At 42.6% G+C, this 144179-nt stretch overlaps 2 protein-coding genes and 1 long non-coding RNA gene across 3 annotated transcripts; 1 reads left to right on the top strand and 2 right to left on the bottom strand.

Moving 5' to 3' along the window:
- Positions 1–9184: 9184 nt before the first annotated feature.
- On the bottom strand, positions 9185–17883 carry POLR2M (RNA polymerase II subunit M). The gene is made up of 4 exons (XM_082647907.1): positions 17627–17883; positions 15256–15903; positions 12178–12382; positions 9185–10428 (listed from the first exon to the last, which is right to left on the bottom strand). Exons 1-4 carry the CDS (start codon positions 17737–17739, stop codon positions 10282–10284), a joined length of 1113 nt encoding a protein of 370 aa, XP_082504033.1. The 5' UTR covers positions 17740–17883; the 3' UTR covers positions 9185–10281.
- A 23235-nt stretch (positions 17884–41118) lies between these two features.
- Positions 41119–141713, bottom strand: MYZAP (myocardial zonula adherens protein; the record flags this gene model as incomplete). The annotated part of the gene is made up of 14 exons (XM_082649406.1): positions 41119–42069; positions 59226–59326; positions 72685–72768; positions 93606–93711; positions 95403–95482; positions 99855–99983; positions 100963–101088; positions 104759–104911; positions 108572–108685; positions 114895–114987; positions 118102–118257; positions 130555–130645; positions 141294–141327; positions 141437–141713. 14 exons carry the CDS (start codon positions 141711–141713, stop codon positions 41973–41975), a joined length of 1641 nt encoding a protein of 546 aa, XP_082505532.1. The 3' UTR covers positions 41119–41972.
- On the top strand, positions 90310–92671 carry LOC309818291. The gene is made up of 3 exons (XR_014296338.1): positions 90310–90546; positions 90922–90975; positions 92228–92671. It is a non-coding gene; the product is annotated as an uncharacterized lncRNA (long non-coding RNA).
- Positions 141714–144179: the final 2466 nt, after the last annotated feature.

Genomic DNA, 144179 nt, shown 5'->3' with positions numbered 1-144179 from the left:
CAAAAAGAGCCAACACACTCTTGAATAGGATGGCAGGCTTTACTCCAGCATTATCATAAAGCTATCATAAATAAAGTAGTGTAATATTAGCCCAAATAGATTAATGGAATGGAGAAACAGAGAGGACCCAGAAAGGACCAGAGGCTTATACAGATGCTTGATGAATGGCAGAAGGGCACTGCATAGTGCCAGGACCAGCAGCTATACAAAAGACCCTTCCTCACCAGTCACAAATACATCCCAGGGGGAATCAAAACATAACATAGTAAGAATGGAAAATTATAAAGCATTTTTTAAATGAAAAGATTTTAAAAGATAATATTTTCATGACATAAAGATAGGAAAATATTCCTTAAAAAAAAGATACAAAAGATACTAAACATAAAAGATGAATAGATTTGCCATTAAAATGAAGAATTTTTATTCATCAAAAAACCATGATGAGAATGAAAAATAATCAGAGAAGGAGAAGGTATTTACAACAGATGTAACTCAATAATGATTAGTACCAAGAATATATGCAAATCAATGAGTAAAAGACAGCTGACATGAACACAACAGAGACAAGTTTTGAATGGGCACTTTTCAAAAGAAGAATTGCAGTGACCAGTGAACATAGGCAGATGCTCAAATTTGTTTCTAGTTAGAGAAATGCAAAATAAAACCACAATGAATGTCTCAACATCACACTGGCCAAAGTTAAAGTCTGGCAATATCAAGTGTTGGTGAACTGGCCTCATACACAGCAGGGGAAAAGGAGAGGGATATTAAATGTTAAAGATATGCCTACCTCATAATCCAGCAATTAAACTCCTAGGTAAATGCCCTACAGAAATGTGTTTATGCACACAAAGATGCTCGTTGCAGCATTGCTTATAATAGCCAAAAACTGAAATCACTATAGAAGTGTCCGTCGCAGTAAAATAAAGTGGTACTAAGGAAATGGCACATCATACAGTAATGAAAATGAATAAATCACACCAACACGTGATGTGAATTTTATAAGCAATGTTGAGTGAAAGGTACCAGACACAACATACAGTGTGATTCCATTTTTATATGTCAAAAGTAGGCAAAACAAACTAATCATATTGTTGCACACATAACCGGTAAAACTATTTTCTAAAAGGGGAGTATTGCCATAAAGTCAGAATAGTAGTTACCTCTGGGAGACAAAGGCAAGGCTAGAGGGGACACACAGGGAGATTTTGGAGTGCTGGCAGTGGCTTTTCTGCATCTGGTTTGTGATTACGTAGCTGTTGGCTTCACCCATTAAACTGCATATCTGTTTTATGTACATATCTGTTTTATGTACTTTTCTGTATATTTCACAAAATTTAAAAGAATGAGAGAACTTGTACTACGAAATATTAACAGTGATTAGAGCCATAATTATTAAAATAGTGTGGAAAACTAGAAGGGCCAGAAATAGGTCCAAGACACAAAAAACAGAGGAATTTAATATTCTATACCAGTACAGTGAAAATTTTTTAAAAATTAAACCTCATCTCATACAATATTCCCAAACAAATTTCAGATGGATTAAAAATTTCCTTCTGAGTTAAAAATAAGTATAAAAGTGAAATTTTTTAAAGTACTAAAAGAAAATAAGGATAAATCTGTAACCATCCTTGGGGTAGGGAAGGCAGGCTCTAGCACACCTGCAAAGGTAGACTCCTAAAGAAAACAACTTCTACACAGAAACACCATCAACTGTATTAAAAGGCAAGTAACACATGAAAACAGTAACACATGAAAACAAATGGACATCTTAATTCATTAAAAAACATATAAACCAATAAAAATGGCAAACTCTCCAAGAGAATATAGGAAAGATACGACTAAGCAATGGTCAAAACAATGAATGTAAATGGTCAATAAACGTGAAAAAACTCTCAACCTTCGTTTGTTATCAAAGAAACACACATTTTAAAGGTAGTCCTTTTCTGCAATTATTGGCAAATATCTTAAAATAGCAATTTGCAATTCTGGGAGTTTGATATATTGCTAGTGGGAATGTCAAAGGAAACAGTCTTTGTGGGGGGTAATGGATATCAAGTCTCAAAAACTTATACTTTCACCTAGCAATTCACTTCTAGAAAGGTACCTTTTGGAAATAAATCACTTTTATACAGATGTAATTATATTTTAACATTGTTGATCTCATCACTGTTTTCAGGTTACATTATAATTAACAAATTGTGAAACAAGTTGATTTTATTTTTTAGTTATTTCTGAAATTTACATTTTAAAGTAATAACAAGAATTATGACTTATAACATTATACCAGAACATACAAGATTTTTAGAAATTTCATGTAATGTCTGAAACATTAATATTAACATATTTCCGTACAAATAAGCCAAAGAAAGTTTAGTATTAATTTTTTTGTTTGTTTGTTTTTGTTTTCTTATACTGCAGGTTCTTATTACTCATCAATTTTATACACATCAATGTATACATGTCAATCCCAATCACCCAATTCAGCACACCACCACCATCCCCACCCCACTACGGTTTTCCCCCCTTGGTGTCCATACGTTCGTTCTCTACATCTGTGTCTCAATTTCTGCCCTGCATACTGGTTCATCTGTACCATTTTTCTAGGTTCCACATACATGCGTTAATATACGATACTTGTTTTTCTCTTTATGACTTACTTCACTCTGTATGACAGTCTATAGATCCATCCACCTCTCAACAAATAACTCAATTTCGTTCTTTTCTATGGCTGAGTAATATTCCATTGTACATATGTACCACAACTTCTTTATCCATTCATCTGTCAATGGGCATTTAGGTTGCTTCCATGACCTGGCTATTGTAAATAGTGCTGCAATGAACATTGGGGTGCATGTGTCTTTTTGAATTATGGTTTTCTCTGGGTATATGCCCACTAGTGGGATTGCTGGATCATATGGTAATTCTACTTTTAGTTTTTTAAGGAACCTCCATACTATTCTCCATAGTGGCTGTATCAATTTACATTCCCACCAACAGTGCAAGAGGGTTCCCTTTTCTCCACACCCTCTCCAGCATTTGTTGTTTGTAGATTTTCTGATGATGCCCATTCTAACTGGTGTGAGGTGATACCTCATTGTAGTTTTGATTTGCATTTCTCTAATAATTAGTGGTGTTGAGCAGCTTTTCATGTGCCTCTTGGCCATCTGTATGTCTTCTTTGGAGAAATGTCTATTTAGGTCTTCTGCCATTTTTGGATTGGGTTGTTTGTTTCTTTAATATTGAGCTGCAAGAGCTGTTTATATATTTTGGAGATTAATCCTTTGTCCGTTGATTCGTTTGTGAATATTTTCTCCCATTCTGAGGGTTGTCTTTTCATCTTGTTTATGGTTTCCTTTGCTTTGCAAAAGCTTTGAAGTTTCATTAGGTCCTATTTGTTTATTTTTGTTTTTATTTCCATTACTCTAGGAGGTGGATCAAAAAAGATCTTGCTGTGATTTATCTCAGAGAGTGTTCTTCCTATGTTTTCCTCTAAGAGTTTTACAGTGTCTCGTCTTACATTTCAGTCTCAAATCCATTTTGAGTTTATTTTTGTGTATGGTGTTAGGGAGTGTTCTAATTTCATTCTTTTACGTGTAGCTGTCCAGTTTTCCCAGCACCACTTATTGAAGAGACTGTCTTTTCTCCATCGTATATCTTTGCCAACTTTGTCACAGATTAGTTGACCATATGTGCGTGGGTTTATTTCTGGGCTTTCTATCTTGTTCCATTGATCTATGTTTCTGTTTTTGTGCCAGTACCATATTGTCTTGGTTAGTGTAGCTTTGTAGTATAGTCTGAAGTCAGGGAGTCTGATTCCTCCAGCTCCGTTTTTTTCCCTCAAGACTGCTTTGGCTATTCAGGGTCTTCTGTGTCTCCATACAAATTTTAAGATGATTTGTTCTAGTTCCGTAAAAATGCCATTGATAATTTGATAGGGATTGCATTGAATCTGTAGATTGCTTTGGGTAGTATAGTCATTTTCACAATATTGATTCTTCCAATCCAAGAACATGGTGTATCTCTCCATCTGTTGGTATCATCTTTAATTTCTTTCATCAGTGTCTTATAGTTTTCTGCATACAGGTCTTTTGTCTCCCTAGGTAGGTTTATTCCTAGGTATTTTATTCTTTTTGTTGCAATGGCAATTGGGAGTGTTTCCATAATTTCTCTTTCAGATTTTTTATCATTAGTGTATAGGAATGCAAGAGATTTCTGTGCATTAATTTTGTATCCTGCAACTTTACCAGATTCATTGATTAGCTCTAGTAATTTTCTGGTGGCATTTTTAGGATTCTCTATGTATAGTATCATGTCATCTGCAAACAGTGACAGTTTTACTTCCTCTTTTCCAATTTGTATTCATTTTATTTCTTTTTCTTTTCTGATTGCCGTGGCTAGGACTTCCAAAACTATGTTGAATAATAGTGGTGAGAGGGGACATCCTTGTCTCGTTCCTGATCTTAGAGGAAATGCTTTCAGTTTTTCACCATTGAGAATGATGTTTGCTATGGGTTTGTCATATATGGCCTTTATTATGTTGAGGTAGGTTCCCTCTCTGCCCACTTTCTGGAGAGTTTTTATCATAAATGGGCGTTGAATTTTGTCAAAAGCTTTTTCTGCATCTATTGAGATGATCATATGGGGTTTGTTTGTTTGTTTGTTTTGCGGTACGCAGGCCTCTCACTGTTGTGGCCTCTCCCGTTGTGGAGCACAGGCTCCGGATGCGCAGGCTCAGCGGCCATGGTTCACGGGCCCAGCCGCTCTGCGGCATGTGGGATCTTACCAGACCGGGGCACAAACTCGTGTCCCCTGCATCGGCAGGCAGACTCTCAACCACTGCGCCACCAGGGAAGCCCAATCATATGGTTTTTATTCTTCACTTTGTTAATGTGGTGTATTGCATCGATTGATTTGCATATATTGAAGAATCCTTGCATCCCTGGGATAAATCCCACTTGATCATGGTGTATGATCCTTTTAATGTGTTGTTGGATTCTGTTTGTATTTTGTTGAGGATTTTTGCATCTATATTCATCAGTGATATTGGTAATTTTCTTTTTTTGTAGTATCTTTGTCTGGTTTTGGTATCAGGGTGATGGTGGCCTCATAGAATGAGTTTGGGAGTGTTCCTTCCTCTGCAATTTTTTGGAAGAGTTTGAGAAGGATGGGTGTTAGCGCTTCTCTAAATGTTTGATAGAATTCATCTGGGAAGCCATCTGGTCCTGGACTTTTATTTGTTGGAAGATTTTTAATCACAGTTTCAATTTCATTACTTGTGATTGGTCTGTTCATATTTTCTGTTTCTTCCTGGTTCAGTCTTGGAAGTTTATACCTAAGAATTTGTCCATTTCTTCAAGGTTGTCCATTTTATTGGCATTGGCATAGAGTTGCTTGTAGTAGTCTCTTAAGATGCTTTGTATTTCTGTGGTGTCTGTTGTAACTTCTCCTTTTTCATTTCTAATTTTATTGATTTGAGTCCTCTCCCTCTTTTTGTTGATCAGTCTAGCTAATGGTTTATCAACTTTATCTTCTCAAAGAACCAGCTTTTAGTTTTATTGATCTTTGTTATTGTTTTCTTTGTTTCTATTTCATTTATTTCTGCTCTGATCTTTATGATTTTTTTCCTTCTGCCAACTCTGGATTTTGTTTGTTCTTCTTTCTCTACTTCCTTTAGGTGTAAGGTTAGATTGTTTACTTGAGATTTTTCTTGTTTTTTGAGGTAGGCTTGTATAGCTATAAACTTGCCTCTTAGAACTGCTTTTGCTGCATCCCATAGGTTTTGGATCATCGTGTTTTCATTGTCTTTTGTCTCTAGGTATTTTTTGATTTCCTCTTTGATTTCTTCAGTGATCTCTTGGTTATTTAGTAATGTATTGTTTAGCCTCCATGTGTTTGTGTTTTTTATGTTCTTCTCCCTGTATTTCATTTCTAATCTCATAGCGTTGTGGCCAGAAAAGATGCTTGATATGATTTCAACTTTCTTAAATTTACTGAGGCTTTATTTGTGACCCAAGATGTGATCTATCCTGGAGAATGTTCCATACGCACTTGAGAAGAAAGTGTAATCTGCTGGTTTTGGATGGAATGTCCTATAAATATCAATTAAATTTATCTGGTCTATTGTGTCATTTAAAGCTCTGTTTCCTTATTTATTTTCATTTTGGATTATCTGTCCATTGGTGTAAGTGAGGTGTTAAAGTCCCTCACTATTATTGTGTTACTGTCGATTTCCTCTTTTATGGCTGTTAGCATTTGCCTTATGTATTGAGGTGCTCCTATGGTGGATGTATATATATTTATAACTGTTATATCTTATTCTTGGATTGATCCCTTGATCATTATGTAGTGTCCTTCCTTGTCTCTTGTACCATTTTTTATTGTAAAGTCTATTTTATCTGATATGAGTATAGCTACTCCAGTTTTCTTTTGATTTCCATTTGCATGGAATATCTTTTTCCATCCCCTCACTTTGAGTCTGTATGTGTCCCTAGGTCTGAAGTGGGTCTCTTATAGACAGCATATAGATGGGTCTTGTTTTTATATCCATTCAGCAAGCCTGTGTCTTTTGTTTTGAGCATTTAATCCATTCACGTTTAGGGTAATTATCAATATGTGTGTTCCTATGACCATTTTCTTAATTGTTTGGGGTTTGTTTTTGTAGATCCTTTTCTTCTCTTGTGTTCCCCACTTAGAGAAGTTCCTTTAGCATTTGTTGTAGAGCTGGTTTGATGGTGCTGAATTCTCTTAGCTTTTGCTTGTCTGTAAAGCTTTTGATTTCTCCATCGAATCTGAATGAGGTCCTTGCCAGGTAGAGTAATCTTGGTTGTAGGTTCTTCCCTTTCATCACTTTAAATACAACAGGCCACTCCCTTCTGGCTTGTAGAGTTTCTGCTGAGAAATCAGCTGTTAACCTTATGGGAGTTCCCTTGTATGTTATTTGTCGTTTTTTCCCTTGCTGCTTTCAATAATTTTTGTCTTTAATTTTTGCCAATTTGATAACTATGTGTCTTGGCATGTTTCTCCTTGGGTTTATCCTGCCTGGGACTCTCTGCGCTTCCTGGACTTGGGTGGCTATTTCCTTTCCCATGTTAGGGAAGTTTTCGACTATAATCTCTTCAAATATTTTCTCAGGTCCTTCCTCTCTCTCTTCTCCTTCTGGGACCCCTATAATGTGAACGTTGTTGCGTTTAATGTTGTCCCAGAGGTCTCTTAGGCTGTCTTCATTTCTTTTCATTCTTTTTTCTTTATTCTGTTCTGTGGCAGTGAATTCCACTATTCTGTCTTCCAGGTCACTTATCCGTTCTAATGCCTCAGTTATTCTGCTATTGATTCCTTCTAGTGTAGTTTTCATTTCAGTTATTGTATTGTTCATCTCTGTTTGTTTGTTCTTTAATTCTTCTAGGTCTTTGTTAAACATTTCTTGCATCTTCTCAATCTTTGCCTCCATTCTTTTTCCAAGGTCCTGGATCATCTTCACTATCATTATTTTGAATTCTTTTTCTGGAAGGTTGCCTATCTCCACTTCATTTAGTTGTTTTTCTGGGGTTTTATCTTGTTCCTTCATCTGGTACATAGCCCTCTGCCTTTTCATCTTGTCTGACTTTCTGTGAATGTGGTTTTTGTCCACAGGCTGCAGGATTGTAGTTCTTCTTGTTTCTGCTGTCTGCCCTCTGGTGGATGAGGCTATCTAAGAGGCTTGTGCAAGCTTCCTGATGGGAGGGACTGGTGGTAGGTAGAGCTGGGTGTTGCTCTGGTGGGCAGAGGTCAGTAAAACTTTAATCTGCTTGTCTGCTGATGGGTGGGGCTGGGTTCCCTCCCTGTTGGTTGTTTGGCCTGAGGCACCCCAACACTGGAGCCTACCTGGGCTCTTTGGTGGGGCTAATGACAGACTCTCGGAGGGCTCACGCCAAGTACTTCCCAGAACTTCTGCTGCCAGTGTCCCTGTCCCCACAGTGAGCCACAGTGCCCCCACCCCTGCCTCTGCAGGAGACCCTCCAACACTAGCAGGTAGGTCTGGTTCAGTCTCCTATGGGGTCATTGCTCCTTCCTCTGGGTCCCGATGTGCACACTACTTTGTGAGTGCCCTCCAAGAGTGGATTCTCTGTTACCCCAGTCCTGTCGAAGTCCTGCAGTCAATTCCCACTAGGCTTCAAAGTCTGATTCTCTAGGAATTCCTCCCCCCGTTGCCAGACCCCCATGTTGGGAAGGCTGATGTGGGGCTCAGAACCTTCACTCCAGTGGGTGGACTTCTGTGGTATAAGTGTTCTCCAGTCTGTGAGTCAACCACCCAGCAGTTATGGGATTTGATTTTACTGTGATTGAGCCCCTCCTACCATCTCATTGTGGCTTCTCCTTTGTCTTTGGATGTGGGGTATCTTTTTTGGTGAGTTCCAGTGTCTTCCTGTCGATGATTGTCCAGCAGCTAGTTGTGATTTTGGTGTTCTTGCAAGAGGGAGTGAGAGCACATCCTTCTACTCCGCCATCTTGGTTCCTCTCCAGTCAGTTTGTTGATATCATTTTGTCTTCTGGGGGTCGTTCTCAGGGTAAACATTCATTGGTGAAGAGCATTGGCTTTGGGGTTGGATGATGGCTTGAGTTTGAGGCCTGATTCCTTCCCTTGCTAGATATGGAAACCTACTACTATTCCTCAGTTTTCCTCACTTACCAACAAGTTGATTTTAAAAGTTATAGTACACCCATAAAATGGAATATCCTGCAGCTATCTAAAATGCAAAATATTTAGTACGTGAAAATGTTTACAGTGTATAGAGCAGACTGTTAACCAGTGTATGATTGTATTATTGAAAATAGAATTGTATAGCTATGCATAGAAAGGTATGCGTATGTACACGTACCCAAATGTTAACAGAGGCCCCCTCTCAGTGGTAGGACTACAGGGGGACTGTGTGTATGTGCATGTGAGCCCTCCCATGATCCAGCTTTCCAGAAATAACATGTATTCATTCTATAAAGAAGGAGCATCAAATAACTTTAGGATGTGAAATCATTTACAATTAGTTTTAAAAACTAAAAATAATGGAATTGTTTGCTCAGCTTATTTCTACATTTGCTTTTTGTTGGGAGGAGGGCAAAAGGGAGATGGAAAACAGTAGCCATTCCTGGAAGGACATGACATAGAACTGAGCCCTTCCTATCACATGTACATCTGCCTAAATGTATTCTTGATCAAATTTCATAAACAAAGTCTCCTTTAAAGTTAAGTTACATTTAATTAAGCACCAGTAAAACATCACTATTAGCATTTTGAAGTTGCTCTAATTAATATTTTATTCTTTCAACAGTGTTTAAAGGCGCCAACATATTAGACAAAGAAAACTTTGATAACGTGTTAATTTCTCTGGAGACAACCATCGTCCTTTAAAATTGCATATATATGAGATTGAGGTTTCTGCAGTGTACATAACCCTCATCGGGGGGGGCGGAAAAGCAACATATTGATAACAAACCAATGGTAGCTTTAAAAAAATTTTTGGTTTTCTTATCAAACTGAACCTATCATCTGTTAGAACGATGAAGTCAAGTCAGGCCAGGCCTATGAACAGCTACTCCCTTCACGTACATCAGTCATCTTAGACTCTTCCTGTTCCTCATGTTACTCCAGACAAATCTGGTCACCTAGAAAGACCATCCACCCTCCAGCATCAACTAAAAGTACCCCTTATTCCTAACCAGAAGAAAGAAAACATTTTTCCTAAGGGAAAACAGAAGGAGACAAACGTTTTAAGCATTTTCTATGAGTGTCTTCCTTGGTATTTCACATCCAATCCTGTAACAGCCCCATGCAACATGCACAAAATTCTCTAGATTGCTCCCTTCATTACTCAAAAAAGGAGAGAACTATATTTTTGTAATTCATTTTAGGTGATGCCTGGGACAACTAAATAATTCACTGAAAGACATGTAATAAATGCTATTTGGTAGAGGTAAGTATAAAGAAAAAAGCAGTTAATCACCTGCTTTCATTTGGCTTAGAGAAAAAAATGTGCTCTACTATATGCTAAAATATCAGACCAACACACGACATACTGCAAAAGTTTAATATAATGTGATTAAACACAATATTCAAATATTAAACTTTTTAAGCACATGAAAGTTAACTTCTGAAAGTGGGCTATTTTTATAGCTTCCTTGTTGTAGCTTGACAAAACTTTCTCTCAACCATGTCTGACACTGATCTTGATACTTGTTAGAAAGTTTGATGTAAGATAATGAGATCTCAACAGGCAGAGATTTAGGAGAAGATCCAAATGCCCATCTTCAGAATTCGTCATCGGAGGACTGATCATCGCCTTCATCCCTTACTTCTTGGTACTTCCTCAAAGACTCCCCTTCTGGATTATAGCTCTGCATTTTAATATTCAGTCTTTCAGCTAATTTTTGTGCTGCGAGCTTGGCTTGCATCTCCTTTAAAACAAAAAATGAAGCAAAAATTATACACTCACACCTTTTCCCTACAATTTTTCAATGGGAAGTCATTGGAACACAACCGGAAATAAAGGGGCATTCCAGCCCAGTCAGTGTTCTCTACCGCACTCTGTGTCTACCACAGACACTACATGGCAGGGCTGGGGAGAGCTACTACTAGCCTGCTATAGTGGTGATGACAGACTTCCACTGATAAACCATGTGCACTGAAATATCCACCTCTACATGAGAAACTGAGGAATCAGCTTAGCACTACGACAGTTATAAACATGAAAACATTTTCAAATATGTGGGCACGTGCATGTGTATATACAACCCTGAAGAACAATCTGAGCTATCAAATGTCAAAAATCACTAATGCTGTACTGATCCTCCAACTGGAAGAATCCTCTTTCCTAGATTAAATCATGGCTTCCAGGCTTGAGAGTTACATTTCGATGCCACAGTGAAAATCAAAGAATACTAAAAACTGATTATCCCTCTCCAAATTAACTCCCATGAAAAGTACTATGCAGTAAAAAGTCTAAGTAAGTCTTAGACATTGGCAGTGTGCTTCTATACATGCAAAGACACCGTCACTGACTGATGGCAGGTGGCAATGCTCATTCCTACTCTGGCTCTTCACTTTTCTCAGACTGCCCCCCAAACCACTGGAACTTGTTTATGTCCCTCCCCTAAGGCCACGGATAGCACAGGTAGATGGGACTGAAGTGGAACTAGTACTACCAAGGAAACCAATTCCAAACTGAATGGTTTAATTCAACCTAAAAATAACTTCGGACAGGCATTTAGGATCAAATAGACAACTTAAAAAATAATTCCTCAATGCTGTTACAACCAGGCAATAACTTGAATGCACTGAGAGGAAGAAAACTGGCTTTTAAAAAGGAGTGCCTTGAAAATCCCAATCCATGCCAATGGAGCTTTTATGGAAAGCCAAGGCAGAATAACAACCTAATTTTGTAGTAAGTGACATATGGTACCCCATTAAAATCTACCTAAGCAAAACTAGGTTTGGCTGCTATTTTCCTGGAGGCTCTAATTATTACTATCTAAGTATATCAGACCCTTTCTTTCCTCCCAATGGTCCTCACACTTAATTTTCTCCCATCCCATTATTTTATACCCAGACTGTCAACATACATATTTAAAGTTCCATGCAGAACACACAGATCTTTGAAGAAAGTGCTATCCAAAATTAAGTGACCAAAAGTAGAAGATGCTTCAGTCTTTACAAGGGCCTGCAGGCCTGTGTATCCGACCCCAACTGTCTGTTCCTAACACACCACTACCTCCCCATCCCTCTCCTGCTCTCCCTGTATTGAAGGGGCTTGGAAACCGCACTTCCTTGATTCTCTTAGCAGGGTTCCAATTAGATTCCACCACTGACAAGCTCTCACATAGGTTTTTTAAGGTGGAAGACCAAGAAGAGATACTACTGCTACCTACAGCCTGGGCTTTCAGAGATGTGAAATTTTGCAGTAGTCTCCCCATATTTCCTGGAAAGTACCACCTTGATGTCACAGGTAGCTGTTCCCTACAGTTCCAGCAAACTTGAGACTCTGCAAGCTAGAGGCACACATCTGAGACCTGATGGGACGCTAACCATGTCTCTAGCACCTAATCCCTTCTACTAAATCCCGCTCTCCCTGAACAACCTGGAGTAAATTCTGACTTACTCAAGCAGCGTCCAACATGCAGAAAAGAAACAAGTCATATCCTAAATACCTCATAACTCTGTTTCTGCTGTTTCTGAAGTGCCAGCGACTCTTCTGTGGAGAGCAGCTGTGTAGGCATGTGGTGGAGTGGCAGAAGCCGGGCTGCTGTGATGTCATCGAGATGCTTCCTGTCCCTGTGCCGTCTCTCTTCTGAGGAGACAGGAGACCCCCTCCTCTGACAAGGACTCAACGAATCACGTTGATGTGAAGGTAAGCTGAAGGAAGCAACACTTATGTTACACCACCAGACTACTTCCTTTTCATAGACACATATTTGCAACATTCATACACACAAATGTGGCCTTTAACCTTGGCAATTAATTCTTCTACAAAAGTAATAGTAAGCCCTTTACCACTATTTACATGTGTAAATAAAACTTTTTTTTTTAACATATTTACCTCAAAAACAGAAATATTTAAATTGGCACCTTTTTGGCAAGTAATTTGACAACGTGTGGCTCTAACAGATAATAGGTTTAGATAGACTCTTTGCCTTTCCCTTCTCTCTTCAGCTTATACTTGAGCTGAAGTCTGTTTTCATTTTCTTCATTCAAAAACATTTGCAGGGGCTTCCCTGGTGGCGCAGTGGTTGAGAGTCCGCCTGCCGATGCAGGGGACACGGGTTCGTGCCCCGGTCCGGGAAGATCCCACATGCTGCGGAGCGGCTGGGCTCGTGAGCCATGGCCGCTGAGCCTGCATGTCCGGAGCCTGTGCTCCGCAACGGGAGAGGCCACAGCAGTGTGAGGCCCACATAACGCAAAAGAAAAAAAACAAAAAAAAAACCCCAAATACATTTGCAAAGGGACTTACTGTCCAGCAGAGGGAAATAAACTTGTAAACAGTTTCAGTGTAGTATAATATCACAGGTGCCATAAAATAGGCCCACACATGGTACACTGGAACAAAAAGGCGGCAACGGCCAGTTGTAATAGGAGACAGGGTGGTTGTCAGAAGCACTTCAAAAGAGTGCAATTAGGGCTTCCCTGGTGGCGCAGTGCTTGAGAGTCCGCCTGCCAATGCAGGGGACACGGGTTCATGCCCCACTCCGGGAAGATCTCACATGCCGCGCAGCGGCTGGGCCCGTGAGCCATGGCCACTGAGCCTGCACGTCCAGAGCCTGTGCTCCGCACGGGAGAGGCCACAACAGTGAGAGGCCCGTGTACCGCAAAAAAAAAAAAAAAAGTGTGCAATTTGAGGAGTCTCAGAATAATAAGAATTCGGCATGTAAATTATGGGATCCCTGATGGCATCCCAGCAGGGAGTGAGGAGTGACAGGGCTGCAGCACACAGGAAGCACTGGAAGTGGAGAAAATGGAAAAGGCAGCAAGATACAGCTGGCGGAGTAGGCTGGGTCCAGTACACAGAGAAGACTTCTATTCTATGTAACAGGTTCAGGTTTACATTTTACAAACTGCACTATGGCAGCAGTGGAGAGGATGGACTGGTAGCGTTAAAACTAGGCCAGGACAGACCACATCTATAGCCTAAGAGAGCAATGAGAGTCTTCACTTTGACAGGAGAAAGGATGAACATAACAATGATTAGAGTTGAAGGTCAAGGAAATATACTGTCAGGTTCCATGGCTAGCAGATATGGAAAGGAGGGAAAGAAAGAAGGTAGTGGCACTACTGACTTAGGGAATATGGGAGAAAGTAGTTTGGGAAGAAATGAGTTCTACTTTGTACCTGGTAAACCTAAGGTGCCACAGATCACCCCCACATGGTCGGGTTTCACAGTTACACAAATCTGAAGTTCTGGGAAGACTTGGACTAGAAGTAGATGATGGGCGGCCTCCAGCATCCAGAGGAGCATGTAGGAGGCCAAAGGAAGAGTAGAAAAGAAGCCAAAGGACACCCTCATCCCACCTCCCAACCTCCATTTGTCTACAGCCTGACTTACCAAGGCCCAGCCTGTTGATAACTGCACTTCTGTCTCTGTCTCTCATAAACTTCCCTTGGGAACCCTCCACTGATACTCCCTTACTCTCCTCCCACTTCCAGCTAAATGACCATAAAACAGAACCAGGATCAGTGTATTGTCTTCTCTGTTGTATATATTGACTAGATGATGCTTCTGGTCTTCTGCCTCCCTAGAAGTGAGGAAAGATACCTCACCACGCACAAGATGACCAAATAATCAATGATTACTTTTTATTCCTAACTAAAAATTAATGTAACATAATTCTGGTTTTCTATGCAAAAGAAATAGTTTTGAGGTTATAAAAATGAATGGTAAGATAGGACTAAACTTTAAAGTCTCTATAACAAAAAAATTGGTTTTAAGTATTTTTACCTATATAGGCTTTCAGTTTTTCAAAGAAAGGCAGTAGTGGTTAGACTTTGTATCTGATGTTACATTCTTATAAATCTACTCCCTGACTTGAATGTTATATTTGCATATAAATAAATAATACTCTTTGCAAAGAGCTTTTGTTTTTCTGAAGATTTCGGACACAAAACTATGACAAGGACCTTAGAAGCAGGGTTCATTTGCCCCTCCTGCCCAAATCTGCTTTCAGTTTTTTTAACCCCTTCTCAGCTCCCTTCCTCCTGAAATTATTATACAGTTTAACGTTCTTCCAAGTGTGTAAGCCGCGAGTCCTCATCTAGGTCGTAAACTCCATAAGGAGCAGAATCTTTACTCTTGTACGGCCACAGCATCTGCTGCTTACATATAGTGAGCACACAAATATTTTTTACTGAGAAAGGCTATCAGCTCCTGCAATTGTTTTCCCCTTAGCTTACAGGCTAGTCAAAGGGGGAACTACATACCAGAAAATGGTTCTGGAAAAAACTGTAATAAATTCTCTAACTCCATGTTTAATATGAGACATTGCTGAAGTCTCCTGAAATTTAACACTCCATCTGTCATTGAAGACCTTTTCAATTATTTGGCTAAAAAAACTAAAGCATTTTTCAACATGAATCCTCCACTCCAGCCAGGCTAGTTTCCCTGTTTCCACAATACCCTCATTCCCAAGTACAAGTAGTTCTCACACCAAGTCCACTGACCTTAAAGCATTCTCCCAGTTTTTTGAGTTTAACAGACATTATGCTCCTGTGACAAGCCTGCTTCTGATGGTACTTACACATTGGTTTTAAATTTATGCTGTAGGGGCATGGGGTTTTTGGCTCGCATTTCTAGCACTTCCATGTAATGAGGCTTCTTCTGCAGCCCACTGCAAAGGCCGGCCAAGTTCTCAGGACTCTGGTTTTCTTCTGAGTGGTGTTCAACGGGGTCTGCAATGGTGATCCTTTGTAATCTATCAATAAACAGGTCGTCCGAGCTGCTAGGATGATCCTCCACTTGACTTGAAGCACGATGCTGAGTGAGGGGCTCACTAGCTGCAGATGAGGAAGGCGTGGCAGTTCTGATGCTGGAAGCTGGGCGTTCGCTCACTGTGTGTTCAGCCTCAGGGTCCTCAGCATCGCCTCCGAGAGTCGGACGTGCCAGTCCCTGTTGTTGTGAGGTTGTCTGAGATGATGTGATGTTAGCTACAGAGGAACAGCCAGGAACTGGTGATGAAGTATCAAGTATCTGGTCAGAATTCCGGGCCTTATCTGTGTCCCCATCAACAACTGTAATCGCTTTTTGCCTCTCCTTACAGTCTACACTAATGGGATGAAAGAGTTCACTTCTTCCTCTAACTTCTTCACGTTCTGCAATGGCAGCTTTCAGTTTGGTGACGGAGTCTAAGATCTTTTTACCTTTGTCGGGCAATTTGCAAATGAATTTTCTGGCAAAAGGAAAAGAACAGGTATACATTAGAGACAGCCGTGTTTTTAAACTTGAGATATACAGACAAAAAAGCATTATTCTCAAAGGGAGAAGAATCAATCTTTAAGTCAAAAATCCAATTTCCAACTGCCCCAAAACAGGAATGAAATAAGAGAATCATTATCCAAATACCCCCCAAAAAGAAGGGGCTGCAGGAAGAATAGGGAATATGCCTCATTTGTCTCATCTAATTAGAATTTCTGAAGTATTTTAAGCATGATACTAATAAAAGACATCCCCCAAATCATCAGTTTTTAAAAGTGTGATCTCCAAGACCTTCATGGGGAGGGGAGGTGGATGGACCTGCAAGATCAAAACTATTTTAATAATAACACTAAGATACTATTTGGCATTTTCACTCTCATTTTCTTACCATGAGTACAGGGGAGTTTGCCAGAGGCCACATGATATGGATGATATCATTGCTCTCATGGCTAATAGAATATGTGTGCTTGTGTATTCTTGTGTTTTAAAGATTCTCACTTGTAATTCCTAAGACAATGATAAATATGAGTAGATATGACACACAAGAGCTCTTCAGGATGCTGTCTTAAGAGTAAAAGGGGTCCTAAGACCAAAAGTTAACTCACCACTGTAGACTAAAATCCCATTCTCACCAAGTCAAAATAGTTGTAAGAAGCCCCCCAAGTGATCATTTGCCCCTTTTGCTAAGTGGTAGAAGTTCCTTTTCTGATTTCCTTTTCTTCAGCCATACAATAAAATGGGAAGGGAGGGTTAGATCTCAGGCCCCCTATTCTTTATGACACTACATTCATTCCCCCAATTCTAACTTAACATCCGTCTCCAGTTGCGATGCCCATGTTTTCCCAACCTTCTCTCTCTCTCTCTTGAGCCTCCTGACCACTTCTCCAGCTTTTAATCAGATATAATTAACTCTTCCATCAACTCAGCTCTGGTAAATCAATCTCAGACCTATTCCCCTCCCCCAACTTTCCTATTTTTATTAATGGTGTTCCGTACAGGCTGGAAACTTCAGCCATCTCTGTCGACTACATATTCAAATTATCCTACACCTGATGAAGTTTTCCCAATCCCACAACTACCCTTCTAGTTCACTTTCTTACAACTCCCCTACTGGGAACCTCTCTGAAAATATCTTCCTACTCTCTTCTGCCTCTTATTCCTTCAAACTATCGTGCACCGACCTGCTAAAATCAGCTTCCTAAAAAATCATTTTCATTATACCGATCCTCTGCTAAAACCTATTAAGTCTACCAGCTGAATGGGAATCAAACTTTCTTTGCCTAATAAAACAACTCTTTTATCCCACTCTTCCCATTTCCTACAGTTCCTGTAAAAATAGGGATCTACAGATGAAATTGACTAGATGTTTGGGGCACTACTGGGGAGGAGGGAAGGAGAAAGGATTTGGGATACAGATCCCCCCCTTCGGAGAACCGACACAGGAGCTGGGTAAAACCAACGAGGAGCTGATGACGAGCTGAAACGCTAGGAAGCCATCCCCACAGGCGCCCCGCGCCTGGCTGGAAGCGGTCGGCTCTGCGATTGTAGGCCGGCCACTCGCCCGTGGGCCTGGAAGGGACCTGACTGAAGCAAGGTCACCTTCCAGGGACGGGATCGGGGTGGGGGCGGGGAGGGACGCGTCCCAGGGAGCTTGAACCCTAGGAGCCCGGCGGTGACTCGGCGGGACCCAAGCTTACACGTTGCGCAAAAGTCTCTCCTGGCGCTTCAACATTTCCCGCAGCTCCGACAAACTCCGCTGCCCCAAGTCCTCGGGAGCTTGGGGCTCGAAGCCGCGGGGCAGCGAGAACATTCTGCGGGGGCTGAGGCTGGCGAGGCGGCGGGCACTCGGCGTCCTCGGCAGCCCCTGCTGCTGGCGGCGGATCCGCGGCCGGCGGGGACTCCGGCGAACGAGCGGGAGTCGCCATTTTCCCGGAAGAACAGTCTTCTTCTAGCCGAATCGAGCTTTATTGAAACGCCGGAAACAAACACGGACAGGGAGGAGGGGTGGCCGGAGGGGGTGGGAAGGAACGGAAGTTGCCGAGTGACGTCAGACGCCGGCGAGGCGCGCTTTCGAGTCGCTTGTTCTTCCCCTGTGCATCCGCTCTCCGCCTGCTATGTTCAGAAAGTATTAGGTGAGTGCTCCGGGCCCTGCCCTTAAGGAGTTGACCGAGTCGGGGAGGGGGGCAGACATTAATCAAGTAACAGTCAAACAATAGAGTTATAAGATGGCAACAGGCACCAGGGAAGGTATCTCCGAGAAGTGAAATACATGTGGAAGCCTGAGTGATGATTTGGTTAGCAGTTGGTGAGGTTGGGGGATGTGCCGGGCACGGGAGGCCCTGGCCTTTGGCGTGGCCCTCCAAGTGCAAGGCTTAGTGAAGTCCTCAAATGTTAAAGTTGGAAGGACCCTTAGGGACCATGAGCGTTTCTTAATGGGGTTCTGTGGCTTTTGGAGCAGGACTTTTCTTCGTTTGCGGACTGCCTCAGGCATTGCAGGATACTTGGTGTCTGGCTTCTGCCCACTAGTTGCTTTGGCACTCCTCATAAGAATACAAAACGCATCCCTCCCCGACGCGCGCACACGCACACACACACGATTAAAACGCAACCCTCCCCGACACACACACAGGATTGCAAAGCCCCACGAGAGGTGATGGGGGTGGGAGATGCTGTACAAGCCAGTGGAGAACCTCTCTTTCACAGTTCCCTATTTTGCCTATAGAAAAACAAAGGCACAAAAACTGAAGTTTTCCCAGGGCACAAAACTATTAAGTGAGAACATCAGATTTTAGACACAAATGCCCAGGTGCTCCTTCTACCACACCAATTTGAAAATCCCCTTCTTCCAAATTGTGAGAAGGTTTTTTAGGCTGTTGAAGAAAGCAGTATAATAAGCATCACACCTGGCTCTTACCTTCTCTTTATAGTTCAGCAAGGAGAGCTGTGTCCCAAAGAAAATAGTGGGAAGCATGCTATAGTCATAATAGATATCCACTGGGAGGTTTGAAAGACCCTATAACCTCCAACACCAGTCTCCCCCTTCTTTGATATGGAAAATTTACATTTTCTCTGTCCTTTGTATGGTGCTATAATAAACAAGCAATTCCCTCCCAGACAGAAGGCTAGATAAAATCTGAAGCGACTTGAGGGAGCACAGCTGAAGCCATTTCTGTATCCTTGCAATCTAGTCCATTCTGATCAGTTTAGTGTATCAAAATTCTCAACATAAACCCTGCTTTGAAGCCCAGAATTTCAGTAACCTGCTCCATCCCAAGCTAAATGAGAAGTACTTGAGTAAGGCCCTTGTCAGATAGCAGTCCCCTGACAAGCTCCGCCAAAGCCTTTCTTACCCTGTCCCTGGACTGCAGCTGAAGGCCTTTATTCCCCCATCTGATCCTGGGCCACAGGTGCCCTCAAAGGAGGGATGCTTTCTCTCAAGCCTCAGAATTTTGCCACCAGCTGTTTTCGTTTTGTGGAAGGCTGTCCCTTTTCCCCTAGCTCATTATAAATCTTAGCTCAAGTCTCACCTTCTCCCTGAACCTTCTTAGATTATTCCAACCCAGATTGCTCTCTGAGCATAACTGTAGTGCTTAGAACATATTATGCTTCTCCAGTTGTATTGTGCATGGTGATTTCTTTCCTAACAAACTTGTGAAGTCAGGGAATTCTGTCAAGGAGCTATATTTGTGCTTTTCTATCTCCCCTATTGCATATAGCAGGTACTAACTAATAGAATCTCCCTCTCAATTTTTCTCTCTGCGTTTCCCCCATATTCCCCTTCTTAATGAAATACCCTTCTATATATACAGATCTTAAGCTTTTAATATAAACGTTAACCATAATTACTGTGAAAATATTTTCAGTGGTACGGGACAGAATCTTTTACACAACATAACTTAGAACTTAAAGTTATAATACAAATCCGAATTCCTAACAACGGGTGCACCAACTGTCTAGTTCTCTAATCACTAACCAAGAGGCTTAGCAAGTGAAGAAATTTGTTCCAACTTTATTCTAGATGTTTCTGTGAAAGTGGTTTTTTTGCTGAGATTAACATTCAAATCAGTGGACTTAGAGTAGTAAATCAGATCGCCTCCTATAATATGCATGGGACTCAGCTGATCAGCTGAAGCCCTTAAGAGAACAAAGATTGACCTCCCCCGAGCAAGAAGGAATTCTGCCAGCAGATAGCCTTCAGACTTGAACTGCAAGTTCCTGGGCCTCTAACCTGCTGGTCTGCCCTGCAGTGATAATTACCTGAGCCAGTTCCTTAAAATGAATCCCTCCCTCCCCTCCCCCTCCCTCCCTCTCTCTCCTCCCTCCCTCTCCCTCCCTCTCCCTCCCTCTCCCTCCCTCTCTGTTTCTCTCTGTCTCTCTCTGTCTCTCTCTCCCTCTCTCCCTCTCTCTCCCTCTCTCTTCCTCCCTCTCTCTCTCTCTCTGTCTGTCTCTCTCTCTCTCTCATAATGGCTGATAGAATTGTAAATACACAAAAACACACACACTATTGGATCTTTTACTCTGATGAACCCTGACTAATACAGAGCCCAATCTCATCAATGTTAGGAAAATCAAGGCTTGACTGATGACTGGCCTTCAGGGTGAGAGAGCTGACTGAGGAGAGGGAAGGCTCGCTTTTGCTCTGCCCTGGTACATGCTGAGCACATGGAGAAGAGATGAAAACCAAGGGTCATAAACAACTATGAAACAAATACTATTTTCGTGTGTGTGTGTGAGAATGTGGTTTTTCTTAAGCATCCGTGTGGAAATGGAACATGCTGAACTTTGAGTCAAGCCCATAGCAACCATAGCTAATGAAAAATTAATCAAGAGTGGTAAACCCAAGACTTAATTGAACGATGGCTGACACCTGTGTACCATTTACCAACCCTCCTCTTCCAGTCAGTCCCCCAAAGTGCTTTCTCCATGGACCAGTCTTGCCAGCTGCCTCATCTTTCTGTCCTTCAGCACAGAATTTCACAAATAACTGACAGGAGCCTGGCCAGTTCGGAACAGAAAGTAGGGGAAGGAACAGGCAATTGGGATTGGGTATGAGAAAAACAGTGAAAAAAAAAAAAGGAAAGAGAAAGGACTTGGTAGAGAGGGAGAGAAAAAAGTGGAAGGGGCAATAAGGGGAATCCATTTCTCTGCACAGATATCAGAAACAGAAAGCCTCATAGGAAGCTCTATGCTGAGGAATTCACAAATTTATTTCCCTTCCAGCTCTATACTTCTACAAAATGTCACATTTCCTCTCTTTGTATTTCTCTGTGATCCCACCGCAACAAAAGGTTTTCCTCAGGGACCCAAGGGTTTAGGCTGTAAAGTGCATGTACTCCACATTAAAAGTAAATTCTTTTTTTTTTTTACTTTCTGTGCTTTTTATCTTTTTAACTGAAAGATTTTTAAATTTTATTTAAAAAATATTTTATTTAAGTATAATTGCTTTACAATGTTGTGTTAGTTTCTGCTGTACAACGAAGTGAATCAGCTATATGTATACATATATCCCCTCCCTCTCAGACCTCCCTCCCCCCCCCATCTCGGTCGTCACAGAACACTGAGCTGAGCTTCCTGTGCTTTATAGCATGCTCCCTTTAGCTATCTGTTGTACACATGGTAGTGTATATATGCCAATCCTAATTACCCACTTCGTCCCACCCTCCCCTTCCCCCCCCACCGTGTGCACATGTCTGTTCTCTATGTCTGCATCTCTATTCGTGCCCTGCAAATATGTTCATCTGTACCATTTTTCTAGATTCCACATATATGCGTTAACATATGATATTTTTCTCTTTCTGGCTTACTTCATTCTGTGACAGACTCTAGGTTCATCCACAATCTCTACAAATGACCCAGTTTCGTTCCTTTTTATGGCTAATATTCCATTGTATATATGTACCACATCTTTTTTTTTTTACATCTTTATTGGAGCATAATTGCTTTACAATTGTGTTAGTTTCTGCTTTATAACAAAGTGAATCAGTTATACATATGCATATGTTCCCATATCTTTTCCCTCTTGTGTCTCCCTCCCTCCAACCCTCCCTATCCCACCCCTCCAGGCGGTCACAAAGCACCGAGCTGATCTCCCTGTGCTATGCTGCTGCTTCCCACTAGCTATCTACGTTACGTTTGGTAGCGTGTATATATATGTCCATGCCTTTCTCTCGCTTTGTCACAGCTTACCCTTCCCCCTCCCCATATCCTCAAGTCCATTCTCTAGTAGGTCTGTGTCTTTATTCCTGTCTTACCCTAGGTTCTTCATGACATTTTTTTTCTTAAATTCCATATATATGTGTTAGCATACGGTATTTGTCTTTCTCTTTCTGACTTACTTCACTCTGTATGACAGACTCTATGTCTATCCACCTCATAACAAATAGCTCAATTTCATTTCTTTTTATGGCTGAGTAATACTCCATTGTTTATATGTGTGCCACATCTTCTTTATCCATTCATCCGATGATGGACACTTAGGTTGTTTCCATCTCCGGGCTATTGTAACTAGAGCTGCAATGAACATTTTGGTACATGACTCTTTTTGAATTATGGTTTTCTCAGGGTATATGCCCAGTAGTGGGATTGCTGGGTCATATGGTAGTTCTATTTGTAGTTTTTTAAGGAACTTCCATACTGTTCTCCATAGTGGCTGTACCAATTCACATTCCCACCAGCAGTGCAAGAGTGTTCCCTTTTCTCCACACCCTCTCCAGCATTTATTGTTTCTAGATTTTTTGATGATGGCCATTCTAACCAGTGTGAGATGATATCTCATTGTAGTTTTGATTTGCATTTCTCTAATGATTAGTGATGTTGAGCATTCTTTCATGTGTTTGTTGGCCATCTGTATGTCTTCTTTGGAGAAATGTCTATTTAGGTCTTCTGCCCATTTTTGGATTGGGTTGGTTGTTTTTTTTTTATTGAGCTGCATGAGCTGCTTATAAATTTTAGAGATTAATTCTTTTTCAGTTGCTTCATTTGCAAATATTTTCTCCCATTCTGAGGGTTGTCTTTTGGTCTTGTTTCTGGTTTCCTTTGCTGTGCAAAAACTTTGAAGTTTCATTAGGTCCCATTTGTCTATTTTTGCTTTTATTTCCATTTCTCTAGGAGGTGGGTCAAAAAGGATCTTGCTGTGATTTATGTCATAGAATGTCCTGCCTATGTTTTCCTCTAAGAGTTTGATAGTTTCTGGCCTTACATTTAGGTCTTTAATCCATTTTGAGCTTATTTTTGTATATGGTGTTAGGGAGTGATCTAATCTCATACTTTTACATGTACCTGTCCAGTTTTCCCAGCACCACTTATTGAAGAAGCTGTCCTTTCTTCACTGTACATTCCTGCCTCCTTTATCAAAGATAAGGTGACCATATGTGCGTGGGTTTATCTCTGGACTTTCTATCCTGTTCCATTGATCTATCTTTCTGTTTTTGTGCCAGTACCATACTGTCTTGATTAGTATAGTCTGAAGTCAGGGAGCCTGATTCCTCCAGCTCCGTTTTTCGTTCTCAAGATTGCTTTGGCTATTCGGGGTCTTTTGTGTTTCCATACAAATTGTGAAATTTTTTTTATAGTTCTGTGAAAAATGCCAGTGGTAGTTTGATAGGGATTGCATTGAATCTGTAGATTGCTTTGGATAGTAGAGTCATTTTCACAATGTTGATTCTTCCAATCCAAGAACATGGTATATCTCTCCATCTATTTGTATTATCTTTAATTTCTTTCATCAGTGTCTTATAATTTTCTGCATACAGGTCTTTTGTCTCCTTAGGTAGGTTTAATCCTAGATATTTTATTCGTTTTGTTGCATTGGTAAATGGGAGTGTTTTCTTGATTTCACTTTCAGATTTTTCATCATTAGTGTATAGGAATGCCAGAGATTTCTGTGCATTAATTTTGTATCCTGCAACTTTATGAAATTCATTGATTAGCTCTAGTAGTTTTCTGGTAGCATCTTTAGGATTCTCTATGTATAGTATCATGTCATCTGCAAACAGTGACAGCTTTACTTCTTCTTTTCCGATTTGGATTCCTTTTATTTCCTTTTTTTCTCTGATTGCTGTGGCTAAAACTTCCAAAACTGTGTTGAATAAGAGTGGTGAGAGTGGGCAACCTTGTCTGGTTCCTGATCTTAGTGGAGATGCTTTCAGTTTTTCACCATTGAGGACGATGTTGGCTGTGGGTTTGTCATATATGGCCTTTATTATGTTGAGGAAAGTTCCGTATATGCCTACTCTCTGCAGGGTTTTTGTCATAAATGGGTGTTGAATTTTGTCGAAAGCTTTCTCTGCATCTATTGAGATGATCGCATGGTTTTTCTCCTTCAATTTGTTAATATAGTGTATCACGTTGATTGATTTGCGTAAATTGAAGAATCCTTGCATTCCTGGAATAAACCCAACTTGATCATGGTGTATGATCCTTTTAATGTGCTGTTGGATTCTGTTAGTATTTTGTTGAGGATTTTTGCATCTATGTTCATCAGTGATATTGACATGTAGTTTTCTTTCTTTGTAACATCCTTGTCTGGTTTTGGTATCAGGGTGATGGTGGCCTCGTAGAATGAGTTTGGGAGCGTTCCTCCCTCTGCTATATTTTGGAAGAGTTTGGGAAGCATAGCTGTTAGCTCTTCTCTAAATGTTTGATAGAATTTGCCTGTGAAGCCATCTGGTCCTGGGCTTTTGTTTGTTGGAAGATTTTGAATCACAGTTTCAATTTCAGTGCTTGTGATTGGTCTGTTCTTATTTTCTATTTCTTCCTGATTCAGTCTTGGCAGGTTGTGCATTTCTAAGAATTTGTCCATTTCTTCCAGATTGTCCATTTTATTGGCATAGAGTTGCTTGTAGTAATTTGTCGTGATCTTCTGTATTTCTGCAGTGTCAGTTGTTACTTCTCCTTTTTCATTTGTAATTCTATTGATTTGAGTCTTCTCCCTTGTTTTCTTGATGAGTCTGGCTAATGGTTTCTCAATTTTGTTTATCTTCTCAAACAACCAGCTTTTAGTTTTATTGATCTTTGCTATTATTTCCTTCGTTTCTTTTTCATTTATTTTTAATCTGATTTTTATGATTTCTTTCCTTCTGCTAACTTTGGGTTTTTTTGGTTCTTCTTTCTCTAATTGCTTTAGGCGCAAGGTTAGGTTGTTTATTTGAGATGTTTCCGGTTTCTTAAGGTAGGATTGTATTGCTATAAACTGCCCTCTTACAGCTGCTTTTGCTGCATCCCATAGATTTTGGATCATCATGTCTCCATTGTCATTTGTTTCTAGGTATTTTTTAATTTCTTCTTTGATTTCTTCAGTGATCACTTCGTTATTAAGTAGTATATCGTTTAGCCTCCATGTGTTTGTATTTTTACAGATCTTTTTCTGTAATTGATATCTAGTCTCATAGCGTTGTTGTCGGAAAAGATACTTGATACAATTTCAATTTTCTTAAATTTACCAAGGCTTGATTTGTGACCCAAGATATGATCTATCCTGCAGAATGTTCCATGAGCACTAGAGAAAAATGTGTATTCTGTTGTTTTTGGATGGAATGTCCTATTAATATCAATTAAGTCCATCTTGTTTAATGTATCATTTAAAACTTGTGTTTCCTTATTTATTTTCATTTTGGATGATCTATCCGTTGGTGAAAGTGGGGTGTTAAAGTCCCCTACTATGAATATGTTACTGTCAATTTCCCCTTTTATGGCTGTTAGTATTTGCCTTATGTATTGAGGTGCTCCAATGTTGGGTGCATAAATATTTACAATTGTTATATCTTCTTCTTGGATCAATCCCTTGATCATTATGTAGTGTCCTTCTTTGTCTCTTCTAATAGTCTTTATTTTAAAGTCTATTTTGTCTGATATGAGAATTGCTAGTCCGGCTTTCTTTTGGTTTCCATTTGCATGAAATAACTTTTTCCATGCCATTACTTTCAGTCTGTATTGTCTCTAGGTCTGAAGTGGGTCTCTTGTAGACAGCATATATATGGGTCTTGTTTTTGTATCCATTCAGCCAATCTGTGTGTTTTGGTGGGAGCATTCAGTCCATTTACATTTAAGGTAATTATCAATATGTATGTTCCTATTCCCATTTTCTTAATTGTTTTGGGTTCGTTATTGTAGGTCCTTTACTCCTCTTGTGTTTCTTGCCTAGAGAAGTTCCTTTAGCAGTTGTTGTAAAGCTGGTTTGGTGGTGCTGAACTCTCTCAGCTTTTGCTTGTTTGTAAAGGTTTTAATTTCTCCATCAAATCTGAATGAGATCCGTGCTGGGTAGAGTAATCTTGGCTGCAGGTTTTTCTCCTTCATCACTTTGAATATGTCCTGCCAGTCCCTTCTGGCTTGCTGAGTTTCTGCTGAAAGATCAGCTGTTAACCTTATGGGGATTCTCTTGTGTGTTTTGTTGTTTTTGCCTTGCTGCTTTTAATATGTTTTCTTTGTATTTAATTTTTGACAGTTTGATTAATATGTGTCTTGGTGTATTTCTCCTTGGATTTATCCTGTATGGGACTCTCTGTGCTTCCTGGACTTCATCAACTATTTCCTTTCCCATATTAGGGAAGTTTTCAACTATAATCTCTTCAAATATTTTCTCAGTCCCTTTCTTTTTCTCTTCTTCTTCTGGAAACCCTATAATTCGAATGTTGGTGCATTTGATGTTGTCCCAGAGGTCTCTGAGACTGTCCTCAGTTCTTTTCATTCTTTATTCTGCTCTGCAGTAGTTATTTCCACTATTTTATTTTCCAGGTCACTTATCCGTTCTTCTGCCTCAGTTATTCTGCTATTGATCACATCTAGAGTATTTTTAATTTCATTTATTGTGTTGTTCATCGTTGTTTGTTTCATCTTTAGTTCTCTAGGTCCTTGTTAAATGTTTCTTGCATTTTGTCTATTCTATTTCCAAATTTTGGATCATCTTTACTATCATTATTCTGAATTCTTTTTCAGGTAGACTGCCTATTTCCTCTTCATTTGTTAGGTCCGGTGGGTTTTTATCTTGCTCCTTCATCTGCTGTGTGTTTATCTGTCTTCTCATTTTGCTTATCTTACTGGTTTGGGGTCTCCTTTTTGCAGGCTGCAGGTTCATTGTTCCCATTGTTTTTGGTGTCTGTCCCCAGTGGCTAAGGTTTGTTCAGTGGGTTGTGTAGGCTTCCTTGTGGAGGGGACTAGTGCCTGTGTTCTGGTAGATGAGGCTGGATCTTGTCTTTCTGGTGGGCAGGTCCACGTCTGGTGGTGTGTTTTGGGGTGTCTGTGGACTTATTATGATTTTAGGCAGCCTGTTTGCTAATGGGTGGGGTTGTGTTCCTGTCTTGCTAGTTGTTTGGCATAGGATGTTCAGCATTGTAGCTTGCTGGTCGTTGAGTGAAGCTGGGTGCTGGTGTTGAGATGGAGATCTCTGGGAGATTTTCGCCGTTTGATATTATGTGGAGCTGGGAGGTCTCTTGTGGACCAGTGTCCTGAAGTTGGCTCTCCCACCTCAGAGGCACAGCACTGACTCCTGGCTGCAGCATCAAGAGCCTTTCATCCACACAGAAAAAAAGGAAAAGGGGAAAAAATCATAAATCTTGCTCTCAAAGTTCACCTCCTTAATTTGGGATGATTCGTTGTCTGTTCATGTATTCCACAGATGCAGGGTACATGAAACTGATTGTGGAGCTTTAATCTGCTTCTGAGGCTGCTGGGAGAGATTTCCCTTTGTCTTCTTTGTTCTCACAGCTCTCAGGTGCTCAGCTTTGGATTTGGCCCCGCCTCTGCGTGTAGGTCGCCGGAGGGCGTCTGTTCTTTGCTCAGACACGACGGGGTTAAAGGAGCTGCTTATTCGGGGGCTCTGGCTCACTCAGGCCGGGGGGGAGGGAGGGGCACGGAGTGCAGGGCGAGTCTGCGGCGGCAGAGGCCGGCGTGACGTTGCACCAGCCTGAGGCGCACCGTGCGTTCTCCCGGGGGAGTTGTCCCTGGATCCCGGGACCCTGGCAGTGGCGGGCTGCACAGGCTCCCCGGAAGGGGGGCATGGATAGTGACCTGTGCTTGCACACAGGCCCCTTGGTGGAGGCAGCAGCAGCCTTAGTGTCTCATGCCTGTCTCTGGGGTCCGCGCTTTTAGACGCGGCTCGCGCCCGTCTCTGGAGCTCCTTTTAAGAAGCGTTCTTAATCCCCTCTCCTCGCGCACCAGGAAACAAAGAGGGAAGAAAAAGTCTCTTGCCTCTTTGGCAGGTCCAGACTTTTCCCCGGACTCCCTCCCGGCCAGCCGTGGCACACTAACCCCCTGCAGGCTGTGTTCACGCCGCCAACCCCAGTCCTCTCCTTGCGCTCCGACTGAAGCCTGAGCCTCAACTCCCAGCCCCGCCAGCCCCGGTGGGGGAGCAGAGAAGCCTCTCGGGCTGGTGAGTGCCAGTTGGCACCGATCCTCTGTACCACATCTTCTTTATCCATTCATCTGTCGTTGGACATTCAGGTTGTTTTCATGACCTGGCTATTGTAAATAGTGCTGCAGTGAACATTGGGGTACATGTGTCCTTTTGAATTATGGTTTTCTCAGGGTATATGCCCAGTAGTGGGATTGCTGGGTCGTATGGTAGTTCTATTTTTAGTTTTTAAGGAACCTCCACACTGTTCTCCATAGTGGCTGTATCAATCTACATTCCCACCAACAGTGCAGGAGGGTTCGCTTTTCTCCACACCCTCTCCAGCATTTATTGTTTGTAGACTTTTTGATGATGGCCATTCTGACTGGTGTGAGGTGATACCTCAGTGTAGTTTTGATTTGTATTTCTCTAATAATTAGTGATGTTGAGCATCCTTTCGTATGCCCCTTGGCCACCTGTATGTCCTCCTTGGAGAGATGTCTATTTAAATCTTCTGCCCAGTTTTTGATTGGGTTGTTTTTTTGATATTGAGCTCAATGAGCTATTTGTATATTTTGGAGATTAATCCTTTGTTGCTTCCTTTGCAAATATTTTCTCCCATTCTGAGGGTCTTGTTTATGGTTTCCTTCACTGTGCAAAAGCTTTTAAGTTTAATTAGGTCCTATTTGTTTAATTTTGTTTTTATTTTCATTACTCTAGGAGGTGAGTCAAAAAAGATCCTGCTGTGGTTTATGTCAAAGAGTGTTTTTACTATGTTTTCCTCTAAGAGTTTTATAGTGTCCAGTCTTAACATTTACACCTTTAATCCACTTTGAGTTTATTTTTGTGTATGGTGTTAGGGAGTGTTCTAATTTCATTCTTTTAAATGTAGCTGTCCAGTTTTCCTAGCACCACTTATTGAAGAGGCTGTCTTTTCTCCATTGTATGTTCTTGCCTCCTTTGTCATAAATTAGGTGACTACATGTGCGTGGGTTTATCTCTGGACTTTCTATTACTGTACCATTGATCTATTTTTCTGTTTTTGTGCTGGTACCATACTGTCTTGATTACTATAGCTTTGTAGTATAGTTTGGAGTCGGGGATCCTGATTCCTCCAGCTCCGTTTTTGTTTCTCAAGATTGCTTTGGCTCTTTGGGATCTTTCGTGTTTCCATACAAACTGTAAAATTGTTTTTTCTAATTCTGTGATGAATGCCATAAGTAATTTGATAGGGATTGCATTGAATCTGTAGATTGCTTTGGGTAGTATAGTCATCTTCACAATACTGATTCTTCCAATCCAAGAACATGGTGTATTTCTCCATGTGTTTATGTCATCTTTGATTTCTTTCATGGGTGTTTTATTGTTTTCTGAGTACAGGTCTTTTGCCTCTTTAGGTAGGTTTATTCCTAGGTATTTTATTCTTTTTGTTGCGATGGTGAATAGGATTGTTTCCTTAATTTCTCTTTCTGATCTATCGTTGTTAGTGTATAGGAATACAAGAGATTTCTGTGCATTAATTTTGTATCCTGCAACTTTACCAAATTCATTGATTAGCTCTAGTAGTTTTCTGGTGGCATCTTTAAGATTTTCTATGTATAGTATCATGTCATCTGCAAACAGTGACAGTTTTACTGCTTCTTTTCCAGTTTGTATTCATTTTATTTCTTTTTCTTCTGATTGCCGTGGCTAGGACTTCCAAAACTACGTCGAATAACAGTGGCGAGAGTGGACATCCTTATATTGTTCGTGATCTTAGTGGAAATGCTTTCAGTTTTTCACCATTGAGAATGATATTAGCTGTTGGTTTGTCATATATGGCCTTTATTATGTTGAGGTAGGCTCCCTCTGTGCCCATTTTCTGGGTAGTTTTTATCATAAATGGGTGTTGAATTTTGTCAGAAGCTTTTCCTGCATCTATTGAGATGATCATATCGTTTTTATTCCTTAATTTGTTAATATTGTATATCACATTGATTTGTGTATATTGAAGAATCCTTGCATTCCTAGGACAAATCCCACTTGATCATGGTGTATGTTCCTTTTGATGCGTTTTTGGATTCTGTTGGCTAGTATTTTGTTGAGGATTTTTGCATCTATGTTCATCAGTGATATTGGTCTGTAATTTTCTTTTTTTGTGATATCTTTGTCTGGTTTTGGTATCAGGGTGATGGTGGCCTCATAGAATGAGTTTGGGAGTGTTCCTCCCTCTGCTATATTTTGGAAGAGTTTGAGAAGGATAGGTGTTAGCTCCTCTCTAAATGTTTGATAGAATTCGCCTGTGAAGCCATCTGCAGAATTCACAGATTCATTTCCCTTCCAGTTCTAAAATTCTATACTTCTATAAAATGTCACATTTCTCCTCTTTGTATTTCAGTGTGATCCCACTGCAACAAAAGGTTTTCTTCAGCTACCCAAGGGTTTAGGCTGTAAAGTGCATGCACTCCACACTAAAAGTAAATTCTTGCATTAGTTATCCAAACTGTTTGAAATGAGGAACCAAATTTTCAGCTCATATCTCCCTCTTTATCAGCAAATAGTAATTTAAAGCCAATTACCAGGGCTGTGATTCCCCAGTGACAGACTGTGGGCTATTAAAATTAATCCTGACAGAAGATCCTTGCTGCTTTCTCCAAGCACATTCAGGCCATTGGTTTATGAACAGGATGAACAGACGGCCCATCCCAGAGGGCTTGAGGGAGGAAGTACGTTAAAATGGCTGCCTGCATCTTTGTTTGCTCAGCTGCTTGGAAAAACTAAAACTGAGGGAAATGGGATTAATCAAGGGGGCAGTTGCCCATGGAAAAAAAATAGGAAGACTCTGGTGAGAAAATTCCAGCCAAATAAGGTTCAAGTCAAAGGGAAAGAATTCTTATCTCTTCAGACTTTCACACGGTTGAGTGTTGTTCGGTGACAAATTTCCCATTTCAGGCCACCACAGTGTTTTATGATATTTTTGTTAGCATGTGAAGAGAGAATTCAGGAAAAAAAATTAAATGTTTGATTCTCTAAAGTTCAGGTGATTTACTTTGTAATTAGCAACATTAATGAAGATTAATGGTTAGATATGTGACTAATGGTGATTGAATAACACCTTTCTATGATTTTTCATATGAATAAACTCACAAATCAGAAAAAAAAGTCCTTGAAAGCTCACATGTACTGCTGTGTGGTACAGAATATACAGACCCTGTAGCTGAGGCTCCTCCTCCTCCCTCTCCCATTAGGAGACAATCTTTTTTTTTTCTTTTCTTACATTTTATTGAAGGATAGTTGATCTACAATGTTGTGTTAATTTCTGCTGTACAGCAAAGTGATTCAGTTATATATACTTTTCCATATTCTTTTCCATTATGGTTTATCATATTGGATATTGAATATAGTTCCCGGTACTATAGGGTAGAACCTTGTTGTTTATCCATCCTATATAAACTAGTTTGCATCTGCTAATCCCAAACTCCCAATCCTTCCCTCTCCCAAACCCCTCCCCCTTGGCAACCACAAGTCTATTCTCTGTCTGAGTCTGTTTCAGGAGACAGAATCTTGAATAAGATGTAAAATATCTTCCCCTCTCCTGACTTATTTCACTTCCCTTTGATGCATTGGCTAAAATTCCACCAATAAGAAAATTACTAGGTTAAAAAGGATCTTCCTTTGAGACAGTAGATATTTCTAGAAGGGTTGTGGCCTATCAGTCATTTACAGTTGAGTATGAATTTGTTCCAAATGGCTTTCTCACAAAAGGCTAGCAGAGGTGATGACTTGCACTAAAAGAGTGGGCTTTTGTTAGGAGGGAAAGCGAGAAAATGGAGAGAATTTTGAGCAATTGGAGAGGAAGAGTAGACCAGAGAAAGTGTTATAACAGAGAGTTCAGGTGCCAGGAAGACCACAGAAGGCCTCCTTTTCACAATTTGGAGAATATGTAGGCCAGGCAAAAAGGGAGGATGTCAAAACCAAACTTTGCTTAGAATTGGTTCAGAGTCCCTGCTGGAGGGCAGACCCTCCTATACGTAAGTGGACCTTGTCTAAGATTCTTCATAAAATATCCTGTACATTGTTTAAGGGAGGTAATTTGCAAAGTCACTAAAGGGTGAAATTTAATAATTTCCTTTCAAGTTTCATGGGAGAGGGATTTGAGAGTTGTGCTGTTAGTGGAGGGAAAGTAGAACCAGGTCTCTACCACAATGCTGGCACACTGTATGTCTCACTCTTTGGAATCTGATGTACATCAGAGGCCATAAAATAAAGAAACTGGTGATCGGCAGCAAAATGGACTTAGAGAAAACTGACCACCCTTCTCCTCTCATGAGACCTGGCCGGAATCAAGTATCTGGTCACCTTTAATTTTCTGGCTTGCATGAAAAAGAACACAGCTAGCTCTGAAAAGCTTCAGCTAGGGGGAATAGGAGAAAAGGAGCAAGGGATGCCCATATAATATAGAGTTGGGAGAATGACCAAGGAAAAAAATGTCATCCTTGATTTTCTTCTCCAAAATTTGGAGGAGAGAATAGTCAAGCATAGTACATAGAGAGTAAAGGTGGTCCAGACCAGAGAAGTGAAGGGGTGGTGGTGAAATTTGTCAATCTCCAGCCATGATTTTGGGAGGAGAGGGTTTGTGTACCGCTAACTTTGTGGCCAGTTAATTTCCCCAGGCCTCAGTTTTCTCCCATTTAAAATGAGGGTATTGAACCAGACAAACTCTAAGGTGCATTTCAGTGCTTAAATTATAGTATTCGAGGATGACTGATGTTATTCTTTGACAACATCTGCATCTATTTAAGTTCATAAATGTTGAAGAAATATTTGGTATGCAGTAAACCAGGAAGCAGGTAGCTCCCTTTAAATAAATAGTCATCCAACATTGATGAAGTTTAGGGTATTATCAACCTTTGCTGGACTCCTGTGGTTGCCCATATCTTGTGGGACTGGATCATGTTTTCCATCACCTAGAATTCTTGGGCTTAATTTAATTTTTATATCTAATGGATGACAGCTCTGAGTAATTTAAGATTGTTTATAAGGTTAAAAAAACCTGAAGTTGTCAAAATAGCAGAAGACAGACAAAGGGTAATGAATGATGTGGGAGGAACATCACTTCAAGCTGACTGGAGAAAAAGGTGGTTTGAAGGAATAAGTATTTTCTTTATAATGCACAGAAAGAAAAACATTAGATAATGTAAATGAAGGGTTGCAAATTCCGGGTCTTTGGCCACATCCAATCTACAGATGAATTTGCTCAGCAGCACAGAGTTTTTCAAAATAATGAATTTGAGTGACTTTAAGATGGACATGTACTTATAATCCTGGTGAGCACCCTTCTTGCCTCTTCCTGCCACCAGCCACTCACCCCCATTATCCTACCACAGACCCTTGCCACCTTTTTTTTTGACCCTTGCCACCTTGATGCAAACTTCCTGGGCACCAGGACATTTGGGTGTGTGATGCAAGTATAAATGAAAAATGTGGGCCAACTCTTTTTTTTTTTTGAGAGGCTGCAATTACAGTCAGTCATCCATATATGTGGGTTCCACATCCACGGATTCAACAAACCTTGGAACCAAAATATTCAGAAAAAGAAAAAACAATTCTGGAAAGTTCCGAAAAGCAAAACTTGAATTTGCCTGTGAGTGGGAAACTATTTACAAAGCATTTACATTGTATTAGGTATGTAAATAATCTAGAGATGATTTAAATTATACGAGAAAATGTGCATAAGTTTATGCAAATACTACACCATTTTATATAACAGGCTTGAGCATCTGTGGATTTTGGTATTTGTGGGAATATGGGGCCTGGAACCAATTCCCCCACCTTCTCTTGATACTGAAGGATGACTGTGATACCATGGAAACTTCTCAAATCACTTCCTAGATCACTTGTTATAGGAAGGTGTTCTTTACCTCTAAATCTGTTTTCCTAAGGCCTTCTGTGTTTTAAGAATCTCTACAGGGAATTCCTTGGCAGTCCAATGGTTAGGACTCCACGCTTCCATTGCAGGGGGCACGGGTTCGATCCCTGATCAGGGAACTAAGATCCTGCATGTTGTGCGGTGCGGCCCCCCCGCCCCCCCCCAAAAAAAGGAATCCCTACAAATGGTTGTCAGGTGATTCATAGAGTTAATGTCCCCACAGATTGTAAACTTCATTGATATTGCAAGTTTGGTTTTGGGGGGCGCGGTTTGTTTTTGCTAGAATCAAGTGTAAAAAGTGGATATTAATTCAAAAGAACTGAACCTTTTCTGGGAAAAACCAGTTAGCATGATTTGTAGTCAGACTAATAAATGCTCTAGTCAAAGGATATAATCTTGTTATTTTGAACAATTGCTAAGAAATTGTTTGCAAGCATCTCTAATAATATATAGAGTTTGTTTACAAAGCTTGATTGAACATTTTTATCTATAGCAAAAGCCATTTTAAAAGGTCAAAGAAAATTATGAATCTTTATGATTACTGTAGAAACATTAGCATCTTTACAACTACATTTTCTGTTTTAAATTCCGTATTGGGATTTTGTGATAAAACAGGTCAACTTGAGACAGCCCTTATTTCCTTCCCCCAGCCCTCCAAAAATGTTTAAATAAATTTGTGGGTACCATAAAGATATTTTATTTTAGGGTTGGGCCACAAAGTGACCAGTTAAGATTTTTCAGGCTGAACATGCATTGTTTAGGAGGTGGCAAGTTAGAGGGGAAAAGGGAGAATTAAAATATTTGCAAGATGTCATTAATCTCCAGCAAGAGCCAAGAGTTGTTTTTTTCCCCCTTCATTTCAGAACTAATCCAGCTTTCTGTTATTTGGCTCAGAAAAGTCTTAAATCTGTAACAAGAGAGTAACTTCCTGTTCTCAAGAGAATGGCTGCCAAAGAAAACATTTACAAGAAAAGTCCCAGGGCCAAAAAATTGCCTACTAATTATTTCTCAGCCCCCCACACCCCTAATTCAGGAAGGTGAATGCTGTAAATGCTGTATGTTAAAACTCAAAAGTATGTGTTGAAAAATTAAGAGAAAACCCCTAAGAACTGTTTGCCATTTATTTATATTTTATTGCATTCAAATTACATCAGTTTTATGGCCTTTGGGCACAAATTAATGTTTCTTACAATATTTTGTTCAGAATTCCACAAAGATTATACTATACCTTCATCTGAATACATTATGGAAGTTTTTACCTGGTACCTTCCCAACTGAAGAAGAGAGAAGCAGCCCCAGCATTCAGGAACTCACCTAGTCCCACCAGCTGCAAGCTGGCCTGATACTCAGCAGTGGGTCTTGGTTTTCTCCTTGGGGATCTATCTATTCAGTGCAGTGTCAGTCAGAATTCCAGCAGCCCATAGGTAGAAACTGACAGACTGTAAAATTCATATGGAAATTCAAAGGTCCTAGAATAGCCAAAACAACTTTGAAAAAGAACAGAGTTGAAAAGCCTATACTACCTGACTTCAAGGGCTTAAGATAAAGCTACGGTAATCAAGAGAGTGTGGGACTGGTGTTAAGATAGACAACTAGATCAGTATAACAGAGTGTATAGAAATAGACCTATGCATGTATGGGCAGTTGATTTCCAACAATGGTACAAGGGCAATTCAGTGGAAAATGGGTAGTCTTTTCAACAAATGGTGCTAAAACAATTAATTGGACATCCATATGCAAAAACCTCTTTGATTTATACTTCATACCATGTATTAGTAATCTAATCCTGCCTAACAAATTACCTCCAAACTTTGCAGCCGTCTCCCTGTGGTCTCTTTGCCTCTGGTCTCTCTTTCCAGAAACATATCCCCAGTCTTTCTTTGGGGCTTGTCCTCCTCTGACAAAGTCAAGTGAGTTATTCTCAAATTTCCATATAAGGAAAAGGAGTCTATGGTTTATTTAATCTTATGTTTATCCAGACACAATTTTTTTTTTTTTGCCCTACTTTCCTTCGGCACAATCCTACTCACAAGTAAGCATTATTCATTGTCTCTAACGTGTGTCCAATAAGAGGAAATCCTTGGGTTTAAAAATATTCGTGTGCAACACCTCCTTCACAGTAGTGACTAGTACCAATAGCAGGGGTCAGTTGTTGGTATCGATTGTGGGCATGTCTCTGGCGCAGTGCTGGAAACTTTTCCCATGCTGCTTCGCATGATCATCACAGCAGGCCTCTGCGGGGCGGGGGGTGGGGGCGGGTGGAATTCCATTTCCTTCCTAGGCAGAGCTGCTCATGGGAGCCCTGCACCTGAGAGCAGAGGTGACCCGCCCAAGGGAGTATTGCAATTTAGTGGCAATACCGACTCCAGGCTTCCCACCCCTGTTCTGGAATCAGACGGGCCTGGGTGGTTTCAGGCCATTTTCATCTCTCTTTGAGTTTCCATTTCCTTAACCACAAAATGGTGGTAGTGACATTTTCTACACAGAACTGCTATGAAGATTGACTGCTTGCATGCTGTGCCTAGGTCCGTAACTCTTGGTCTCCTTTACTTCCACGAGCGAAGCCTCCTTCTGGATACTTTTCATTTGTAGATTTCTCCATGCTTATTGAGGTGTGGAATGAGTCCCCTCCTTTATAGGAAACTGCCCCTAAGGAGCTTACATGGATGAAGAGAAAGGAAATGGACACGATGGTCAGTCTTTTGATGTGAGAGTAGAAAAGAGGGGAGCAGGAAAAAAGTACCCCTGGGATTCAGAGACATCAAAGACTAGGAGGAGACAGACTCACTGGGAATAATTTTCGATGAGGATGAGGGTATTGAGGGTACACATCTGTGTGTCCCCAGCACCTGGCATGCACTGCTTGAATTGAACTGGCCTCTGAGTCTGGATGTCAGGGAGATCACTATGGTCTGATGTGGCCTGAAGTAGGACAGGAAGGAATCCTGCCCTTCCTGTCACACCCCTCACCCCACCCTCTGTCTTGGGGACCACCCTAGAACTCCTGGAGCAGGCCAATGGCATTTGGTGGGGAGAAAGAGGGTACCCAGAGTAGACAGACACGTGGACCAGCTCAGGTCCAGTCTTGGTTGGTGCACCCTCTGTCGGGGAGACCGTGTCACATCACCAAACTCCAGAGACTTCCCAAATGTTCCTCTCTTCCCAGCTAGCCCTGAAAGGAACCCTCTGGGGCATGTGCCACCCAGACTCAAACCCCATGTCAGGCACGTGGCCTGAATTTTTTGTCCCAATGGCTGACTCTTGCTTCTGACTGGGACACCAGCTTCTTCTAAGTAAGCCCAGTCCTATTTCCATTCGGCTGCCCGGTACTCTCTGGGCCCTGAGGACACTTAAAGGCCTGCATCTCACACCTGCACGGTCCCGAGCTCAGGTATCCAAAGGCAATATCCTGAAGGAACTTTATTCACTGCCTGTTTGGGGGGGCGTGCCTGCATAAAGCAGGCAATTTTATACACACCTTCATTTCTCACTCCCAGTGTTGGCAACGGAGTCAGGAAAGAACATCCTCATACTGTTGGTGAGAGCTTTCAGTGGACTCCAATTTCCAGAGGCCAAGTTGGAACCACGTACATGAAAAGACTTAAATGTGCCTAACTTGTGACCCAGCGATTCCTCTTCTAGGAATTTATCCTAGGCAAGTGTACAAAGACATGTGTACAAGACGGTTCAGCAGAGGATTGCTTTAAAAAGAGTAAAGACAGCCTCCAAAATTCCAACATCAGGGGATAGGTCAAGTAAACCATAGTACCTCAATAAACTGGAATCCAGCTAGCTGTAAGAAATAGTGGTGTAGCTCTATACATCTGTATCTATATAGAATGATATGTAAGTGATTATATATGTGGCTACAAAAGTATGTAGTGACAATAGGTAGCACTTACTAAGTGCTTACTATGTGCCAAGCACTATTCTAAGAACTCCACAGATATTAGCTCATTTAATCTGCACACAGTGACAGTTGGGAAAGAACTGTCACTGATCCCATTTTACAGGGACTCAAAGAGGTTCTGTGCTCAAGCCACACACTAGTGACTAAGCTGAAACAGTCTCCAGAGCCCACGTTCCTGAATACCACGATTCTGCTTCTCAGTATAGGGTCCTATGTGTGCTAAAACAAAATGAATGGGGGAGGGGGGTGTGTTTAAGAAAGTCTGGAAGGATTGGAATGAGAATATTAATTGAGGCATTATCATAGGAATACATTTTTTTAAAAAAAAACAACACACTGCTGTTTTTCATTTCAGTTAGATAAATTTGCTGTGTAATATTAGAGATCATTCCCCTAGTTCTACACGATACCCGTGCTTATGAGGAGGTTGAAGAACAAACGGCACTCTTTCAGGTGGTGGGTTGAGTGTCACTAATTTTGACAAAGGGTTGAGAAGGATCAGCTCTGGTTTTTTTCAGTTTCAAGTCTGTACCACTGAGGAAGTCTCTTCAGTGGTCTTTTTAAATAGTTCAAATAATCTTTAAAATTCTCCACATGTTGAAGGTATATATAAAAGTATAAAGGGCCCAGGGACACCTTTAATGCTATGGAATGATCCCTGGCATCCTTTGAATTTAAAATCACTAATTTTTTTCCCTTTTTTGACTGTTTTAAGAAAAGAAAAAACGGGACGGGGGCGGTGATGTGGAGTGCTTGCAGAACAGTCTTTGTTGTATTAAAACCGACATTCTTTATGCCATGTTTCATTTAGAAGCTGTTTCCACACCAGCTTCTCCAGGGGCCCAGGGGTTGCCATACCTTCTGCCACTCTGAGTCCTGCTTCCCTACCTCCTGGTCCCAAGGCCTGCCTTTTCCTGAAATGCTCCTCCTTGGGGCTGCGCTAGGAAACGGTTTCTCATGCTAGAGAAGCTCAAAGAGTGAAGGTAGCCAGGAGTCAACAGTGCTTTAAAACACACCTCAGAATGGCAGCACCCTCCTCTGCGTCCATCCCCAGGCCAGGCCTCTGCGTGACCTACCTCAGTTGGCACTCACATTGGCCTATCAGGCGTGATTTTCCTTTTTTGAGTTGAAGTGTAGTTGATTTACAGTGTTGTGTTAATTACTGCTGTACAGCAAAGTGATTCAGTTACAGATATATTCTTTTCCATTATGGTTTATCGTAGGATATTGAATATAGTTCTCTGTGCTATACAGTAGGACCTTGTTGTTTGTGCATTCTATGTATAAAAGCTTACATCTGCTAACCCCAACCTGCCACTCCATCCCTCCCCCAACGCCCTCCCCCTTGGCAACCACCAGTCTCTTCTCTATGTCCGAGATTCTGTTTCATAGGTTCATTTGTGTCATGTTTTAGATTCCACATGTAAGTGATATCATATGGTATTTGTCTTTCTCTTTCTAACTTACTTCACTCAGTATGATAATCTCCAGTTGCATCCGTGTTGCTGCAAATGGCATTATTTCATTCTTTTTTATGACTGAGTAGTAGTAATCCATTGTATATATGTACCGTATCTTCTTTATCCATCTATTGATAGACACCTAGGTCGTTTCCATGTTTTGGCTATTGTGAATAGTGCTGCTATGAACATAGAGGTGCATGTTTCTTTTTGAATTATAGTTTTGTCCAGATATATGGCCAGGAATAGGATTGCTGGATCATATGGTAACTCTATTTTTAGTTTTCTGAGGAATCTCCACACCATTTTCCATAGTGGCTGCAGCAACTTTCATTCCCACCAACAATGTAGGAGGGTTCCCTTTCTCCACACCCTCTCCAGCATTTGTTACTTGTAGAATTTTTAACGATGGCTATTCTGACTGATGTGAGTTGGTACCTCATTGTAGTTTTGATTTGCATTTCTCTAATAATTGGTGATGTTGAGCATCTTTTCAAGTGCCTATTGGTTATCTGTGTTTCTTCTTTGGAGAAATGTCTATTTAGGTCTTCTGCCCATTTTTGGATTGGGTTGTTTGTTTTTTTGTTATTGAGTTGTATGAGCTGTTTGTGTATTTTGGAAATTAAGCCCTTAATGGTCACATTGTTTGCAAATATTTTCTCCCATACTGTAAGTTGTCTTTTTGGGTTTTTTTTATGGTTTCCTTTGCTGTGCAAAAGCTTGTAAGTTTGGTTAGGTCCCATTTGTTTATTTTTATTTCTATTGCCTTGGGAGACTGATCTAAGAAAACATTGGTACGATTTATGTTGGAGAATGTTTTGCCTGTGTTCACGTCTAGAAGTTTTATGGTGTCATGTCTTATGTTTAAGTCCTTAAGCCATTTTAAGGTTACTTTGTGGAAAAAATATGGAGTGCTTCATGAATTTGCGTGTCATCCTTGCTCAGGGGCCATGCTAATCTTCTCTGCATTGGTCCAATTTTAGTATATGTGCTGCCGAAGCGAGCACCGGGTAGGTGTGATTATCCCAAGTTTTTAGAACATGAAGTTGATATTCAGAGAGCTTTGATGACATGCCCAAGGTCCCACAACCACAATTTAAATAAAAATTTGGTTTCAAAATATGCGTTTTCCTCTTGACACTGTCCTGACTTGTGATTTACTCAACTGAGTTGCTTTGCTTTCTTTCTTTGGCTTTTTTTTTAAGCGGGGGAGTAAGGGGTAGAGAGTTTGGGCACAAGGGAGCATGATTTTTTTTTTTTTAAGTAAAAATGATTTTTTTAATTTTATAAACATGAATGCATCTTAGTGTTTCTAGGAGGTAGGTTAACTAGATAAATTTCAGGGTTTAAAGACACACACACACACACACACACACACACACACACACACACACACACACACACACACACACACACACACACACACACACACACACACACACACACACACACACACCTTCTCTTATGGTTTATAAATGATCCTAAGGACTGTACTGATTGAAAGATTATGGTGCCCTGACCTGGACAGTCCAAAACCCGATTCTGTTCTCTACCCCTTCTACACAGTCATGGATGACACACAATGATAGCATCAGTAGAACAAAATATATGGCATTTATTAAACATGTGACATAGGTTATAATATCAAAGTAGAGCATGCTTGAACAAATCACTCATTCCTTTAACAAAAACACCAATTAATATCAAAAACATTAAGTGATTAAATTTCCACAACATATAAAATTCTCTTTCAGTTAAAGTGAGAAAGAAAGAAAAAATAAATCACAGGTTGAATAAATACAGTGATTTCAGCTGGCCCCTTAAAGGCATAAGGCACAAAGTAAACCAAGGGGTTAGCACGTCAGAATGAAGCGTGTCTGCCCACATGAGGACCGGCTGCAGCCGAGGCTCCCACACCCCTGCACAGGTCCTCAGCACCTGCCCCTTCCTTCCCAGCGTCACATTTCCCCATGTGCCTGCACTCCTGCGGACAGGCTTCCCTGTAGCAGAGAAACACCGCCTCTAATACTTCTACGGGTAAATAAAACCTTCATGCTGTAACAAATGATCCTGGCAATAAGTAACATGAAATTTCAAGGTAATGCCTTATTTCCTCCCAGCCGAAGTCTAGTAAAACAGAAAATAGTGAGGAAATTCTCCTGATAGGACTCAGTGTCCGCATGGAAAGCTAATGACGGCCCAGTACAGCAGGGTACATACACTGGTTGGGTGTTTGAAATATGACCTTGAAACCTCTCTCTCCTGCCTTCCCCCTCCCCCTCCACTTTCCTTCATGTTTAAGAAGTGGATCAGAACCTCAGCAGTTTCCACTGCAGCTTAAACAGTGTATAGGACGAAGCAACAGTCACCCTTTCCAGACTTCAAGCCGCAGGGTTCCAGGGCCTTCGTCCATCAGTGAAAAGTGCACGTCTCCAAGTGCTTAAGTCAGAGTTTTCTTCATGGTTAACTCCAGGACTCGTGTGTATGGGGTATAATTCCTGGAAGCCACTGCGATCTCACGAGTCCTACCTGTTTGGCTGAGAAATGAGAAAATGCAGTCAGGAATATGAAACAAAACTTACCGTATGCTTCACGTGGTAAGATAACTCCAGGAAATCCTTTTCAACACTTAAAAATAGACTGCAGTAATGTAGTTGAATATTTCATTTAAATATTATGAGGGAGGGAGAGAAAACCATAATTCAAAAAGAGTCATGTACCACAATGTTCACTGCAGCTCTATTTACAATAACCAGGACATGGAAGCAACCTAAGTGTCCACTGACAGATGAATGGATAAAGAAGATGTGGCACATATATACAATGGAATATTACTCAGCCATAAAAAGAAACAAAATTGAGTTATTTGTAGTGAGGTGGATAGACCCAGAGTCTGTCATACAGAGTGAAGTAAGTCAGAAAAACAAATACCATATGCTAACATATATATATAGAATCAAAAAAAAAAAAAAGATTCTGAAGAACCTAGAGGCAGGACAGGAATAAAAACGCAGATGTAGAGAATGGACTTGAGGACACGGGGAGGGGGAAAGGTAAGGTGGGACGAAGTTAGAGAGTGGCGTGGACATATATACACTACCAAATATAAAATAGATAGCTAGTGGGAAGCAGCCACATAGCACAGGGAGATCAGCTCGGTGCTTTGTGACCACCTAGAGGGGTGGGATAAGGAGGGTGGGAGGGAGACGCAAGAGGGAGGCGATATGGGGATATATGTATATGTATAGCTGATGCACTTTGTTATGAAGCAGAAACTAACACACCATTGTAAGCAATTATACTCCAATAAAAAAAAAAGTACATTAGTGGTTGCCAGGGCCTAGGAGAAGGAGGGGATGGAGTTTGACTGCTAAGGGGTACAGGGTTTCTTTCTGGGGTGAGGGAAATTTTCTAAAATTAGATAAGTGATGCTGGTTGCACAACTTTGTAAATATACTAAAAACTATTGAATTGCACATTCTAAAAGGATGAATTCTATGCTATGTGGATTACATCTCAGTAAAACTTATTTAAAAAAGAAAAATATGAGGGACCATTATTTTTAGCAATTTCTTTAAAAAGTTTTATTGGAGTGTAGTTGATTTGCAATGTTGTGTTAGTTTCAGGTGTACAGCAGAGTGATTCAGATATACATATATTCATTCTTTTTCAGATTCTTTTCTCATATAGGTTATCACAGAATATTGAGTACAGTTCTCTGGGCTATACAGTAGGTCCTTGTTGGTTATTTATCTTATATATAGTAGCGTATGTATATTAATCCCAAACTCCTGATTTATCCCTCCTGCCCACATTTCCCCTTTGATAACCATAAGTTTTCAATACCTGTACGTCTGTTTCTGTTTTGTAAATAAGTTCATCTGTATCATTTTCAAAAAATAGATTCCACATGAGTCATACCATATGATATTTGTTTTTCTCAGTCTGACTTACTTCACTTAGTGTGATAATCTCTAGGTTCATCCATGTTGCTGCAAATGGCATTATTTTATTCTTTTTTATGGCTGAGTAATATTCCATTGTATATATGTACCACATCTTCTTTATCCATTCCTCTGTCAATGGACATTTAGGTTGCTTCCATGTCTAGGCTGTTGTAAATAGTGCTGTAATGAACATTGGGGTGCATGAATATTTTCTAATTGTGTCTTTCTCCAGATATATGCCAAGGAATGGGATTGCTGGATCATATGGTAGTTCTATTTTTAGTTTTTTAAGGAACCTCCATACTGTTCTCCATAGTGGTTGTACCAATTTACATTCCCACCAACAGTGTAGGAGGGTTCCCTTTTCTCCACACCCTCTCCAGCACTTAACTGTAGACTTTTTGATGATGGCCATTCTGACCGGTGGTAGGTGATACCTTACTGTAGTTTTGATTTGCATATCTCTGATAATTAGTGATGTTGAGCATCTTTTCATGTGCTTTTTGGCCATCTGTATGTCTCCTTTGGAGAAATGTCTATTTAGGTCTTCTGCCCATTTTTGGATTGGGTTGTTTGGTTTTTGTTGTTGTTGTTTTTTCAGATAGAGCTGCATGAGCTGTTTGTATATTTTGGAAATTAATCCCTGTCAGTCACTTTGTTTGCAAATATTTTCTCCCATTTTGTGGGTTGTCTTTTCGTTTCATTTATGGTTTCCTTTGCTGTGCAGAAGCTTTTAAGTTTAATTCGGTCTCATTTGTTTATTTTTGTTTTTATTTTTTAATTTTATTTTTTTATTTAAGTATAGTTGATTTACAATATGATGCCAATCTCTGCTGTTCAGCAAAAGTGACTCAGTTATACACATACAGGCATTCTTTTTTTATATTCTTTTCCATTATGGTTTATCATAGGAGATTGGATATAGTTCCCTGTGTTATATACATTAGGACCTTGTTTATCCATCCTATCTATAATAGTTTACATCTGTTAATCCCAAACTCCCAGTCCTTCCCTCCCCCAATGCCCTCCCCCTTGGCAACCACAAGTCTGTTCTCTGTGTCTGCGAGCCTGTTTCTGTTTTGTAGATAGGTTAATTTGTGCCATATTTTAGATTCCACATATCAGTGATATTATATGGTATTTGTCTTTCCCTTTCTGACTTACTTAGTATGATAATCTCTAGTTGCATCCATGTTGATGCAAATGGCATTATTTCGTTCTTTTTTATGGCTGAGTAGTACTCCATTGTATATATGTACCACATCTTCTTTATCCATTCATCTGTCGGTGGACATTAGGTTGTTTCCATGTTTTAGCTATTGTCAACAGTGCTGCTGTGAACATAGGGGCGCATGTATCTTTCTGAATTATAGTTTTGTTTGGGTACATTCCCAGGAGTGGGACTGCTAGATGACAAGGTAATTCTATTTTTAGTTTTCTGAGGAATCTCCATACTGTTTTCCATAGTGGCTGTACCAACTTACATTCCCACCAGCAGTGTAGGAGGGTTCCCTTTTCTCTACATCCTCTCCAGCATTTATTTCTAGACTTTTTAATGACTGCCATTCTGACTGGTGTGAGTTGGTACCTCATTGTAGTTTTGATTTGCATTTCTCTAATAATTAGTGGTGTTGAGCATCTTTTCATGTGTCTACTGGCCATCCATACGTCTTCTTTGGAGAAATGTCTATTAAGGTCTTTGGCCCATTTTTCGATTGGGTTGTTTGTGTTTTTGTTGTTGAGTTGTATAAGCAGTTTGTATATTTTGGAGACTAAGCCCTTGTCTATTGCATCATTTGTAAATATTTTCTCCCATTCTGTAGGTTGTCTTTTCATTTTTATATGGGTTCCTTTGCTGTGCAAAAGCTTGTAAGTTTGATATGGTCCCGTTTGTTTATTTTTATTTCTGTTGCCTTGGGAGACTGACCTAGGAAAACATTGGTATGATTTATGTCAGAGAATAAATTCTAGAAGTTTTAGAAGTGTTATGGTGTCAAGTTCTAGAAGTTTTATGGTGTCATGTTTTATGTTTAAGTCTTTAAGCCATTTTGAGTTTATTTTTTGCGTGGTGTGAGGGTGTGTTCTAACTTCACGGACTTACATGCAGCTGTCCAACTTTCCCAGCACCACATGTTAAAGAGACTTATTACTATTTTATATTCTTGTCTCCTTTGTTGAAGATTAATTGCCTGTAGGTGTCTAGGTTTATTTCTGGGCTCTCTATTCTGGTCCATTGATCCATATGTCTGTTTTTGTACCAATACCACATTGTTTTGATTACTGTGGCTCTGTAGTATTGTTTGAACTCTGGGAGAGGTATGCCTCCTTTTTTTTCCCTCAGGATTGCTTTGGCAATTCTGGGTCTTTTATGGTTCCATATAAAGTTTTGATTGTTCTAGTTCTGTGAAAAATGTCATGGGTATTTTGATAGGGATCGCATTAAATCTGTAGATCGCTTTGGGTAGTATTGCCATTTTAACAATATTAATTCTTCCAATCCAAGAGTATGGGGTATCTTTCCATTTCTTTGGATCCTTTTTAATTCATTAATGTTTTGTAGTTGATAGCGTGTAAGTCTTTCACCTCCTTGGTCAGGTTTACTCTGAAGTATTTTTTTTGGTGGTATTTTAAAAGGTATTTTTTTTTACATTCCCTTTCTGATATTTCATTGTTAGTGTAAAGAAATGCAACTGATTTTTGGATGTTAATCTTGTATTTTGCTACTTTGCTTAATTCATTTATTTGATCTAGTGATTTTTGTGTGGAGTCCTTAGGGTTTTATATATATAGTATCATGTCATCTGCAAACAGTGACAATTTCACCTCTTCCAATTTGGATACCTTTTTTTTTCCTTGTCTGATTGCTGTGGCTAGGACTTCCAATACTATGTTGAATAGAAGTGGTGAGAGTGGGCATCCTTTTCTTGTTCCTGAATTTAGTAGGAAGGCTTTTTGCTTTTCACTGTTGAGTATTATATTGGCTGTGGGTTTGTCATAAATGGCTTTTATTATGTTGAGATATATGTTCCCTAGGAGGTGGATCCAAAAAGTTATTGCTGCGATTTATGTTCAAAGAGTGTTGCCTATGTTTTCCTCTAAGAGTTTTATAGTGTCCGGCCTTACATTTAAGTCTTTGATCCATTTTGAGTTTATTTTTGTGTATGGTGTTAAAGAATGATCTAATTTCATTCCTTCACATGTAGCTGTCCAGTTCTCCCAGCACCACTTATTGAATCCATTGTATATTCTTGCCTGCTTTGTCATACGTTGACCGTATGTGCGTGGGTTTATTTCTGGGCTTTCTGTCCTGTTCCATTGATCTATATTTCTGCTTTGCACCAGTACCATACTGTTTTGATTACTGTAGCTTTGTAGTATAGTCTGAAGTCAAGGAGCCTGATTCCTCCAGCTCCATTTTTCTTTCTCAGGATTGCTTTGGCTATTTGGAGTCTTTTGTATTTCCATACAAATTTAAAAATATTTTGATCTAACTCTGTGAAAAATGCCATTGGAAATTTGATAGGGATTGCATTGAATCTGTAGGTTGCCTTGGGTAGTATAGTCATTTTGATAATATTGATTCTTCCAATCCAAGAACATGGTATCTCTTTCTATGTGTTTGTGTCATCTTCTATTTCTTTCATCAGCATCTTACAGTTTTAAGAGTACAGGTCTTTGTTCTCCTCAGGCAGGTTTATTTCATTTTTTTTTTCTTTTTCGATACTATGGTAAATGAGATTGTTTCCTTAACACATTTTTGACTGGAGGCATATTACGGCCACAGGTGTTAGTTTCTACAAAAATCCGGGCTTCCCTGGTGGCGCAGTGGTTGAGAGTCCGCCTGCCGATGCAGGGGACATGGGTTCGTGTCCCAGTCTGGGAAGATCCCACATGCTGCAGAGCGACTAGGCCCATGAGCCATGGCCGCTGAGCCTGCGCATCCGGAGCCTGTGCTCTGCAACGGCAGAGGCCACAACAGTGAGAGGCCCACGTACTGCAAAAAAAAAAAAAAAAAAAAAATCCCCTGGTCAATAATGTGTTAATTTCTCTTTCCGATCTTTTGTTGTTAGTGTATAGGAATGCAAGAGATTTCTGTGTATTAATTTTGTATCCTGCAACTTTACCAAATTCATTGATGATCTCTAGTAGTTTTCTGGTGGCATCTTTACAATTTTCTATATATAGTATCATGTCATCTGCAGACAGTGACAGTTTTACTTCTTTTCCAACTTGGATTCCTTTTATTTCTTTTTCTTCTCTGACTGCCATGGCTAGGACTTCCAAAACCATACTGAATAAAAGTGGCAAGAGTGGACATCCTTGCTTTGTTCCTGATCTCAGAGGGAACTTTGCACCATTGAGAATGATGTTAGCCCTGGGTTTGTCATATATGGCCTTTATTATGTTGAGGTAGGTTCCCTCTATGCCCAGTTTCTGGAAAGTTTTTATCGTAAATGGGTGTTGAATTTTGTCAAAAGCTTTTTCTGCATCTATTGAAATGATCATATGGTTTTTATTCTTCATTTTGTTAATGTGTATCACACTGATTGATTTGCGGATATTGAGGAATCCTTGCATCACTGGGATAAACCCCACCTGATCATGGTGTATGATCCTTTTAATGTGTTGTTGGGTTCGGCTTACTAGTATTTTTGTTGATTTTTGCATTTATGTTCATCAGTGATAATTGCCCTATAATTTTCTTTTTTTGTCTGGTTTCAGGGTGATGGTGGCCTCATAGAATGAGCTTGGCAGTGTTCCTTCCTCTACAGTTTTTTGGAAGAGTTTCAGAAGGTAGGTGTTAGCTCTTCTCTAAATATTTGATGGAATTCACCTGTGAAGCCATAATTTCAGTACTTGTGACTGGTCTGTATTTTCTGTTTCTTCTTGGTTCAGTTTTGGAACGTTGTATGTTTCTAAGAACTTGTCCATTTTTTCTAGGGTGTCCATTTTATTGACGTATAGCTGCTTGTAGTAGTCTCTTATGATCCTCTGTATGTCTCTTATGATCTCTTTGTATCCTTTCCATGGTGTCTTCTTTTTCATTTCTAATTTTATTGATTTGAGCCCTCTCCCTTTTTTACTTGATGACTCTGGCTAAAGATTTATCAATTTTGTTTATCTTTTCAAAGAACCAGCTTTTAGTTTCATTGATCTTTTCTATTGTTTTCTTCATCTCTATTTATTTCTGCTCTGATCTTTATGATTTCTTTCCTTCTACTAACTTTGGGTTTTCTTCTTTCTGTAGTTGCTTTAGGTGTAAGGTTAGGTAGTTTGAGAATTTTCTTATTTCCTAAGTTAAGAAGATTGTGTTGCTATAAACTTCCCTCTTAGAACTCCTTTTGCTGCATCCCATAGGTTTTGGATAGTCGTGTTTTCATTGTAATTTGTCTGTAGGTATTTTTTATTTCTTCAGTGATCCATTGGTTGTTTAGTAACATATTGTTTAGCCTTCATGTGTTTGTGTTTTTACCTTTTTTTCCCTGTAATTCATTTCTAATCTCATAGTGTTGTGGTCAGAAAAGATGCTTGATATGATTTCAATTTTCTTAAATTTACTGAGGCTCGCTTTGTGGCCCAGCATGTGATCAGTCCCAGAGAATGTTCCATGTGCACTTAAGAAAGTATATTCTGCTGCTTTTGGATGGATGTCCTATAAATATCAATTAAGTCTATCTAGTCTGTTGTGGCATTTAAAGCTTGTGTTTCCTTATTGATTTTCTGTCTGGATGATCTGTCCACTGATGAAAGTTGGGTGTTAAAGTCCCCTACTATTAGTGTGGTACTGTTGATTTCTCCTTTTATGGCTGTATTTCCCTTCTATATTGAGATTCTTGCCTTATATATTGAGGTGCTCCTGTGTTGGGTGCATATATATTTACAATTACGTCTTCCTCTTGGATTGGTCCCTTGATCATTATGGCCTGCCCCTGGAGCTCCTATAGGTAGTGTCCTGTTGCCTGGGAGTGCTGACAGGGAAAGAAGCTCTTGTGGTGGTCCCACCCTCTCCCTATGTGTCCCCCAATAATGGCACTTTGCCTCTGGCAGGCCCAGGCTTCTTCCGAATACACCCTCAGTTGCCACAGTCCAGCCTCTTCAGGCTGTTTCTACACAGCCAACCCTGGTCCTCTCCCTGGGTCTGACCTCCAGAGCCTGAGCTATAGCACCCAGCCCCTACCCACACTGACCGACGAGTGTCTCAGGCTGGGGAGCACAGGGTGGCAGTGCCAACCTTCTGTGCAGGTTACTCTCTCTTTTGCCTCCCACAAACTTGTTACTGTGCTCTCCTCCTAGGCTCTGAAGCTCCCCCCGCCCATCCAGGCTGGTCCCCCTGCTGTGAGGAACAGGTGTGGGAACCTTTCCTTCTTCACAGCTGCCTTCCTGGACGCAGGCCCCATCCCAGTGCTTTCTTTTCCTTTTTCCTTTTGTCCTACCTGGTTATGTGGAGGTTTTCTAGCCCTTGCAGAAGTCTGAGGTCTTCTTTCATTATTTAGTAGATGTTTGTGACTCGTTCCACTTGTAGGTGTATTTATAGTGTTTTTGTGGGAGAAGGTGAGTTTCCTCCACCATATTGATCCCCCTACCTGGAGCCAGCCATTATTTTTAGCAACTTTTAAAGGTTATACTAGGTATCCATGATTCAGAAAAATAAAAAAAAAAATGCATTCAAGGAACTCACAATTAGGCAGGAAACATATGTATTTAAATAGTTGCAATGTGTTAGGTAATACATAAAGACATAAAAAGCTATACTGGATACTCTGCATTTGCCTGTTCAGATCCATCCCCCTTTCTCCACCCCACCCTCTGCCCTGGGAAGCTTACCTGAAGGTCAGCATCAGTGGGCTCCCTCAGCCTTTACCTTCCGGTTGGTTTGGACCAATTGGGAGATCACGGGATGAGAGAATGGAGGACAGGGAGGCCAGGACATCTGTTCCCTCTCATCAGTCTGCAGCTTGGTAGTTGGCTACATTCCTTTAGCAAAGGCCATGCTCCAGCTCACCCCTTCATCTCTTCTACCAGCTTTCTCTCCCCACCTCTTCAGGCCCAGGCTGGAAATAGCTCCAGAGCAAGCCAGTGTCCATTTTTTATTTCCCTAAAAGCAGCCCTCAAATTTTTACAGTCCCTTCATTTAAAGTCTCTTCTGTTTCCCTTTCTGCCAGGACCCTGAGCAATACAAGAGCGAACATATGGGCAAAGTGATAGCAGAACAAGTTAGCTTCACTGGGAGGAAACTGGCCCAGGGAAGGTGACTCCTGAAGGATGCCTAGGCATTCCTCAGGTGGGTGAGGAGGAGATGGGAATTCCAGGCAGATGGACAGTACGGGCAAAGGCAAAGAAGGGTGAACACAGAGGCCATGGTGTGGAAAGGAGACACGCTTGGCAGGACTGAAGCAAAGAGTTCATGATGAAGTGGCAGAAGATGAGGTCAGGGTGGGGAAGCAGGGCCCTGTGTGCCCTGCTAAGGGGTTCAGAAGGGGACAGCGAGCCACTAAAGGTTTTTAAGGAGGGGCAGGATATGTTCCTATTTTTATTCTAGCAAGATCCCTTGGCACCGCTGAGGGTTGGTTGATTGCAGAGGCGTTAGTCTGGAGGCAGGAGGTGAATTAGGAGAGTTTTGCTATTTAGGAGGTGAGAGAGACCATGAGAACTCAAACTCTGAAAGTAGCACTGTAGATGAAGAAGCACGGAAAGGTTGAGATGATATTTGGGAGGCAGAATTAATGGGATTTGGTGACTAAGATGGAGAAAATATCCCATTTCTTTTTCTGCCTAGACACATAACTACCTTTCCTAGCCTCCCTTACAGTTTGGTAGGCCACTTGACTATAATGGGCAGGAATGATTTACATTACTTGCAGGTTTAGCCCATACCATTTTGCAGTCACAGATGTTTTCCTAAAAGGACAATCGGAGCATATTACTGTTCTCTTTTCTTTTAACAAATTTATTATTTTTGGCTGCGTTGGTCTTCGTTGCTACACGCAGGCCTTCTCTAGCTGTGGTGAGCGGGGGCTACTCTTCGTTGCAGTGCGTGGGCTTCTCATTGCGGTGGCTTCTCTTGTGGAGCATGGGCTCTAGGCACGTGGGCTTCAGTAGTTGTGGCTCATGGGCTCTAGAGCACAGGCGCAGTAGTTGTGGCGCACAGGTTTAGCTGCTCCATGGCATGTGGGATCTTCCCGGACCAGGGCTCGAACCCGTGTCTCCTGCATTGGCAGGCAGATTCTTAACCACTGTGCCACCAGGGAAGTCCATATTACTGTTCTTAAAACTTTCCAAAGTCTCCCCCTTGCTTCCTGGATGGAGTCTAAACTCCTCTGCAGGGTGTAAAGGCCTCCACCTTCTACTGTTATATCTCCTGCCTGGCCTTGCTAAGAAACACAGCTCTCATTTACACACTGCCTCTCAGCTCTGCCATCCTCACCTGTCCCCTCTGCCTTGAATGCTTCCCTCATCAAGTTGATCTGATGAATTCCTGCCTATATTCCAAGATTCAAACCAAACATCACCTCCTCTGTGACAGTCTCCCCAATTCCCTGCAGCAGTGATTGATAGAAACTATCAATCATTCCTTTCTGTGTGCTCTGTTTCCTTGAGCAGCACTTCTCAATTTTCTGCTTACACAAGGTTCACTTTTGCTAAACTTTCCCATCAGTAATACCTCCCATTACCCTGAAGTGATTTTCAACTATGGTTGGGAGACAACTTCTTAATAGGGTGTATTAGAAGCTTGGGGGGAATGTTAAACTTCACATGTCTCTCCCCAAGAGATTCAATATTTCTTCCATGCTTTCCTCCCCTTGAAAATGACTGTCACAGAGGCTTGTGACACACTACTGGAAGCATCTCATTGCACCCACTGGTCTATATACATTCTCTGCTAGTTATAATTTCATGAAGCGTGAAAACCATATCTTGCTTATCTTCATGACCTCAGCAGCTCACTCAGGCCAGGCACAAAACTATCACTACACAGATGGATGACACAGGGAACCAGAGGACGACGGATTTCAAGGAGTCAGTGTCACCTTCACCTGGCACAGAGGAATCCGCAAGATTTGTCAATTCAGGGCTCTTCAGTGGCCTGACCAGGTAATTTAGTGGAGTGCCAGGGGCAGGAGCCAGATGGCAATCTGTGCCAACTCCTGTGCAGATGCCACAGAACAGAAATAGTCTCTGGTGACACTATCCTGAAAGCCCATAAAATTCAGAAATATTGATAAAGATGAACCCTCTGGTTTCAAAAACAGGCTCTCATATCCTCCCTTTCAAAAAGAAGTGAGGTATTTTATTTAGTTGAACACTAGGAAACAATGGGTTTTTAAGAACACAAATAATTTCAACCCCAGAATGAAAATTCAGCCATTTCCTAGCCACATTAAGGCTATTGTTAACCTTTTATTAATCCATAAAGGGGCAGTTCCCTTGGGGGAAACAATAGCAGAGGCAGCAAATAAAGCTTTGACAGAAAGCTACTTTGTGTTTTGGGTTTTACAACAGAAATATGAAAACGTAGGCATTTTAAAACCCTTACTATGCACTGGGCACTTAAGACAACAAGGAATATTTTTCATTAAATTGTACCTATTAAGACATAATTTATGAGTTCGCTGGAAACTGAGTTTCACTAAGGAGCGAGAGAAAGAAATCTTTTTTTTTTTTGGTGTTCAATATTTTGTTTTCCACTTTTCTCTTTAAATGAAGGCTAGCTGACCTAAAATTGCTCTCAATGGCTTTGATTAATATATATTGAACTTTCCAAATCAAACTCGAGTTTCTCTTTTAAATAGGTGTTTAAAAGCCCCTGAAATCATGGTTGAGTGCCTTCGCACCTCTTCCCTCTCTCCTTGCTTTCCAGAAGTCTATGCAACACAAAGATGAGATGAAGGAGGGGGAGAATTTGAGAAGAAACTGGAGGCAGGGATGGGACTGAGTAGCTTAGAACACTGGTCTCCAGGAGGCTGGTGCAGTGGGAGTGGAGAGGTGTGAAGCAAGTCACGAAGGAAAAAGCCAGCCCCGTACGAGTGAGTGATTCCAGGACAAAGCAACTCATGGCTCAAAGGTGACTGCAGAATACTGAGCTTAGGCAACAGGAGCAGTGGTGGCGGCATCAACAGAAATATGCAAACGTGGTCACTACACTGGGCAATTTATGCCTGTATCTATCTTAATCATCTCAGCAAGTTTAAGGAGGAATTACTGTCAAAATCTATCTTCCATTCTTGGTAAGGAAATAGATTCAAAGGGCTTAGAGATTTGTCCAAAGCTATAGATATAGCAAGAGGCAGATCCAGGACCCAGACCCAGGTCTAATTTCCAAGCCACCGCTCTTAACCACAACTAGAGGATCTGACTTTGATGGGAAAAAATGATATATTCAGCTATGGATAGGGTGGGTATGAAGATCAAGTGGGGCCCAGCAGGCGGCCAGGAATGAGGACTTGTATGCAAGAGAGAGGTCTGAACTACCTGACAGCGCAGCCACAGGGAAGAAAGAGGTAACTCCATGAGACTGGATGCCATCTTTGCAGGAACAAGTGCTGCCAAGATAGAACCCTTAGGAGCACCCAAGGTGGGGATCTGGGAGCAGAAAGAGGAGCCATCCAAGAAGATGGAGGACAGACCAGGGAAGTAGGGAAGGAACCAGGAGAGGAGAGTCCCACAGGAAGCAGATATTCTTCTGCTTAGGAAGAACCATCAAATGCTACAGTGAGATGGCTCCATTCAACAAATATTGATTGAGGGCCTGCCTGGTGTGAGGCCCTGCTCTTAAGTCAGTCCCAGGAAGACTGCAGTTAGTGACATAGATGTAAATCCCTGCCCTCATGGAGCTTACCTTCTAGTGAGGAGAGAGAGAATAAACACTAAGAAGCAAAACGTAAGCAAGAATTGCCTCGTTAAAGTCCTTTCTCACTTGGTGTGGACCTGTCATTCATTCTGCCAGTGAATGTTTATTGAGCATCAGGAAAATGCTAGAGTAGGGGATGGGAACCTAGGGTTCTTGTCCACAGGAGTGCACAGTGCTGGCAGGGACAGGGAAAGTGGTTAGGGAAGGGGACAGGGTAATACAAGGGGCTTAATGGCTCTATAAGAAAAGGCTGATTTCAAAGTTTTTCAGGAGCACATAAAAATAGAGCAGCTCTAATTGTAAGTCAAATGCTATTAGCAGTAGCATACCATGTAAGACTTGCAGGTATATGGAGAAATGGGTCGTAGGTGCCATACTGCTTTACAGGAGTACTGGGCTTTGTGCCCAGTGCCTGGAACACACTGGGATGCCTCTGATGTCACAGCTGACAGAGACCTCATCAATCACTGGGGCTTCCAGAGTGTCCAGAGGGTTCCAAACCACTAATAGTTTAATTGAAGAGCTCCATACATACTGAAGCACTATCCACTTGATTAAGCTATCAATCCATTTAATGAAATCACTTAACAGCCACCAGAATAAATAAGTTAATGTCATAGCACACTCAAATTTACTTATATTTGATACAGTGTCTGGAACAGGATAGAAAGCCTAGAAATAAACCCACACACCTATGGTCAACTAACCTATGAAAAGGAAGCAAGAATGTATAGTGGAGAAAAAGACAGTCTCTTCAGTAAGTGGTGCTGGGAAAACTGGGCAGCTACATGTAAAAGAATGAAATTAGAACATTCTCTAACACCATACACAAAAATAAACCCAAAATGGATCAAAGACCTAAATGTAAGGCTGGACACTATAAAACTCTTAGAGGAAAACACAGGCAGAACACTCTTTGACATAAATCGTAAATCACAGCAATATCTTTTTGGATCTACCTCCTAGAGTAATGAAAATTTAAAAAAATAAACAAATGAGACCAAATTAAACTTAAAAGCTTCTGCACAGCAAAGGAAACCATGAACAAAATGAAAAGACAACCCACAGAATGGGAGAAAATATTTGCAAACAAAGCAATCGACAAGGGATTAATCTCCAAAATATACAAACGGCTCATGCAACTCTGTGTCAAAAAAAACAACCCAATCAAAAAACGAGAAGACCTAAATAGACATTTCTCCAAAGAAGACATACAGATGGCCAAAAAGCACATGAAAAGATCACTCATGTGATCACTAATTGTCAGAGAAATGCAAATCAAAACTACAGTGACATTTCACACCAGTCAGAATGGCCATCATCAAAGTGTACGAACAATAAATGCTGAAGAGAGTGTGGAGGAAAGGAAATCCTCCTATACTGTGTTGGTGGGAATGTAAATTGGTACAACAACTATAGAAAACAGTATGGACATTCCTTACAAAACTAAAAATAGGACTACCATATGACCCAGCAATCCCACTCCTGGGCATATATCTGGAGAAAACCATAATTCAAAAAGATATGTGCACCCCAGTGTTCATTGCAGCACTATTTACAACAGCCAAGACATGGAAGCAACCTAAATGTTCATCAACAGAGGAATGGATAAAGAAGGTGTGGTACATATATACAATGGAATATTACTCAGCCATAAAAAAGAATGAACCTATGCCATTTGCAGCAACATGGATGGACCTAGAGATTTTCATACTAAGTGAAGTCAGAGAAAGACAAATATATGATATCACTCATGTGGAATCTAATTTTTAAAAATGATACAGATGAACTTATTTACAAAACAGAAACAGACTTACAGATATTGAAAACTTATGGTTACCAAAAGGGAAATGTGGGCAGAAGGGATAAATCAGGATCTTGGGATGAACATACACACACTACTACATGTAAGACAGATAACCAACAAGGACCTACTATATAGCACAGGGTACTCTACTCCATATTATGTGATAACCTGTATGAGAAGAGAATCTGAAAAAGAATGAATATATGTATATATAACTGCTGTACACCTGAAATTAACACAACATTGTAAATCAACTATATTCCAATAAAATTTTTAAAAAATACTTGATCCAGTGTCTTACGTGTAAAATCAGAGTTTTGATTTGGATAATAGGGATACTAGCTATTATTTATTAAGTTCCTAACTTTGGTCCAGTTACCATGCTAAATGCTTTATATATGTGTTTTCATTTAATCCTCTTCACAGCCCTATAAGATTTGATATTGTCATCTTCATTCCCATTTTAAGGATGAAATCACAGAGGTTTAAGAGAGACTGAGTAACTTGCCCAGCAGCTGACTGGGCAGGGAACCCACAGCCTGAGCCTTCCCAACTGGACTGCACTGCCAAGTTCTCTGCAGGAGAACAGGGGAGTAAGAACAAAACTCATCTGCATAACTGAGGCTTAAATTCATTACTTTTCTGGAGCCTGTTTTTAAAATATTCTGGAAAACACCGTGGAATCTTCTTATTAGTTAGATGCAAGTCTGAAGTCCAGGTGAGGACCAGGAATTGTATTAGAACAGACGTGACACAATTTAGCAGCTCTCTATTGAGTATTTTAAAACTACAGATGTGCCATACCAGGACTCCAAAGGTATGGTTCAAATCCTGGCTGTGTGGCTTCTAGTTCTGGGCCTCAATTTTGGTGTCTCTAAAACAGGGAGATTAAACTAGGTCAGGGGGTTCTAATTTGATTTTGACCACAGAGCTCTTTTATTCAAGCAAAATCTCACTTGGAATCTAACATATAAAACACACTAAAAGCTGAGTTTGTCAGGTTGTTTTTTTGAGGGGGGAAGGTCCCCCACAGGCCAGGTCCTTGCTCACCTCCTCAGCCCTGGAGGCCCCTCCCGGAGCCCTAGCACAGAGCACGCAGTTCCAAAAAGCACAGGTGGAAAACCACTGCCTGAATCACCTCTCAAGATGCTGTGCTCCTCGCCACCCAGACGTGCACAGCGCCTGTCACATAGTAGGCACTTCATAAATATTTGTGAGGAAACAAATGAAATATTACTTTGCCTTTTCGGAAATGTGGATACGTAGTTTTCATTTCCTCTGCTGATTGACCCAGGTAGTTAAAGTGCTAAGATGGATCCTGGGGGAAACCAAATGTTACATTTATGGAAAAGCTGCTTTTAGATACTAAAGTGGCTTCCAAGTTCAGCGTGGCCGTAAGTTAAGGGTCTGTCAGCACTTCCATTATGAAAACCACTTTGTGGTTTCATAACTTAGCCGTAAAAGTTTGCTTCAGGCTATCCCTCGGCATACAAATTGAAAACCTTGCTTTAAGCCAAAATGTGGGAATTAGAATACAAACAATTTATTGGTTTCAGACGTAGTTTTGTACCCGTCTTAACCAAATAAGATTTATTATGTGGGCAATTAGAGGGAACTAAACCACTTGGTTCTTGAAGAATAAAAAAGGAGGAAAATAGCCAAACTATTTATATTTTAAAAGTTGTGCCTGGACATGATCAGTCATTCTTTTGGGTCCTATTTTTATCAATTACTTTGTCCCCTGCATTGATGAGACCTGGAGTCTATTTACACATTCTTTTTCCTTCTTTTTTTAAATAAACATTTTCTGTTAATGACATCAGAATGATAAAATAGCCTTGTTTTTACCAAAAAGCAAGCACCATAAATGAGAATAATGTCAAAAAAAAAAAAAGCTTAATCCTGCTTTTGGTAAATACTTTGAGAATGGCAAGTGGCTCACTTTAATGAACAAAAAAGACATCAGTAATGAATAAAATAGGGAAGGAGATGAGACATTGTTCCTCAATGTTAGAGCTGGTTAGAGCTGAGAAGTCACCTAGTCAACTGACTTAACAGATTGGGAAACAGAGGCCTCAGCAAAGAGAGACCAGCCTGAACACATCCTGCGACTACTAACCTCAAGGATGAGAACCAGGTCTTCTACAGCCCAGTCTGGCGATCAGCTCATCCCTGTTTCCCACCCATGTAACCATTCAAGGCCCGGAGCCTACATTTTTCTGACCTACTAATGTCTAACATGACACACACACAAATGCCCCTAGTCACATAAAAATACACCTTCCCACGCACAGCGTATGAGGCCCTTTGTGACTTTGGTTACCTCAGTCACAAGCTATGTACCATCAGTGGCCTTGTTATAAACTTGTTTTCTGTCCTGTTTGGGCCAAGCACAGTTTTGAGCACCTAGAGACAGTGGGTTGGTTACTGGGTCTCGCTGATCTGACTATGGAGAGACCCAGGTACTGGGCTTGTGAGCAGCTTAATAACACATGGCTCTGTCCTCTAGCTCAGAAATGCAACTGAACAAACCAGGTTATAGTTACTGTTTATCTGCTCATGACTGAAGCGGATCATGTATTTCTGAATCTGGTCCAATGCTTGACAACACTCTGTTACAGTACTGGGGAACAGACAGATCTTGTTCAAGGTTTAGAGCCTCCCTCCTCTGTTACTAAAGCACATCATTGAAAATGTCTGCCTGCCTGTCTGACTTCTCTTGCAGACTGCACTCTGGGGCAGGAACCCAATCTCATTCCTCTCTCTATCATCACTGTCTGGCACAGGGAAGGTACTCAACAGATATTTGTTGAATGAGCAAATGAATGAATAAATGAAGGACCAGATGCATGCATTCGCTGATAGGGCCCATCTCTCTCTGAAGTGGCTTCCCCAGGTCTCTCCTTCTCCACCCCTTGTGCCCTGCACAATCTCCCCACTCTGCAGAAGCCAGTCAGACCCTCAGCAGCCACGACTTTTCTTTGCAGAAGTACTTTAGAGAGAGTGCAATTCTGGGAATAACAGCCCAGGAAAGTATTTTCTTAAGTCAAAGGGGAATTTGAGTTGGAAAACCAGGAAATTCTTAAATACCTGGGTAGAAGATCACAGCCCACTCCAACCTCTCTGGTTTCCACTTCAGTCTTGGGCTGGGTTTCTATTAAATAGTCCAACCTGCTTTGTAGTTCATTATTCTAGAGATGAGGAAAAAAGTACTTTCAGTAAAGCAATTACGTTCCCCCACAAATACGTATGATACAATTTATATGTATTATCTGGATTTCCCCCTAGACACAGACATCTATCACAATGTATTTATTAAGCGCCTCTTACACAGTAGGAATTGAAGAAATACATTGATTGAATCCTTACAGATAAAATGGAAACAAAATATCCTACTCTATACCATTATTTGCTGCTTTTCCCCACTCAACAATTTGTTGTGACTCTTTCCATGTTTATTAGTTTTCTTTTTATGTTAACAAATTATTTTAACGGGTTCATAGCATTCCATTGTATGGATCTACATTATTTATTTAACTAGTCTCTTATTGGTGGCATTTAGATGTTTATCACTTTTTCTGCAATTATAAATAAGGTACAGCTCATGTTTTAATACTCCCTCATTAAACTATAAAATGAGTAAGTCTATTAATTTACTGGGAAATACCTCTGTAACTTAATAATTAGTATTTCATAGGTGTGGAGAATTCAGAATCTCAAACATATAAAGTAGAACAAGTTCCTTGGGATTAAAATTAGCATTCTAAATAGTTTCTTTTCAGGCCAGAGCCAAACATTACATAGGTTGATGATTAGATGCTCAGGAATTGGAAATTTGCCCCGTGGGGAAATGAAGGACAAGGGAGCAAGAGTGTTGAGGGTTTTGAAATGAAAATAGATGAAGTGTTGGACTTCCCTCGTGGCACAGTGGTTAAGAATCTGCCTGCCAATGCAGGCGACACGGGTTCGAGCCCTGGTCCGGGAAGGTCCCACATGCCACAGAGCAGCTAAGCCCGTGCACCACAACTAGTGAGCCTGCGCTCTAGAGCCTGCATGTCACAGCTGCTGAAGCCCACGCGCCTAGAGCCCGTGCTCCAAAGCAAGAGAAGCCACCACAATGAGAAGCCCGCACACCACAACAGAGAGTAGCCTCCACTCGCCGCAACTAGAGAAAAGCCCGCATGCAGCAACAAAGACCCAATGCAACCAAAAATAAGTTAATTAATTAAATTTAAAAAGATAGATGAAGTGCTGGTGCTTAAAATCCAAAGGCCAAAAAGACACATTTAAAAAAATTCAGAGATTTTTGGATTTTTTTTAAGTTATTCTATATATTTTCTGTAATACTAGACTAAATTTTCATGAGGCAGTGACCGTAACTATCTTTCTGGCTGTATTATCAGAGCATGTATGTAGCAGACGCAAGATAAATTTATTATTGAATAAATGTATATATGCTTTTAAAATGAGCATTTTATTTGCATAACTAGAAACAAATTAAGCATTTGTCTTTTCTTTTTAAGTTGGAGCTGAAGCTAAGGCACTGTATTCCAAGACACTAGACAGCACATGAAAGTTGAGAAGTTCTTTGGAAACAGAACCTCATTTGTTTTGAAAGAGCTCCTGCTCTAAATGTCTGATACCAAGGTGCAAAGCAGCAGCTCTGGTACAAACTCATGTTCTGCAGGATGTAAAGGTCTAGGAATCCCTTCCGATAAATGGGAAACAGTATAAAGGAAGAGAATGCATTCCAGGTTCCCTAGCAGCTAACAAGCCATGACAGATCTGTGGGCTCTGCATCTGTCACCTGGTGCTCAGTATGGGAGAATGGTGCTGGCTAACTGCCAGGGGTTCCTCACCATTTACACACACACACACAGCTTCACTGAAAATATTTGAACTCTTCCATTCATATGGAAAGAGAAAGGCAGAAGAGGCCTGCCTATTAACAAGCTTCAGCAATCCTACTGTTTTATCCTTTCTTAATGTAGACTTTAATCATGAGGATTTCTTAAAATGCTGGGCTGAGTTCCTATAGTTAGGGGGCATAAAAGACAAGGTTAGCAAGCGTGCCCCAACTGGTATACAGTGAATAGTGTACTGGTAGCCCCAATTCCTTTGTTCTATTCCAGAGGAACTCTATGTGTACGCATCAGCTATCCACTGAAGCACTGATACAAAAACTTATACGCTTAGAAATGTAATACTATCAGTTAAAAACAAAAAAACAATAAAACCCTGAGTATGTATCAGGTAGCATGTAAAATCAGGTAGGGGGAGGATATTGGCAGTTAAAGAAATAGGTCGTGATTTGCAGCCTTTGAGGAGCTCAGTCTTTTGCAGGTAGAGACACCTAAGCAGAAAATCACAGAACAAAGTCACAAGTCCCATGCCAGAGGGACCTAGAGAATATTATGGGGTGATTCAGAGGGGATGCCTAATTCAAAATCGGGAAAAGGACTGAATTGTCTGTGAAGATTTCCTGGAATTATGCAAGGGGAAGAGAGTAAGGGAAACAAAAGGGTAAGTAATCCAGAATTATGGAAACATACCAGATTGAGAACAGGCACCTGACTGCAGTATACAGGAGGGCAGGAGTTGGTTATAAAGGACTATGTATGCCATTACCAAGACTCTACATACAATCCTATAAGACCAAGGTCAAGATTTTATTTCAAACACTTGGGCTCTGAGTGGAAATTATACTGGAAGGAAATAAAACTATAGGCAAGGAAGATCAATCAAGGAGGTCATTGCAATTTTCCAGGTAGAGTGAGAGCTGCACTTCAAGTATATAGGAGTAAGCTCATAATGAATAGATCCTCCTTCAAAGAACAGCTATCAACCTTGGACAAAAGATAACTGCTGAGGTCTTTAAAGACTCAACAAGGATGGGCAAGTTTTAGAGGGGAGGTAAAGCTTGGAGCAAATGACAAGCACTGAATGGGTTCTCTGTGATTCATTTGTTTTTGTTTGCAGCTTTGCCCAAGGGCAGTACAGTCATGGTGCTGGCAGCACAGACACAGTAAAAATTCAATAGAAAAATCATCTTTCTGGTAGAAGAAAACCAGTAGGAGTCTACAGGATAGAAGAATAACCATGGTTACCAAGAGTAAGGGGGAAGCCAAAAAGGAAGGGTCAGAGAAGACTGAAGTTCTGAATTCTGTATATAAACTCAGTTCGAGTCTCTGGCAGACCCCTGAATCACGTATGTGTGGGGCAAAGTAAAAGAAGTATGCAGCCAAGGCGTAAAGAACTGAACTGAGATCTAAGCCATCACCCACTACATTATGGCAGGGTGCAATTGAGTCTAACCAGACTCTTTACCTTTTAAAACAATCACAAGCCTATTTTCCTTTACATCACTGATGAAGGAGAAAAAAAAAAAAAAAAAACCAGAAAGAAATAGAAAATATAAATATAAAATGGTAACTTTAGAACAGAAAAATACAATGCCTGAAATTTAAAAGTCACTAGATTGACTTAAGAAAAGAATGGATATGACAAAGGAAGGAGTCAGTAGTAAACTTGAGGACACAGAGACACATTAATAGAAATCAATCAAAATAAGATAAAGAAAATGTTGAAAATAATAAATGGAACTTCATGGAACTGTGGGACAATTTCTAAAAGCCTAACATAGAGATGCTGGAATCACAGAAGGAAAGAAGGGAGAAACTTGAGAAAAAAATATTCAAAGAAATAATGGCTAGGAAAAAAGAAAGAAAGAAAAGCACTTACATCTCCAGATACTTTTTGAGGGGGCGGGGGGAGAAAAGAAATAATGCCTGAAATTTTCCCATATTTGGTGAAAGACATAAGTATATAAATTCAAGAATCTCAGCAAACCCAGACAGAATAAATTCAAAGAGAAGCATACCTTGGCAAATCAGAGTCAAACTACTGAAAAACACAAAGAAAAACCTTGAAAGCCATCCTGTTACATATAGGGGAACGATAATTTGAATTACCAAAAGTTGCTCATCAAAAACTACAAAAGCCAAAAGGGAGTGAGTACTAAAAGAAAGAAACTGTCAAACTAGAACTCTATATATTTTAGTAATGAAGGTGAACTAGAGGCCTTACTTTAAAATAAGAAAAACTAAGTGAATTTGTCCCCAGCTGGCCTGCTCTATACAAAATGCTAAATAAAAGTTCTTCGGGCTGAAGAGAGATACTAGAAAGAAACTCAGATTTTCAGAAACGAGTAAAGAACATCAGAAATAAATACTATATGAGTAAACATAAAAGATGATTATTTTCTCTTAATTTCTCTAAAATACCTATGACTGTTAAAAACTATAACAATGTACTGTGGGTTTATAGTATATATAAGATACAATACATGAGATAACTAACAGCAGGGGAAGGGGTAGATGGACCTTATCATTAAAAGACTTCTACATTTTTCATGAAATGGTACAATATTACCTCTAAGTGAACTGTGAACACATAATGAAGTATATTGTAATACCTAGAGCAATCACTAAAATATTAAAGACACAGAAAATGCCAATAGATAAATTAAAATGGAATTCTAAAAAATACTGGAATAACCCAAAAGAATGCAAGAGAGGGGAACAAGACCAAGAAAACAAACCAGAGGGACTAAATAGAAAACAAATGATAGGGACTTCCCTTGTGACACAGTGGTTAAGAATCCACCTGCCAATGCAGGGGACAGGGGTTCGAGCCCTGGTCCGGGAAGATCCCACATGCCGCAGAGCAACTAAGCCCGTGGGCCACAACTACTGAAGCTCGTGCACCTAGAGCCCGTGCTCCGCAACAAGAGAAGCCATCGCACAGCAACAAAGACCCAACGCAGCCAAAAATAAAATAATAAAATGAAATAAAATAAAAAGTAATCAAATAATAATAATAAAATGGCAGACCTAAATAAATTGAGCTATATCAATAATAATTGTCAATGGACAGTATACTTCAATATAAGACAGAATATCAGAATATATAAAAAAAAACCAAGACCTAACTACGTATTGTCAATAGGAGATGTATTGAATATTTACCTTAAATAGAGAGACACAGATCAGTTAAAAATAAGTGGATGGAAAAAGATATACCATACAAACAGTAAACATAAGAGGGCAGAAAGGGTAATATTAATACCAGATGAAATAGACTTCAAGACAAAGAGTATGAACAAAGGTAGTGACCACCATTTCATAATAATGAGATCAATTCATCTCCAAAACACAACAATCAAAAATTATGTACCTAATAACAAAGCTTCAGGATATATGAAGTAAAAAAATAACAAAATTAAACAAAGAGACAGTCTAAAGCCATAGCAAGGAATTTTAATACCCCTCTCTCAGCAATAGAACAATTATACAAAACCCAGTAAAATCATAAATAAACATTATCAACGACCTAAATCTTATTATTTATAGAACACAAAAAAAGAGCAGAAGACTTTTTTCTCTCTTTTTTTTTTTTTTACAATATTCAACCAAGAGAAAGCATATGCTGAGCCATAAAACAATTCTCAATAAATTTAACAGAATGAAAACCATACAAAGCATCATCTAGGACCATGGCAAATTAGAAATCAAAATCAATAAGATACTTAAGAACACCTCAAATATTTGGAAGTTAAACACACTTCTAAATAATCCGTAAGTCAAAGAAGAATCTCAAAGGAAATTAGAAAACATTTTGATATGCTGAATACAGCATATCAAAACTTGTAGGTTGCAGCTGAAGCAGAGCTCAGAGGGACAGTTAGAGCTTTAAAGGCTTATATTTAAAAAGAAAGGACTAAAATCAGTGACCTAAGGTCTACCTCAAGAAGCTAGAAAAAGAAGAGCAAAGTAATACCAAAATAATTAGAAGGCAGGGAATATAAATATCAGAGCAAAACTCAATAAAACAGAAAACAGATAATAGAGAATATCAACAAAGCCAAAAGCTATTTTAATTTTTTTAAAACAACAAATTGATAACACTCTAGCTAGACTGATCAAAGAAGGGGGAAAGGGGACAAATGATCAATATCAGAAATTAAGGAGACATTAAAAGGAAACAGTTGGATAGCTATGGTGAAAAAAAGAATATCAATCCTTACTTCACACAAAACACAAAAATTAACTCCAAATGGATCTTAGATCTAAATTGAAAAGAAGATGAAAAAGCAGGTCATGATATGGGAGAAAATATTCACAGTACATATATCTGACAAAGAACTGGTATCCAGAATACATAAAGAACTCTTAGCAACTCAGTAAATAAGAAAAGTAAAAACTCAGTAAAATAATGGGCCAAAGATTTGAACAGACACTTCAAAAAAGAATATATACAAATGGCCAGTAAGCATTTAAAGCACACTCAGCATTGCTAGTGACCATGGAAATGCAAATAAAAACCACAATGAGATACCACCACACACCCTCTAGAATGGCTACATTAAAAAGACTGACAGGGCTTCCCTGGTGGCGCAGTGGTTGAGAGTCCGCCTGCCGATGCAGGGGACGCGGGTTCGTGCCCCGGTCTGGGAAGATCCCACATGCCGCGGAGGAGCTGGGCCCGTGATCCATGGCCGCTGAGCCTGCGTGTCTGGAGCCTGTGCTCCGCAACGGGAGAGGCCACAGCAGTGAGAGGCCCGCGTACCGCAAAAAAAAAAAAAGTTAAACCTATATCTACCATACATCCCAGCCATTCCATTACTAGGAATTTACCCAACAGGAATAAACCATGTGTCCACATAATGACTTGTAATGTTCACAGCAGCTTTATTCACAATCGCCCCAAACTGGAAACAACCCAAATGTGTATCAACAGGAGAATAGAGAAATAAACTGTGGAATCTTAATAAAAAATATTCTGCCACAAAAAAGAATGCATATAACATGGATATATCTCAAATCCTTATGCTGAGTGAAAGAAGCTAGCTAGACACAAAAGAACACACAACTATATGATTCCATTTATACAAAATGCAAGCAAGTCCAAAAAAGATCCTTGGTTGCCTAGGGGTGAATGGAGAGATGGACTGCAAAAGGGAAACAGAGAGGTCTTTGGGGAATGATGGAAATGTTCTATACCTTGACTGCAGTGGTGGTTTCACAGGTATATACAACTGTCAAAATTCATTAAATTATATACTTTTTAAAATTTAGGTTTAATTGACATTATTTTAGTTTCAGCTGTACAACGTAACGACTTGGTATCTGTACACACTGCAAAATGATCACCACAGTATGTCTAGTTCACATTTGTCACCGCACGCTTTAAAAAGATGCAGCTTTATTTACATGAATTAATACAAGGTTGACAAGACAGAAAAAAAGATGATGAGAGCCTGAATATGGGCACTAGGAGGAAATTAGAGAGGGACGACAGAAATACTTAAAAAAAGGACAGGCCTTGATACAGGAAAGCAAGGACACTCCACTCTGAGTCTTGCCGACTATGACTAAAGAGCAGCCTCAGCTGGCCGCCTGGCCTGTGCTGGGGAAGAGATTGCTTCCAGGACCGAGAATCAGGTTCCAGGGTTTTCCTTTCAAATACCACCACCTTGTGTTGAGCTGTGAAATACAGACCACCCGGGGGCTTGGGAGGCTGTGCGCCTTCCCGAAAAGAAGGACCTGGTATGGCACCTCTTGGCATTTTGGGGAAATTATGTCAAATGAATGGCAGCTGCCTCCTCCCCCAGCTCCCTCAGGCCCAGGGGAGGGAGCAGCCGGGGCTGTAACACATGCACTAGACAAGAATGCATGTCCAGGAAAACTCGTACATGGTGCCTGGTGCTGCCGCCCTAGCATTACACGGAAAATTCATAACTGACCCAGGAATGCACAGCAGACACACTGAGAGGTTTATGTGCAACACAACACACATTAAATGCAAGATGGACAAAACCAAGACTCCTTGAGCTGTAAGGTGAGAATTTTCAGCAGAGAAAATTGAAATGGAATCTGTTCAGATTTAGAAAGCTGATCAACCTTATGAAGATAGACACTCATAATTTTATTATAATAAAATTTTCTATATTGGAAATAGGGGATGGGATAGTTCTTCAAGAGATGAGTGAATAAAAAGTTATTTGGAAAAAAAATAGAATGGGCATATTTTCACATCAGACAGATTTTTGAATCAGTTGATGAAAACGTAGTCTGATGGGGCCAGGCTAGCACAAACTTCTAGGGATCTGATGGGGGTGGGAGTAGCAAAATAGAATGAGTTTTAGCACTGGTAAGTACAAATGATGATTTCAGGGACCAAAATCACCTACATTTTCTATTTAAAAGAAGGAGGAGGACGAGAAGGACAAAGAGGAAATACATATATCATTAACAATAAAAGGAGTTCCTGGGACCTAGCCATTGAAGAAACAGTAAAGACATGGCATTTACTGTGAGCCATGTACTTTTCTAATCACTTAGTGTTAACTAATTTAGTCTTCATAACAACTCTGTGGAGAGGACTCCCTTAGCAAACTAAGACACAGAGCAGTTAAGTAACTTGCTCCAGACCACATAACTAGTAAGTGACAGAGCCGACATTGGAACTCAGGCAGTCTAGCTCCAGAGTCTGCAGTTAGGCCCTTAACAGAGGGTAGCTACTTTATTAATAAGATGGGATATAGGAGGTTACCAGCTCTGTCCACCAAAACTTTTCAGAGATACCCGAAACACCACCACTGGCATCATTATGGTTTAAGGCAGGGGATGGAATGTCAAGGTATAAAAAGTCCTGGTTTTAGAATAGGTCAACATAATAGAAATTCTTCATGGCCAACAGAACCCTGTATTGTAAAACAAAACAATTAGATAAATTTGGAAAATGTCAGTGCAACCTCATAATCGTAAAAAGAAACATTTTCCCCAGTAATTTAGTTCCGTCAGTACTAAAATGGGCCTTAAACAACAAGGTTGTACTGTATAGCACAGGAAACTATATTCAGTATTCTGTGATAAACCATAATGGAAAAGAATATGAAAAAGAATGTATATATATGTATAACTGAGTCACTTTGCTGTACAGCAGTAATTAACACAAAACTGTAATTCAGCTATACTTTAATAAAAAATAAATTAACAAAACAAAACAAATAAAATGGGCCTAACAGTAGGCACAGCACTTTAGCCTACTACCAACACTCATGCCCAGATAGCCCGCCGTATACCTCTCCACTAAAACAACCCAGGGCTCCTCGGAGACAAGCCAATATCGTATCTAGGGACAGGACAAAAATGAGGACAATCTGAAACGCCTGTTGTTGCCATACAGCACGAATGACTCCACAAACATCAGGAACCCTGCTACACGGGTGAGGGAGGTAATGCAGAACTCTCCGCAGCTGAGCTGTGATACTCCCAATCCAAAAATGGGCAGAAGACCTAAATAGACTTTTCTCCAAAGAAGATATACAGACTGCCAACAAACACATGAAAGAAGGCTCAACATCACTAATCATTAGAGAAATGCAAATCAAAACTACAGTGAGATATCATCTCACACCAGTCAGAATGGCCATCATCAAAAAATCTACAAACAGTAAATGCTGGAGAGGGTGTGGAGAAAAGGGAACACTCTTGCACTGCTGGTGGCAATGTGAATTGGTACAGCCACTATGGAGAACAGTATGGAGGTTCCTTAAAAAACTACAAATAGAACTACCATATGACCCAGCAATCCCACTACTGGGCATATACCCTGAGAAAACCATAATTCAAAAAGAGTCATGTACCAAAATGTTCATTGCAGCTCTAGTTACAATAGCCCGGAGATGGAAACAACCTAAGTGTCCATCATCGGATGAATGGATAAAGAAGATGTGGCACATATATACAATGGAATATTACTCAGCCATAAAAAGAAACGAAATTGAGCTATTTGTTATGAGGTGGATAGACCTAGAGTCTGTCATACAGAGTGAAGTAAGTCAGAAAGAGAAAGACAAATACCGTATGCTAACATATATATGGAATTTAAGAAAAAAATGTCATGAAGAACCTAGGGGTAAGACAGGAATAAAGACACAGACCTACTAGAGAATGGACTTGAGGATATGGGGAGGGGGAAGGGTAAGCTGTGACAAAGCGACAGAGAGGCATGGACATATATACACTACCAAACGTAAGGTAGATAGCTAGTGGGAAGCAGCCGCATAGCACAGGGAGATCAGCTCGGTGCTTTGTGACCGCCTGGAGAGGTGGGATAGGGAGGGTTGGAGGGAGGGAGACGCAAGAGGGAAGAGATATGGGAACATATGTATATGTATAACTGATTCACTTTGTTATAAAGCAGAAACTAACACACCATTGTAAAGCAATTATACTCCAATAAAGATAAAAAAAAAAACTAGGAGGAGAAGGAAAAAATTATTGTGGGAGCAAGGTGAGTCTGAGAAATGCCTTGTGTTCATGATGTCACTCAAAAGGAAAGTTAATATAAAGTGTAGAGAAAGATAACAAAGATGACAATATGTTACAACTTGTCATCAACTTTTAAAAGTAGGAAGCATTAATATATAAGATGATGTAGTTTCTTTTATAGAGTGTTAATTACATGTTTGTTTATAAGATTTCTGTGTTGAGTAGTAAAGAATAACAAAAGGAACTTTAAGTCAGGTCGTCCCAGGACTTGAGGGCCCTTGGAAGGGCTGCTTGGCATTGGTGGTCATACAACAAGAAGGTGGAAAGAGGGGCAGACATTCACTGGCATCAGTGGTCACACACAGTTAGCAAGGAGTCAGTCAGCAGTGTGTTTGTAACATCATAAACTACTCACACAGCCTGAAGAGGAAAACCAAGTACCCAAACTCAACCTCATCTCCTAGGAGGTGAAATCTCTACCTAGTCTGACAAAGAACGGGAAAATATTAATAAGGAATGCATACTTTTTAATAGTGCTAAAGATAGGTCAATGCTTCCCAATGATCAGGGGTCCTGAGTTTGAATCACCTTGAAGCTACCTAGTCCTACATTGTAAAGCAAGAATTGTGTCCGTCCAAGAATTGGCATCCTCTAGCCTTAGCTATTCGGAGAAGGTATTCCATGTCCTTTGAATCTAAAAGATCACTGCATTTGTCTGGAAAGTGTCAAAATGATGTTAACTAAGGGAAATTGGCCTTCGGAAGATACTAAAAACCAAGAACACAAACAATGAAGAAATAAATTAAACCCAAGATACTTAATATTTTAGAATAAGTTAAAGTGTAAATGTATTATCAAATCTTGACATTTTGTCTACGTTTTATCTGCTGTTTAAGGTGGATGATCAAAAGGAATTAGTCATTCTAAATTTGTAGTAGAATTTAAATAGTCTAATCAACCAAATTTATAATCAATATTTAAATGCTCAAGGAATGATGGTTTTCAAACCATTTTTGAATGGCTTATTGGATATACATAGCAGACACAGCCAGACGCACCCATATGCTCTGGACACTCACCATTTCCTGGCATGCCACTTGTGACTCTTTCCCTGGGGCTTCCTCTGCCCCCTGGAGCCCAGTTGGCTCTGCCCAGAGCAGGCCAGAATTGCCACACACCCCCAGGAGCCGCCCTCACCAGCTACTGATGGGAGTTAATGGATAAATGCCCTAGCTTTCTGACCTTTTGGTAAGGGTAACTCAGAGGCCAGTGCACATCATCTTCCAGAGATGCCCAGGTTAAGGGAGCAGCAGCTTTCCACAGTGGTAACCTCTGTAAGGCACCCATTATTGGCCTTCGACCTTTCCCTGACTCATTTCTCCCCTCTCCCACTGGGGCTTCCTGGGATCACCTCCCAAATAAACTAGTGGACTCATATCCACATCTCGGAGTCTGGGCAACCTAAACTAAGAAAAGAAAGGAATTTAATAAGATTAAACAAAGCACACGTATGTGTAAGGAAGGCTCTTCTCAATGCAGAGTACCCCTTGGACATTTCCTAATCTCCCAGGAGGCCTGAGTAGCACAGCCAGGGGAAGGGGAGAGGGGTGGGCACTGTCTTGGGTAACCTGCTGCCTCTCCTGTTGGCGTCTCTTTTCTCCCTCCTGGAACCAGACTCTCTTGGGACCCATGACTTTCACCAGGACACTCACTCTCTGACTCTCACTGGGAAAGTATGATTCCTCCCACAGAGAGCTGTGATTTCAGAGGGCAGTCTTAGAAACAGAAATGTCCATTCATAAAGCTGGAGGTGGACTCAGTGACTGCAGAGGGGAAAACAGTGGGACAAGACAAGTGTCCACTTACTCAGCTGTCAGGACACTGAGATTCCTGGGCTTTGAGTCTGCTGCCAGGACCCCATGGGCCACGAGGGACTTCTGCTTACGACTTTTATAGGCAGCCCCACCACCACACAGAGTAAAGAATGACACTGCTCCCCATCCCTACAAACGTGGTGGTTAAGAGCTCAGGCTTACCCATTTCTAACAGTCACCTTGGGCAGATTCCTTAACATCCCTGAACCTCAGTTTCTCCAGCTACAAAATGGAGGAAACATAATCTAACTCATAGGGCATCGCTCTTAATAAAGAGAAAATGATGGGGTGCTTAGGCACGTCAGGCACTTTGTATGCACTCTCATCGCACGAACACACAGGCAGGTACAGTTTTCATCCTCAATTTCTAATTCTAAGAAACTTACCTAGGGTCAGCCAGCTAATAAGCAGATCTAGCATTCAAATTTGGGCAAGTCTGATTCCACTCTTAACCTCTAGGTTATACAAAAGATATGCAAAGTAAAAGTGCCCAACACACACTAGGAGCTTAATGACTGTCATTACTTTCCTGTCTTCTTATTTTATTATTCTCTCCTGGGCTGTCTCTCACCCGGGAGGGACTACAAGCGGGGCACAGACAAGGAGAGATTCACGGAGGCTCAAAAGGAAGAGGCTCAATGCCAAGTTCTTAATAAATAGTCTTCAGAGAAAACAGAAGGCTTCCCCTTCTAGTAACACCGAAGCTTTTAAGGTTCTTCCAACTTCATAATTTCCTTCCCTAGAACCTCCACAAAATCCCCAAAATGCCTTTCAAAAGACCAGAAAGTCAGGAATACTAAATATCTTAAAAGTTCCAGGTGAAATTAAGTCACCTGGAATGAGGAGTCCGTCTCTCAGCCTGGCTCTGGTATTAAGTTGTGTGACCTTGAGAAAAGCCACCTGCCTTCTCTGTGCCTTTTTTCTTTTTCTTTTTTTTGGTTAACATGGAGATAATAATCCTTGTCTTGCCTTGCTTAAAGTTGTTGAGAGGATCATTGAGAAATGTATGTGAAAATACTTGGCAAATTATAACATACAACACAGATGTGGGGAGTTATCAGTGTTCATCAACAGCTTATCAGACTTGCTAAGAAAATTCCTGAATAAGAAAAATGGGAGCCAAAAAGCAGAGGTGAGCAGCAAGGGGGAATGAGGAGAGTCAGATGGTAAAGAAAAACTAGCTGTCAGAACCTCATTTTCAGTGTTGGCAGTTAACCTTCAATCAATTTTATAAGGCCAGGAAATAGCCATATTTTTAATTAAGTGTCGGTGGTAGGCTCAGCAACATAAAATTTAATGATAGGGAAGACCCCAGCTTAAAGAAACACAGCTTCTTACCTCTCCTTCTAAGAACGATATCTTTTCTAAAAGCTGCAATATTAAGAGCTGTTTCTGCTGCACCTTTTTCTTTAGTGATTCAATCTAGAAAGAAACAAATTGGAAATTGTTATCAAAAATGCAGAATTTGTACAAGTTAATCAACTGGAAGAGAAGCCTTTGGTTTTCATTCAAATAGAAACTACACATTGGTTCTTTTATGTTCCGTGGAACAGTATGAACATGAGGTGCTTCACGGAGGCAGAGCGGGGGGGTTCTGTGCCCAGGTATGCTTGGGACATCATACGTGGTTGTGGAGTTGTTTCATTAGGTCTGTTTAGCCTAACATTTCTGCACTGATTTTGCCGTGTAACCCTTCGTAATATCCCACCAATGCTTTGGGAAATGCAGACATAACTCTACATAAAAATTATTTCACTTGAATTTATGCAGCAGCCTGCATTTCATACATTCTGCTCTGTTGTTCCTGTTCGTATATTCATATTTGTTCAACCACGTGTCAAAAGTTTTGCTCTGGGAAAAAGGTCACTGTCACTGAAAGTAATAATGAAATTCAGAGGACTGAGGACTCACGTGGCCTGGGTTAAGCAGGGAAGGCTTCTGAAAGACAGAGACTTGAGCTGCGTTTTCACCTTTGTTTTTATACTATATCTATCTTGGACTACTCTAACTTTGTTTTTCACTCACATATCATGTCTCCACAGACACATCGTAGGTTCCCTAAAAGCAGGAACCAGGGTGCTCTCTACCAGGCCATGTCTTGGGCAATAGTGGGAACAGTGTGTAGGTTCGATAAATAACATGTGATTTTGAAGAATGCACTAATTTTCCAACAACCTTTCATATGACATTTGAGCACTGCAAAATCTTTTTTAAAAAATCCCTCTCTGTGCAAAATGACACAATTCGTATAGAAGGGACTCTAGCAAATAACTAAAAGAAGTACAAGTAGGGACTTCCCTGGTGGCACAGTGGTTAAGAATCTGCCTGCCAACGCAGGGAACATGGGTTCCAGCCCTGGTCCGGGAAGATCCCACATGCCGCAGAGCAACTAAGCCCGTGCACCACAACTACTGAGCCCGCGTGCCTAGAGCCCGTGCTCTGCAACCAGAGAAGCCACTGCAGTGAGAAGCCCACGCACCACAACGAAGAGTAGCCCCCGCTCACTGCAACTAGAAAAAGCCCATGTGCAGCAACGGAGACCTAACGGCAGCCAAAAATTAATTAATTAATTTCTTTAAAAAAGAAGTATACAATTACATTTAACCTTTGACCCAGCAACTCCACTTCTAGGAATAGATCCCAAAGAATCATTAGCCAAAATATGAAATGACTTGGACACAGGATTTTTGTTTTTAGAAAACACACACACAAAAACAGAACTCCATCAATAAGTGCCTGATAAATAAATTATGGTTCATCTTAACAATGGATGCCTATGCAACCTTCAAGAAAAAATGAAGATCTCTAAAACCCTGATACGATATATTGTAAGGAGTAGATGGTATGCTGGCTTTGGTGTAAAACTGGTGAAGACATATGAATGAATATATATTTGCAAAATGAAACACTGCAAAGATCAAACAAATCTTAATATTTACCAACAGGGAGAGGGAGGAAATTAGATGGAGGAGACAGAACAGAACAAAGACTTTTGTGATAATACCTTGTTACATAAGTTCAATTTTGAAAGCACATTTTACAGATTCAAAAAATAAAAACCAAAAAGGGGAAAAAAGTGAATCCTAAAATTTGAAAAGAAACAGAACAGAAAGAACTTAACCATATATCAGATTGGTTAAACGAATTAATTCAAGTGTTGTTAGGACAAGGTAATTTGACTGGATGTTTTTAGTGGAATGTGTTCTAAAGATAAACAGTTGCACTCACTGGGAAAATTTTAGTAGTAATATGGGTATTATATTTTTAAACTATTTGATAGACTGTAGTATAATAACATTTGGAACCAAGATTTTTAGTGTAAGAAAAAGAAATACAAGTACAAAATCAAAGAAAAAAATAGTTTTGTTAGATTTGAAATGAAAGTGTCAGTATGAATTCATAATCTGTTATTTTTTAAAAAATATACTAGATGAGCCTAAGACACCTTATTCTACCTGAAAACAAGGACATGAAGGGTCTCCCTTGGGGCAAAGATGGAACAACGTGAGCATCAAAAAGAATAATGAGTAAAACACATGGAATATATATTTTTTAAAACCCTGAGTATTATTCTTAAAAAAGAAAAACAAAGCAGCAATAACAACTCCTCAGAAATGACAGTGGAACCAACTCCTTACTTAGAAGCTTGGCAATTTGGATAAAAGAAAAAAGCATTTATCCTGCCTTACTTGTACAAACTGCATGTTGAGATTACTAAAAAAGTCCCAGTTTATGAAGAAAGAAGTTTTACTCTGCAGAAGAATTCCAGTTAATAAGTGGGGAAGGAATGAGAGAATTCAAAAATCACCATTGTGCGATCCCCTAGGAAATAACTGACTCAAGCAAGCTTCACGGACAGATGAAACAGTGAGGGGCAAAGCCAGCGAGGGACTTTACGACTTTGTTGTGGGCTGTCACCACCTGATCCACAATCAGCCTTAGCATCACCCAAAGTGGGATCACCAGACATTGTGTGCCCCCAGAGCAGTATGAAATGAATCACACAGCACCACCCTTGAAGTATTCTTGCCTCCCCGGACAAAACAAAGTTGAAACGGAATCTAATTGCACTATTAAGGAAACAAAAAGTCAAATTCAGAATGCGGGAACGTTTATAGGACAACTGACTTAGTTCCTGCAATAAGTCACTGGCTGGGGGTAAATTTGAGGTGGGGGTACCGGGGGAGTAAACAGAGCATATGCTCTAGATTAAAGGTTTTCAGAAACCTAACAACCAAATACAGTGGACCTCTCTGTATGCTGACTGGAACAAAATATCAGTTAAGAGACAATTTTAAAGACATGTTGGAAAATGTTATTACAGACTAGTAGTAAGTGGGACCAAGGAATTATCATTAATTTTGTTAGGTGTGGCAATAAGCATTATGATTATAGAAGAAAAAGTCCACGTTTTATTGATGCTTAATGAAGTATACAGGAAACATGCAGAATGTCTGGGATTTGCTTTAAAATAACTGCACAAAGGAAAAAATAAAAGGAAAAGAAGGTGTAGATAAGGCAGATGTGGCCAAATGTTGCTGCTTGTTGAATCTAAGTAATGATTCATCATTACGCCCTTTGTTCTGAGAGAATGTGACATTTTCATGATAAAATATTTTAAATTCCACCTGGTGTCAAAAAATATAATTCTCCGACATGAAAAGCAAACCATATGAAATAGAATACAATAAACATACTTAAGAAGAAAATTGATAATTATTTTTTAAATTAACAATTAAAAACAGTCACTAGTTATCCTTTCGTACCTATTAAATTTGCCCCAAACTACTGACTGAAGAAATCAGTGTTGGAAGGGCTGGGCGGGATAGCTACTCTCATGTGTTGCAGGTGGTGCTGTAAATTAGAATGACCCTTTGGGCAATGTAGCAATAAATATGAAGAGCCATAAAGCTGTTCATACCCTTTGACCTACTAATCCCACTCCTGGGAATTTATCCTAAGGATATAATTCAGATGTAGGAAGAAAGCTATATATACAAAGATGTTCTTGCTCCAATTATTTATAATAGAGAGAAAATGGAAATAACCTTAATGTCCAGCACTAAAGGAATGGGTGATAAATTATGGAATATCACTTGGATGGAATACATTACACAAACACTAAAAACAAATATATTACAAAATGGAAAAGTGTTTACAAAAAGCCTCCAGGGATAGAAAAACAAGAGTTTACAATGATGAAAGTAAAAGCTGGAAGAAAAGTTAGATAAACAAAATAGTTCCGGGGTTGGGGTAGGATTATGAGCAAAACAAAAGTTTGTTTTGTTTAAATTTCCTTCATTTTTGTAGGAATAATTTGCAAAAATCATCCTTACAGTGTCCCTTTTTCATTCCTTCTTATAGTGTTAGAAATTTTTAAAGCTTTTAAAATCTTTAAATGATAGGTAAAGTGTGTACTGAAATGAACTAAAATATTCCAAGAAGGTCAGGGGTAGTACTTCATCAAATAACACAAAAAGTGACTTCACGCACACTAGTTTCACTATCTCTGAAGTAATCAGAGTGCTTTGTGAGTCAAGAGAAGCAAGAGGTGTGGGTTAAGGGCACCCTAATGAACAGCTCACAGGAGGAGACCAAGATGATTCTGCTCACCTTTGTCCCTAGATTTTAGTTTTAAAAAGAAATAATGCAAAGCAGAGATATCATCTGGAGAGACAGCTGAGGGGAGAACTCTGGGCTAATGCTAGCGTGAGGAGGCATCTCATTCTGGAGAAAAAGAATAGGTCGAGGGAAGGATGTAGGGGATCTGAAGCTTCTGACAAGGATCGCATTTTTCAGCAACTGATGCTTCAAAAAGCGATTGTGCTTTTGCACTAAAAATGAATGCTGTGCACACTCATTTGCTTTCATCCTTGAGCATTTCTCATAGAAGCATCTTGTACAGTACATTCTGTGGCCAGAGCTGACTTGCTCGGATTAGAGAAAAAGGATGCTTAGGTTGGCAGTCAGTTCATGGCTGGCCCCTGATGCCCTAGAAGGGGTGCCAACTTTGAACCCCAAGTTACTCCCCCCTGAGGTCTGCTCCTGGAGCACATCCCATGCCTTCTCCCAAGCGCGACACCCAGTTTCTAAAATAAGCAGGCTCTCACGCCTCCGGGTTTGCTAATATTCTAAGTATTGTCTGACTCCCAAGCCTTTGGTTCTTTTCCACAATATCTAAATCACATTTGTGTGGAAAATGCTGTTATTTCTGACTGCCAACTTCAAAGAGCCTTGAAATATCGTCTCCTATAGCACCTAGCATGATAAACACTCAAAAATTAGCTACTACTATGTTATTACTGGTATTTCTCCCTCCCTAGACTGTCAGCTTGAGAATAAAGACCTTGATCATCTTCATATTCTCAGACATTGAATGGACGAATCAAAGAATCCGTCCATCCATTATCTCTAAACAATCCACCCCTTAGACTCCAGGGGCATATTTGTCTGGAACAGACTCTTGGAGGCCTAGATGAACCAATACAGACTTGCTAAACACATAACCTCCAAAGCAACTCCCAAAATCGGGGGCACCCAAAATCCAAGGAAGTATGCAGCCGGTATGCAAGTAAAATCCATTTGGCACCTTTGCTCTCGCTTTTTTTTTTTTTTTTTTTTGACATCATGTTGGAGTATAACTGCTTTACAATGGTGTGTTAGTTTCTGCTTTATAACAAAGTGAATCCGTTATACATATACAAATGTTCCCATATCTCTTCCCTCTTGTGTCTCCCTCCCTCCCACCCTCCCTATCCCACCCCTCTAGGTGGTCACAAACCACCTAGCTGATCTCCCTGTGCTATGCGGCTGCTTCCCACTAGCTATCTATTTTACGTTTGGTAGTGTATATATGTCCATGCCACTCTCTCACTTCGTCCCAGCTTACCCTTCCCCCTCCCCATATCCTCAAGTCCATGCTCTATGTAAGTTTGTAAATTTGACCTTCAAGAGGTTTATGTACACTTCAAGAATCTGCATTTAACTCTAGCTGTCACCAGGTGGTGTTAAATGACCCAAGTTACCAGGCTGAAGTCAAGGCATTAAGAAATGAGAACTTAGATGAGGTCTGGAAAATGTAGTTACCCAAGAATGTAATCTTCTTGTAACAGTTAAATTTAAATATCAAACAGTAAACCCCCGTAGAGAACAAAGGGAAGAAACACATCTTGGTAAAATCTAGAACCTTTTAACCGATGTTAACTCATTGAACTGATGTCTAATTTTGTCTTCGTTAGCATGATTTTTTTTTTGTAATTCAAACTGTGTATATGTCTTACAGCCTAACTGATAACGCAGGATGCTAGGTTTCTAAGACTACAGGCCAGATTGATATTTAAGGTGGGCGGTGGGGGGGTCATCTGGTTTCTTAAAACTGGAACCGGCTTTTCTTCACGTCAGCCACAACTGAGTTACCTGCATAGATGGTTCGAGCTAAGCGATCCCTTCTTAACCAGACCCACACACTGGAGTCACCTGGATGGAGTCATCGACTTCTAGGCTCTACCCCAGAGATGCTGCATATATCACCCTCTTACTTAAAAACCCTCCCAAGCTTCTGGAGGGGGATAAATTAGGAGTTTGGGGTTCACATATACACACTACTATATATAAAAGAGATAACCAACAAGGACCTACTGTATAGCACAGGGAACTATACTCAATATCTTGTAATAACCTATAATGGAAAATAATCGATTATATATAACCAAATCACTTTGCTGTACACCTGAACCTAACACAACATTGTAAATCAACTATACTTCAATAAAAGAAAAAAGTACAAACAAAACAAAACAACCCTCCCAAGCTTCTAATGTTCCAACTCCCTAGCGTGGACATGAGGCACCTCTGCCGTGGTCCCAATTTATCTCCCCAGTTTCATTTCGTGCCTGCTCTGTCCCACAATGAACCCTACTTACAAGCCACTCCATACTCAGCGTGCTGTGGACATACGATGGTCCTGCTACCAGGCCTCTGCACAGGCTGGTGCCTTCACCAGGCATGCCCTCCCACCCTCCATTCCTTTTTCCACCAGGAAATCTTCTGTCAGGAAGTACTCAACAGTCACCTCCCAGGCCAGCTCTTCCCAAGTCCTCCAGGCTGGCTTTGTGTCTCTCTCCTCTGTTCCATTTCAGCCCTTCGCGCAAACCCCTAGTAGAACCCATCATTGTCACTACCACTCTTTGTTTACATCTTTCCCTTGCACCAGACAGCAAACCCACATGGAACAGATGTTTAGTGCATCAATTATCTTATATGAAAGAGCAGTCCTCTTAGGAGGTGAAATCACCCCTATCAATCCACACATTTTTATAAACTTCTTTGGAAACAGATTCCTATAGTGAAAGGATCCCTCCCAATTTCTTTCAAAAAGACCTTGTATGTCAACCAGACCAAAATGAAATTGTACAAAAATTTAGTAAGGTCCTGTTATGGAGTCACAGCAACCCAGGAGGTTGCAAGGCTTTTCAGCTTCCTGGAATTTTTTTCCATTGGTGACAGACATGTAGGGTCATTTCATGTTAGATGTCAGAATGTGATACAGCCCTATAATTAGAAGGATGTGAATAGTACCCAATTGTGCAAAGACTCATGAAACACAACTCAATATTGAGGTTGGGGATGTGGAGAGAAATGAATGAATATAAGAAATGCAGCAGCAAATAAGTATTAAATACTACATAGCACTTGATATGGTTTTTTTTAAGAAATTGTGCTTTGGGGTGTTTTCTCTTACCAGCTGGCAAATGATGATATACATGTATCTGAAAATGCCTTATGTAAAACAGGAGACACAATGGAACAGGGCATGATATTAGAAGGTATGTTACAACTGATGATCACATTGAATTAAATTGTTTAAAATCTTGTAAGGAAAAGGGAATTCAATTTTTAAATCCAAACTAAGTTTATGTTCATTTTCTTTGAAATCTGTTTTATTTTGTTTTCATTCTAATTTTAAGAATAACCAATTAAAGTCCACAGGTACTTTTATTCAAAATCAGAGTGTGTGTGTATGTGCCTATCATGAAACTCGACACATTAATAAGGTTTCCAAACCTCTGTCACCAACACCCCACTTTCTTACTCCTACTAATGGGCCCTCATTTAAAAACACTTTCTACTTTAAACTGCATTGATAAAGAAATAATTCATTTTCCCATTGAAAATGTACCGAAGATGGCTAATTGCCAATCAAAGCTTCTAATCAAAATGAGATAACCAGGGTTCTGAATTCTAGCTCAGGGTAAAGCAGTAGGATACTTGAATGTGAGCCCTTCTCAACTTTTCATGGGAAAAGTATGCTGTTCGATTATTTGAAAATTTGACAGGAAGATAGCTTGAAGATCCCCATTATTGTTATCAAAACCCCTAGAGATCCAGGGACTCAGTGAACAGACTGGGGCACGGTTGGCACAAGACAGGCAAGAACCTTCTAGAACTCACCTGGGGTTTTAGTCACCTCCCTTTGCTCCCTCTTGTCCTGACCCAGCCTTGTTTTCAATTCAGCCTCTTGTGATCTGGCAAATAGCTTTCTCCATTTCCCTCAACAAAACAGGACTCGTGTTTGATCCCCAAATACCTCACCCTGAAAAATGAGAATAATTGATATCTAATACTCTTCCTCTGAAAAGGTTTTTTATTTTTGCTGCAGTTTCTCTTAATTCATTTTAGAAGTGTTGTAACACTAATTTCATAGTTATGTATTTTTAAAGTGCATTCCCTTTGATAAAAACCACCATGGTAAGAATTTTAAAAAGAAGGTTACCCTCTTTTCCTAAAAAATAATAAAGCACAGGGATGTAAGACAAGAACAGGATCTGCCCTGCACTAATGCAGCATGAAAGAACAGTTTAAAAAGGACAAGGAAAATGGTACATTATCTCATTTTGGGGGGAGTGAAGGGGATGAATTAAGGCCACAACAAAACGAAACTGAAAAATTGCTAAATGAAGCTCTGAGTGGGGAAAATGAAAAATCAATGGAGGAATGGAGGGGAAAAGGTACATTTTTCATCTTCATGATGCTTGATTGGGTTTGTAGAAATTCATTTTCAATTAATGTGTCTTGTGGCATTCAGCCAGGCCAGATATGAACAGGGCACACATTTTAATCAATTTTTTTCTATTAAGTTTGAAGTAATATATAATAATAGAACTATACTATTCAAAAGGGTCGGTTGAAACTGGCTTCTGAGGTAAAATAATCTAATGTGGTTTGATTTCTATCTTATATTAAAGATAACCCAACTTCTGTTTAAGGAGAAATAGCACCCTGGGTGCCTGAACATGACTGGGCCATGTAAACACCAGGGAAGGATGGATAAACTGGCGTTCCAATCTGTGCATTCACTGGGAAGGAAGAAAAAGGGGTGTACAGAGTACCAGGGCTTTTGCTGGCTTAGCTCATTATCCTCAGAAACAACCCTAAGAGTCGTTATCCCCATAGACGAGGGAACTGGGGTTCCTACAGTTTCATTGTCTGTTCATTCCTTCACAATCAGCTGTGATCCCCTCTGCATCGGGCCCAGTGGGAGCACAGCAGTGAGCCAGGAAGACCTGGTCTCCACTTTCAGAGAATCAACATCCCAGTGAGGCAGTAAATGGAGAAACACACACATTAGCGCAATAAGGAAGCAGGCAGAATGACGTTAGGTCTCCCCACCTACCAAGAGACAGGATGCACCTGCCGTCTGCCGACGGGGTGAGGGAAAGGTTCAGACCACAGGGCTAAAGAGGTAACCGGCTCGTTCCAGCTTGCCCGGAACTTTCTAGGTTCTAGTCTCATGAGTCAGGAACCTTCTCATTCGCAGGCAAACCAGGACAGGTGGTCACCCTAGAGCTCGATTCCGGCAGGGCTGAGATCTAAACCCACTTCTCTTTGATGACAAGGCCCAGGCTCTTCCGTTCACACCAGCCTGATGTCCAGAGGTCTACCTTCCCTATGACGACAACCTATCGCGGCAATGCTGCCTAGAAATTAGGCCAGGCTGGGAAGAATACTGGCAGGTGATACCTTCTTTAACAAAGGATTTGCTGGAGCCCTAAGTCTTCAGGCTATTCTTTCCTCCTCTGTGACCTTATTGGAAGGTGGGATGGAGAAGTGGCAAAGAGGGTCCTCTGAGCTTCTCTATCCCTGTGCTTCCCTGGATGGGTACACTATCAGGGACAGACGACCATACACTGAGCAGGAATATCCAGGGAGAGAACTGTTTCAGGCTAAACAACTAGAGGAGGTACAGGCATCACTCATCTTATTGCACTTCATTTTATGGTGCTTTACACGTCGCATTTTTCACAAATTGAAGGTCTGTGGCAACCCTGCACTGAGCAAGGCTGTCGGCACCACTTTTCCAACAGCATTTGCTCGCTTTGTATCTCTGTGTCACACTCTGGTAATTCTTGCAATATTTTAAATCCTCCACCAGCAAAAAGATTACAACTCACTGAAGGTTCAGATGATGATTAGTGATCATTTTTCAGCAACAAAGTTTTTTCTTTTTTTTCTTTTTTTTTTTTTTGCGGTACGCAGGCCTCTCACTGTTGTGGCCTCTCCCGTTGCGGAGCACAGGCTCCGGACGTGCAGACTCAGCGGCCATGGCTCACGGGCCCAGCCGCTCCGCGGCATGTGGGATCTTCCCGGACTGGGGCACGAACCCGTGTCCCCTGCATAGGCAGGCGGACTCTCAACCACTGCGCCACCAGGGAAGCCCTTTTTATTTTTTTTTAATTTATTTATTTATTTTTGGCTGCATTGGGTCTTTGTTGGTGCGCGCCGGCTTCTCATTGCAGTGGCTTCTCTTGTTGCGGAGCACGGGCTCTAGGCACGCAGGCTTCAGTAGTTGTGGCTTGTGGGCTCTAGAGCGCAGGCTCAGTAGTTGTGGTGCATGGGCTTAGTTGCTCCGCGGCATGTGGGATCTTCCCAGACCAGGGTTTGAACCCGTGTACCCTGCATTGGCCAGCGGATTCTTAACCACTGCGCCACCAGGGAAGTCCTGAACAAAGTATTTTTAATCAGGTGTCACACTGTCTTTTTATACATAATGCTATTGCACACTTAACAGACTACAGTATAACTTTTATATGCACTGGGAAACAAAAAAGTTCATGTGATTCACTTTACTGCAATATTTGCTTTATTGCGGTGGTGTGGAACCCAACCCGCAGTATTTCTGAGGTAGGCATGTATATGGAAGCACCCAGCTCCACACCTGGCACAAAGCTGATGCTAAAAAAAAATGGGGGCTTCCCTGGTGGCGCAGTGGTTGAGAGTCTGCCTGCCGATGCAGGGGACACGGGTTCATGCCCCAGTCCGGGAGGATCCCACATGCCGCGGAGCGGCTGGGCCCGTGAGCCATGGCCGATGAGCTTGCGCGTCCGGAGCCTGTGCTCCGCGGTGGGAGAGGCCACAACAGTGAGAGGCCCGCATACTGCAAAAAAAAAAAAAAAAGGTAGTTTAAATAAATGTTCCTACTGACATATACACACTACTATATATAAAGCAGATAACTAATAAGGACCTACTGTATAGCACAGGGTACTCTACTCAGTACTCTGTAATGACCTATATGGGAAAAGAATCTAAAAAAGAGTGGATATATGTACATGTATAACTGATTCATTTTGCTGTACACCTGAGACTAACACAACTTTGTAAGTCAACTATACGCCAATAAAAAAAAATTTTTTTAAAGATGCTTATACTAGTCTTGTCAATTTTAAGACAAAACAAAAAAAATAAAGGAGGCTTTAATTACACACACACACACACACACACACACACACACACACACACACACACACACACACACACACACACACACACACACACACACACACACACACACACACACACACACACACACACACACACACCATGTTCCTAAAGTTCAGGTGCCCTGGGACATGGACCCTCAACTGTACTGACCAGGACTCTCCTGGGAGCCCCCTAGCTGCCCTCCCTGCCCCTCTCCTCTCCTGTTTGCCAAGCACGCCCTGCCAGAGACATCCCTCTGAGGCTCAGATCTGATCAGGCAATGGGGAGCCATCGAGGAATTAGGAGCTTAGTAATAAAGGACATTTTCTTGGCTTGTTGCTGGTAATCACAGCAATTAGGCCCAACCTACATTTCCAGTCTCTTCATCATTACTCCCTCCTACAATCCAGTCAAACTAGAATAATGCTCCCTGAACTCACCCTATACTTTCTGGCTTCCATGCTTTTGTTTTTTATTTATTCTGTATCTTGTCTGGCACGTCCTTTTCCACCTACTCAATCCCTGCCCAGAAAAATCTAACCCATGCTGCAAGACCCAGTCAAATTTCACCTCCTCCCTAAAGACTCCGCGCACACTAGAATTAGTGAACATTTACAGGCCCTGAGCTACACCCTTAGCGTACATTCTTTCAGTCAATCAACAATCCCTGAAGCAGGTACTACTATCATCATTCCCATTTTTTTTGATAAGGAAACTAAATGTTGGAGAAGATCAATAAGTTGCTCAAGATACAAAGCCCAGTCAGGAGCAGATGCAGGATACAAAGATTGAATTTACTTGAAGCCTACAAACTTAACCACTATGTTCTCCAGCTTGTGTGTTCCCAGCACACAGCTAATTGTCCTGCTTAACCCTTATATTCTGCCTTGAGTTATAACGAGTTTTAACGTCAACCAGAAAGTTCTTTGAGGGCTTTGAGGACTCAGGTCCATTTTTACATTTGGTTCATAAAACTTGCTTCTTAAATGTTTACCGATTGACCCATCAGAGAAAAACTCTCCGTAAGTGGAACCTAGCCCTTCATCACCCCCACTCCCACTTGTGTGTGTGAAGACTGGCTTTTCTGCAGACTTCAGCACAGAGGCAGGGGAACAGAAGTATATAAAGACAGTGGCATGAGGGAAACAACTCCAGCTTGATAAAGGTTGAATGAAAAGAATCAGTGGGGGAAGGATGGACTATCCAATAAATGGTGTTAGAGAAACCAGCTTTCCATGAGGGGAACAAAGGGTGACAGCTCTATTCATACTATATACACAAGAAATACATTCCATGTGGATTATTCTTTATTTGTTCAACAAATATTTATTGAGCACCTGCTATATGCCCGTGACTATTCCAGGTGTTAGGGATATAGCCATGAACAAAACAGACAAAAGCCACTGCACTCAGGGAGCTTACATTCTAGTGGAGGGAAACAGATAACACATAAATAAAACAGATAAGTGTAGGATATATTACAAGATGATAAGTGCTATGGAGAAAAACAGTAAGGAAGAGAACGATGGGTAAGAATGTGGGGGAGGGGTGTAATTACAGACCTAAAGATGCAAAACAAAACTCTAAAGCTTATGACAGACAAACAAGACACACAACACAGCACAGAAAGATTGATAACTTTCTACCAAAATTTAAAATGTGTATATTATACAAAACACCATAAACAAACAAAAATGACTGACAAGGAAAAGATAATGGCATTCAAATACTTTTTGACAAACGACTAATATTGGCAGTATACAGAGTTCCTAAAAATCAGCAGGGAAAAAAAGAAAAACAAACAGAAAAACGAACAAAAGATATGACCAACCAGTTCATAAGAATGGGAGACTGACAGGTGAGAAGTTTATGCTCAATGTCTGCAGTTGTAATGAGCAGTCACCAGGCTGACGCAAGTTAAAACTAAGACCAAGAGATACTATTTCACAACTGGCTAAAATTATAGTCCAACAGCACCAACAGGTGATGAGAATGTGGAGAAATCTGCCCTCATACATGACGGGTGGAAGTCTACGTACACTTTGGAGAGCAATAGGGAAATACCTAGCAGAGAAGAAACTGTGCCAACCCCAGGCCCTGGCGATTCCTCCTCTGAGTACATTCCCTAGATAAGCACAGACACATGTGTGGCATTGTTTGCAAAAGAATAAAAAATTGGAAGCAAGCTAAATGTCTATCAGTAGGGTACATTACAATATATTCATCTAATGGAATACTAGACGGCCATCAAAATGCATAATTCTGATCTATATGTAACAACTCCAAAAACAAAACTGGGGAAAAGAGTAGGTTGCAAAATAAATACAATAGAATTTATTTATATATTATAAATAAAATTTTACATACTTTTTTAAACACAGAAACCAAGCTATATGCCAACAATAAATACATGTATGTGTAGTAAAAGCATAGAAACATGGTCTGGATAGAGGCCAAATTGCCTCCGGAGGAGGTGTTAGGGCAGGATGGGGTGGAGGGTAAGAAGGGAAAAGATCCAAACTGGGAGGAGTAAAATGAGAACTTCTAATGTTTTATTTAGAAAAAAATATGAAATACGCCAAAATGCTAACATCTGTCAATTCCAGAAGAGAATACATGGGTTTGATTTCTTATCATTCTCTTTAAGTTTCTATATTTTAAATTTTTTTCCAATTATAAAAAAGTAAGAAGCAAAGAACAAGGCTGGCTTTGGAGTCAAAAATCTGGGTGTGGACCTAGCATCATCATCACTTGTGGAGAGACCACTCGCTACTTATTTTTTAAGACTCTTAAGTCTCAGTTTCCAGTAGTAAAAAATGGTGCTAATAATACCTCCCACAGAGGGTTAACGTGGGATGGGAGGGGTAGATGCACACCTACAACACATGAGGCACACCTGGCAACACATGAGGCACACCTGGCAACATGAGAAACATCCACTAGCTAGGAGTTGGATGAGGAGCACAGGCACACAGACTACTATGGGCAGAACGCGAGCACCCAGGTCTGAGAAACATTTCAGAGCCAATGAGAAACAATTCCAACAGACAGAAAGTGGGTTCGATGACATCTGCAAAGAAAAGACCTTCTCCCTTGAAAGGACAGTTTGAATTGTGAATACATTAATCAATACATGTCACACAATGACCCTGCAATACTTCTATAAAGCATACAAAAAAGGTTTACGCCATGTGAGCTTTCTGGTTACCTTCTAAAAACTTCATGCTTTAGATAAAGCAGCTGAGATTTTAAAATAAAAAAGTGGCTAATACAGTGTTAAACACCAGAATTGCAAACTGTAACATTTTCGATTACTATAAATAAATTTGGCCTCAACTTTTGAGTAGCATCTCCTTTGGGTGGGGGTGTGAGTGGCCCTGAGACAGAATCACAGCCTTACTAAGAGCCCAAGGCTTAGGATCCAGTTAGGGGTCAGGGAATGGGGTGGTAGTGCAGGGTGAGTGTGGGGCAGGGTTTGAGCACCTAACTCATGTTTGATGCAGGGAGTCAAGTTCATACCATATCACAGTCCTGGCAGGAAGGGGTGAATTTAGGGACACAGGCAAAGGCAGGGAGGAGCAGGTGGAGGGAGGTCCTCTCAGGCAGGGGACCAGGATCTAAGGAGATCCCCGATTAGCCCAGGACCCAGCATCAGGCCTAGGGGGAGGTGCAGGGGTCATCTAGGGCACAGCATTTGGGGGGCGGGGGGGAGGCACTCTCACGGTCCTGCAGACAGCCTTGGCACCTCACTCACTCTCTGCCCCAGAACATAAGGTCTACCTAGCCTCAGGGTACTATCTGTGCCCCGAAAGAGAGAAGGAACTCCAAGGGCAGGGGGGAGAGCACACAATCCTGGGAGAGAGGCCCAAGTGGGTGCCCCGCTTCCTCTAGAAGTCATTACATCCCCTTGTCTGATATTACTTCAATTTTTGAAGCTGGGTAGTGAGTCTACTCCACTAGAACAAATGCCAGTAACTTTTCCACCAGACTGAAAAACACGAGGGCAGTAAAGGTATCCCTAGAAACAGTGTAGGTCCCTACACTAGAGTGACATCCAGATTAGCGATTCTCAGATCTGACTCAAAGCTCCCTAGGGGAAGTCTGGAAACCCAGCAAGCGTATCTGGGGATCTGCATTCAGACAGAACACAGTGGAGGTAAACTGCATCAACGGTTCATACGCATGTGGGAAGTTATTCATCTGCTTCCTTTCCCATCACTACCTACTTGCTTCAGCTGGGCAGAAGCATCTAAATTAAAGACCAAAGACAACTATTGACAAGAAAGCATTTACCTGCCCACTTTGCCACGGAAAAGAGGATGGAGCGGAAAACTACCCAACGTCTAAGTGACACCCCCCCCTTAATGAACTCACTTCATTATTATTAGGCTAATACCACCCACTGACTATTACTACCACTGCTGCTACTACAATTCTCAGGGCCTGTGGCTGTCTCACGAAGCCCTCTATGAAAATAAAGCATGCATAAAGTATATTTCACTTCAGTATATTTCAGCCAAATACATTTTTTAAATTAATTAATTATTTTACTGCACGCAGGCTTTCTCTGGTTGCAGCGAACAGGAGCTACTCTTCGTTGCGGTGCGTGGGCTTCTCATTGTGGTGGCTTCTTGTTGCGGAGCACGGGCTCTAGGCACGCGGGCTTCAGTAGTTGTGGCTCATGAGATCTAGAGCACAGGCTCAGTCGTTGTGGTGCACGGGCTTAGCTGCTCCGTGGCATGTGGGATCTTCCAAGATCAGGGATCAAACCCGTGTCCCCTGCATTGGCAGGCGAATTCTTAACCACTGCACCACCAGGGAAGTCCCCATTTTTCTTTTCATCAGATATACTTCTCCTTTTCATGAAGTGAGTTGAACTGTCTATGCGTGATGATAGAAGCAAACCAAATGTTTCTTAAACAAGAAGAGTGCTAAGTTGATTAGTGCCGTTGATCTTCATTCAGAAAGGACATCCTCAGGGCCACCTCCCACATACAAATATAATCAAACTACAGAGCCACCTGGCTTATTCTGTCTTTTCTGGGGTGTGATCAGGTGGGGAGCACTTCCTCCTGGGGCGCTGGAGTCCTTCGAGCCCACTTCCCACCTCCTTGGCAGGTGTCCTTGGCACCTTTTCCATGAATAAGGCTTCATCCTCCAAGACCAGCCTCCACCTGGCACTTCCTAAATTATTTTTTAGTACTATTCTTCATCACAGTTCCCTCTTTGATGTCTAGGAACCCACGTTTCTAGAAATACTCTATGGATCTTTGAGTTCTCTTGACTCTGCAGTGTCAGGCTGTAGAAGCTGAAGTTACAGAATGTGGGTGTTTCCACAAATAACAGCCCTACGTGGCCACATTTCCTTTTCAATGTCATGTCCTTCGTGTCTTGTTCATCAGCTCATCACACACACACGCCACCTCTTCCCAGCAGAGAGAGTACAAGTGTTCTTCGAACCACGAACGATAAAAGGAACTGCTTCCGACCCAGAGCAAGCTACCATTTTGTCATCTTCCAAAGAGCCAGAGACTAAATCTGGAGAAGAGCTCGTGGGACATGATCTGGAAACAGTTCAATTGAGCAGGTTAGCGTGATGGGCTCGGTGCCACAGCTCCTTTCCCCTTCCCCCATGTGGCTAATTATCAGTGATGGAGATCACTCTGAATCCTCTAAACACAGGGTATTGGGCAAACATGTGCTTTTGCATTGTACATTTCAGCACACCACACAAGACTTTTAAAATAAATTGTGTGCTAACAAATGGCCGATCCATTTAAAAGGGAAGATTCTTGGGATGGAGAGAATTTAAATTTTTAAAATTGCTTTCCTCCAGATAATTTTCCCCTGGGCAGAAAGCTGCTTTGGTTGGCGGGGCACCGGGCCTTGATGAGAGCAGGTAAAGAGGTGTCAACGTCCTGTGGACTGAAGATGTTTAAAGATGTGTCACGTGTTCACTGCTCTGGCTGCAGGTTCCGCCCAGCCTTGTGCTCCTCCCTGATCTCCTGGTTCCTTTAACGGCAAGCTAAAGAACTCAGCGGGATTCCAGACGGCTTGTCAACAGAAGAATGAAGCCCAAGGGCAAGGACGACTGGAACTCAGCTAACACCAGATGATAAGATCCATGAGGGCAGGACCACATCTGCCCCGCTCCCCACTGGGTACCCAGCCCCACCACAGAGAAAATGCCGGTGGGTAACTGGTAAATGGATGGATGAGTGAGTTTCCTCATGAATGCTATTTTTTTCAGTCCCTCTGTATTTTCTGGCAAACCCTTGAAAGTCTAAAAGGGGCATATTTGGGCTTGTGTGTGTGTGTGTTTTTTTTTTCTTTCAGATCCAGAACCAGTCAGAAGAACTAGTGATGGGAGGGAGATGACCAATCCCTGTCTAACACCACAAAAGGAGACTTAATTTGGTACAAAGATCTAGCCAAGTGGGGGTATGTGCTCCCACACTTCACGCAGGACACTTTGTATCTTTTCTCAATGAACTTGACCCCATAAGATACATAATCCTTCATTTCAAAAGGGCCCATCCTGCCCCCTTCTTACATGCACAAATCTCTACTGAAATATACTGTCCCACCCAATGAAAAGTCATTATTGAGCTAAGGACTGCAATACCTACGCTGGTTAATTTTTATTCAATATATCATTATTATTATTATTATTATTATTAGAAATTACACTCCACTGAGGTGGAAGTAAATATGCTGCTTAACGTTTAAGGATTCCAAGAACCTCAGTAATAATACCTGGATGTTTTGAGCTAAAAAAAGAAGCCCATCATTTTAATAAACTAACTTCATTCACAGACACTGTGATTCAGATGACAGCAACAATGGATGGGAACTAGATTCCTACCCCTGGTGAGTGTGAAGCCATCACAGGGACAAGCTTTCAGACTTAATGTGAGGGAAGGAAAACTGTCCCTAACATTGGTGACACGTAAAGGTTGCCTTTATTTCCAGGTCAAATTTGTCTCAATATCTGGGTGGCTGGAGTTCACAGACAGAAAGACACTTCTCAAGTCAGAGTTCAAGATGCCACACATGACTAATTCAGCTGTCTGGATTTTTCAAACTTTGGTCCAAATGACTTGAACCAATTTAATATGTCTTTGCTGCTTTCACTCATTATGCAAAGCAATGAAAAGGCTGAGATGCTAACAACAGGCACAGCCTAGTAAACAATAGAGAATTCTTTATATAAGGAGCTTCTATCCCGACTTCTCTCCTCATAAAATGCACCCGTGATTAAAGGCTACATATACTTCCCAGGACAGCCAATACTAGAAATGTTTCCTTTATGTTGAACAGAAAGCTGAAATTTGCCACCCAGTGGCTCCAGCCTGGCTTTGCACTGCAACACAAACAAAAATATATTCCACCTTCTCCATGACCGTTTTTTAAGATGTGAATTCACCTCTCACCTCTCCCCTTTTGCCCATGTCTTGCCTGAGTGCTTCAACCACTCCCTGGATTACTGTAGTTCTCAACTCCTTTCCAGCCTGATCCTGAACATCTCAATGTGCTCATTTGTCCCTTTTCCATGGTTCTAACTTTTAAAAAAAGTATTCACATAAATGGCTACAGCAATTGAAATTTTAAACCATCCTTTTGTTGTATGAGTTAATACAGTGTACTGGACAAATACATTAATCCTTACCACCTGATTTAAGTAGTTGTTAGTTTAAATTTAGAATTAAAGCTCTCTTCCTCTGTCTCTATCTAACTGTTGAAACTCAGCTGGCCCCTAGGTGGTGCTCATTCTGACGGCGCCATCCTAAATTTCAGCCTGTCATTTCATGCCCATGGCTGGGTCTTTCAGACCACATCGTCAGCACTTACAGAAGCTCTATTTAGGAGATATTAAATCACAGGTAGTAAAGCAAGGCATGGACAGTGATCTTTATATGCTTCCCTATTTTCATATATAAATATTCCCCTACTTTCAAATTGGTATGTCTATTAGAGTCCGGAAGTCACTTAGAAAACAGAATTCTAAACTACTTGAAAATGTCTTTTAAAAAAGACCCATCATTAAACGCTTACAGATGATAACTCAATCAGAAGCCAAGGCATATGAGGTTTTGTTCACTGGTTCTCTAATATTCGACAGGGAAACAACGCAGACAGCACCCTGCAGTGAGGCAGGAGAAATGGAGTGCACCACAGCCAAGGAGCGCCACGGGGAAATGAGGGACAGCCTTGCCCCAGACTTCATGTGTGTGAAGTTCAGAAGCAGAAAAGCTATGATCTAACAGCCATGGTTCCAGAGATGCTAAATGTGACAAAGCAATGCTTTTCCTTGGGAAACACACTCCTGACAACTACCCAATGCTGATATACGGCAAGACCTACCCATCCCTGTTGCTGGCACTGTTCCTGCCTGGCAGTGCCAAGGAACTGTGAAAGTACATGCGGGGTTTCCTCATCTGAGCCTTTGTTCCCCATTCTCTTATTCTACTGAGCCCTGAGACCGACACACGGGCCAATCACACTGTGTGACTGGGTTTCTCGTTTGGGAGCAGATTTTATCTAATGTGTACGTTTATCCTACACACAATAAAAAAAAAAGGAGTCCCTGCCCATCCTCACAATTGCCTGACCTTAACTCCACTCATAGCGCCAACATTATAAATTTTTTTTCCAGTTTTTCCACTGCCAACCAAATATTTAATTAAATTGAAACCTTTTCTTTGCAAGTTAGAGAATTAGTCCCTAGGGAATACTTATCACCTTGTTAGTACTAACTGTTCTTATTTCCATCGATTTTTTAATCGAGCAAGAAAAATACACTAATATGTGATGAGCTGTACACAGCATGGACTTTCTCCTATGCAGCATCACCATGAGAGAGACAGGTACAGTGACACAAGTTAAAAGAAACTCTTTTCCTCTTAGAGAAACATAAAAGTTCAACTTACCTGTTTTTTCATTTAGAAAAACAGGATAGTAAACTATGTCCAGCATACAGTAAGCCTAAAACTTGCTTTCATGTTACATAGACAGCTAAGGAGAAAAAGGATAGTAGAAAAGAGAAAAAATGAAGAAGAAGGGACAGACAGGGAAAGGGAATGACAGAGACACACCAGACGTGGAGAAAGGACAAGAGCAGAAGCAGGGGACAGGCAGGCAGGTCCCGGGGTGCAGAGGCCTGAGCTGAAGTGAACTGTTCTTGTCACACCCTTTGGTCCCTGAGCTGCAGGCACCCATAAAGGGTACTGCTGTCCTGTGTAGGTGAGTGAGCTTATGAACCGCACCTTCCAGCTTTCTTAACTGTAACCCTTTCATCTGGGGACGGCCCTCTTTTAGAGGGATCATCACCAGTCCACAGGGGACATATGAGGACTTTCTCTGGGCCAAGATGGCAGTGGCCTGAGCTAGTTCACTGTGAGCCACAGAAGATGGAGCTGAGAGTCGTATCTGGCTCTAGGGCTGAAGTGTTCCCACCACAGGAAGCAATCCCAGGCCCAAGCCCTTTCACAGGGGCTTACCTCCTCAACCATCTGCTTGACTTTCTTCTGCTGGCAATGCACCATGTCATCTAGGTGTCGGATCCGCTCCCGGAGGCTGGCCGACGCCTCCTCCAGCCGCTGATACCTAATACAAATAGAAGAAAGAGCAAGTGAATCCTCAAGCAAAGCAACAAGGGCAGCACCCAGAGTCACCGCTTGAAGGGAATATTGCCCAGAACAAGATGCACTCTTCCTACTTTGTGTGTATCCTAGTTTATTAACTACCAATCGATCACCCCACTGTAGAAGGAAGAGAGGACCATTCTTCAAGTTCCCACTTGCAAGTTTTATCCTGTATAAGGACAGTTACTACACTTTCCAGGGGCTGAGAGAGAATTTTTTTGCACCACTTACAGATATGAGAGGCTTTTTCTTTTTGCGTTAATACAGCATTGGAACATCCAGTAATTACCACGATTAGGAAAACAGAGAAGGAGAAGAATCTAGCAATACAACAAAATATCTGAAATCAAGTGGCAGAGTCCTGGAAAGTCAGGAATTACAATTGTTCCATACATCATTTATTTTGAGAAAATGGGAAAGATGCTGCAAGACCCTCTCTCCATCAAAACAGAGCAGACCACCTCATAAAACATTTCATACTTTAAAAAAAAAAAAAAAGCACAAATTATCCTCAGACTTTACTTGGTTCAAATAAACCAAAGGAACCAGCAGATGGACTCTACAGTCCTTTGGGGCCCCTGGACTGGAGCACGGACGAAGGGTCTGGTGGTCTGCTTACCACTTCCCATCTCTGCCAGGTCCCTCCTCAGCACTATGTTAAAGACTAGGGAAGATCCCTATAACTCTGCAAACTCTGAAGTTGCACAAGAGGAAGGAGAACAGGTATCTTTTCAGCACATACTATGTGGCAGGCAGTACACCCAGAAGTTCCCTCACAGTAATACCCCAATGAGATGGGCACTCTTCACATCATTACAACTCTCCCCACTTGAAAAAAGAATTCCCATTTTACAGAGAAGCAAAGAATCTCAGGGTTGTTAAGTAACTTGCTCAAATGCTCAAAGCATCCCAACCTTGTTTTCCTTCACTAGAGGGCCGTGCGTGGCCTCGCTGCCTTCTGGTTTCCAGAAGAGGCCGTGGACTGCTCCTGCATTTCCCATGCAGGGCTTTATATACTCATAGCCAGAGGACAAGGCAAGGTTTCATTGAGGAATGTTTGGACACAAAGACATTGTAAAATTAAGTTTCCATGGCAATGGTATTAGTCACTCTTGAGTTTTCTCAACAACAAGGTGCATCCTGTGGAGCTCAAGGTTATGGAGAACATTTACAGACTGAACTCTGGTACTTGTGACAGGCTTTGACGTGTTCCACTGCACTAACACCCAGCCCTGGGTTGTAAGATGTGGCTGGAAGCTCCACGTTGGAAGCTCCCAGTCCAATGTTTTGCATGTATCAGTCTGCAATGGGTGATGACCAAACGAATGACAATGCAAGGACCAAGTGAGCCCACAAAAACACAGCATGTCCACCATCTAAATCCATTACAAGATAAAAGGGCAGGGCTTCCCTGGTGGCACAGTGGTTGGGGGTCCACCTGTCGATGCGGGGGACACAGGTTCGTGCCCTGGTCCGGGAGGATCCCGCGTGCCACGGAGCAGCTGGGCCCGTGGGCCGTGGCCGCTGGGCCTGCGCGTCCGAAGCCTGTGCTCCGCAGCGGGAGGGGCCGCAGCAGTGAAAGGCCCGCATACCACAAAAAATAAAAATAAAAAAAATAAAAAAAATAAAAAGATAAAGGGCGTTACATCTTACCTTTCTTTGTCAGAATTGGTAATTTCCGTTGACAATTCTGTTTCATGCTCCAGGAGCTGGAGTTGAAGTTGATGGCGTTCCTAAAACAGACAGACACTAATATTTAATCTATGGATCCCAAGTTGGCTGGAGAATGTACAGCAAGCAACTCCAGCACTAGTGAATTCAAGTCTATGTGACACCCATGGGTTTTATACACCCACTTGCCAGGGTCCAAACAAAGCTCAAAATGTCAAATTTACTGGTGTGTATTTACAGATGAATATCCTGGATAAAGCCATTCGAGATTTATTTTTATTTTTATTTTTTATTTATTTATTTTTTTTGCGGTACGCGGGCCTCTCACTGCTGTGGCCTCTCCCGTTGCGGAGCACAGGCTCCGGACGCGCAGGCTCAGTGGCCATGGCTCACGGGCCCAGCCGCTCCGCAGCATGTGGGATCTTCCCAGACCGGGGCACGAACCCGTGTCCCCTGCATCGGCAGGCGGACTCTCAACCACTGCGCCACCAGGGAAGCCCCAAGATTTATTTATTTATTTTTTAAAGCATTTCATCAGCCCAGGCTCAGATGTCTTGTGAAAATTTATGGTTCTAAATAACGTTAATCAATACTCTAAATCAGTGGCCTGTGATACTACAAATTTCTTGGGATTATTTTCTGAATCATCAAGAGGGTCTGGAATCCTGTAATATCCTATAAGTTAACTGGGATGGTGTGTACACGGGTGTGTTCACTGGTAAAACTACATTGTGAAAATCAGAGTAACAGTCCCCCAACAGTGTCCACATCCTAATCTCTGAAATTTGTGAATATGTTGCCTTACATGGATAAAGGAACTTTGCAGCCGTGATTAAGTTAATGGTCTTGAAAATGGGGAGGTTATCCTGGATTATCTAGTTGGGCTCGTATTAGAAGGAAGAAGTAGGGTTAGAGTCAGAAACAGACAAAGACTAGGAGATGCTACAATGCTGGCTTTGAAGCTGGAGGATGGGGCCATGAGCCAAGGAACATAGTCAGTCTCTAGAAGGGAACAAAGGCTAGGAAATGGATTCTCCTCTAGAGCTCCCAAAAGGAAGCCAGCCCTGCCAACACCTTGATTTTAGGACTTCTGACCTCCAGAACTAAAAACGATAAATCCATGATGCTTTAGGCCTCTAACTGTGGTAAACTGTTACAGTTTCAATAGGAAACCAATTCACGTATCAAGCTGTGCACTTAAGATTTGTACACTTTGCTCTGTGTGTGTGTGTGTGTGTGTGTGTGTATATATATATATAAATTTAGAAGTTTACCTAAAATAAGTAATATAAGGGACTTCCCTGGTGGTCCAGAGGTTAAGAATCCACCTTCCAATGCATGGGATGCAGGTTTGATCCCTGGTCGGAGAACTAAAATCCCACATGCTGCGGGGCAACTAAGCCCGCGTGCTCTACTGCCCATGTGCCACAACTAGAGAGAAGCCGGCGCCCCGCAACAAAAGATCCCGCACGCTGCAATGAATATCCCGCGTGCCGCAACTAAGACCCAACGCAGCCAAACAAACAAACAAATATTTTTTTAAAAAAGTAATATAAAATCTGGACACATTTCTTTGAACAAAGTGGAAAATATTAATAAAAATGTAGTGCCCACCACAACCAAAATTGCCCTAGAAATGTTACAGATGGGAGTATAATAAATTTCCTTACAATGAAGTTTATCAAATTCTGCTCATTAATTGGGAGGAGACTATTCTACTTTAGGTCCTTCTCTAAGTATGGCCATGCCTCCTCTTTAACCTCAGACGTTCTCCCCAACAAGCTCTGGCTACTGATACACATTCCAAACGTCTTTTCCACCAAATACTCAAAGCAGATCCTTGAAACTGTAGCCCCCTCAACTTCTGAAGCTGTAAGCAGTGGCAGACCGAGGGCAGACCAGAGCTGGGGAGCAGTACACCACGGGAGGAAGGGTGTGTTATCATCGATGTCCTTAGAATAATGAAGGAAGATCGACTTTTCAGTGGGGTGTTATTACTGCTTTTAAATCTCTACAGCGAATGCACATTCTTACTGTCCCCACGGGTTCTGCCACTGGCTGGAAGTTTACATTAGCCCTGAAATAATGATGACACTAACAAGCGAGCTTTCCCTCAGACTCCCCAGAAAGCTGTCTTAAAGTAGGGCAAGGCCTGACTTACAGCATACTTTAAAATTCGATTTTTTTCTAAATTGAGGTACAACAAATCTTGAGTATTGCACAATCAATACATTTGTATACACATTACCTGGTGAAACCACCACTGAGATCAAGGCATAAAATATTATCTATTCTGCAGAAGGGTCTCTGATAGAACACACTCCTTACAAGACTTCTACCGATCAGGAAAAAAAGGTGTTTGGGACGCAATGCTGAGAACAGTAAACTAAGGGATACAGCACAGAAGTCATTCAAAAGGACATGGTTTGTCCTCAAGAAAAACCCCAAAATAGGTGAGAACAGGAATACAAACTCTGTGGGCATGCTGTTCACATCCTGTGTGACAGAGATTTGGCACAGTTCCTGCTGTCCCAGATTTATCCCTGAAGGGGGAAAAACAGTAAATGGGTAATCTAATCTTAGCTAAATAAAGCAAGCATTTCGCTAGCTTAAATGGGAAAGATTAAGAGGAAGGACAATAGATTTTCAATCACTAAAGAAAAAGCCAAGAGGATGTGGGGAACATTTTGTGTCACACAAACGCTGGCAGGGATGGCCGGCCTTACCAACACCAGCCTGGCCCCCAGCCATATGGCCCTCACCCGGGCTGCACGTGCATATCAGTGGGAAAAAGCTAGGAACTTTCAGAATCGCAAGGGTATAAAGACACTCAGCTGTAGAACAGGTCCAGCTGAAGAAGCAGCTGACACCAGGGGCAGACCTTTATGCAAGTAACAACGTAAAAATCAGGGCCACACATTGGTGAGCCCCGACTTTATACATGCCAGGCACCGCGCTGAGCACTTGGCACGGATTTTTCTCGTGTACTCCTCACAGAAGGCCTAAGAATAAGAATGACTATTGTCAGCATTTTACAGAAGAGGAAACTGAATTTGGAAAAGTCAAGTAACTGCCCACAATGAGAAAGAGAGGCAAGACTCAAACCCTAGGTCTGTCTGATCCTAAAACCCATGTTCTTAACCAGCACACGGACAGTCTGTCTGTACATCTCCCCGTGCTGCCCGCTCACCTGGCTTCTGCTTGCTGCAGGACAGTCTGTCACCCAGGGGGAGTGTGTGCTTTAACCAGCACCGCCTGCTGTTGTAGGAGAGTGGGGATGTGGGAGATAGCTCCCCCACGTTCTAGAAAATGCCCTCGTTGCCCAATCATTATGACCGCCACCTCCAGCCAATGCTGACGTTAGCCCTAACTATGCCACTTACCCGCTCTTCAATACCACATGGGATTCTGCTTTCCCAGAGGGTGGAGGTGAAATTGTAATTGACTCTCTATTTGCCCAAGTCCCTCCCCAAAAAAGATGTTACCCACAACAGGAGCCCCCCACCAGCCCCGAAGCTCCCCAGTATTGCATTTAAGGCTGTTCCCAAGCTGCAGGGGACGGTGGAGGGAATCGTGCCGCAGACACCACGGGTCGGCCCTCTTCTCAGAATCACCCGGGAGCCCAGCTGTTGACCCTGCTCACACTGTCACTCCCCCTCCCGCCATCGTCAGCCTTGGGATTCTCAGCATCCAGCGTGAGTGAGTTACGGGATGCTGATGGGTGAGGTCTCGGCCGGTCAGGGCTGTTCTGCAAACCCATGCCACGAGAGAGCCACTTTCCAGGAAGCAGCCACAGCCCTAGCCTTCAACTACCCCCCTCCCCCAGCAGCGAGCCGTCACCTGCTAAAGGTCACCCGCCCTTTCTCTTTTTTCTCTTTCCTCTCTCCCACCCCTCCTTCCCGTTTCTCCACTTCCTGCCTAATTTCCAGGCTCCCTCTTCCCTTTCTCTAGACTGGCTCATTATCTGGGCAGAGCTCCTGCCTTCTGCAGGCCTCCCCCACAAACCCACAGAGAAAGGCAAGTGTCCCGCACTCCGACACAGAGTGTCAGAGAAAAGCCAACCCGTCAGACCCAGGCAGGGCTTGGGGTGTCGCTGTAACGTCGAAATAGGGCTTGCCTGCTCAACAAGTAATCTAAGTTCATGCTTGGGGCCCCAGCAAAGCAAGGCTGCTAAAATATTAGTTTCTGTAAATAATTTTGTACGTAATGTTTTTTGAAGCATCAAAATTTTCACTGTGGGAAAAATGAGAACTTTGTGGGACTTCCTTATACTTTCTTCTACAGTTTTCTCTTTGGTTTTTTCAACTCACAAATTGCAGGGACGAGAGGGATCAAGTGGTGAGGGCTTCTCACACTTTGGGGCAGGCCTGCAGGGGAACTGCTGCACCGCACGAGAGGCTGGGTGAGGGGGCCCCGGGCCCCAAGCTGTGTTACCTTCTCCATGCGCTCAATCAGCCTGTCCAGCTCCCCGATCCTCTGGTCCTTCTCCTCTAGGCTGATCTCTGCCACTTGCATCTTTTTATTGGCTTCTTCGATGGCTTTCAGAAAACTATTGGTTTCTTCCTGCAAAAGAAACGCACTCTCCTCAGCAGAGCGTGGAGGAGCCTCCAATCAGGGTCCAAACAGCTCAGGCCTGGCTAAATCATCATGTCTCTTTAAAAGCATGACCTGGGGGCCTAGAAGTGTCTCACAGATCATGAACTCAAATTCCATGATTCTGGTTCTCACCCGTGAATAAAGACACATTGCATGGATTTTTAATGGGCCTACTTATTTTTTCTCCTTTTTTTCCCCTTGACTCTTTATGTCTAAAAAGAGCCTACAAATGTTATTTATCCCCTGACTAGGTGCTCAGAGTGTCACACAACCTAAACGGAATTAGGGCTGGATCTGGAATTGAATGCAGGATGCCCAGATCTTTCTCCCATATTGCAAACCACCAACTCAGTCAATCAGTCAGCACATGTATTAAGCCTGTGAGGACACAAGATAAGGCAGAATGGAGTCCCTGCCTTCAAGGAATTTATGCTCTTTTAGAGAAGCCAAGATGTGAGATATACAGCTCAGCTCCAATAAGAGGGACAAGAGAATTCCATGGCAAAGAGCAGAGAAAGTGTGGGTTTCCCAAGGACAGAGGACACTTGGAGGTGTGTGACTGGGAACGACTTCATTCGTGGAGATGCTGGCATCTTCGGGGCTTTCAGGGAGCGTAGGTAGGATCGAGGACGGGCAAGGAAGAGCAAATGGAGTGAGAAAGGGCGTGGCTGCAGGTAAGCCCAGCATCTGCTCGGATGCTGGCAAACGGTCAGACCAGCTAGAGAAAGTGGTGACTGAGGACTATTCCAAGCAGGGAAGGTGGTGAGTAAAGGGAGGGAGGGAGAAGGGAGAGCAGTGAATCGGCAAATAATAAATTCCTTGACCCGTCACCCACGTTAGAGTCCACTAACTCACCTCTAAGCACAAACCCTACCATGTAAAGCTCACCAACAATAATGCACCCCAAACTCTCTGCTATCCCATCAGCAGGTAGCACATAACACACCAGGAGCGCCTCTCTCTCAGCACTGTGCCTCTGCTGCTCTTCGTGCAGCCTTTCTTCGTACTGGCTGTACAGCTTCCTAGTCATCTCTCTCATCACCTCTGCGTTGGCTTCTTGGGAGGATTCCACCTGCAGAGAGACTCAGTTCAGAGCTACAACTCTGGTGGGCTCAGGGGGAATCCACACCTTTCACTCTGTAGGTATCAAGTGTGGACTCACGGGGGAGTGGACCCATGCCCCAGGGCTCTGCAGGAGACAGAGGCAGCAGGAACTTAACGGGGAAAGAGGTAGAAGGAAGAAGGAAGAAGGAAAAGGGGTGAGCAGGTGCAGAGAAAATTAAAGTGGCCCCTTACACTAATTTACTTGATATTATCTGGAAAAGGTGCTCCACAGGAGTGGATTTTTCAAAAGGCAGAAACGCACCTCTCTAAGTGTCAACCTTGCCCCCCAAATTTAGCCATTTTTAAACTGAATTCTCTAAAATGTATCATGCCCCACTGTCTTATTTACCTCTTTCTTCAATGACTCTTCCTGTCTAATGTTCTTTTGCTCCCGAAATTTTATCTTTTTTTTTTTTTTTTTTTTTTTTGCGGTATGCGGGCCTCTCACTGTTGTGGCCTCTCCCATTGTGGAGCACAGGCTCCGGACGCGCAGGCTCAGCGGCCATGGCTCACGGGCCCAGCCGCTCCGCGGCACGTGGGATCTTCCCAGACCGGGGCATGAACCCGTGTCCCCTGCATCGGCAGGCGGACTCTCAACCACTGCGCCACCAGGGAAGCCCTATCATCTTTTATTCTATCAGTTTTAACAAACCTTTTTCTCTAGTTAATATATCCACACTCTGATTGGCCTCAGACAGATATGCTTTTTAAATTCTTCAGTATTCTACTGTAGGCTGAAAATAAGACCACTACGTTATTAGAGTTGGCTCAGAGTCCTACAAAATTAAAAAGTAAAAAGGTTTGCTATAGGAGGAAGGAGGGAGTTAAAGAGAAAAGAGGAGATTACAGATATTGACGTTCTATTTCTTTGTTTTGTAGATTTAACTTTGAAACCAAGTAAATAATTTACCTGTTATAAATATTAAAATTCAAACAATTATCTACCAAGATCATTCACTGGGACAAGAACAGACCTTTCAACAAACGGTGCTGGGATGATCGGATCTGTCACATACAAAAAAATGAGGTTGGATCCCTAATACACCATATACAAAAATTAACTCCAAATGGATTAAAGGCTTAAATGTGAAAGCCAAAACTATAAAACTCTTAGAAGAAAACCATAAGGCAAATCTTTGTGACCTTTGATTAAAATTAGATATGACACCAAAAGCATAACTGATGAAAGAGAGATAAATAAGACTTCATCAATATTCAATATTAAAAACTCCTGTGCTTCAAAAGATAGCATCAAGAAATTGAAAAGATAACACCCAGAGTGGGGGGGAAATATCTGTAAATTATTGATCTCATAACTTGTATCTGGAATATATGAAGCATTTTTACAACTCAATAATAAAATATAAATAACCCAATTTTAAAATGGGCAAAGGATCTGATAGACACTCCAGAGAAGCTATCCAAATGACCAATAAGCACAAGAAATGAGGCTTAACATCATTAGTTATCAGGGAAATGCAAAACTACAATGAGCTTCACACCTACGAGGAGGACTATAATCAGTAAGAGAGAGTAACCAGTGTCGGCAAGGATGGGGAGAAACTGGAATCCTCTTACATGGCTGGTAGGAATGTAAAATGGTGCAGGCCACGCACTCTATGTTACCTTTCATATTGTTTGACTTTTCTCCCCAGGTGCACACATTACTTTAAAACATTTTTTAAGTCAGAAAAGCAGGAAGGCTGCCCGCATGGAGTTGAAGCCGTCCCCTTAGCTGCACTGGCCCATCAGGCTCTAGCAAACACTGAAGCTCATATAAGAAATCTGGACTCATCCTTTCCATACCTTTGTGCTTTTCCAAATGTTGTGTTTGGAAACATTGCCATCTGGTTTGGGGGACCTTAGCTGGGGGCTCCTGGGGGCTTGCACAGGAGATGAGAAAAAGTAGAGGCGTGGGCAAGCAGGCTTCTGTTGGGAGTGGCTGGTGTTTCCTTTCTTCCCTGGCCCTGCCCCCACCTGTGAACTTCAGGCCATTGATTTTATGCCTCTGAAGGTTTGTTTGCGTCCCTTCCTTCCAGCTTACTGCTTGTTTAAGAGAGCTGAGTTAGCTGGGTAGGTGACCTCTGGTTAAGTAAGGTGTACTAAACCCGGCTAGGCTACGTGATGTTTACTCCAAAGACTGGACAAAAGTCTCTCTTGACGCCCTCTCAATCTCCCCTCTCATCTCTAGGCAAGTTTTGGTACCAAGAAACCACAAAACGGGAAATCCCGAAGAGAGGTTATCATTAGCTGAAAGAGACCCAGCGTGTCCTGCACCCCAGCTCCACTTCTAGAATGGGCTCTGTCCCTCACGTCCTCTTTACGCTGCATCCAGCTCACATGAAATACTCTGAGTCCTGTCACTTCTGTAATTTGGGGGGTGTGGGGTTGGGTAAAGCAAAGCATTAGTCTCTACAACAGGCAATGCGGACTGGATTTAGAGGTTTGGTCTCCCTGACACCACAGCACCTCTGGAACAGACATGGATGAAGAGCACAGGTGCAGAGAGTAGATACTCAGTACATATTTGTGGAATGAATGACTGCATAGAGATCCTACATTGAGGAAAAGACTCCAGTCATTTCAGAAATTTTCAGCAACAAACGCCTTTTTTTCCCCAAGTACCTCTTACGCAGAAATACAATATATGAAAAAGTAGAAGAGCCTCCCTGTTTGAAGTGAAAGCAAAAAGGAGCTGATCGACTGGGTAGCTCTCTGGTCCCTCCCCCTTCCCAGGTGGTGGTGTTTGGCCAAGTGGGTGGTGACGGCACAGCCTGTGGGGCGGCCATCACAGAGGCTACACAGTGTGGTGGCCTGTACTCCCCATCAGCTGTCCCTGAGGCAGCCCACAGGTGGGGGACCACGTGGCCCAGTTTGTTCCCCTAACTAAATTCTTAATAGCACCTCCTCTCACTCCTGAACATACTCTGGTTTGAGCAATAAATCACATGGGACACTACCCATAACACGCTCTCCCCTAGAATAGCCTAAGGCTGTGTTGAACACAATCTGAAAAGCACAGGCTTAAATAAAAACAAATTCATTCAGGAAATAATTTGTCGCGTGACTTCTGTGGGCCATTCCTGGGTCGGTTCCTGGAAGTTTCAAAGCTGGAAGGAGCACTAACATCTCCAGGGCCTTAGAAGCTGAGCTGAGGAATAAGAACGATCTGGGGTGCAGGAGGGACACTGCCCAGAGCCCTTGGTCACCCACCCATTTTCTTCCTAGCGGACCTCAGCTCTTCATTGTCAAACCAGACAATGAGGCCTTGGAACCTCAGAGAGAATCTAAACAGTGAAGCTTCTGAAGTCCTGGACCTGTGGGCAGCCCACATGTCCCCTCAGTACATAAGAACAGTGCCATGATGAGGTCTCAGTAGCCCTTGAGGCCACTGGGACCAAGGCAGGAGAGCCCAATAGGGGTATATACAGGGTACCCCCAATCTGCACTGGCAGCTGTGAACACAGAAACCCCCTCAGTCCCTTCAAGTCAAATCCTGTGGGGTTGGCCACAAAAAGGGTGGGGAAGCCCAACAGAGAAGAGAAGAGAGAAAGGGAAATGGGAGAGTTGGCGATGGGAGAAGAGAGAAAAGAAGAAGAGAGAAAGGTTAGCAGGAAATCTACATTCCTGTACTTTACCTTCATTTTCAGCAGCTGGTTTTCAACCTGTGCTACCTCTAACTGCCTCTGCTTTTCCCGCAGCTTGTCCATGGAGGCTTCATATGTCTGCTGCAGATTTCTGATTTGAGCCTTAATGTTGCTATTCTCCAAGGTAACATCCACAAGGGTTTTCTGTCAGGATGAAAATAAAAACCAGATCTAGCGGTGTGAGGAAACACGGCCAGAGTCATACACCGGGACATCCCTTTGTCATTAACGGCTGAGGGAGACATCGGCCCACAGGAGCTGCAAGCCTGGGACCCTGGTGTTAGAGCGCCCTGGTGGTCAGGAGGGCTGCCGCCCTGTACCTGGGTGGGCCAGCCAGCTTTCCCCCGTAACATGCCATGGCTGCTGCTAACACCGCTTGCCACTGCTTAGGATGGATGGACACTTTTCCAAGGAAAAATGTTCGTAATACGTCATTTCACGTGGAAAAAAGTTGGGTTTGAAAACAGTAGGTACAGAAGAATCCCATTCTGAAAAAAATAATGCATGAGCATCTGTCCAAATGTATTCAAGCCTAGAAAAAAAAAAAAAAACTAGGAGGAGTCACCAAAATCTAAATAATGATTTTCACTATGGGATAGGATTATAGATGGTATTAATTTTCTTCTTCGTATCTTCTATATTTTCCATATTCCCAAACTGAAATCAGAAAACAAAATACGTGTTTTATAAAATGGAGATATTCCCCTTTTTTCTTAAACAGGTTGTTTACTTCTGTACTTCTAGACGAGCTGCCAGGACAGTGACAACAGGGCTGAGGATCCTGTAATGCCTGCAAATGCTTCACCTCCCTCGCTCAGGCAGAGAAGGGTGGTGATGAAGGGAGGGGCGGGCAGGGAGCCGAGTCTGTGACTCCCACAAGTGCCTGCCAAGTGTCAGAAGCCTGTTGCTTATTGCTCCAGGCTGCCCACTGGAGCAGGAATGCTTAAATTAATATCGTTGCTATTTCATGCTTCAGGTCACTTGCTTAACTCTCCTGACAGAGAAATGGCTTCCACAACCCCAGAATTTCTACCAACGGACACAGGTTTATGGGCACCTTCTACCACCTCCTGAAGTCACCTACAACTTTATATTAGAAGATCTGGAAACTCTGGTGTTGAACACACGTCCTAATACCTGTGTCCTCCTTGTAGATGACCAGTCTCTGAAGCTCCTCCACCCCTTAGCCTCCACTTTGGAGAACAAGCCTCATGCCTAAACCTATTCAAATCAGTAGAAAGGGTTTTCAATGGTGGTAAATAGATATTAAAGAAAATACAGAAGCCTTTTGAAAGTTGGAATCACAGAGCATTGGAGATGCAAGGAGCCTTAGAAACCATCTGGCCAACAACCCTCTCTCCAAGTCCCATTGGCTTTACAGAGACCGGTCTTGTGCTCAGAACCTAAATCTGGACCAAGAGACCAGGGCTGTAGCCCTGGACTAGCTACACACTTTGTTCAAGTCATTTCTGTTGGCCTCCGTTTGTTTATCCATAAAACAAGGGGGCTGGAGATCATCTCAATAGTGCCTTCCAGCTTTGACATTCTATAAAATCAAACCAAGGATCTGGTCTCCTCAGTAATAATGAAAATGGGGTAGACTAGACAATGGAAGAAATAAGAAGGCAACTATTTTCAGACTCAGTTGAGTTTCCTGGCCATGAGATGATGTGTTTCTTTCCTCTGCTCCTCCCTCTTCCCGAGCCTCCACCCCCCTCTTTTTTTGTTTTTTTTAAACAACAGTTTTTAATCTTTTCATTTTAAGGCTCCTCTGTCTACCCTGGAATAAGAGACTAGACTGTAACTAGAAATTAGTCAGGGTCCCTGGGTTAGGGGGGACCCTGTTCTAACAGTTGACCTCTGAAGTAAATGCCTGGCCTGTCAGTGGTGTGGACAAAAATGCTGCCTGCCATGCCAGTCAGCAAGGACTGTTGCCCACCATCAAGTCATCAGCCACCGCAGCCCCCACAACAGTGTGCCCTGAGGGGGATTCAAGATGGAGAAAAGCAGGATACTAGCCCTAGATAGTTAAGATGCAAACCAAAGAAATAATTTCAATGAGCCCAGACTCTTACCTCTTCTTATACATAGAAAAGCACTAAAAACATTAACTGAAGATGTCTGGTTTTTTTGTGATTAACAGTCATCTTCTGATGTTTGGCTACATTTCTTTTAAGCGAAACTCCTATCTATCCTGGTTCCTCCCTCACCCCTTTGGAGCAGTTCATCAGAGCTGTCCGAGAGGCTGATTCCCAGGCTATAGGACTCAGTAAGGTCCCCGAATAAAACAGAACTCTGAACTTTTAGGTTGTATGGGGTTTTTTTTTAATCAACAGTGGGGAGGCAAATCAGAAGTATGATGGGGAAGAAAACCCAGATACCAACCAGATCTGAACTCAGGTGAGATACAGCATTTCCTGGTTGGACGGTAGTGAGATGTCTGAGAGGGAAGGAAAGGGAGGCTGGGTGAGCCCCCTTGATAGCAGGAGGAAGGGAAAATAAAGGCTCCTGAATAAACCAGACCCAAAGTAGGGCTTGGCCTGAGGCCAGGGGAAAGCTGCCAGGTACTATGGGAGAGCCAGGAAAAGGGTGGGACTCAGAGGCCCCACCAGAAATGGGCCTCCCAGACAAATCCAAACACGGGGCCCACCCAGGCCCACTGCGTGACCGTGGCCTAGCTTTGCTGTTGGCACTACTGCCCGAACAGCTGTTAGTAGAGAATGCTAGATCCTAAGGGAAGTGGATAATCTCAACATGAAAATTTGTTTGCTTATCTAGCGAATTATTTATAGAGAACCAGAAAGGATGTGAAATAGCTTGTGTGAACTTTCAAGAGGAAGGTAAAGAGATAAGAGTCAAATAAAGTTGGAAGGGGACAGACATTATTATTTGCACGTTTGGAAACTAAAGCTAAGGGAAGCTGCTTCTGGTGAATATAATGCTTTACTCTGAACATTTTCAAGTTAATTTGCATGTTACGCGGTGGGGGGCGGGGGTCAGTCGGAAGATTAAAAATGGGCAGCATATGAGGGGTTAACTCCTAGCAAATGAAACTAATCAAGAGAAAAACCCCCTTGACGTGTGGTGACCACACACATTTGCACAAATGTGGGATCCTGACTCTTTTGGCTTCCCTGCCTGGTACTACGAGATATTCTTTGGAAGGCACGTGATTTCTTTCAAAGCAAAATAATTTCTAGGGACTTCCCTGGCAGTCCAGTGGTTAAGACTCCGTGCTTCCAACGCAGGGGGTGCAGGTTCGATCCCTGACTAGGGAACTAAGATCCCACATGCCTCGCGGCCAAACAATAGTAACAGTAATAATTTCTAAATTAGGAAAAAGTACCTAACAGCCTCTGGGAGTTACTTGTCATGAATGAACACAGATTTCCTTTGCTTAAGTCTGGCTTTCCTGTGGTTGGTGGAACTTCTCGTAACACTGGGGCTTAAGGGAGTGGGCTGATGTGCTGTTTTAGGCACTGACACTTAGAACCACTTGGGTGTCTAGTGGAACAAGTGACATCTCTAGCACTGAACTCAGTATCTAACCCCCCATTTTAATAAGCGCAAAAACAACTGCAACTCCAAGGTTGAGAGTCTCAGCTTGGAAGCATTTCCATCAGCTTCCTTCCTTCACCATCTCCCTGGCCTGGCCTCTACTGCGGCTGTGTGTAGAGGATTGCAAATAACGAGCTGAAGACATTCTGTGACTTACTTTTCTACAAAGACACAGGGCCCACCCTTGGCTAAGCTCTCCTGCACTGGAACAGAGGAGACCCAGGCGAATCGGGAGCGGATGAATACCTGCAGGCCGATGGAGTCCGACACCAAAGCCGAGTTCATCGTATTAAAACTGTCCAGGGCCGACGACTGGGTTTGGATGTAATTCTGCTGATAATCCTGCTGAGCCTGTGAAACCTGGACAGATTGAGGAGACAGTTATACACAACCAGTGCACACACACTCATGACAACCTTCAGCTACACACAACCCATGCACACACACTCATGACAACCTTCAGTTACGCACAACCCATGCACACACACTCATGACAACCTTCATTTACGCACAACCCATGCACACACACTCAAGACAACCTTCAGCTACACACAGCCAATGCACACACACTCATGACAACCTTCAGCTACACAAAACCCATGCACACACACGCATGACAACCTTCAGTTACACACAGCCCATGCACACACACTCATGACAACCTTCAGCTACACACAACCCATGCACACACATTCATGACAACCTTCAGTTACGCACAACCCATGCACACACACTCATGACAACCTTCAGCTACGCACAACCCATGCACACACACTCATGACAACCTTCAGCTACACACAACCCATGCACACACACGCATGACAACCTTCAGTTACACACAACCAACGCACACACACTCATGACACCTTCAGTTACACACAACCCATGCACACACACTCATGACAACCTTCAGCTACACAACCAACGCACACACACTCATGACAACCTTCATTTATGCACAACCCATGCACACACACTCATGACAACCTTCAGTTACGCACAACCCATGCACACACACTCATGACAACCTTCAGTTACGCACAACCCATGCACACACACTCATGACAACCTTCAGCTACGCACAACCCATGCACACACACTCAAGACAACCTTCAGCTACGCACAACCCATGCACACACACTCCAGACAACCTTCAGTTACACACAACCCATGCACACACACTCATGACAACCTTCAGTTACGCACAACCCATGCACACACACTCATGACAACCTTCAGTTACGCACAACCCATGCACACACACTCATGACAACCTTCAGTTACACACAACCGATGCACACACACTCCAGACAACCTTCAGTTACACACAACCCATGCACACACACTCATGACAACCTTCAGTTACGCACAACCCATGCACACACACTCATGACAACCTTCAGTTACGCACAACCCATGCACACACACTCATGACAACCTTCAGTTACGCACAACCCATGCACACACACTCATGACAACCTTCAGTTACACACAACCCATGCACACACACTCATGACAACCTTCAGTTACACACAACCAATGCACACACACTCATGACAACCTTCAGTTACACACAGCCCATGCACACACACTCATGACAACCTTCAGTTACACACAGCCCATGCACACACACTCAAGACAACCTTCAGCTACACACAACCCATGCATACACACTCATGACAACCTTCAGTTAGGCTGGAACATTCCCCTGATGGTAGCCACATCTGGGTCAGTGGTATTTCAAGTACAGCTTTAAATTAAAAAGTCATCAGCTGCATGACCCAGAGAGTAGAAAGACAAGACTGCTTTTCCTTCGGATAATAGTCACACATTCCCCCACAGGGCTTCACTTAGTCCTCGCAACACTTTGCAGCAGCCAGAACATTCTCTTTCATAGGGAGGAAACAGGATCGGAGAAGTTAAGGGATTTGTATGCAAATAGCTAGGAAGTGTAACAGCTACTTTTAGAACCTAGAATGCAGTTGAATACCTCCTTGTGCCATCTTGCCTTTTTTTTTTTTTTAATTTATTTATTTGTTTTTGGCTGCGTTGGGTTTTCGTTGCTGTGTGCAGGCTTGCTTTAGTTGTGGCGAGTGGGGGCCACTCTTTGTTGCGGTGCGCGGGCGTCTCATTGCAGTGGCTTCTCTTGTTGCAGAGCACGGGCTCTAGGCACGCGGGCTTCAGTAGTTGTGGCACACAGGCTTAGTTGGTCCGCGGCATGTGGGATCTTCCCGGACCAGGGCTCGAACCCGTGTCGCCTGCAATGGCAGGCGTATTCTCAACCACTGCACCACCAGGCAAGTCCCATCTTGCTTATTTCTACTCACCATGGAAGGAATATACTTTGGGCTCAACCAGTTCTCAAGAGTTGTTTTGTGGCTGCTGCAGTTGTTGTGCTGTCTTTGTTGGACGTGTATTTAACACGTTTGAGAGAGATTCAACAGAGGCCAGTCTTAAACTAGGCCTTAAAGAAGGGCTGGATATAGAAAGGCCGGGAGAGGACTTCCCTGGCAGTCCAGTAGTTGGGACTCCGTGCTCTCACTGCCGAGGGCCCGGGTTCAATCCCTGGTTGGGGAACTAAGATCCCGCGAGCCTCGCAGTGCAGCCAGAAAAAAAAAGGCTGGGAGGCAGTAGAACCAGGGGTAAGGTTTCTGGGAAGGCTCAAGGGTAGACCCCGTGTGGCCTGTGGGAGCCACAGGAAGCAGCCAGGCATGAGAGAGCGAGAGGTGCACCCTTGGGAGTGGGAGAGAGAGCAGCCGAGGCCCAGGAGGCACGTTCCTGCTCACGGTGTATTCATATAGCAGTAAGTTAGCATCTTAACCTGGCTACAGTCCGTGGTGTGGCCTGGAGGAGGAGGAGACTGAGGGTAGAGACTGAGCTCCTGGAACAGTCTAGCATGAGAAAACAGGGTGTGTAGGAGGTGGCAATGGAAAGCAAGGGGCAGAGATCTGTTTTTGCATCTATTGCAAATCCAATCCTTTGGCTTTAATTACAGTCATTAGTGTCAGTGGATGGCAGAGTGAATTTCCATAGACATGTGAGAATTTCACAAATCTCTTCCTACGTGTCAGTGAGCATGGGCTAGGTGGATATGTTTGTATACCCCCCTCCGCTGTAATCAAGGCAGTAGGTCTTACTTAAGCCGATAATTTCACAGACCAGACATAAACTAGACTCATACACAACTGTGGCAACTGTGCTTCTTTCCTGAAGATGTTAACTTTTTTTTTGAATTTTATTTATTCGTTTTTTATAAGTAGGTTCTTATTAGTTATCTATTTTATACATATTAGTGTATACATGTCAATCCCAATCTCCCAATTCATCACACCATCACCCTCCCCCCTGCCGCTTCCCCCCCCTGGCGTCCATACGTTTGTTCTCTACATCTGTGTCTCTATTTCTGCCTTGCAAACCAGTTCATCTGTACCATTTTTCTAGGTTCCACATATATGTGTTAATATACAATATTTGTTTTTCTCTTTCTGACTTACTTCACTCTGTATGACAGTCTCTAGGTCCATCCACGTCTCTGCAAATGACCCAATTTCATTCCTTTTTATGGCTGAGTAATATTCCATTGTATATATGTACCACATCTTCTTTATCCATTCGTCTGTCGATGGGCATTTAGGTTGCTTCCATGACCTGGCTATTGTAAATAGTGCTGCAATGAACATTGGGGTGCATGTGTCTTTTTGAATTATGGTTTCCTCTGGGTATATGCCCAGTAGTGGGATGACTGGGTCATATGGTGGTTCCATTTTTTGATTGGGTTGTTTGTTTTTTTAATATTGAGCTTCATGAGCTGTTTATATATTTCAGAGATTAATCCTTTGTCCGTTGATTTGTTTGCAAATATTTCCTCTCATTCTGAGGGTTGTCTTTTTGTCTTGTTTAGAGTTTCCTTTGCTGTGCAAAAGCTTTTAAGTTTCATTAGGTCCCATTTGGTTATTTTTGTTTTTATTTCCATTTCTCTAGGAGGTGGGTCAAAAAAGATCTTGCTGTGGTTTATGTCAAAGAGTGTTCTTCCTATGTTTCCTTCTAAGAGTTTTATAGTGTCCAGTCTTACATTTAGGTCTTTAATCCATTTTGAGTTTATTTTTGTGTATGGTGTTAGGGAGTGTTCTAATTTCATTCTTTCACATGTAGCTGTCCAGTTTTCCCAGCACCACTTATTGAAGAGACTGTCTTCTCTCCATTGTATATCCTTGCCTCCTTTGTCATAGATTAGTTGACCATAGGTGTGTGGGTTTATCTCTGGGCTTTCTATCCTGTGCCACTGATCTATATTTCTGTTTTCTGCAGATGTTAACTTTTATGGCAAGTATGTCACACAAAACAAATTTTTTTCTTCAAGGTTATTAATCACAAATATTTTTTAAAATGTTTTCTCCCGTATGCGTTAGCTAGGTTAAACCAGAGGAAGCTTATTTTTTCTTTAATTTTTAGTAGGTAATACATTCATAGAGTTCAAACATTTTAAAAGTAGAAAAGGTATACACTAAAATAAATCTCCCTTTCACTCCTGTCCTATTTGCTCAATTACCACCTCGCCCACTCTGCACCTCAAGAAAGAATCACTGTTAATTACTTTCTTGATGATCCTTCTAGTAACTTTGTGTACACACACAAGACAGTCTAGATATATTTATTTTCCCCTCCTGGTTTACATAAATGGTAGCACACTACATATGATATTTTCGTATTTTCCGATGTCTTGCCTTTTTTACCACTTACTCTATATCTCTGAAATTTTTCTGTATCTCTTTTTGAAGAGCTTATTCATTCTTTTTGTTCTTTTTTTTTTTTTACAACTCTGTGTATTACAGAGATGGAATTTATTTTACTTTCTCCTTCTTAATGGACGTGTAGGCTTCCAATCTTTTTACTATTACAAACAATGCTTAACTACTAAGTTCATATATACGTCATCTCACATATGTGAGATTTGATCTACAGAATAAATTCTTAGAAAGAAGCTTGCTGAGTCAAAGGATGTAGGCATTTGTAATTTGGGTAGATACTGCAAATTGTTCTCCCTAAGAGTAATGCAAATGACATTCGAAGCAGCAATCTTCCTGTTCCTCCACAGCACGGCTAATACAGCATCTTGTCCCACTTTTGCAGTTTTGCCAGTCTGTTAGGTGAAAATAGCATCTCAGGACCATTTTAATCTGAATTTCTCTTATTGAGAATGAGGCCAAGCATCTCGTCATACATTTAAGAGCTCTTCATCTTTCCTTTACTATAAACTATCTGTCACAAATATTTCGCCTATTTTTATGAGTTGTGGCCTTTATCCTCTTGATTCATGGGCGCTCTTTAAATACTCAGGATATTAGCCTATTATCTATAATATGAAGGCAAATCATTTTTCCCAGCTTGTCATTTGACTTTGGTGTTTTTGTCAGCACTAGTCGTCAGTTTAATGTAGTCAAAATTATCAACTTTTCCTTTTGTGATTTTGGGATTGCATGTCATAGTAAGCAACTGCCTTCCCCCCCCCCCAAGAGTATAAAAGAATTCACACATATTTTCTTCTGGCACTTGCAAGTTTCACTTTTTAGCATTTTTGATCTATTCAGAATTTACCCAGGTGTAAGTCTGTCCCAACAGCATATACTGACTGGTCCATTTTCCTCCCTTCATGTCAGATGCCACATTTATCATATACTGGGGTACATTTCTGGGCTTCTTCTCATTGATGTCTATTCATTTATGTCCCAGTACTATATACTGTTTTAATCACTGAGGCTTTCTCAATTTCTTGTAATATTAAGAGGGAGAGTCTCCTTCATGGCCTTTTTTTCCCCAGAATTTCAACGCTTCATATTTATTTTCTGTACACCATGGAACCACCTAGTCCAGTTGTAAAAAGCAACATAAAAATCTGTTGGTATTTTTATTGGGCTATATTAAATTTGTATATTAACTTGAATGGTATTAACATCTTCTGATGTTGAATCTTCCTTTCTAAGTACGTGGCACATCTTTCTACTTGCTAAAGTCTACTTCCAGACACCTGGTAGTTTTTGTTGTTGTTATTTCCTCTAACTGGTTGTTTTGTGTATATTGAAACCTAACATGTGTCCATTAATCTTTTACCCTGCTGCCTTACAGAATTCTTTTATTGTTTATAGTAGTTTTTTTATTGGTTCACTTCAGCTTTCTGGGTATATTACCATACAGTTTGTAAACAGTGATAGTTTTACACCTACCTGTCCAGTTTTGAAACCTCTATAAACTGTTTATTTATTTCTCTCATGTTTAATTTATTTCTCTTGTTTAATTCCATTGGCTAGGGTCTCCAGTACAATGTTAAATAATAGCAGTGGTAGCTGGCTTCCTCATCTTATTCCTGATTTTGGAGGGAATGCTTTGAATGTAAAGATTACTCTCGCCACAAAAATTTTCCTGTAAATAATAAACTTAATTCTGTGATAAAATTCCCTCGGTTCATTTAAAATATGACTCCATCATAAGGAACATCATAAACTCAAATATCTTCAGGCACTAGCAACTGAGAGGGAGTTCTAAGCTCTAGCATCCCTCCACATTTTACTTACTGACAGTTCTTGGGTGAGCTGTCGAATCTTCTGTCTCATTTCATCATAGTCTCCATACATTCGCTTCCTTACATTTTCCAAAGTGGCTCTTACCTGCAGCCCACAAAGATGCTCGTTAGAGATCAAGCTATAATAATAATAATAAATGCATATTGTGATTATATATAATTATTGATAACTATTAATTATACAAATAACATGCTCTAAAGAAAGATTCGTTTACTGAAATTCACCTACCACCCTAAAAACCATATTCAGGCCAGATTTTCCCCTTTTCCTATCACATGTTTTTACAAGTAGAAAATGTTGAACAAGTTGACTTTCTAAACACATGGCTAGGAGGACCAAAAAACCAAAAAGCAAAAGCCACCTCTAATTTTCCCTATCTCTGCCCTGACTGCCAAAGAACAAATAAATGTTTGGAATATGAGTCAGGAAAGTATGAGCTTAGAGAGCCCGTAAATGTGAAATTCAGTTCCTCAGTAATCACCAACGATACACAAGGCACTAAATATAAGAAAAGTCAGTTGATCCCCCAAACACCTGTTTATACAAACTCTTTCAATTTCTCTACAGTACCACTCTTCCAGAGGAGTAACGGGGCCTTAAATACATTTTCAATAAAAACAAAAAACCTAACAAATAGTCTCTGTCTTCCCCCTTCTTCTGGTGCCCCTAGGAGGATGAAGAACTCAGGGATCTTCGAATAGAACAGGAAGCCTCAAGGAGCCCTCTCCAGAATGCTCTGGAACTTCTATCACAGGAAAGGCTCAAAGGCAGCAGTTTGGTTTGACGGGCGTGTAGGGCACAGCACGAGCGGACCTAATTTTGAAGCTGTACTTGCACAACTAGCACGTTGTTTTAAACTGACTGCATGTTTATTAGGAGTGACTGGATATTGGTGGAGATTCCAGGGCAGGAAAGAGAGGGCAAGTCAAGACACCACGCCCTCCCCAGATGAATTCTAGTAAGAAAGACTGCTTTCTTGTCATTGACTACAAACACTTTGGGGAAATGAGCCAAAAGCGCAACTTTTCATTCTGGGCAGGCAGAATGGCTCTCAGCCAAACGCACAGCTTTTCATTCTGGGCAGGCAGAATGGCTCTCATCTGCGGCCCTGAGTTAGCTCTTGGGCTGCTCACCATTGGGAAGTGGGTGGAGCTGGGTGTTGCTCCCACTGGCAAATACTGCAGGAAGCCAACTAAGCCAGAGTCACCCACAAGCAAGGGAGGGCACACAAACCCATAAATACACTCAGGAATGAGGAGCGAGTGACAGGTCTGAAACCAGCTATAGAAGGTGTTTACCCGGAAATTAATTTTAAGTTGCAGATCACAGTGGCGGTTGGGAAATTCAGGTCAGTGACTCCCCTGTGACCTGGGCACCTGACAGCCTGAACCTACTATCTCGTCTTGGGCAACCTGCAACTCTCCAATCTGCTTAGGAGGTTTACCTCTGAAGTGGTGCCGTGTTATTTGGGGCATTTCAGTGAGGAAAACACAGGAAACTAGGAAGGTGCAAGCTGTTCCCACCTGGGAAGATGAGGAATGGGATACTGTGAATGGTTAAAACTGATCTCTGGGGGTTGGATGACTGGGGCTCTGAGGCTGGTGGTCGTCACACATCTTCTGTGTGTTTGTGTATGAGTAGGGCTCCTTTCCTTCATTTTCTCTGCTAAGCATGTATTGTCTCTTTTATTCCTTAAAATTATACAAGTATCCAAATCTTTCGAGACACATTAAGAAATGCACATTATTTTTGATATTTGAGAAGAGGTGTTCTTCTCAAAAACTCAAACAAAAGCCGACAACATGTGTTTTGTGTCTTATTCGCAAACACAACCAAATAAAATGAGGCACGAAGAACTCGTTTTGACCTGAAGGGTCCCTTCCCAGACCTCACAATCTATACATGAGAAAACTGAAGCCCAGACAGGGCAGAAGTTTGTCTGGGCCAAAGAGCCAGACCTTGAACCAAGATCCATGGGGACCCTATTGCCCACGCTGCCCCTGCTTCTCACTTTCTAGTCTACAGGCCAGTGTTTTGGTGCACCTCATTGCCTCTCTATCTAATCACTCTGGTTTGGGTCACAAAGGCACTGGTCAATCTAGGGAGACACGGGGTGGACCAAAAAGGAATGGAAATGATGGATGGATGGATGGAGGGATGGATGGATGGAGGGACAGGTAGGTAAGTCGATAGATATAGATAGATAGATAAAAAAGAAATGAAAAATTTACAAGGAAATGCTCCAAAATGTTAACAACTGTTCTGGTTGAATCGTAGAATTACGGGTGATTTTCTTTTCTTCTTCATACATATTTACATTTTCCAAAATTTCTCAATAGACCATATAGTTTAAAAGAAACGTAATATTCAATCCTTGGTCAGGGAACTAAGATCCTGCAAGCCGTGCAGCATGGCAAAAAAAAAAAAAAAAATGTAATATTAATTACAAAAAAATTGTATTAATTGACCTGGGTTGGACAATGTCTATCGTGGTTGACTTCCCACCATCCATTTCAACCTAACTGACTGGTCTGAACCAGCAATAGTCATCCTATTCCCCTTGCCAGTGATGGATTTGGGAACGGGCATGTGACCTGGGTCCTGGCCAATGAGAAACAAGGGAAAGTCTAATGGAGGGTCTCTATAAAGTAACCAGAGATGACTGTCCTCTTTTCCTCCTCCAGACACCATCATATTTTTAGATGTTGCCATGAGCATGAGGCTGAAGGAGAAAAGAACCCAGGGAAACTCAGAGAAGTAGAACTGGAGCTTGGAGAGGCCTGCTTAGAGCCCACCTACCCCTAGAGTTACCCCCACATGAGACAAATTCCTTTTCAAGTTGGCTTTTCTGTTTGCAGCAAAAAGCATCCAAATTAATACAGTTGTCCAAACTCGTACATTAGGAGTGTTCAGTGTAATAAGCAAAACTACTTAAGAGCCTACTTATCATACATGGAAGAAAGAAGCCACTTGGTCTCCTGAGTATCCCTACTTAGTAACATCTAGAAATTCACTCTATACCTCACTGCAGAGTTACATTTGCGCTTTTCCTATTACCATGAAGATCTGTGGCCACAGTTCCATCCACAATGATAACACTTAGAATTGTTTCAAAATGCCTTATTACATTCATATCCACCCTCTTACATGCTACAAGAAGTGTATAAACCAGAAAAAAAAAATCCTTAAACAACTCACGTCTTTGATGTAGTTCATCTCTTCTTTCAGCTGATTGGTGGTCCACCCATACACCACCATTTCTTTCTGCTGGTTTTGATCTGATCTTCGTACCACACCATAGACAACACCCTGAGGGAGTTTCATGGTGGGTTCGCCATTGCTCAGGTCACGATACTAAAAGAGGATAGAAAGAGAGAAAGAATAATGACTCTTTAGGCCTCGTAGAGACAGCTGTCATCGTGGGCCCACTGTATATGGTTATGCAGGTTGTACCCAGCACTAGGGGGCCTGGCAGTGGGGAGAACGGCCAGTAGAAGTCCAGCCTGGTCTCTGCTTGCCAAGTCACACCTGGCGTGGGCTGAGCCTGCCTTTACCCTCGAGGAATAGCACCTTTCCCTAATTTCTACCAAAGCTCTGTTCCTTTACCTTGTAGTACATATGCCAGGCCCCATCTTCCCAGAGAAGGTGCCTTTATTTAATTCTCACAAAGGCGCCAGGCGGACTTACGCCATCCCTGATAACAAGAGTGTCTAAAATCTCGCATTCTTGGTAATACTGTTTTTCTCTTTATACCAGTTCCTCTGTATGACTTCGTCCTCATCATTAACTGTGTGGCCTGAAATGCATGAGGTTGAGATACGCAAGGGAAGAATTTTGGCAGCCATCTGGCAGCCAGATTGTCCTCTGAGGTTAGGGCTGACCCTGGAGCCAGTTCCGAGGAAAGGGGGTAGGGACACCTGTTGTGACCATTCATGAAATATTTCTGGAAAGCCAGGCAGAGGTGGCATAACTTCACCCCAAAAGAATCTTCTGCTCCTTAACTCACTCAGTTAAAGCTCTGATCAGTGCTAAAGTGCAAATACCTTTGGGAAGTGGGGAACATCTCCAAGTCCTAACACATCTTCACAGACTGAAGGCTCAAGAAGCAGGAGGAAGAGAAACTAAGATTTGTTGAGCACCTACTATAAGCTAGAAATGTTCCTTATACATTTAATCTTCACAACGACACTGTGACATGGTGAATATCCTCTCAACTTTATAGCTGAGAAAACTGAAGTTCAGAGAGGTTAAGTCTCTCCCTTATGGTCACACATCTAGATTCAAGCCCAATTCTGTGTGACACTAAGTACACCTTCCCACAGTGCAGGCTTTGTTACATGTAGAGGCACAGAGTAGGCCTTCACAATATGGAAGGGAAGGGACAGGAAAAACTCAAGATGAGACAGTGAGACTTCAGAGAAAAACCAGCCTACATCTAACCTTCCTTGGGACAATGCCACAGAAGGCTGAATTCCATTATGGCAACTCTGTTCTTTCACTAATTTTAAAACCACCTTTGCGGGCTTCCCTGGTGGCACAGTGGTTGAGAGTCCGCCTGCCGATGCAGGGGACACGGGTTTGTGCCCCGGTCTGGGAAGATCCCACATGCCACGGAGCGGCTGGGCCCGTGAGCCATGGCCGCTGAGCCTGCGCGTCCGGAGCCTGTGCTCTGCAACGGGAGAGGCCACAACAGTGAGAGGCCCACGTACCGCAAAAAAAAACAAAAAAAACAAAAAAAAACACCTTTGCATAAATTCTTTCTATGCACTTGCGAAACATCTTTGACAGATAAAACTATAATTTGCATTTTAAAATCATTCATTTGCAGCAGAATAGTAAGTACTTCATATTCCCATTCAGTCAAAGTTTGTAAAAGTAAAGCAAAGTTACCAGACAAATTATTAATCATTAACGACCTCTAAGGAGGGGACAGTGGGGAGGGGCAGGGATGCTGGAGGAGAGGATGACTTCAATTTTTTCTTTAGACCCTTGTGTATGGTTTGTTTACAATGTGAGCTTTTTTAAAAAAAATTAAGAAAACAAAACAGCCATTGCTTCCCACTCTTCTGTACAAACCTGTTAAGAGAGAAAATATGAGGAGTGGGACACTCTGCATTTGCTTCTGGAAAGTGCTTCCACTTGAGCCCCTCATACCTGGGTCCCACGGGCACTGAGGCAACTCTTGAAGTTGGTATCTAAGTTTAGGTGAGTGGGGGGTTAAATGGCTCTCAGTGGAGTGCAAAGCTGGGATTAGATATCCCTGCTTTACTACACATTTAATTAGGAAGAGGAAAAGCTCTAATGAAACTGCCCACACACCAGGAAACAAAAGCATGCTCTTTCTGTCACCAACTCCACCCAGTTCCTGAAAAACAAGCTGATGTCGGCAGGTGGACTGGCTTACAGGAAAATGCTCAGGTGGCCGGATACAGAGGACTCTGCCTCCCTGCCCACGCGGGGAGATGAGGTCCATCACTGACGGAGGCAAATACAAACATGCCAAGGACAACACAGTCTGTGAAACACCACCCTGGAGGTCGTGGATCTGAAAATTATGCACATGGAAAGATACCAAAGTTCTGTTAAGTAAAAAAGAGTAAATTTCATATTCCCATTTTTTTGTTTTAGAAGTGTGTGTTTGAGTATATAAAACACCTAGAAAGATGGACTCCACACCGTTAATGATAGTTTCCTCAGTGAAAAGGGGGATTTCACTCTTCCCTTTATGCTCTTCTGTATTCTATTTTAACTAGTTTGAAATAACAGGCATTATATTTGAATTGATCATTTTTATTTTAATTTTCAAAACATGAAAACTAAAAACTTATTACAAGGTCAGGGTCTAAATGACAGACCCACAGGGAAGGGCCCAGCACAGGACTCTGCTCAGAGGCAGGGCCACCAGCGTGGGCCGTCCCACAAGCACAGGATTCCTGAGGCAGCACGAGGAGCTGCAGGGCTGTGATGCGGAAAGGGAACGGATGGTTATGGAGAAAGAGAAGGGGAAAATATTTGTTGCCTAGCCATTTTATTATACAATATTTAATCCTCACAGTAACCCTACTGTGTAAACATTACTCTTTCTTCCAAGGTGGTAGCATTCAAGTGCCTGTGCATGTCTTTCCAAATCTAGGCCCCTTCCTTAATCAGAAAGCCTTCAGGATAGCTAAGAGGAGAGGAATTGGAACACACATGTCCCTGCGGCCCATAGACCTCAGGGCTACGGGAGCCAAGAGCCGGGCCCTCAGGTCCAGGGCCATTGGGAGGAGACGGGCCGGGATGGGAGGCTCTTCTCCAGCCTCCTGGCATCCATCTCCCTGGCCCCCACCACCTCCTCTCTGTTCCTTTATCAGCCAACCTCCTTTTTTTTTTTTTGGCGGTATGCGGGCCTCTCACCGCTGTGGCCTCTCCCATTGAGGAGCACAGGCTCCGGACGCGCAGGCTCAGCGGCCATGGCTCACAGGCCCAGCCGCTCCGCAGCATGTGGGATCCTCCCGGACCGGGGCACGAACCCGCGTCCCCTGCATCGGCAGGCGGACTCTCAACCACTGCGCCACCAGGGAAGCCCAGCCAACCTCCTTCTTGCCTCAGCCATTTACACAGGCTATTCCCTCTGCCTGCAGAGCCCACGGCTGGGCTGAAACGTCCTTCCCTCAAGGTCATCTGCACTGACCCTTCAGACCGTCAGGGCGCCACAACACTTCCCACAGTCGCAACGGGGTGACTATCAGCATCGTTACTATATGTGAGGCCTGCTCCCCTACCAACTGGAAGTTCCCAAAAGTCTAAAGTCTTGTTTGTCTTTTCCACCATAATCCCTGGCATCTAACAGTGATCACCACTTAAGGAGTTTCCCAGTGAATATTTGCTGAATGAATAGGGAGCTTTAGAAGCTGGAAGAGGTTCTGGGGAATTACCCAGAATATGTAAATATGGTCCCCTGAAGAGAACATCCTTTGTTCCTCTTAGATGGAGGGACAGGGAGATGATATTTGTCTCAATCATAAAATCTATATCCAGAAAATATTGCAAAGGAGCTGAGACTGCTATCATTTTTATGAAAGGTCAGTATGATTTTGGTCAAAAACTGGAGGATCCAGAAGAAAATGAAAAGAGCTGACACGTTTGGCACTGTGTTTGTAGCTAAATTTTTCTGCTCTCGTGTCCTTTACTCTCCCCATAAGATAAATGTTAATTTTTAGGCATGATAATAGCATTGTGATTATATTAAGAGATAATCTTTATCTTTTAGAGAAATATGCTTGAACTATTTATGATATCTGGGATACAGGGTGGAGGAAGTGGACGGGGGTGGAGACGGGGCAGGACTGACTATGGGCTGAGGGTCGTCAGCTGGGTGAAGGGTCCATTATTCTCCTTTTGTTTATGTTTGAAATTCTCCAGAATTAAAAGTTTTTAACACTTCTTTATAATGCTGCTCTGTATTAATAAAAATCACATTTTCAGAAATGTACACTAGGCCTATGAAAAGCCTCCTGGGCATGAAACAACAGGAGGTAAAATCGCCTTGCAAACAAAAGCCCTAATAAATGCACCGAATGAAAAAGTTATCGCCGAAGAAGGGAAAAGGAAACGATCAGCTGAAAGAGCATCCCAACCCCCTCGGTACAATGCCGCAGAATTATCAACAGGCACCATCAGTCAACTATACAGAGAATGTCTCCGTGACACTGTTCCCTGGGATGTATGCACAGCTTACTACTTACATTACAGGCTCATGCTATGGCTGTTTTCCCTAAAGACACACTTGGTGGCAAGTGCCTTAGAAAAGAAAAACTATAGAAAAGTAACCCAGCCTGAACTCTTGCTGCAAGAGTTTTACTGCTGGGGGAGAGCTGGGGTACGAATCCAGTGACAGATGACCATATTTTCCAAACCCTAAGTCAGAATATAAGATCTTACAATGAGATAAGCTCTACAGAGGCAGTGACTGTATCTGCCGTAGTCACCGCTATATCCCCGACACTTAGTGTAAATAGATGCTCGATAAGTCCATTTTGAAGGCAAGAAGAGAGAGAGAGAATACTTGGAACTGTGCTTAGGCCAGAATATTTGGAGTATGTGGTCATCCTAGACACTGATCTGTGCAAAGGAAGAAAATCCCACGGTCAAGAAGGGTTCTTAGAGAATAATACCAGAAAGCACAGTTTTCCAAAAATCCGAATTGATGGTGGTAGAACGCCACAGTCAGCCCCTGACCCCAGAGGCTAGGACAGGCAGCTGGTCACACGTCCAGCTGCCAATATGACTTAGATGGACCGTAACATGGATTGACTGACTTGAAAGCTATAAGCCAAGTTATTTCCAAAACTTTCTGTTGGGGACCTCTTCCTGCAGCCAGAGGGTGGCAGCTGACCTGGGGACTCTAAGTGCTGAGCCTCCGGGCATCCTATCCATCTTGTAGGCAGAGGAGGTGACTTTCAGGAATGTGCTCTGACCTGTCTGACCTGTGTGTCCATCATAGCAAATTACGGTTCCTGGTCATTACTCATGCTTGACTTTGTTTTGCCCGATTGTGACATCAATGAACGCTACAGCTGAGCCTAAGGGGCTCTTCCACAGCCTGGGAGGGAAATAGGCAAGGGATGGGCGGCCCTGTCCCCTCAGAGAAATGGAGACCTTTGGCTTATTGAGATACTTGTTATTTCTGACTCTCGCACAGATCGAATAGAGACCACTGCCTACATAAACTCATGCTTGGAAAAAGACGGATCACTTTGAATGCTTAAAGATGAGAAGAGGGCTTCCCTGGTGGCGCAGTGGTTGAGAGTCCGCCTGCCGATGCAGGGGACACGGGTTCGTGCCCCGGTCCGGGAAGATCCCACGTGCCGCGGAGCGGCTGGGCCCATGAGCCATGGCCGCTGGGCCTGCGCGTCCGGAGCCTGTGCTCCGCAACGGGAGAGGCCACAACAGTGAGAGGCCCGCGTACCGCAAAAAAAAAAAAAAAAAATGAGAAGGGAAAGAAAAATTCTAGCCAAGCAGAAATCCCACAAGAGAATGTAGTTCTAATGACAGTATCCTTATGAGAGTAACCTCTTAAAGATATTACTCTATACTCTATACTAATATCTTAGAGATCTTACTCTTTATATTACTCTAAAGATATACTCTCTCTGTAAAGATATCTCTAAGTAGTATCGTAAAGATATTACTCCATTCTAAGCAGACAATAGCTGCTTAGGCCTAAACACTCCAGGAAAAAGAGAAGGAGAAGAATATCTTCAGGGAGGTGGGAGGATCAGTTCTTTTCTGGAACCCAGGGGTATAGTACACAGCTTAGGTAAGTTACCTCGACTGATACAACAGACTTTCCTGAGAGGAGGAAGTGTGCAAGTTGACATCACCATGACGACACGGCCGGGGCACAGATCCGAGACAGAACTACTACCACTACTAGCTGTGTGGCCCCGTGCAAGTGACTTAACTTCACTGTTTCAGGGTCCTGAACAGTAAAAGGGGGATAATACCACGAGTTTCAGAAGCTTGTTTTAAGGAATACATGGAATAATATACATAAATCATCTAGGGCACCGCTGGGCACACTAGCAGATAACTGACAGATTCTATTGTTAGCGGTGGGGGCATGACATTTCCGAGCATCTGATTTCCTACTAAATTCTCCACATCTGTCTGGATGCTTCCGCCTGTCTGTCCACCTCTCTCCTCTTGGATCCTTTTGCTATTCCCATCACAGTCACCAGATTTACTATGACAGTGAAACGCTCACCCCTGAACTGGCCTTGGTTTCCCTGCTAGGAAAATTCAAGAGCTTGGTGCGCCATCGCCTGGCCCCTCCTCGGTGTCCAATGAGGTTGTGGGGCGGCAGCACTGCTGGGGCAGCCGACGCAGCCCTGACCTTATGTTAAACCACAGCCACTGCACTTTCACCGTTCTACAGATGGTGTTGTCGTACATATTCGTTTGAATAAAGAGTTCCAGAACTAAAGAAATGTGGGGAAATGCTGGCTCCAGGCTAACATTTCCATTTGCTAGAAGAGGAATTTGAGGCCCCTGGAGATGACTTGAGTGGCCCGACCACGACCTCGAGTGATCAGGCAGCCAGCACTAGAACCCAGGCCTCTTTGCCCTCCAGGGGCTGCTATCTCTGAGAGGCACATAGAGTCCTACACGCTATCACCAGGGCAGCTCCAGCCCCATCTGAATCACAGCAGCACACTCCCTCATCTGGCAACAGCCCGTGATGTTGTATAAACAGTCACACCAAGGATGAGAACGCAGCAGGCTTATTCATCCGGGGCTTTTAAGGGAACAAGGACTATAAAACCGAATGGCAAGGGTTTCCTTGGAATCATTTTACTGGGCTAGGAAAGCCCCCGACTTTTCATACATACACATATATCCGCTCTCCCTCACTCAGGGTTCTCCAAGATTGAGAGAGAAACAACTTCTTTAAAAACACAAGTCACTAAAGGACATCTATGACAGAAGGATGCTAATAGCTAACTAAAACATTATACACTTCAAGCTACTTTGTCACTTCGGAAACACCTCATCGTCGCACAGCCTCCGAATAGGCAGAGCTCAGATCGTATTCTCTAAAATTCAACTATGCAGTGAGACCCTGATTCAACACTGGTGTTGGTTCTATCTCTTACTTCTCTGTGTATGTGTGTATCTGTGTGTGCATAAGAATATTGGCACATAGATTTGGATAGGAATATGGATACGTACATTCACAAAGTTCTTTGAAAATGATAGGGGTTCAATTTCAAAATTATCTACTACCGGGCTTCCCTGGTGGCGCAGTGGTTGGGAGTCTGCCTGCCGATGCAGGGGACACAGGTTCGTGCCCCGGTCCGGGAAGATCCCACGTGCCGCAGAGCGGCTGGGCCCGTGAGCCATGGCCGCTGAGCCTGCGCGTACGGAGCCTGTGCTCCGCAACGGGAGAGGCCACAACAGTGAGAGGCCCGCATATTGCAAAAAAAAAAAACACAAAAAAATAAAACAAAATTATCTACTACCAATTTTAATTTTAATGTTCAACAATTTAATAAACATGTCATCAATCCCTCAACACGAAATTTGTGTCTACAAACTAATCAGCATTTCCTCTTCCATATAATTAATGACGTTTAATATACAAATAAAAGTCCATTGCTCATTTGCCCGAGTTGTTAATACAATTTAAGGTGATAATATTCCACAAAGAAACTTATCATGGGTTGAACAGTGTCCTGCAAATAGAGAGCACGTTGGAGCCCCCTTCCCCAGTACCTCACAATTTGGCCTTATTTGGAGACAGGGTCAAGTTAAGAAGAGGTCACTGGAGTTAAGACCTAATCCTATATGACTAGTGTCCTTACAAAAAGAGGACAAATTGGATTCAGAGACAAACACACACAAGGAGAACAGCATGTAAAGCTGGAGTGATGCTGCCATAGCCAGGGATTGCCCACAGCCGCCAGAAGCTGAAAGAGGCAAGGAAGCATTCTTCCCTGGAGCCCTCAGAGTGAGCATAGCCCTGCGGATACCGTGATCCTGGACTTCCAGCCTCCAAGACTGGGACGCCATAAATTTCTGCTGTTTAAGCCCCCCAGTTTGGGCAACTTTTTTATGGCAGCCCAAGGAAACTAACACAAAACTGAATCACCATAATCCACAGTCACGCACTAAGCGCCAACTACGGGCAAAATGAAAAGACTGCACATTGTTAAGTGTGTGTATATATGGACAAGTTGTACACGGATGTGGCAGGAATATGTATGTATACATACGTGCAGTGCTTAGCAGCAGATGGCTAGGTGCCAAGGGAGAGGGTAGCCTGGGTGTCCTGCAGCTCAAGAGAGGGGATAATCACCCAAGCACAGGCAGGCCAGGAAGGTCGTGGGGAAGCGGGCCTTCGGTAGGGTCTTGAAGGGTAAGGAGACTTGGATAAACTGAGTGTGGCTGGGCAGAGACTCATAAATGATCCAGATTTCATACTTTTAAATATTAAAATAATGGTCATACAGCAATAAAATATCTGTCCCTAAAAGTAACACCACGCAGAGAACAATGAACACCAACTCAGCCACCAGCAGGACAGGACTCGGGAGAGCAAAGCTGAGGTACAGGGTGTGCATCCTCCCGAAAGCGGCCAACCTGTGTATGGAGGAGTTCTCTGAGGTAAGGTTTGTGCAGAGAGAGGAGGCGAGGCCCAGGTGTATTGGCAGAGGGATGCTCAGAGGAGGACATCATAATATCAGAAAAGATGCAGCAGGCACAGCCCAAAAGGGAGGAGGAGATGCAGTTTCAGGAAGGAGAATGACTTCTCCAGGGGGGACAGGGGAGAAAAGCGAAGAACCAGGGCCACTGGGTTTGACAAAAAAGGGGAAGCGATTTGGCATTAAGTCATCGCCTCTCTAATCAGTGTTACAGGCCAGACACTGTGGTGGGACCTTTGCATATACTAGCTCAGTTACCCTCTGCAGCTAGACTTCAATGTGCCTACTTGAAAGATGAGGAAACTAACATCAGAGAAACAAAGTGTCTGGGAGCCATCCGTGGACTGGGGAAAGCAGTCTCGGGGCAGGTGGGATCTTCCTTAAGAGAAAGACAAAGAGAAGCAGGCAGCTGGGCATCTGCCTTAGGAGCAGGAAGCCGTCCACATCCACCCAAGGAACCCATGACTCCAGAGAAAGACGCTGCCTCTGTTGTAATTACCTCCAGAAGCCTCCAAACACCCCATCCTGAAGCTGGGCAACCTGTACCACCTGCTACACCCTTCCCCCTGCTCCACTGTAATTCCTCTTCCTGATGATCTGGGGCCAGTAGACAGAATGGCCCAGCTGGCAGTGGTGTCTGTGTGTGGCCAGCTGCCCCATGGCATCCTTAGGTCCTCAAAAGACACTAAGCATCCTCCATGACTGTGAAAAAGAACAAGGCCCAGGCCTGCCCTCAGCCGGCTGAAGCTCTAACAGGGCCCTGGAAACCCTCTGAGAAGTTTCACTTTATCAGCAACCCACTGGGCCATTTACAGCTTCTACATCCGAGCGAGCTCCAAACCCCGCCTTTGCACGCCGCAGACCCCTCCAAAGGAACCAAAGTCACTTCACCAGCGTTCCCGGCATCTTGCGGTTTTGTGGGCTACGTATGATGTCACAGAGAGGGGCAGCCACACCGAAGGCACATCAGAGGAGCTGGCAGCCCCAGGGCCTCCTTGCTGGTGCCTGCCTCTGGCTCCCAGTGACTCAAGACCAGGCACCTGGCTAGGACATGGTGACGAAATCACCCAGAACAGCCTCACCGTTACCACCAGGACCTTCAAGTGCGGCCACCACCCAAGGACTTCGGTTCTGGGGTAACAGCCAGCTGCACCCTCCTCCTCTCTACCCCAGTTCTTCTGCAGTGAGAAAAGATGGGCACTCAGGCTGCACACCTGGTCCCCCCAGTTTAAGAAGCATCCTGGCACATCCTCTCCCCCAGCATTTCTCCGCACGCCCCTTGAGTTCCCAGGCAGGAAGGTGTAGGGTGCAGGGAGACTGGAAGGACTTTGTCCCCCACCAGCACCACTTTCACCTGGATTACATCCTCGTTCAGGATGACGTTTTGAACAAAAAAAAAAAAAACAAAGAAAAAAAAAGGAGGGTCTAATTGCTTTTAAAAGTTTGAAAAGCACCGTTCAAGACCAATAGGCAAATCGGTACACAACGTGGTTCCCAATGCACCTGTGACACAGAACACACTGCCTCTTTCTTCGGGAACACTTGACTATTCTTGTGCAGTGACATGCCCCCCGGTGCCTCACATCATCCACTGTCCCAGTGTCGGCGCCCAGAAGCCCCTCACAAACATCTCCTCAGGCGTGCGGCTCGGGTATAACTCCCAAAGACCAAATTTCCCACTGTGTCTACCATGCCTATGGGGCCCTTGCCCTGTCGCTCACCCCAGCCTGGGCCCCTTTCTCCAGCCAGCACTCGTTCTGATTCCCCATGTGCTAAGCTGCCCATGAACCCCTAGGCACAGCCCAGGGCCACTTCTCTGACCAATCTATCAGCTTTGAAAGGAAGGACAGGGAGGGGATTGGTGAGGGCAGAAGGGGACCCCTTCCCCCAGCAACACAGGTCACCGAAGCCTGACCACTCCCGCTCTCTTTGGTTCTGAGATTTTACCCACAAACTTTTTCTTTGGAGAATGCTCAAAGGTACAGAGAAGTTGGAAGAATGAACTACGTAACCAATGTACCATTACCACAAGTAAGAAAAGTACTATTCATTCGATAATATGTAATATATGGGTTCATATTCAAAACTGTATAGTTATCCCAATATATCTTTTATAGATTTTTTTTGGGAAACAGGATTTAATTAAGGTTTAATTCGTTATAATGATATTAAGTCTCTCTAGTCCCTTTTATCTCCAATAGATTCTCATTTTTCTTAAATAACACTGAATTTATTAAGGGAGCCTGGCTAATTTTTTGTAGACAGTCCCACATTTTGGATTTTTCTGTGTCCTTATTACTAGATTCAATTAAACAAGTTTGGCATGAATATTACTGGTAACATTGTTTACTTCTGAATTGTATCACATCAGAAGTTACATAATACCAGGCTGCCCACTATTGGTAATGCTGAATCGGATCACCTGGTAGAGCTACTGGCTACCATCTTGTGGCATATTGTACCTTTAGAGTCAGTAAGTGATCAGTGAGGTACTAATACTCTTGAGTATATATACTACTCCACAGTAATCTTCCACCAATTAGTATTTGCATTCATTGATGACCTGACCTGGGGGTTACAAAGCAGAGATTTTCTAAATTTATCAGCTGATGTCATATAAAGAACAGCTTTCCCTTTTATAATCTCTCTCTGAATCTCTCTCTCTGATTATTACTATAAATCCATGAGGTTTTTTTATTATTCAATGTGCCACGGCTCATCACTGTCATTCATTCTTTTTAATGTTGAAATGTTTCCATTTTAACCAGTGAGAGCCCTTTCAAACAGGCTTCTGGGTCCTTTGATATGGCCCAACTCTTCATGTTCCCAGAGCCCTGCTTACACTTCTGGAGCCTAACACTCGAACGATCACGTCATCTTGGTTTACTTATACGTCTGTCTCACCTGCAAAACTACGAGTTTCTCAAGGCAAGGCCAAGGTCAGAGCTATCTTTGTGGCCCAGCGTGTAGCACAGCAGCTGGCACAAAAACGCCTGCGCCAACTCCTCCCTGCAGCTGGGTGCCCTTGCCGCGGCAGAGCTGCTGCTGGGCTGTTCCTCTCCAGGCAACCCCTCCACCATGTGAGCTGGGCCTCCAGCTCCAGCCACAGAGAAAGGCTCAGGGGCAGCTCACAATGGGCCCTTTGACTCAACGGGATGAGGCTCTTTCAGGAAAAACACGTTCCCAGCCACAGCACCCGTCACTAAGGCCAGCACTCCTGGAGCCTCAAGGCCACACAGAGCCTACATTCACCAAGAAGCAAGAGCAGGGACAGGAGGCAGCAAAGCAGGCTGACTTCTGGGAAGATGGCAGGTGGGGGACAAGTGCAAGAGGGCCTTTCATCACACAGCTGCTGACATGCAGGCTCTGTGAATAGCCTGGATGGAGGATGGCAGGAAAAGGGGTTAAAATGAAAAAGAGTACAAAGATGGGAACCAGTCAGGGCTTCGCTTCAGAGATGGCTTACCTTTTCTCTTCTTTCAACCTTCTCTCTTCTTTCAACCTTCTTTCCACTTGACTCAGACACTGGACTCTCAGGAGGTACGGTCAGCCGTAGTCTGCAGACATTTGCCTAAGAGAGATGAGAGAAGAGGCCTGTTACGAACCTGCATTTGCAATTGCAGCAGCCAGATGACCTGGGGCTTCTCAGAGCCTCTTTCCCCTACTTAGCAATGGTGATGACGGTACCAATCTCACAGGGGACGCTGCGGTAAGACCAGCCTTTGCCTGGCCCATCACAGGCACTCATCACCTCACTGCTTATGTTTTATGTTTTCCTTGTTTGGGAAACTACTGAATAGTTTCACAGAGTTCAAACATTTTTTTTAAATGGCTCATGTTCCGTGACAGTACAGAACGATCTGATTTCACATCCATAGGCCAAAATACAGCTAGAAGGATAGAGGCCAAACGATACACAGTGGTGATGGGGTAGGAGGGTGCTTTCTACTAGACTCTGTGTTGGCTTCTCCTATAACAGACATGTACATGTTCAATCACAACATTTTTTTAAAAGTCGATATACCCATGTTCACAGCAGCACTATTCACAACAGCCAAAAGGTAGAAACATCCCAAATGTCCATCAATGCATGAATGAATAAAATGTGGTACGTACATAGAACAGAATATTATACAGCCTTATAAAGGAAGAGAAATCTGACGCATGCTACAACATGGAGGAAACTTGAGGACGTTATGCTCAGTGAAATAAGGCAGGCACGAAAGGACAAATCCAATATGCTTCCACTTACATGAGGTCCCTAGAGTAGTCAAATTCATAGAGACAGAGAGCAGAATGGCGGTTGCCAGGGGCTGAGTTATCCTTCAATGGGTATGGAGTTTCAGTTCCAAAAGATGAAAAGATTCTGGAGATGGACGGTGGTGATGGTTGCACAACAATGACAATGTACTTAACGCCACATGGTGTTTATTTCATCCTATTGTCACAGCCTGGTCCTACTGTGACATTTTCCAGAGAGAAGTGATCCTACCATTAAAACAACAACAAAACCCCAGAGGGCCAAAGCAGCAGCCAGAGTGCCCAGCCCACAGCCAACTGCACTCATGAGAGCACTGCTTGTCCCTGTTATGGGTTGAACTGTGTCCCCCTAAAATGTATTATGTTGAAGTCCTAACCCCTAGCACCTCAGAACGTGACTTTATTTGAAAATAGGGTCTTTATAGAGGTTACAGAAGTTAAAATGAGGTCATCAGGGTGTGTCCTAATCCCAAATAACTGGTGTCCTTATATAACGGGGAAATTGGGAGACAGACACGCATACAAGAAGAACACCATGTGAGCATGCGAAGGAGAAGGGCCTGGAACAGACCCTTCCCTCACAGCCCCCCTAAGGAACCAATCCTGCTGACACCTTGATTTTGGACTTCCGGTCTCCACAACCGTGAGACAATACATTGCTGCTGCTTAAGTCACCTGGCTTGTGGTACCTTTTTGCAGCAACCCTAGCAAACTAATACACCCCCCAACCTGGTTTGCAGGGTCACAGATCTGCACTGGTCCTCAGGGCAGCTTCTGGGCAAAAGTACCCTGCATCCAAGAAGCCCAGGGTTGGATATGATTGTAAAAGACCTTTGAATGCCAACCTGCCAGCCTACGAAGGAACCCCCTAACCCAACAGTGCTCCTGGCAGGTAGACACCCAGCCTGAAGTAACATTTTCCATGTACAGGTGAGAGCACATTTGGGACACATCAGCGCTTCCACACACACCACTGCCTCCCTCTGAGGTACCCCATTTTGCTACCTGACACCTCTAGCTTCCTGATAATGAACTTACAAGTTCTTCCTCAGAACTCCTACCTAATGGACCCAGGGTGCCCTCGGGGACTGCCACAGAATTCCCTTTGACTCTTCACAGGCCTGAACCTCCTTTCTTCTGCACTGAACAACCCCAGTTCTTTCAGCCATGTGATTTGGTTTCAAGATCCTTCTTCATCCTCACTCTTCTCTGGGCAAGCTTTGAGTCCAGTGACCCCAGGGTGAGACGTGGCCTAACACATGGCCAACTTTGCAATAAACCTTCAAAGCTCATCGCCAGTCATGCTGGCCAAAGAGGAACCAAGCCGTCCCGGCACGTAGCTCTCTTAGCTGACCATCCACGACACTGATGGGAATTCGAGGGCCTCCAGAGAAAGGTAACGCTTTGACTGAAGGCCACTTGGACTGGTTGAAAACAGCTGGCATTTGCACACACATCAGAGTGTAACCCACACCAGGCAGGTAATCCAAGTCTGTGATGCTCAATAATCTTGTCTGGTAGGCAGGATCTGAGCCACAGCACAATTTTGCAGAGAAAAGGAAGGGCTCTTCTCCTGCACCACATCACACACACCCACACACCCACACACACACACAGTATGCACACACACGTACATACCTACACAGGTGCACACGCACATACACAGGTTCCAGCACCTACTAGGCTGTGTTGATTATGAGCAAACTATTTAATCTCTCTGAATCTCAAGGGTAAAAGGCAGGTAAAGGAAGATGCCTGGCACACAGTAAGCCTCTATCAGTGTTAGATATTTTTATTATTATCTAGATATTATCATCATCCTACAAGCTCCAAAATGATATAGGCTTAACTGGCTTCCCGGCTCTGCTTTCTATAATACTAAGCAATTTGGTCAACGGATCTAATGGTATTAGTACTGCAAGTGATACCTTTTTTTAGGCTGATTGCCCTACAGGGGTAATCCCTAATGGCAATAATTTTCAGAATAAACCAAAAACCTGAAGAAAAGACAAGGCCCAGAAGGGACCTCATGGGTCCAATCACTCAAAACGAGAAGTCCCTTCCCCGTGATTGAGACAATTCTTTGTCTACTCAGAACTCCGGTATTCCTCAACACACTTCCTGTAAGTCTCCCCGAGCCACGTATACCCTACGGTACGCAAAGACGCAGGATAAAGAGAATGCATGTCTCTAAACTATCAGTTTTACCTGGTGATAGATAATGAATTAAAATAAAATGAACATATAAGATAAACATTTGACTTCAAAGCTATCTGGCAGGTGCAGCAGGTGCTTGCGGCTACACCCAGGCCCTCGTGCAGAGTGTTTACTCTTGTCATTAGAAGTGCTTTTATGGAAGCAGTAAGGCATGGATTCCATGTGGTGCTTGCATTCTGTAATCAGTGCTGGTCCACAGATGGACTGACTATACAGATGCAATTCCAACCCAGCTTGGAACAGGATCAGACCCTTCCTAATAAGATGGTCAAATGTACTGTCATGTGAAAAAAAGAAAGGTGCTGGGGGAAAAATGTTAACAATAACCCCATGTTTGTTTTTTAAATACAATCTGATAATTTGTACAGATTTGTGGGGGGAAAAAATGTCTTTAAGGAAACACAGCCAGCTGCTGCTGGTGGTAGTGGTGGTGATCTTTGGAAAGTGGGATTTCTGCAATGTCTACACCTGTTCCAAGTATGTGTAAGTTTTTAAATTAAAAATCATAGTAGTCATAGCAATAATAAAGATTGAGAGCAACTATATCAGACACACACAGAGAGAGAGAGAGAGAGAGAGAGAGAGAGAGAGAGATCAATCCTTCCTAGACCCACAGGACTGCTTCAGGAGCAGCAAAGAGAACATCCCAAAGGTCTAAAAAGTACTCTGAATTTCTTTACAGAAGCACGAAGTAACCCCTGAATGCATCCGATAGGTTGACCCAGTAGTTTACTTCCCTTTAGTCATTCACTCTCAGGAATCTCCCCGTGGGAAAATGTCCCACTGAGTAAGGGCAAGGCAGTGTTGCTTATCTCTCTGAGCATTTGAGGATGCTGACCTTCATGGTTTCCTGATACTCAGGTACATAATACCCAGAGCAGCCCAGGCTGGACAGTACCTGAGAGGCAGGTAAGGTAGTTTATTCCCAGGGGTTCCCACGGCAGCTGGCTCAGCCCTGTGTTCTGAACTTCGAGGAGAGCTGAATCTTACTTACCTTGAACACTACTGCTGGACCAGCCATCCCTACAAGAAAGGGTCCCTTTCAGTGCATCAAAAGCAGGAAATGGACTTAGTGTACTTCAAGTACTGAGCACCCACCACTTGTAAAATACTTTTAAGGGCTATGAGGGTACTAATATGGAAAAGAAATAGCCATGCCCATAGAGGCTCATAATGCAGAAACACAGCCACAAAGGGCAATCAACAGCACTTGGTATAACCAATATAATATTGGGAGAGACAGGGTAGTTTGTGGTTAAGGCACGATGCAACTGCACTTCTGGGTTCCAATTTTGGTTCTGACACCTACTAGCTATGAAACCTTTGGAAAGCTACTTAATCTTTATTGCTTCAGTTACTTTAGTTGTAAAACACAGCTAACAATACTGCAGAACCACTCTGTTGAACTTGTGGCGAGGATTAAATAAACTAATGAAGAAACTAATGAAAAGGGCTTAGAACACTTTCTGGTACATATCAAGTACTCTGTAAGTCGTCTTTTTTACCCTGGGAATATAGGAAGGAGAACAATCATCTTAACTGGAGGTGGGAGTACGTCGGAAGGCTCCTAGAGATGACATTTGAGCTGGGTATAGAAGGAGAGAAAGGACTGCTTGGGTCAGTGAGGTTGGGAGAATCCCATCATCAGAATAACAACAGACAATTACCAGGCAAGGCATTCATTCCAGGCTGGCCAAAGGCATAGACATTGGCATGTTCTGAAAATGGTAAATGGGCCTGCAGCCTGAGCAACAGTGGGGGAGGAAAATGGACAAACAGGTAGGGACCAAACTCTGACAAGCTACAAATGCCTGATGGCAAAGCAAGGCCTCTAATGCAAGACATTGGGGAGCCATTTAAATTTCTGGAGGAAGGGTTCAGTGATTCAATAGCAATTATTGCGTACCTCCTATTATGTTCCACACCCAACAACATGGACTGGAGAGGGGGAAACAGGGCTCCCATGTAGGCTTTGTACCTTAATTGCTTCTGTAGCCCTTACAGCGCTCAGCATAGTATCAACAGGTAATAGGCCCTGCTCAGTAAATATCAGTGTGGGTTTCTTTTTAGGTTGAACTAAAACACGGTAAGGAGAATGTACCTGAAACTCCCCAGAGAGCCTTCCACTTTCTTCAAAAACCAACCCCCATGGGAGGAATGGCAAGGCAGAGGCAGCGAGCATTCAAGCCTCTTCCACAAGAAGATACACAACTGAGCCCTTGTCTGCAATCAGGGCAACCAGGAGCAAAGCCGGGCCTCTGGGGACTTGTTTCTGACCCCCTTTGTGGAGGCAGAAAGCTGGTCCCCATGGAGGGGGGATTCTGGGATCCACGTATCATCATGCTCTCAGCTTCAAGTACCTGGGCTCACCTGAGGGAAAACTGTCCCTCTCAATTAAAAAGGGGTGAAGATGACCTAGCGAGGTACCGGGTTTGCTCATCAGTTTACAAACATTGATTTCCCTAAGGAAATGAGCCAAGTGCATTTACACTTCCCTCAGGCCTAGTCCACTTTGTGACCGTGGGTCCCTGCCCAGCTCCGCCTAACAACAGAAGGTGTGGCCACTAAGGTTGTAGCTGGGAGGACGGACGCCACAATCCCTCTGCTAAGCACAAGCATAAAATCTCTGGAATACACAGGTGGAACAGGGCCTGCCCCGTCTGAAGCAGGCCTCTTCCTTTGAAGTAGGCTTTGGCCCTGAACTTGCAGGCCTGATTATCTACATCAGGATGGGGCAAACTTCTTCTGTAAAGGGCCAGATAGTAAACACTGAGGGTCTGCAAGCCCTGTAACAACCATTTCTAGCTCAGAGTATACAAAACAGGTCGAGGGCTGGATCTGACTATGGGGTTGTAGCTTGCCAACCCTTGACCTACATACTTGGACGCTTCTTCCAGGCGGTATAAAGTGTCCTGGAACCCCCTTTTCTGTGTCAGGGCTGACTCCAGACAAAATTCATAAGTAGGAGGATGGTGACTTCTCCTTCCTGCTCTGACTGGCTCATCACCATGTGCCCCGAATGCCAAGACCCAGAGAGAAAAACACAGGTACGAACACACACAGACACCAGTGTGACCTGGCGTGTTATGACTCCTCCCCCCTGACCCCCCCCCCCCACACACACACACCTTGCCCTTCCACCAAGGCAAAGGGACTTTTCAGAACACAGGCCCAGGACTGTCTGCATTTCCAAGAAAGCTGTCTGGGAGAGCAACCCTGGATCCTCGGCCACACGTTAGAATCACCCGGGGAGCTGCCCAAACAACGCTGATGTTATTCTCTACTTTCCAATGTTCTCATTTAGACGGTCTGGGCTGGGGCCTGGGCAGAGGTATTCTAAGCTTCTCGGAATTCCATGCATAACCAGAGTAGAGAGCCACTCACTTAACCAAAGGAATGAAACTCTGACAGCACAACAGGATGAAGCACCTGGAATATTTGGAGGCCTTCCCAGAGCTGTCAAACTCCTCACCTGGGCCGACACTCCCATCCACAGGGCACCTGCTTCCTGCCCAGGTGGGCCAGAGGTCATGGGCTGGCTTCATCCCAAGCTTCTCTTCCTGTTTTCCCGTTTGCCAGCTCAGAGTTAAGTGTGGCTGTTTGAGGACCCTGGTGACACTCTTCTTTTTAAGCACCTATTACACCAGGCTTGGGGAGGCAGGGTCCTGAAACCTTCTCAAGTAGTTAATCATAGGTAGGAGCAATGATGGGGTGCACAGGCCTCTAGGGGAACACGGAAGAGGGGGTTCAGAGCAGACTTCCTGCAGGAGCTGACCCTTTGTCAGAGGCGAGGAACAGCATCAAAAGCTTGGGGAATAGCAAGTAATTTGGGACATCTGCAAAGAGTATGCAAGAGGAGGGGGAAGGGGAGGGCAAAGGCCAGATCAGAAGGCCCTGGGTACTAAACTAAGGGGGTTTGTGCTTGTTCCTGGGGGTACAAGACTGAGGGGGGTCTTGAAGTAGAGGAGCTAGGTAACTGCATTTTAGAGGGATCACTCTGGCCTTAAAAGACAAAGAACAGTCAACAGGGTGACTAACATTTAGGAAATATCACTCTTCTAAGGAGGGAAAGAGGTAAATACCTCTGTGCTACTATTCTGTGTGCTGGGGGATATCTATCAGGACAGTTTTCGGCTGAGAGAGACGGCTGCAGGAAGCAAGAAGACCGTAACACACGTTATCACTGAAAGTATTATATTTTAGATCGAAACATTTCAACTTGGTCTCTAGTTAGTTGGCCCAGGATCCACAGCTCCCTGCACTCAATTCTACGATTTTTGAGGCTGACCTGAAAGGGTTTCCTAAGTGACCAGAAGCTCAGTGGTAACACCCAGCCTCCGGGTCTCAGGTTTCCTTAAGGATCCCCAGAACTCGGGTCCCCTTCATCCTACATGTGACACAGCGAGATGGGTGAACCAAAGCAGAGAAGTCGGGACATTTTTTTCCCGAGCCTACAACTATCAATTCTTAGTGGCAGAGGCTTTTTGGCTAAAACCTCTCAACTGGGTTCAGGAGGTCCCAGGGGAGCAGCCAACTGTTTTCTGAGTACAGCGGGCCCCCTGCCCATCCCCTCCCTGGGGGATGCTGCAGCCAGCTTCCTTCCACCAGACACTGAGGTCCCACAATGCCCAGTGTCCCTTCCTCAGAGCCCCATAGGATGATACAGAAGTTATGCACATAGATGTTTCTGGGAAAGGAAAAGGAAGTGAGGTGAACACCTGTCTGACCTGTTCACCGGCCAGCTAAGGAGAATTCTTTCTTTTGAGCCTATCAGACAGAAATGGGACCCAGGAAGAGTGAGGAAGTAATGACTGAGCAGCCCATTCCAGTTTTGAACGGAGGAAGCCTTCGCCAAATACAAAGAAATATTGGCAAAAGCAGGCCACGAGACAGTCCTATCCCTGTGGCCTTGTTGGGTTGGGTTTTGTTTTTTATGTGCCACTGAGGGGCCACAATACCAGTAACGGTAGTCAACAGTCTCTTATTATCGACAGAGCATGGTGCTGGGGGAACCCTTGACAAGTCTATCATCTCACACCACCCTCGCTGAACAGCTCAACCAAATACATCTGGCTGCACAAAGCAACACATGCCTTTCCCCCAAAGCACGCAACCTGGCCACACAACTGACCTTTCACTGCAAAGTCTCCTTCAGTGGGATTAACTGCATTTACAAAATTCCTTTCCAAATCACAAAGCGATGTCAATATTTTAAAAAACGTTTATTCTCCAAGGTCATCAACCTGTCTATGGTTATCCTCCAGCCAATTTATCTTCCTGCTGTTGCCATAGATAAAACTATTTTTAGTGCAGAACTGGTTGGAAGGCAGATTTTTTTTTTTTAATTTTATAACCCCTGCTGGTTGGCATCCACAAATGCCTCTCAGAGCTTTGTTTATCAGCTGACAGAAATTCCTCTCCCACCTGTTTTTTTTTTTTTCTCCTTGAGAGATTTCAGATAAGAAGTAAGTACAAATTGTAGGTGGCAGCTACTGAACAAAGGATAACTAGTGACAGTCTGGTCTGGCCATACCACCCTGGTGGCTGACTCAGAGAACTCCCTGCTCAGTGTCAGCTGTCAGCGCCATTTCTGGTTGGCTTGAATGCCTGGATCAAAACATCCTGGTTCCCCTGCAGTCCCTAATTTGGTAAGCTCTTTGGATGAAACAGAAATGTTATTTTAATGGCTAACTTGTTACTGTTCAAGACCATCACTTGTCCAATATCTGAGAGGAAAGACAGAACGATACAGAGTTTATTGAAAAACTTTCAACTTAGGGAACACTTTTTTGCTTTTCACTTGTTTGGTCTACAATTTTATTTTCAAGGCATCCTGTTCTTGTTTTTCCAAAAAAATAAGTGTTTTGCCCTAAAGCAGGTCCAATACACCACTGTTATACGGTATATGCCAAGAGTTCCATTCAGAAGAATCATATTTCCTTTTTTCAGTATCTCAAAGATGTCAATTGCCTTACAAATTGCCCACTCATCCTGCAAGACTAAACACACGTCTCCTACAGAGGGAGGCCTTCCTCAGATGCTTCAAGAAGAACCTTTTCTTTTAGCTTCTACACAAGCTTGTCAACACTCTACCCCACTATTACAACCATCACTTTGCATATGGTAGTCTGTGACAATGTCTGCTCCCACAGTTGGAGTGGACCCCAATATCTAGCCCTGCATCACACAGATCTATAAACATTGCTTAATAAATCAATTAATCAAAGATCATAGTTTACACATACATACACACAGTACTTGTGCCATTTGCAAATCCTGAGCAGAGCTGGACGTCATAAAGGGGACCCTAGAAACTTTAGATATCTTCTTTGCAGAACCTACCCATGTGCTAAGAGCAGCCCTACAGGGTCTGATTCAGGTTGCAGACCCCTTCAGACCAAAGTATTTCAGTTGTCTTACTCAAAGAGCAAAGCCTTCTCAGTAGTGTGTTCATTGTGCCAGACACCACAGCACTTACAACTAAAGAAATACTTGAAAGTAAATATTTGAGAAAAAAAATCTTCAGAAAAGTTACCTACTATACTAGTCACATTTCATCCACCCATTATCACTCTAGCCACCCAACTAGTACCCACTCTGGAGGGGGACCTAGAGAATTTAATGCAATCTCATCCCATGTATGACGCTGTCCAGGCTCAGGGCTAGCTTTTCAGTGACTTCATTCTTTCTCAGTCATAATTATGTTCCAACTGAGAAGGATTTCCCAAAAAAAAGGCAAACACCCATCTTGGTGTAAGGCTGGGATTGTGGTTGGAAACCCACTTGGACCTAATGGGGATCTTTATTTATGAAGCTAATGATTGGACAACCAGAGTTCTGTCAGCCCTAAGTGGTGCACGTGCACATATCTGAACCCATCACCTGGCCCAGACCCAGGAGTAACACAGAGTCTTTCTTCCAGAGCTAAAGAAAAACAGCATTGAAGACAACTGCTAGTCTCTTGGTTGAGGTACACAAAATCAAACAAGCACGTCTACAAGTCTAGAAAACAGGAGTCCCAAAGGGGGCCCTGGCTTGGACTTGCCTACTTGCTTAGCTAAACCTAGGGGAAATATGATGAGAGAAGTCTCAACCACAGAAAAGTACTCACCCAGATGATGAGTACTGAACATCATAATGAACAGGTGAACCAAAAAGGCACAAACGAAAGCCCTGGCAGTATGCTCTGAGGTACGAGTCTTGGAAGAGATATGAAATGGGAACGATGTGGCTAGCATTTCTTTCACAGAGCATCTGGAGAGATGAGAAAAGATGCAACAAAGATGGCAAAGAAACATCACTTCCAAAGGGCAACCTAGGTGAAGATGGTGCCCACTGTGCTAATACTTAAATCAGAAAGAAGAAAGCAGTTTGCATAAACCCAAGTCCCACAACTGGGCTCCTAGGTGGCCAGCAGCTAATTTCTACTTTGTATTGATAAAAATGAAGCCTACCTAGATTAAGCGCACTCCAAATCAGTGTTACTCTATCACGAGTGGGGACAAGTGGCCCTTTCTTTTCGTCACTGGAAGGAGGAAAGTTTGGGTGTTAAAGACATTCATTACCTTTGAGTCTCAAGATAGGGACAATGCAGAAAGTTTCTCTTGCTTTTTAAACTGGTGCCGATACACTTGGCTTGATAGGCGAGGCAGGAAGGGGAGGAAATCTCTGGGAATTCCCTAAAGTCCCCTAAGCCCTTTGAGCCAGTGCGGCGCCTCTGGGACGTACGAAAGAAAGGTCTCGTTCAGAGCTGAGACAGGACCTAAAATTGAATCCAGGTGGGGTGTCAGGGCCAAGGGACCGGTTTCCGTGCGTCTCCATCCCCAGACAGCCGGGCGGCCTGGACAGGAAGCGGGACAGCAGCTACTCACCCTCCTGTTGGGCGCCCCGGGAGCGCTGGAGCCGCTGCTCGAGAGCAGGGTGACTGTGGACGTGGAGCGCAGCATCCCTCAGCGGCGTTGGTGGCGGGCTCGGTGCGGTGCTTCTCGCAAGTGTAATAAGCCCGGGGCCCGCCCCGCTGGAGGCGGGGAGGGTGGGGACCGCGCAGGCCAGTAGCGCCGGCAGGGGCAGCGCGGGGGCGGGGCTGAGGCCCGGCTGGGGGAGGAGCCGGGGCGGGGTCCCGCACTCGCCTGACTCGTCAAGCTGCATTTTCTCCCTAGGGCGCAGACCCAGCCCGTGTTGGTCACCTACCTTCCCCCACGGCTCTGCGCCCTCCCAGGGTCAGTCCCGGGGCGGGACTGAGTGCCTACCAGGCGTCCCTTCCAGCAGCCAACACAATCCACGGGCTCCTATCCTATGGAGTTTGCAATCTGGTGGGGATACCGAAAGATGACTGGTGTCGGTGCTTTGGTAGAAGAGGTGATACCCTTGGGAGCTCAAAACGTGGCCTTAGGGGTTAGCCTGTGTAGGAAAAGTCTTCCCAGAGGTGATGACTAACCTAAGACCAAATACAAGTAGAAGCAATCCAGGCATTGAATATTCATCACAACTGCTCATAATTATGTAATGGTTCCTGTGACCCCGGCTGAAAGTACTTTCCATTTATTACCTCATTTAATCCTCACAACCACCCTTTGAGGTAGGCACTGTTATTGTCCTGTATCCCCATTTTTCAGAAGAGGACATTGACTCACCAAGAGATTAAGTTACAAGGCAGGGGTCCCACTGTCTGGAAAGTGGCAAAGCTAAGATGGACCGTACAGTCTGACCCTAGTGCCTTGCTCATCAACTCTGCTGCCCCCCCAGCAGAGGGAGGAGGCCAAAAGAACTGCCAAGTGCAAAGATGGTGGAAGGCAAGAGAAGGTTTGGTAGATTTTTTAGAAACTGAAAATACCACAGTGCAAGGGGCAAATGGTAGACAAGCAGCAGAAGGGCGCTGGGCCAGATCATGAAGAACCTGCTGTGCTTAGCTGAAGAGTTTGGCCTTTATCCTGAGGATAAATGTTTCTCAACAGGGGAAGACAATCCCTCTCTACTCACCCTTCAAAGCCCAAACACTCCCTCCCTACCAAGCTCTCCAGGACCCTCCTGCCCTGAACACTTACACCCATGAACCTCTATGCTTTTTGAGACCATGTCTTCTCAAAAGAAGAGTCATCAGTGTGTGTGTCTGTCCCCTTCCCCCATGGTGAGCTTCTGGAGAGTGAGGACCCAGCCTCCTCCTGCTCTGAATTCTCAGTGTGGCACCAACACAGAAGATACTCAAGAAACGTAAGAACTGTTGCTGAACGGAATTCCAACTGATCCTATGGGATTTGCTCCTTCTGAAGATGAGGAAACTGAAGCCAGAGTATCTAAGTGACTTTCCCAATGTCACACAGCCTATGTTTTAACATCTCGGTCATCATCATCCCAGCTATGTCTGCATTCTACAATACTTGCTTCATATGCCTTTTCTCATCAAAGTCTCACCATGACCAAAAACGTGGATACTGTTATTATCCCATTTTACAAATGAGGGAACTGAGACCTAAGGGCATTAGGTTAACTGGTGAACAGCTGGGACTAGACCTCTAATCTTCTAACTCCAGGTCTACTTTTTTTTTTTTTTTTTTTAACTATAGTCCTCCTGCATCTTCCTATCCACCCACCCTTCTAAAAAGAGGTCATTCATGAGAGGTCTTTTCCCACGTTATTTCCATGAAGGCCCCTTTTCTTGGGAGGGTTTTATGGGACTAAAAGATGGGTCTGCCTTTCAATAAAACGTGGTCAATGTTGTGTTAGTTTCGGTGTACAGCACTTCAATAAAAAATAAAAAACAAACAAAAAGCTGTCAAAACACAGCTGCTGAAAGCCAATATGGGTTAGAGATACCTGCATGATTACCTCAGGAGAAAGAGGCTAATGATTATTGCTGTTATGTTGCCTTGAGGTTCTCCTTTCTAGGAAATGGGCTGCTGTTCTGAGTCAAAATAACCTGGCATCATCGATGTTTGTTTATATTACGGCAAACACCCAAGTGATCACTCAAGATGGAGTCAGCATTTGAGAGGAAGGGTGGGGCATGGATTCATTCCTCCATTATCCAAGTGTTTTTCATATTGTTAACCCTTTTTTATACTCTATTACATTTCATTACAAAAGCAGCAGACTACACGTTAGCTTGTGAGCTCTTGGTGGGCACTGGATCTTGTTTACATTCCTGCCTGCCCGGTGGCTAGAACAGTAATTGGCATGTTGTGAGTGCACAGTAAATACTGAATGAGTGAAGAAATGATATTACAGAGTAATTGGCATGCTTCAAGTGCACAGTAATGTTGAATGAATGAAGAAATGATATTACAGGGAGTTCCCTGGCCGTCCAGTGATTAGTACTGGGCACTTTCATTGCCATGGCCCGGGTTCAATCCTCGGTCCGGGAAACGAAGATCCCACTAAACACACAGTATGGCCAAAAAAAGAAAGAAAGGGAAAAAAAAGAAATGATATTACAGAGCAATACTTCAACTCACTCACGGCCAAGCAAAACTAAAACTAAGACCCTTGCTAACCCAGCTTCTAAGGTAGGCGGGGGTCTCCAAGCAGTTTGCCAGCTGAGCCCCAGGACTGTCCCAGCCAGGAAAGTTCCCCACGCCGGCTGTCACTAAGGGCTGCAGGTGGTGCGTGTGGGCAGAT

The sequence above is a fragment of the Grampus griseus genome (assembly GCF_964374135.1).
Source record: "Grampus griseus genome assembly, chromosome: 2".
Lineage (NCBI taxonomy): Eukaryota > Metazoa > Chordata > Mammalia > Artiodactyla > Delphinidae > Grampus > Grampus griseus.
This window is presented reverse-complemented; position numbering and strand designations above follow the sequence as displayed.

Coding starts and splice junctions, on each gene's coding strand:
- POLR2M (XM_082647907.1), bottom strand. CDS start 17,739: ATGTTCTCGCTGCCCCGCGGCTTCGAGCCCCAAGCTCCCGAGGACTTG. Junction 15,904..17,626: donor GAGAGACTTTTGCGCAACGT/GTAAGCTTGGGT, acceptor TCCTTTTGCCAG/AAAATTCATTTGCAAATTGC. Junction 10,429..12,177: donor AGCAGAAACAGAGTTATGAG/GTATTTAGGATA, acceptor TTTGTTTTAAAG/GAGATGCAAGCCAAGCTCGC.